The following is a 144,179-nucleotide window of genomic DNA, read 5'->3' as shown; positions in this document are numbered from 1 at the left end:
AGTTATCTTCTCTGGCTACTGGAATTGCTGAAATAAATACTTTTCGTCTTTCACCAAGAGGGCTTATGCTTTCCTGCTGGTACCTGTGACAGACAAACTTGTGAGCTTACAAGTAGAATAAAATCTCGGAGCCTCCACAATTCCTGACTCAACAGCTTAACAAACAACAAGAATGAAGAAGAAATATCACTACAGATCCAACAGATAATTTAAAAATAAACAAATGAAGGAATACTGCCAAATACGGCCACTGACTCAACAACTTACATGAAATGAACCCATTCTTGTGTTTTTCATGCAGAAAAGATCCAAGAATACATAATACATTTAACCACATGTGTTTTCTCTTATCCTAGAAGTGCCAGAATGCTATAAAACTTGAAAATCACCAGTGCGATTCATCATACTAACAGAATAAAGAATAAAACATAGGCACAGGCATTTGGGCAGTTAAGGTGCCACTTGGAACGTCTAAATCCCACATGGGCGTGCCTCAGATTGAGTCTAGGCCCTGCTTCTGACTCAGCTTCCTGCCAATGCACACCCTGGGAGGCAGCAGTGATGCCTCAAGTACTTGGGTCCCAGCAACCCAAGTAGGAGACATAGATTATTCAATTGTCTCCTGTCTTCAGGTGAACCAGTGGATGGGAGACCACCCTCTGTGTGTCTCTATGTCTGTCTGTCTATCTCTCTTTTCAAATAAGTCAAATAAATAAAAATATTTTAAAAGAAAGCATATGTGATCCTCTCAATGGATAAAGGAAAGGCATTTTTACAAATTTTACTAAAAATAAAATCCTATTTATCAAGAACAGTATGGATTCCTTAAAGTGAATGGAAAGACTAAAGAGGTCTCCTTTAGATATTATATAATTTGTTTGATTATATGAATACACAGAGACTAATTAATATGAATACTTCAGAGACTAAGGACTAATTTTAGATGAGAAATCTAGGTAAAAGTTGGAAGCCTTAGAAACTACTAGAACCTTAAAGCCTGCTCCGGGTACACTCACTCCACAGACATTGGCAACACAGGAAAGTAGTCAGAACCCAGCTCTGATGCCTGCCTGACTGTGGTTCATCCCAGCCCCAATATAAGTGCACTTGAGGATACACTTAGGTCACCTCTTGGTTTCTTAATTATAGTGCCTACCTAAGGGGACTGATGAGGTTAAGGGAGTTAAAATGTACAAAGCTCTCGGAGCAAGTCGGCTGGAGACAAATAGACAGCTTACTCTCTTCTACTGCTTGTGGCCCCTTCCTCCTGGCTCCTCTCCAGTCCCTCTAAATGTAGTGGACCTTACTGAGCTCTACTATGCAGCAGGTGCTGTACTAAATGCTTCACATGCATCATTCCATTTAATTTTCCAAATATTACTGTGAAACAGTCATTGTTTTCATTTTTCAAATAAAAAAATGATTCATTTTATATATACAGACACACACACATCACCACCACCACCATCATCATCAATTAGGTTGCCATCATGTCTTCCTTCATTTGTATGAGTCTTTCTGTCTTTGTGGGTAATCTTTCCTAAGTCTGACCCATCCATTACAGATCATACAGGTACATTCGCAAAGGTAAAATCTATTTCCCTTCTTTTAAAATCTCTTGGGTGGTGATCCACTGTTGCCCCCATATGCTGACTACCAACTATTTTTCCCTTTAAATATGTAATTTTATAGACTTCCTTTGAGGATAAAATCCACCCCCGCCCCCAGGTCCAGTTATTTTTGCCTGAGGATGGATGTGTCATGGACAAGTGCAAAACTCTGGGTCAGCACGGTGTTTGCTGGATGCAGAAGTAGGCATTCTTAGAGCCAGTGTGGAGACAGTTTTCAGTAGCCATTTTACATATTAACAGCAGAGACATGGCATCAGTGGATAGATCAGACTCTGCCTGATGTTTGGAAGCAGAATTGACTCTTTTGGAATGTTTTCTTAGAGAAAAGTTGATCAATTTTTCTGTCCTTTATGCGATGGCTGTGTCAGCATAGCTGTTTTGGAGCCTAATTTTCATGATTTCATAGCTATTCTGGGAAAACATGAACATACTGGAAATAGAATGGGGGAGGGTATGCGGGTGATGACTGCAAAATAGAGACAAGCCAGACTGTTAATGATTTCTGTGCTGCTCAGTGGAAATGATCGCCCATCTAATCCATTGAAATAGCTTGAATCTAGGAATAACAGGTTTCCAAATTATGATTACTTATGAAGTGATTACAAGACATAATCTCTTCCTGTCATTAACAAAAATCTAAGGTCTACTTTAAAATAAAGAATCATTATTCAACATACATTTTTACTGACCAAATTTTTGCCATGGTCCCTATATTAAGAAAGTGCAGTTCATCTCACATAAGAATAAATTAGATGTACAGCTACCACAATCTCAGAAAGTCTTTCAAAATAAGCAGCAAGAAGAGGCAGACATTAGGGAGCAATGAGAGCAGAGCTGCTCATGATGGTTAACAGTTCAGAGCAATCATTTTAAGTGGTTCCTTCCCATACCAACATTTCCATTCATATTTTTTTTTACTACTTCTGTTCATATTTTTGGCTGGTTATCCAGAGTTACAAATAAATTTGACTTTTTAAAATATTTTATTACATATATCCTTGAAATCTGGATTTCTCAAACTATTTTTTTTATGTTTCCTATTTCCAACTCCCTGCCCCCACACACATTGTTCAGCACTCCAGAATTTGGCTCCTGTCTCATCTTTATCTTCATCATCACCAGTGAGCTCCATGTCACTGATTCAACTGATATTTCTCAGTTTTTGGATTCCATTACTTGATTTTTCAAGGCCCTAAAAACATTAGACCAATTATTTGCTCTTTCCTTGGCCACTTTGACTTCACACTCCCCTATGATCCTCTTCCTTCTAAGTATTCCAGCTGGTATCTTCTGTGCAGTCTTACTCTCTTCTACCTAGCCATTAAATGTTGGGATCCCCTCAGGCCTGGGCTCTCTGTCTAAACTCCTCACTGCTTTCTTTCCAGCAAATTTCACATTCACACAGTGGTTTGATACATCCTGTCACACCAGCTCTTGCATGCAGATAAACTGAAAATTTATATCTTTGGTCTGGATATAAATCTGAGACCCCATATCCTATTATCCAACTATCTAATTGTGGCAGACACTGATAAGCACTGCTGAGACTCCTTCCAAAAATTACCCGTCGTCCAGTGGCAAAGAATGTGGTAAGCTAACAGCTTTTGGCTGTTGGTTGCATCAGAGTCCATCACATTTTCAAGACAAAGTCATGCTCTTCTCAGGAAGGCAATGGTAACAAAGCAACCTAGTATAGTGCCAAGGCCTACCCACATCTGCACAGTGCAAGTCTCCTCTCAAAGACAATCCTTGTTCCACTACTACACACTGGGCTGACAGAGACTTTGTCAGTCATGTCTTCATGACCTGATGGCTCCTCCTGCCAGTCCTGCTTCCTCCACTTTTCTTTCACAGCTGTTGCTTCTCAATAAACATTTGAAATTTCCAACTCCACTTCAGCATCTGCTTCCTGAAAAACTCAACATTTTAAGCCAGAATTTCTTCAAGAAAACCTACATGGATCGACACATAGGGAGTCCAAAGAACAAAGATCTTTGTGGCACATATTAATACCTTCTAGAAAGAATCCACCGTGGAAAGGGGGCTAAACACAGGCAAAACAAGTTGGCTGGCTGTTGTTAGACTTTCTGAGCCACCACTTCAGTGCTGGCTGATAGCTGGCTGATGACAACGAGGTAGCCAGGGTAACAGAGATGTAGGCTATGCATAGATCCTACAGCCTAGACTCCCATGTCTTCAACTAAACACCTTACTTGACAGCAACAGCCATCAGAGCTGAGCTCCGGTTACAGCACCATTCTTCAGAGAGATTGGCTACTTGCCAGCAAGTTGACTGTATTGGACCCCTTCCATTATAGAAGGCCAGTAGTTCTTTCTCATAGTAATAGCCTATGGATTTGCCTTTTTTCCTTCAAAGACTTAGCACCACTATGCCTAATTCACAGGCATGGAATCTCACACAGCATAAGTTCAGACAAGGAAACCCACTTTACAGAGAAGGAAATCTGGGATGAGGCAATATCCACGGGAGACACTGGTCAATAGCATGCCTGACCATGCAGAATCTGTCAGATAGTGTCAGGACATAACAGCCTTAGAGAGGCGTAGCTGAAGCATCAGTTTTTAGGAAGTACTCTGTTAAATGAGGCCACATGGGGCCAGTACTGTGGCATAGTGAGTTAAGCCACCATCTGCAGTGCCAGCATCCCATATGGATATGGGTTCAAGTCACAGATGCTCCACTTCCAATTCAGCTCCTTGTTAACACAGTGGGAAACCAGTGGAAGATGGTCCAAGTGTTTGGACCCCTGTACCTACTTTGGAGACCCAGAAGAAACTGCTGACTCCTGGCTTCAATCTGACCCAGCTCCGGCTATTGTTGCCATTTGGGGAGTGATTCTCTCTCTCTCTCTCTCTCTCTCTCTCTCTCTCTCTCTCTCTGTGTGTGTGTGTGTGTGTGTGTTCTCTCTGTAACTCTGCATTTCAAATAAATAAAATAAATTTTTTTTTAAAAAAAGAACAAGGCATCATTTTTTAGGATACAGTATACACTTTGAGTAGAGACATTTCCATGTTCCTGTGTCTTCAATAAGAATTCAAGGATTCAGGAGCCAAGCATGGAAGAAATGGCCCAGCTTTCCAACACTCCCACTGATCCACTGAGGAACTCTGAGGCTGCCCAAACTCTCAACTCTGAATTCTGCAGGGAGCACACTCTTGCTAGGGCTATAGCAAAGCTCCTATTGAGCTAAAAGCTCCACAGCTTTTGGAGCTCTTTGTGTCTAGCTCTAGCTGGCAAGGTGAGAAGTTACAATATCATCACAGGTACATGGCCATAATCAGTAGGAAGTGCAAGGCTTGAAAACACAGTCGCAGTGGGAAAGAATAAGCACAAAACTCAGGGGACCCACTTGGGTGCCTCTTGGCTTCTCTCTTCCCCAGTTAACGAATGGAGATGTGCAATGACACTGGCCCAAGAAGAATGTGATTACCAGGCTCTCTCTCCTTCAGGAATGCCAGGTGGCAGAAAGAGAAGGCTGACACCACCAGATGGCCCACCGAGAGCAGCAGATGTGAGCTGCGGTTGTAAAATAATTCCAGTAGAGAAAAGCAGTGAAAGCATTGAGTCATCAAATGATTGGCATGCCAAATTAAAAAAAAAAAAACTGGCGCCGGCACTGTGTCAAAGTGGGTAAAGCTGCCACCTGCAGTGCCAGCATCCCATATGGTGCCAGTTCGAGTCCTGGCTGCTCCACTTCCAGTCCAGCTCTCTGCTATGGTCTGGGAAAGCAGTAGAAGATGGCCCAAGTTCCTGCACCTGCATGGGAGACCCAGAGGAAAACCCTGGTTCTTGGCTTCAGATCAGTGCAGCTCCAGCTATTGTGGCCAACTGGGGAGTGAACCAATGGATGGAAGACCTCTCTCTCTCTCTGCCTCTCCTTCTCTATCTGTGTAACTCAACTTTCAAATAAATAAATAAATCTTAAAATTAAAAAAAAAAACACAGTGCCATAGGGTCCTTTGGGTTTAAAAAAATTTTCAAAAAAACCTGTACCATATGGGTCAGGACCATCTTTATGTTGCAAACAATTTACTTTGAGTAACACAGCAATGTATTTCTCATTAAGTCTTGGTCATTTGAACTATCTAGTCTTGTTGGATTGTTTGTACTTAACTTGTAAATTTACCTTGGGTTTATAAATGTGCATCATGCACATGCAAAAGCAGCTTAAACCAAGCTTTATGTTTGCAATTAAAGAGTAATATTTGTCATCATTGGTGGTCCATGAGAACTGGTTTCTTTGGGAGAGATCTATGTATACATTACTAGGGTTTTGAGAAAACACTACACAACAGTATTACTTGAGCAACTGGCCAAGTCTCCTTAAATTTTCTCTGATTCAGAATAGGGTCAGTATGGAGCCTGGGCTAAAGCAACTCTCAAAGAGAAATTACATGGCTCTGGGGGCAGGCACCAGAGGGCCAAGAATGGCTCAGTGGGAAGCCATCATCAGCTTTCCTAATCCTAGAATAACAAAAATATATGTGACAATTTGTTACCCCTACATGATTGCCACTCATCATGAAAAGTTCAACTTTCTCTACATGAAAATCAGGTTTGTTTCTTACAGGTATCCCACATGGACTTCTTTCTCTCATGTTAGTGTTTTGGAGTTTCGTTTAACTCATTTCTAATAGGAAACCTGAGTGTAATCTCCTATATTACTTGGAATACAGTATATTCAAAATGTCAAACAATGGAGCAGGCATTGTGGGACAGCCAATTACGTTGCCACATTAGTTGCCCAAATCCCATATCAGCGTGCAGATTGAAGCCCTGGCTACTCCGTTCCTGACCCAGCTTCCTGCTAATGCACCCTGAGAGGCAGCCAATCACGGCTCAAGTGCTTGAACCCTGCTACTCACATGGGAGATCCAGATGGAGTTTCGGGCTCCTAGCTTTGACTTGGCCCAGCCCTGGCTGTTGCAGGCATATGAAAGGAGTACACCAGCAAATAGATGGCATCTCTGTCTCTGTCTCCTTCTCTCCCTCCCCCTCCCCACCCCCGTCACTCTCTTTTTCAAGTAGATGAAAATAAGTAAATATTTTTTAAAAATCCAAATAATGCTATATAATCATCAATGAGCTAATCCATCAAATATCCTATTTTGCAGTTAAGTTCTGAGAAATAGAAGCCTAATGATCATGTCACTGACTACCATGACGACAGAACCAAGCTAATTGTATTCGGACAATCCATAAACAGTATAGACTGTATGACATAAAGAGTTGGGGTGAGGCCGGCGCCGTGGCTCAACAGGCTAATCCTCCGCCTTGCGGCGCTGGCACACCAGCTTCTAGTCCCGGTCGGGGCACCGATCCTATCCCGGTTGCCCCTCTTCCAGGCCAGCTCTCTGCTGTGGCCAGGGAGTGCAATGGAGGATGGCCCAAGTTCTTGGGCCCTGGGAGACCAGGAGAAGCACCTGGCTCCTGCCATCGGACCGGCGCAGTGCGCCGGCCGCAGCACGCCTACCGTGGCGGCCATTGGAGGGTGAACCAACGGCAAAGGAAGACCTTTCTCTCTATCTCTCTCTCTCTCACTGTCCACTCTGCCTGTCAAAAATTTAAAAAAAAAAAAAAAAGAGTTGGGGTGGTGACCTACATCAAAGGAATCAGTCTCAGTGACAAACAGCTGTGCCGGATTCAGATGTTTCCATGGAGAAAGGCTGAACAGAAGGGAACACCTAGGTTTCTCTCATCAGTACAGAATCAGGAAGTTAGGAAAACACAGGCGAGACTGCCTAAAGTGAACAGACACATTAATTTCCTATTTTCTCACCTGACTGTGTGAGAGAAAACCTAACTCCCATCCTAAATGGTAAACCACAGAAAGCCTTGTTCAGAACAATACTTTTAAAATCAAGGGGAACAATAAACTTTAGAATCTGTGGACTGGAAGGGATGGAATGGTGTCATCTGACCCAACTCTCTTTTTCCCAAAAAGAAAATAAAAGAGCTATTTCAGAAAAATAGGTGTTGGATTCTTTTTCTGAAACAAATAAAATCATTAATTAAATTACAATAACATTAAAAATAAATAACTTTCAAAGGACACCTGTTAGGAAATTCTTTGTTTTATCTAATTTCCTGTGTGTGGTCAGAATATCTGGATGGTTCCTGATGATACTTTCTCCCCACAATGAGGGCAGGAAGACCGGGGAAGTGTGTGGAGACTAGCATGCCACCGGTGCTGGCATGCTTGATTAACCTGAGTTACCTAAAGGAGAAAGCCCTGATGGTCATCTGGGTGGGTACTGCTGCGAACCATCACAGGCCTGGCTCTCAGCCTTACAAGCTCATTGACCTGATCTACTCTATGGCACCATGGAGCTTCTCACTACCCCAGCTCACAGAATGATGCACAAACTCAAATCCAAATATATTAATTTGCAGAGGAAATCATTTGCTGCCACTCATTCCAATGACCTACACCTTCTTTACCCATGGGAATACTTCATAGGAAGGTAAATTATTATCAAAATGTTCGTTGGTGGCCATTATCGTGGGGAATGAGTGGAGCAAACTTTTTTAAAGATTTATTTATTTATTTATTTGGGAGGTAGAGTTACAGACAGTGAGAGGGAGAGACAGAGAAAAAGGTCTTCCTTCCTTTGGTTCACTCCCCAAATGATCGCAACGGTCGGAGCTGTGCCGGAGCTGTGCTGATCCAAAGCCAGGAGCCAGGTGCTTCTTCCTGGTCTCTCATGCAGGTGCAGGGGCCCAAGCATTTGGACCATCTTCTACTGCTTTCCCAGGCCACAGCAGAGAGCCGGATTGGAAGAGGAGCAGTTGGGACTAGAACTGGCGCCCACATAGGATGCCGGCGCCGCAGGCAGAGGATTAACCTACTGCGCCAGGGCGCCGGCCCCCGTGGAGCAATTTTTTATGCTGTCTTTGGACCAAGGTATTCTCTCTCCATGATCTTTGTCTCTGTGAAGTTTAAGGGCTAACCCAGCAGGCACCATTCCATCTGACATGTTCTTTCTTTAGCTATTAAATACATCATGCGATATCAGGTTAGAGTTCAATGTTAGCTGCCAGGCAACCACTGTTCCTCTTTAGAAAAGATTTCACTACTCTATTCTGAGATCCTGTTAACATTTTAACTCTGAACAGACAATCTGAAGTCTTTAAGAAGGAAAGGACTTCACTTTCACCCCCAAATATTAACACCACATAGTAATCTTGAATTGAATTTCAGAAATTCCTCTTTATTTAGTCATCTTTGTTTTCGGGAAATATGTTTTTTTCAGTAGCACTGCATTTTTAAGAATGACATAGATAGTTAGGGAGTGCTAGTATTTGGATATGGGATACCAGTTTGCTTCTATAATCAGTACCCAGACTGATAGGTCAGAAGCTCAAAAACAAACACAGATGCAAATAAGATCAAGAAAAGCAAGAAGGACCAGAAACTAGAAAAGCAAACAGAAGTCATGATCATGAATAGTGAAAGCACGAACAGAAGGTTGTTTAGAAAACTGGGAACCAAAAAAATCAGAATAGGATTTGGGCCATGCCATTGCACAATTCCAGGGGGTACCTTTTATATCACTGTCTATTTGAATGATGGCTGCACACAAACAGTATTTCAAAGGTCCTAGACAACAGAGTAAGATCAGGGGCCTAGGTAGTCAAGAATAAAGATGTAAGAGGAAGGGCAGAACAGGAGGACATAAGATGTGAGGCTATGGCACTAACAGGACTTTTAAAATTCAGTTTGTCTTATTAGGAGGATTTGTTCTATAGCTCTGCCAAGGTAGGAAATAGATTCTCCAAGTATGATTGGCTTGTGATACGAACCGAAGTGAGTTACATCCCCTGCTGCAGTGGGAACAGTTGGGTGAGGAAGATGACAAATTCCAATAGGAAGAGCTATTTATAATTAGAGTTTCATTCCAAGTTTCACACTTGATCCAGACTGTTTCCAAACACACATTCTGAACCAGCCTGAGGCACCATTGAAAAATCTTCTGTGGCCAAGAAATGTTTGAGAAATGAGTATGAAGTATTCTCTGAGTGGGAATTCATAATTTTAAAAAATTTACAATTATTCATACTTAAAAGGCTAATCCAGATTATTTGAATATGGGATACCTTTTAACAATAATATTAATTTTCTGTGGGATGCCCTTTAGGAATACACAACGATTGTCATGTGGGACAACTTACAGGACTGATAGTACACTTAGGTTATATTGAACCACTAACCAGACAAATTGAGGGGAGAGGAGATCAGGGGAAGTATATCAATTAGGAAACGGTTTGAGCAGCTGGGGCTCAACTAAAATGACTTAAAACCATTAGGATTCCTCTCTGTTTCCCTTGAGAGTGCACACACACATACACACATGCATTCTGGAGACGTAGCTCAGGAATGCTATCTGGTCCTACAAGATATGAGGAACGTGAGCTGTGTCTTTCTACTTCACACTTCATAACTGTCCTCTCCTGCTGAACTCTGTCAATTGGAGTGGAGCTTGGGGTGCCCAGATTAAACATTATTTCTGGATGTGCCTGTGAGGGTGTTTGGGGTGAGATTACTGTTTTCAGGCAGCAGACTCAGCCAAGCAGACTGCCCTTACCAGCAAGGGCAGGCATCGTCCACGCCACTGAGGGCCTAGACTGAGCTGGGATTTATACTCTCAGTTTCCCTGGTTCTCAGACCTTTGGACCCAGAATGCGTCAACCCACTGGCTTTCCTGGGTCTCCAGTGTGCAAACAGCAGATCATGGAACATCTCAGCTTCTTTAATCACATAAGCCAATTCCTCAGTACAAATACATAGTAAGTTCCTATTGGTTCTTTTTCTCTGAAGAATCCTAATAAACATCACATTTTCACAATGGTTTTCAGGAAGAAGGAGCAAGATGAGGCATAAAAGCCTCTCCTCCAAGCTGAGTCTACCAAAAATGTAAATAGTGTACAGTGAAATATTCACATCTGGGGCCAGCACTGTGGCACAGCAGGTTAAGCCACTGTCTGCATTGCCAGCATCCCATATGGGTGCTGGTTCAAGTCCTGGCTGCTCCACTTCCAAACCTGCTCTGTGCTAATGCACCTGGGAAAGCAGTGGAAGTGTGGACTCCTATAACTATGTGGGATACCCTGATGAAGCTCCTGGTCCTTGGCTTTGGCCTGGCCTAGCCCTGGCCATTACAGCTCTTTGTGAAGATGTGTGTGAGGTTCTAATCACTGAGAGGGCCTGGGAACAGCAGCATTCCAATTATATGACCACATCTACTACCCAGTTCTTTATTTCTAAATTACATTCTCTACTAAAAGGAAACCAGGACTTCTTGGAGAAATGACTGACTCAAGGGATCTATCAGAGAAAATACAATATGAGCCTGGAACAAGCTGTTGACTCATTTATTTACTTATTTATCTTATAAACAACTATCTTACATTTTATTTTATAAAAATAAAAACCCATGAGTCCATACTGAAGTAAATAATGAAGTAAATGTTCTATGAGAAATAGGATATTTAAATAGTCTCAAAGAATCTCCCCCATAGAAGTTATTAATTACAGTGGGGAAAAATTAACTTTACAGTGGAGAAAACCAGCAGGTACCAGCTTCATCAAGTGGTGAAACTTTACCCAGACAGGGTATTGTGGGCAGATCACGTGCCCAGAATGTCCACATCCTTATTCCCAGGATCTGCAACTTTGCTCCTTCCATGGCCAAAGGAACTTTGCAGATGGGATTAAGTCAAGGGTTTTGAGTTGGGGAGATGATCCTGGCCTCTCCACTGGGCTCAATGTCATCACCAAGGACAGCAGAAGCAGAAGAAGCAGTTGGAGGAGATGGAATGAAAGCAGATCTTGGAGTGAAGTGACTGTTGGTTTTGAAGGGGGAGGGAGAAACTAGTCAAGAAATGACAGCGGCCAACAGAAGCTAAGAAAGGGAGGGAAACAGATTCTGCCCCAGAGCTGCTGGAAGGAGGAGTGCACATGTACTAACACACCTTGAGTTTAGCCTCATGAAGCCATTTCAGGTTTCTGATCTCCACAAATGTAAGATAATGAGGTTAAGGTGTCCTAATCCATTAAATTTGCGCTAATTGGCTACAGAAGCAAGAAGAAATGATTGCAGAGGGATGAATCAAAATCTTGGACCATCTGACAGGATCCAGTGAGGGGAATTTGGCATTACTTCTACAACATTTCTGACAAAGGCCAGAACCTAAATTTAGTCATGAGGAGACATTAGACAAATCCAAAGGGAGTGATATTTTGCCAAATAACTGGTCTGTAATTTTTCTGTGAAGGCTATTAAAGTCAAGAAAAACAGGGTTGGCACTGTGGGGTAGCAGGTAAATCTGCCACCTGCATTGCTGGCATCTCGTATGGGCACCAGTGTAAATCCCAGCTACTGCACAATTTTTTTATAGTTTTTTTTTATATTCCTAAAGTTATACTTATGAAATTTGTACTCATTAAATAAAAGGTTCCTTTGGGGAAAAAAAGATTTATTTATTTATTTGAAAGACAGTTACAGAAAGGCAGAGGCAGAGACAGAGAGAGGCCTTCCACCCGCTGGTTCACTCCCCAAACGGCTGCAACAGCTGGAACTGGGCTGATCCAAAGCCAGGAGCCAGGAGCTTCTTTGTGGGCTCCCACATGGGTGCAGGGGCCCACGTACTTTGGCCATCTGCTACTGCTTTCCCAGGCCATAACACAGAGCTGGATCGGAAGTAGAGCAGCTGGGTCTTGAACAGGCGCCCATATGGGATGCTGGCACTGCAGGTGGTGGCTATACCAACTAAGCCACAGCACCAGCACCCATGCTATACTTCTGATCTAGCTCCCTGTTAATGTGCCTGGGAAAGCAGAAGACAGCCCAAGTACTTGGGCCCCTGTATCTATGTGGGAGACCCAGAAGAAATTCCTAGCTCCTGGCTTCAGCCTAGATCAGTCCTGAAAGCCCTGAGAGTGAAGCAGTGGTTGGAAAATTTCTCTGTCTCTCTCTGTGTGTCTGTCACTATCTCTCTGTAACTCTGCCTTTCAAATAAATAAATCTTTAAAAAATATAAGTCAAGAAAACATGAAGAACTCTTCCATATTGAAATAGACACACACATCTCAATGCAGCACATGATTCTGGACTGGATTCTTTCTCTACAAAGGACATATTGGGTCGACTAGTGAAATTTGAATGATATTTGAGGATTAGAGGGTAGTAATATATTGATCAGAGTCATGTTGGAAAATGTCACCATAGGAAATACACATTGAAAAATTCCTGGGTGATGGTATATCATGTTTGCAACTTACTCTCAAATGGCTTGAGGGAGAAAATTGATTATTCTGTTCTTGCAACTCTTCTTCTGCAAGTCTGAAGTTCATTCTATTTTATATAATAAAAAATAAAGCAAAATTAGGGGCAGCGTAAACTTATGTGCAAGGATACTTCAAAAAGTTAATGAAAAATTAAAAGATCAGTTTATTTTGGTGGAAAAAAGTTTAAATCCATGTATATTTTTAAAATATGTATTTATTTACTTGAAAGTCAGAGTTACACAGAGAAAAAAGGAGAGGCAAAGAGAAAGTGAGGTCTTCCATCCAATAGTTCACTCTCCAAGTGGCCAAAATGGCCAAAGCTGCACTGATCCAAAGCCAGGAGCCAGGAGCTTCTTCTGGGTCTCCCACATGAGTGCAGGGGCCCAAGCACTTGGGCCATCTTCTACTGCTTTCCCAGGCCATAGCAGAGAGCTAGATCGGAAGTGGAGCAGCCAGGACTTGAACTGGCACCCATCTGGGCTTCGGGCACTGCAAGTGGTGGCTTTACCCGCTACGCCACAGCGCCAGCCCCACCATGTATAATTTTATCATTAAAAAGTTTATGGAAAATGTGTAGTGATGAAAAAAGCACTGTATGAATTTCAAATTTTTTGCACAAAAAATAATCTTAATTCCATTTTCCACAAACTTTTATATAGAGATTAAATTCTTCAGAACCCTATAAATAATGAAATTGACTTTCAGTGTGAATTAATTTGTCTAAGAGTAGGTAACTTGTAAGTGACAGAATTAACGTTAAATAATGGACACAAATTTTTGGACCAGATTTTTCCCTGTAGGAGGCTATTGCATCATTTTAGGTCATTTTAAATTGTTCACTTCTTCATTACAAAATTTTCAAGTATTTCTGTCTTCAAAGTTGAGTCTAAATCCAGTTTCTGATTCTATTTTCATTGTGTTGTTCAAAGCAGGCACATGGAGATCTTTGATCTCTTGAGGCTTAGGTCATCTAAATCCAGTCCTCCAGCAGTGGTGGGGAGAGGTTGAGGGCATCAGAGATATGGGAAGCAAGGGAAGATTTCCTGTTTCTCCACTTTACCTCAGTCTCTGCTTCACACCACTCTTCCTACCTTCCACTTGCCATCATTCTTCAAATGTGAAGACCCCAAGTGAGGCACCAAAATGCTTGAAAGGTAGAGAATACTGTAAAAGAAAGACCATTACATTCCTTTCTTCTAAACCTAAGAAAGTACACTGAAAGGACCCATTTATCATTCTTTACTTGTTCCCAACAGTATTTTTAAAAGTAATTCGCAGGGCCGGCATTGCAGTGTAGTGGGCTAAGCCCCCGCCTGCAGCATTGGCATCCCACCTGGGCGCCAGTTTGTGTCCTGCCTGCCCCTCTCCCAATCTGTTATGGCTTGGGAAAGCAGTGGATGATGGATGGCCCAGGTGCTTGGGCCCCTGCACCCTCGTGGGAGACCTGGAAGAAGCTCCTGGCTTCAGATCGGCCCAGCTTCGGCCATTGCAGCCATTTGGGGAGTGAACCAGCAGATGGAAGACCTTTCTCTTTGTCTCTCCCTCTCTGTAACTCTACCTCTCAAATAAGTCATAAATAAAATCTTCTAAAAAATAATTTGCATGATGTCTTTTACCCTTAAGTATTTAAAGTACCGGTAATTCTACACTATTCTCTGCTTGCACTCTGCAAAACTCAACTCTAATTTAACAGCCTTTTTTTTGTCAACAGCTCATCTAAGTACTGACAGCTCAAGCAAGCAGCATATGCTCTACATTCATTCCTGTCTCTAATAATTATTTGAGCAAACAATTACTAGTTACTAATTTGCCATTTGTCAGAAGATATTTTTATTCATTTATTTAACTACCAAACTCCTGGTCTGGGGCTTATACTGAGATGTTATAACTTCTCCTAAGTGCCCTTTGGCTCATGTAACTAAAACTCCCACCTCCCCACCTTCCACAGGCCTCAACCGCTGGCAAACACTTTGATAGCTCCTTCCATTGCATTATATTGCCTCTCTCTGTTCGACTGTGAAACTCTTTGCACTCAAACTTTTCTAAAAAGTGTTTTTCGGTCATAACAGGGTCAAAATCTGACTTTCATCTGACGGTATCTTTAGCCTTGAAATCTGCTATAATGGAATAATTCTTATTTTCTCCAATTCATATACAGAGGGTTAGGCCTTACCCTATTCCCACTGGCCCTTCAGCTGCCCTTATGCAACTTCCCCTTTGTGCCTTCTATGCCTTATGCCACTTACTCCTCCTACTTGTAGAGCCTGGCTTTCTAAGCTACATGATCCAGTTTTGACTCTCCATGATCTAGGCTATATCTAGGCCAATGATTATAAAACGGTGTCACGATAACTCTGGGTTTGCCCAAATTACCCTAGTTTGAACCACTATTACCTTAATGAGTAGATTCCGTTTTCCCTTTGTAAAATGTTCCCCAGTTAATTACAAAAGTACATGCCTACCATTCACTGTCTGCTATAATTATTGTATCACATCTTCTATATCCTTCCTTGTCTGGCTCTCTTCAGATGATACGCAGAGTCCTTGAAGCTACATAAAGTTACAACATTTTCCAGTTTCTACCTATGAAGTTTCTAAGGGGAAAATTCTAAGTCCCAACAGCCAAGGAAGGGTGGCAGTAGCACTTTATTACATTTGTAACCTACAAAATCCAACACTGTCCTACCTCCAATGATTATTTTAGCTACATTTAGACTCTTCCCTCTCCTTGACAGTATTAACCTTTGACTTTGACATTTGTCCCTATTCATTCAATATTATGGTCTTATTTCTTGGTCCCAAACTCTATCCCACCTCTATTCACCTAGACAACCATATCATAAAAGATGCCTTCTCTATTGCTGAAATTTCAGACTCTGAGTTTCATCTCACTGCTGCTTGTCTTCCACTCTCCCTACTCCATCATTATTCTCTACTCCCCAAGAGATTTTATATTCAGCTAGAAATATAATTACAGATGAAGAGGTTCCGAGATCTCTTCAAGATCAAATTATTTCTCCCTTGTATGAATCTTTGTAGCAGGCCAAGACCTTCAAGGACAGAAACTACACATTTTTTAACTTATTTATTTACTGTTTGTTTGAAAAGCCAAGAGACAGAAATGCAGAGACAAAGAGACTGAAACATAGGATCTTTCATCCACTAGTTCACTCCCAAATGCCTGCAACAGCCAAGACTAGAACAGGCCAAAGCCAGAATCCAGGAACTCAAGCTGAGTCTCCCACATGGAAGGCAAGGACCCAAATACTTGAGTCACCACTTGCTGCCTCCAGGATATAGACTTTGGTTATTAATACTATACCCATACGGACTCATTAAGTGTAACAAATATAACATAGTAATGTAAGATGTTAATAATAAGGGATACTGAGTGTGAGGCAAATGGGAACTGTGTGTTATCTTCTTCATTTTTCTATAAATCTAAAACTACCCTAAGGAATAAAGCATTTATTTATTTTTTAAAAAGTTTATTTGGGTAACATTTAGGGCTGGCCTCTATTTATTTTTCTAAAAGATTTATTTATTTACTTGAGAAGCAGAGTTACATAGAAAGGGAGAGACAGAGAAAGAGAGGTCTTCTGCCCACTGGTTCACACCCTAGATGGCCACAACAAACCTGGTCTCTAAGCCTGTGTACTTCCTTCTTCGTCATATGCCAGTTACAAGCCCACATTTCTTAGCTTAGTATCCAAAGGGCTTGAGCATTGAAGCACAATGTCTGCCATTCTTGGAACGTTGCTACCATATGAACAAGCCCATATCCTGCCAACTGCTGCAGCTGGAGTCAGCTGGAAGATCAGTAGAAGAAAAAAAAAAAAAAAGAACTGTACAACTGCCTGCAGCCCCAGTTGCTAACCCATTAAGTAGTAAACTAAAAATACTTTTAAGACACATCTTGTTATACAGCAAAGCAGTAAAGGCTAACTGATACATCTGCCCCATTACCCTACCTCACCCAAGTCATATTTACAACTGTTTTCTAGAATTCCCCTAGGCTCCACCCAAAATTTCACTCAAGAAATTTCCACCTGAAGTGACTTGACTCCCAATCTCTACTTAAGGAAATGTCATTCATGTTCTTCTTCCACATAAAGTTTCAAAGAAAAATATAAAGAATGGGAGAAACTATAGCTCATATTATTTCCTCTTAGAGAGAGCACCATATACTTAAGAAATTCTGGGGGCTGACACTGTGGCATAGTAGGCTAAGCCTCTGCCTGTGGCACCAGCATCCCAAATGGGTGCCAGTTCATGTCCCTGCTGCTCCTCTTCTGACCCAGCTCCCTGCTATGGCTTGGGAAAGCAGTAGAAGATGGCCCAAGTGCTTGGGCTCCTGCACCCATGTAGGAGACCTGGAAGAAGCTCCTGTCTCCTGGCTTTGGATAGCCCCAGCTCTGGTCATTGCAGCCATTTGGGGAGTGAACCAGCGGATAGAAGACCTCTCTCTGTCTCTCCCTCTTTCTGTAACTCTGCCTCTTAAATAAATAAATAAAATCTTAAAAAAAAAAAAAAAGAATGAGGAAGAGGAGAAGGATAAGGGGGAGGGGGAGGGGGAGGGAGGGGGAGGAGGAGGAGGAGGAGGAGGAGGAGGAGGAGGAGAAGGAGAAGAAGAAATAATAATCCTGGGATGAGTGTTGTGCCACAGCAGGTTAAGTTGTTGCTTGGGATGCCCACATTCCATGGAGTGCCTAATTCAAGTCCCAGTTACTCTGCTTCCAATCTAGCCTCCTGCTAATATGCCTGGGAGACAGAAGATAATGGTATAAGCACCTGAGTCCCTGACACCTAAGCAGGAGCCCTGAATGGGATTCCTGGCTCCTGGCTTTGACCTATATGAGCCCTAGCTGTTGCGGGCATTTGGGGAGTGAGCCAGTGAACAGAAAAAAATCTCTCTCTCTCTCTCTCTCTCTCGCTCTCTCTCTCAACTTTCAAGTAAATAAACAAATATTTTTGAAAGAAAAATTCTTAAGTTTGAAGGCCAAGAACCTGAAAGGCATTGTATTAGTTATGATAGCAGCTCAACTGCAGAAACATAAACTCAAAACGTAAATGGATTAAACAAGACAGACGTTTACTTCACTGTCATTTAAGAGTCAGAGCATAATTAGTAAAGGACAGGCAGGAGGACTCCCTAGTGTCAGTCCCTCTTGCTGTTCCTGTCCCCTCATCTGCAGAGCTAACAAGGTCTCACTCCCACCACAGTCACATTACAGCCAGGAGGAAGAGGGAAAGGTTACAAGCAGGGCAGGCCCATACCTTCAGGGAAAAATAAATAAATAAACAGATGTTGTACATTTCAGTGATGCTCACGTCACCCTGGCCAGAGTACAGTTATACAATCATACCAGGCTGTACAGACAGCTAGGAAATGTAATTGTTACCTTAGTTCTCAAATATTCTACTATTACTATAGAAGAAGGGATAAAAAATCAATATAGTCACTATCACAAGTCAGCTCCAGTACATTAGCCTGTTAAAATGCATTCTTTCAGGTAGGAGATGGATTGGCTTTGTTCATGAGAGGCAGGACAGAGAGCAGGAAGAAGGAAACCAGGGCAATGGTGGGAGGCTATGAAACCTCTAACTGTCCTATAAATTCATTCTAGATTCTTGGAAGGAGAAGTGCTAAGGGAAGAGGAGAAGAGATTGCATTCTTCAAGCTCAAATAAAGTATATGTGGGATAAGAACGAGCGGGATTGTATGAAACTCTGAGAACCTGCCAAAGATAATGGAAAGCTTTGAGTGTGATGGACTTTAGAATTGGGCAGTTAAGAAAACTTAAATTAAAAAAAAAAAAAGAAAACTTTACCTTGATTTCATGAGACAGCAGACAGGAGGCCCTCGCTGATTATCACCAGTTTCTTTAAAGTTTACAACATTTAAACAAACAAAGGTGGTTTAAAAAAAAAAAAGCAGCATTAAATAGAGATGGAAAAAACATGGTTTCTTTTTTTAAAAAAAGTGTAGAGTTCCTAATTATGCCACATATAGCAACTATAAAGTTAGCAACTTGAGAGCGCTTTAGTTGGGCTTATCGTAGTGTTAGTTTTAGCTACTGAAAATAGACATGAAGTATGAATCACTTTCTTCACTGAAATGTAGGCTAAATGTAGCCATCACAGATTTTAAGAATATCACCTAAATTTCTTCTCAACTACATTTTGTATGCTGACACCAAGGGATCAGTAAAGGAAACAGGATGACCTGGCCAATCTACAGTTCTTCCAGAAAAGCTCAAGTAGACCATCATGTATAAGGTCAGCGGAAACTACACAACAGATGGACAGCTGTGCGTTCTGATGGTTGCAAGATGCCTGATTACAGAATAATTCATTGCTGAATAAGCCTCATTACCAGTAGATGCTCTCATGGAGCAACTGCATTTAGACTTAAATAAACATAAACCAAGAGTCTTCAGAAAACTATAGGTAAGCCTCAATGTCTCGTTTTTCAAGAACATGATTTTCCAGACATTAACCAGGTACAACATGAGATGGCCTTCTCGGAAGAAATTCCTTGTTCAACAAGTTCAGTTCTTTCTATTTCGCTGTGAGAGAAAATAAATTGAAAATATATCCTCAGCTAGAAAATGCAGAACATCATTCTGTTCCATGAAGCTATTAGTGGGTACTTCAGTTTTCTGCCCAGATACGCAAGTAACTTTGATGTCACTAATAAATGAAATATAGAATTTAGGCAATTCCTATATTTCACTGCATTAGCAATATAGTAAATACAGAAATATCTATTATGCTGAGAACATTTCTGCACACACAATGGCTTGCAAGTGCTTATGTCAACTATATTTGGAAATACACTAAGGGTCAGGACGTTTGGAACAGAAGTTAAGATACTGCCTTGGATGTCCAAAGCCTATAGTAGAGTGCCTGGGCTTAAGTCCTGGCTCTGCTCCCAAATCAGGTTCCAGCTAATGTGCATCCTGAGAGGCCACAGGTGATAGCTCCTTGCCATCCACATGGAAGATTTAGGACTAGGTCACCATGAGGCACTGTGAAATTTAAAAGTCAGCCCAACAAAGAAGTACTTACTGAGGCAGAAGGGACTCCGAAGTAAGGCATCACAAAGCCAGGAAAGGGGTATTCAAAAAGAGAGGCAATCATCTCAGGAGCAAATGCTGCTCATAAAGCAAGTAAAATGATAATACAAAATTATTCATTGGATTTAGCAGTGGGGAGGTCATTACCGATCTTTCACTGTATGTTTTGGGTAGAAACCAGGCTATAGTAGCTGAAAACATAAAAGGTGGGGGCCAGTGCTGTGGTACAGCCAGTTAAAGCCCCGGCCTGAAGCACTGGCATCCCATATGGGTGCTGGTTCTAGTCCTGGCTGCTCCAATTCCAGTCCAGCTCTCTGCTATGGCCTGGGAAAGCAGCACAAGATGGCCGAAGTCCTTGGGCCCCTGCATCCGCGTGGGAGACCCAGAGGAAGCTCTTGGCTCCTGGCTTCGGATCGGCACAGCTCCAGCCGTTGCGGCCATTTGGGGAGTGAACCACTGGATGGAAGACCTCTCTCTCTGTCTCTACCTCTCTATGTAACTCTGTCTTTCAAATAGATAAAATAAATCTTTTTTTTTTTTTTTTTGACAGGCAGAGTGGACAGTGAGAGAGAGAGACAGAGAGAAAGGTCTTCCTTTGCCATTGGTTCACCCTCCAATGGCCGCCGTGGCTGGTGCGCTACGGCCAGCGCACTGCGCTGATCTGAAGGCAGGAGCCAGGTGCTTCTCCTGGTCTCCCATGGGGTGCAGGGCCCAAGCACTTGGGCCATCCTCCTCTGCCTTCCCGGGCCACAGCAGAGAGCTGGCCTGGAAGAGGGGCAACCAGGATAGAATCCAGCACTCCAACCGGGACTAGAACCCGGTGTGCCAGCGCTGCAAGGCGGAGGATTAGCCTGTTGAGCCACGGCGCCGGCCAAAATAAATCTTAAAAAAAAGGAAAAAGAAAAGAAAACATAAAAGATGGAATAAGCATAGTCCTGGAGAGGGATGAGAACAAAAGTACAGAAGAAGGGATTCGGTTTGACTAGGAAAAAGAACATCGTAGTATCGATAGGAAGGAGTTGAGGAGGAGTATAGGTAAGTGCATACGTGAAGGGACAGATGACTGAGGGAGCTCACACACCCCAATCTCTATGAAGGTCATTTGTTGGAGAGACCCTTTTCAGGGTCTGAGAAGTACTCTGAAGGCCTGTTACAGAGGGGAACGCAGGAACAGCCCTTCAAGCCGATAGGATATGGGCTATGACATTCAAGAGTTCACTGAAATCATTTTACTTTTTGCTTATAGAACAATAAAATAAAATGGAAGCATTTTACTTTCTATTTAAAATCTAATGAAAACAAAGGATTTGTGGCTGGCGTTGTGGCACAGTGCGTTAAACCACTGCCTGCACTGCTGGAATCCCATCTGGGTACCAGTTCGAGTCTTGGCTGCTGCACTTCTGATCTAGCTCCCTGCTAATGCATCTGGGAAAGCAGTCTAAGATGTTCCAAATGTTTGGACCCCTCTACTCAAGTGGGAGACCCAGATGAAGCTCCTGGCTCCTGGATTCAGCCTGGCCCAGCCCTGGCTGCTGTGGCTATTTGGGGAGTGAAACAGTGGATGGAAGATTTCTCTCTCTGTAGCTCTTTCACATAAATTTAAAAAAAAAGGATTTAAGAATGTCAGGTCTCAATACCAACTGAGTATGGGAATGGTAGGCAAATTCTGGTTACTTATTGCATCCTACCATCAGTTATAAGCCTACCTACTCTAGGGAAATCAATTTTTATCATTTATTCAATTTATTACTTTATCAAAATGTTATTGCAGTGAAAAAGAGATATAAAACATCTAAAAGCAAAAGATTTCAAATTTGTCTCCAGTATCATCCATTGTGGGGAGAGAGATTTCATATAGAATACTCTATTTACTTTGACCTTTTCAAATAACATGGTCATTTATAATATGTGTGGGGACACTGTTTTATCATATATTTCTCCTATAATTGGTCTACACTGATAAAACAGCATGGACTCCTGCTCCCAGAGAAATTCCTGTGAAAATGTATTACAGTCTGAAGATCATGGATATTCTTAATGAACAATTCCATGGCAGATGGCTTTTTGGCAAGGGAAAAGAGAAAGACAGCCGTATCATATGAAAATGGACTCCTGTTCCACAAAAATAGAGCTTGTCCAGTTGTAATGCAAATAGAGAAGGGAGACTCACCTTATTTCAGGCAATAATTTCATGTCTTGCTACACCAGGTTGAAACAACATAGACCCTAATTCGGTATAAATGATAAGTATCCGGTAAGAAATAAATGGGGTGGGCATTTGACACAGCAGTTAAGACACTACTTGGGATGCCGGCATCCTATATCCAAGTGTTGGTTCAATTCAAGCCCTGGCTATGCTTCTGATTCCAGTTTCCTGCTAATGTACACTCTGGAAGGCAGCAGCTGATGACTCAAGTAATTAGGTCCCTGCCACCCACAAGGGAATCCCAGACTGTTCCTGGCTCCTGGCTTCAGCATAGCCCTGATCCAATGGCATTTCAGCAATAAACCAGCAGATGGGAGTCCATTAGTCCATGTTTCTCTCTGTCTTCAAAATAATTTTTGTAAAAAGAGATGTAAACAAACCTGAAAAAAAGGTGTGATACTATGACTGCTGTAGTCATATGTCTTCTTCTTCTTCTTCTTTTTTTTTTTTTTTTTTTTTTTGGACAGGCAGAGTTAGAGAGAGAGACAGAGACAGAGAGACAGAGAGACAGAGAGAAAGGTCTTCCTTTTCCGTTGGTTCACTCCCCAAATGGCAGCTACGGCCCGGGCGCTGCACCAATCCGAAGCCAGGAGCCAAGTGCTTCCTCCTGGTCTCCCGTGCAGGTGCAGGGCCCAAGCACTTGGCCATACTCCACTGCCTTCCCGGGCCACAGCAGAGAGCTGGACTGGAAGAAGAGCAACTGGGACAGAACTGGTGACCCAACCGGGACTAGAACTTAGAGTGCCAGTGCCACAGGTGGAGGATTAGCCTAGTGATCTGTGGCGCCAGCCACATGTCTTCTTTACCCTAGGTTTGTTGGAGTGAAACAGCAGGTAAGAGATTTCTCTTTGTCTATCACTGTCTCTCAAATAAACAACAATAAGAAAACATTTCTGTAATTTCAGTTCTTCCGCTAGAATATATGTTCCGTGAAGGCACGGATCTTGTCTCTCTTGTTCTCCACCACACCACCTGTACATAAAACAGTGCTCAGCACAAAGTAGGTGCTCAGGAAGATCTGCTGAATAAAATGAATAAATTAGTACAGCACCAGTATGAAACTCTTGAAAGCTAAAATAAAGGCTATAGGGATTCCTTGTTTCTTTGTCACTGCATATTTTGTGCAAGAGAATTAGGTATATATTGAAGAGCAGGGGATTAACTTGATGTAAGTCTTTAAATGCTACAGGGCATGTTCATATTTGGATTTCAAAGTGTAATCCTTTTCCCTGTGATTTTATTACTGGTGAGGTGTGTCCTTGGTCTGCATAGCCTATCACTAGCAATGCAAGCCACAACATTTCCTACTACTCTCGAAACTGCTACTCTTCAAAGAAAAACAAGATCTTGTTGGACAACAGAGACATCTGCTGGTTGACAATGTCATAATTCTGTCCTTACACTGCATCCAGATGATGTGAACAATAAAGTTTAGAGTAATACAGAATATGTTTTGTTGTTAAAATATGATAAAGTAACCTCTTTCCACTTGAATAAAATGTAACTGCTTTATTCCAGAATTGCCCAAGTAGTGATCTAAAAACCCCACTGTGCGCTTTCCTATACTCAGTATTTATTGCCAATGAATAGAATTGGATAGCTTCTGGATCTTCTAGTTTAAGACACTTATTTGTCTTTGACATAAACATTTAAGTATATACTAAGTTAAGGGACTGTGTCATAGTCTGGAAAGCCAATTCTGTGAAATGGCAGACGGCCCCTCATGCTCTGTCTGGTCATCTCCTTAGCTCTGGTCTTAGAGGAGTAGGAATACTACTCAGCCCTTAAAAAGCAGCAAGTTCTGCAATCTGCAACATGGATGAAAGTCTGAGGACATCATGCTAAGTGAAATACATGAGTCACAGGAGCACAATTACTACCTGATTCCTCTCACATGAGGATCCTAACAGTCATTTGTGGAATCAAACTGTGGAATAGTGGTTAGGGGCTAGGCAGAGGGGCAAATGGGAAGTTACCAATCAACCTGCATAAGATCCAAGCACAACGAACAAGTTTGGAGATCTGCTGAGCCATACTGTACCTGAAGTCAACAATAATGGACTATACACTTAAATTGTTACTAAGACGGTAAGTCTCATGTTAAGTTGGTTTTCCCACAATAGTTTTTTTTTTATTATTATTATTCAGTTAACATCTGCAAGGAACTTAGCCTACCACCTGACAGTGCTGTGCTTTCACCATTTAATAACCATTATATAGGCCAGTTGTGCCCTACAAACACACTCTTTCCCACGCTAGCTGGAAAGAAGTCCTCTACCCCCCACCACCTATTATGATTTCTTCTCATCTTTCAAGTCCCTTTTAAATATCATCTCAGAAAAGCCTACTCTGAATTCCCCATGTAAAGTTCAGCTTTAGAACACTCAGTTTGCATCTTTCTTAGAACTTACAAAAAATGACAATTTTTGATTGGCTCACTAATATGACATCCCCCTCCTTTCCACACTATACTATAAAGGAACGATCTTTGAGTTTGGCTCTAGATAGTCCATATTAATGAGATAACCTCACTATTTTCTTTGGACACCAAAATTTAAAGGAAAGCACTTATCCTCACTATCTTAGAGTATTTGAAGCCTAGCTCCCCACTTCCTTAACTGGAAGAGGAATCAATTTTTGCTAATTAAATTATTGAATTCCATTCAGCTATCAGTAGAAATCTACTGCAAACAGAAAAGGCAGTGGAGAAGGTATGCTGAGGTGGTGACCAGGTTGAGGGATTACAGGGTGTGGAGAGGAGATAAGGACACCAAGTGGAGGACAGGAAAGTGTTCTAAGAGCACCAGAAACCCCGGAAGAAATTCTACAGGAAGAATCTGAAACAACAGATGGCCTGAAAAAGCCAGGTTGTGGTCTAACTAGGCCCGTGTGCTAATTCCTCTACTAGCATAGGAATTCCCATCGGTTCTCCAGAAGTTCCTGAAGAACGTCCAGGGTATGCCCATCGCCTGCATTCACAGGACCCAGAGACTGTGTAGCAAGAAAACTACTCTGTAACTGAATTTTCCTTTTACTTTGAACAAAAGCCTTTATTAGCAGCTTTTCCTGAGTCATACTATCCAGCACATGAGATAATGAAACAGAACTTGTTTCTCAGTATTTAAAATAATTTCATATTAATATATCAACCTTTCATAAAAAATAATTTCATCATTATTCAATCACTGACAAGATTCATGAAAGTTAAAAAAAAAAAAACCTGGAGTTCAACAGAGTTAATCATAACTAGAAACTAAATCAAATATCATGTACCTGTCCTATAAATATGTTTATTACTTCTGTCTCATGGTTTTTCTACAAAACACTTAATTCCTAAGTAACTAAATCTTAGGTTAATATATACAACCTCAAGCACTCCCTTACATACATGTTGACTAAGTAGTGAAGAGGTGATAACTGCAGAAAGTTGCTGTGATTCAAATTGTGTTATACTCAGTAAATTGATTACTTGTTACAGGCATACAGATGTTACTATGAAAATAGAATTTAAATTATGTACTCTGCTCATATTAAAATATAGCTGTCTTCCCAAGAATGACTGACTTTAGAAAAGAATATGAAGGAAACTCACCCAGAAAGGGATAATTTAATTATGAGGACAAAATTGACTTCTTATAGGGAATTAATATCAAGAGTACAGACTGATGTAAGGCTTTGCAGAAGAGAGTGGGCAGCTAGACTATAATTTATAGATATCACCATTTTATGCCTTGTGAAAAGAATATAGTTATACCTGATGAAAAATATGGCTCATTAAGAACTACTTCATCATAATTGTTAATATCAACAATTTTATGTATAAGCTATTACTTCATTAAAACTGTTGAGTAGTTTTATTGCTTTCTGGTTCCAGGGTTTATTAATTTTCATTTTTATTTTACTGCCCCTATTTTGCTAAGGTAAATGAAGCTTACAGAGGTGAAGTACCATATAGACTATTAAGCAACAGAGCCAAGATTCACATTCAGGTATGACCCCATGCATACCACAATAGTATCCTGAGTTTTGCTTACATAAATATTAGTTATGTATTCATTTTAAAATGGAGCATGTCATCACAAATTGATAATAAAATGGCTAACACAATAAAATACTGCTTCCAGCAAATTTGAAAATCAAATATGTCTGTTTCCCAGTATTGAATCTGGAAACCAGTGGTAATAATTAGTTTCATTATGTGAAAACCAATGCCAGTTTATTTTGTGCACTACAACAGAGTAGCTCAGAACATAGGCTCTGGAGCAGATTCTTCGGTTCTGACTTTACCAGTTAGTTTCTGCATACCTTTGGACGTATTCCTTCACTTCTCTTTGGCTCTTACGTAAAATGGGATTCTTTGTAGTAATTGTAGTGACGCATGTGGCACTTACAAACATTAAACAAGCTTACTACATGTAAAGAAAACTGACGCATAAGCACTCAAGGCATGTTGGCTCACATTGCTCAAACCCAAAGGTTTATGCAGCCCTCCAATACTTCTTTTTTTTTTTTTTTAAATTAGACAGGCAGAGTTAGACAGTGAGAGAGAGACAAAGGTCTTTCTTCCGTTGGTTCACTCCCCAAATGGCTGCTACAGCCAGTGCGCTGCGCCATTCCGAAGCCAGGAGCCCGGTGCTTCCTCCAGGTATCCCATGCAGGTGCAGGCACCCAAGCACTTGGGCCATCCTCCACTGCCTTCCTGGGCCACAGCAGAGAGCTGGACTGGGAGAGGAGCAACTGGGACTAGAACCCAGCACCCGTATGGGATACAGGTGCTGCTGGCAGGAGAGTAACGAAGTGAGCCACGGCACCGGCACCCAATTTCTTTAAAAAACTTAAAAAAAATTTTTTTTATTTTTTATTTTTTGGACAGGCAGAGTTAGACAATGAGAGGGAGAGAGACAGAGAGAAAGGTCTTCCTTCCGTTGGTTCACCCCCTACATGGCTGCTGTGGCCGGCGCACAGCGCTGATCCAAAGCCAGAATCCAGGAGCTTCTTCCTGGTCTCCCACGTGGATGCAGGGGCCCAAGCACTTGGGCCATCCTCCACTGCCTTCCCGGGGCACAGTAGAGAGCTGGACTGGAAGAGGAGCAACTGGGACAGAATCCGGCACCCAGACCAGCACCAGAACCCCGGGGTGCCGGCGCCGCAGGTGGAGGATTAGCCTACTGAGCCGTGGCGCCGGCCTTAAAATTAATTTTGAAAGCAGTTTTAGGTCCACAGAAAAACTGAGTGGGAAGTACAGAATTACTCCTACTATCATCATTCCCAACCAGAATGGTACACCAGTTACCATGAAACTTCAGAGACACTCCACGAACAGCCAAAGTCCAAAGTTCACATTAGGGTTTACCCTTGGTGTTATACATTCTATGGGTTATCATAAATCTATAATGGCATGTATCCAACATGAGAGGAGGAGTCGTTTCGGTGCCCTAAAAGGCCTCAGTACTCAGCATATTATCTTATATTTATATATTTATATTATATATAAATTATCTCCTTTCCCCTAAATCCTAACAACCACTGATATTACCATCCCCATGGTTTTGCCCTTTCCTGAATTTCATACAACTGGAATCATATAATATACATTTAAGATTCTCCCACGTCTTCTGATGATTCAACAGGCCACTTCTGGCCAGCGCCGCGGCTCAATAGGCTAATCCTCCACCTGCAGCACCGGCATCGCAGGTTCTAGTCCCGGTTTCCCCTCTTCCAGGCCAGCTCTCTGCTGTGGCCCAGGAGTACAGTGGAGGATGGCCCAAGTCCCGTGGGCCCTGCACCCCACGGGAGACCAGGAGGAAGCACCTGGCTCCTGGCTTCAGATCAGCGCGATGTGCCAGCCACAGCATGCCAGCCTCAGCGGCCACTGGAGGGTGAACCAACGGAAAAGGAAGACCTTTCTCTCTGTCTCTGTCTACTCTGCCTGTCAAAAAAAAAAAGAAAAAAAAAAAGTTCACTTCTTTTTAGCACTGAATAAAATTCCATCACACGAATGTACCAGTTCATCCATTCATCTACTGTAAAAACATCTTAGTTAACTTCAAAGTTTCAACAATTATGAAAAAAGCTGCTGTATATGTATATATAATATGCTGGTTTTTGTGTGGAATTTTCACCTTAGTTGAGTAAACAACAAAGAGCAATTTCTAGGTCATATGAAAACACAGGTTTTATACAAATCTGCCAAAGTGGATATACCATTTTGCATTCCCACCAACAGTTCATCAGAGTGCCTGTCGTTCGAGAAACTTGCCGGTATTTGGTATTTGTCAGGGTTGTGGGTTTTGGCCATTCCAATAGATATGAAGTCAAAGTTCATTCTTCTTTTACATTCTTGATTTAGGTGAAATCCAACATTTTTGAGAAATGTTACCCCTAAAGAATAGTATGGTAAATGTTGACTGATGAAAATTGTAAAAGCACTTCAAAAAGTTTGTGGGAAATGAATTGTTTGTTTCGGGGAAGTGCTGTGGCACAGTAGGTTAATCCTCTGCCTGCAGTGCCGGCATTCCATTTGGGCGCCAGTTCTAGTCCTGGCTGCTCCTTTTCCAATCCAGCTCTCTGCTGTGGCCTGGGAGGGTAGTGGAAGTTGGCCCAAGTGATTGGGCCCCATACCCGTGTGGGAATCCCGGAGGAAGCTCCTGGCTCCTGGCTTCAAATCAGCTCAGCTCTCCGCGTTGCAGCCATTTGGGGAGTGAACCAGTAGATAGAAGACCTGTCTCATTGTCTGTAACTCTACCTCTCAAATAAATAAATAAAATCTTTAAAAAAAAGTTTCGCTACAAAAAAAAAAATGAAATTCATTTTACACAACATGCATCTTTCATGAGTTTTCAAAATACTCCCCGTACGTACATTTGGCTGGAAATCCAAGCAAATCTTTATTTTTCTAAACTAATTTCAATGTGTAGTTTGCTTATTTTCACCCAGCGTTTTCTTTGATGAGTGTCACTTTACACTTGTTTTCCAGGAACACTCTGTATTCAGAGGAAACCAGGATTGCACAAGACAACTGAAATTGCTCATAGAGAAAAATAAACCACTGAATCTTAGCCTCAATGACTTACAATTGAGGCACACATGCACCCATTCCCCAGAGCCTCCACTTGACAACATCACAACCAACGAATACTAATCAAGTCTCGAAGTGACGGCTGTGCCACAGCAGAACACACTGTCCGTGGTATTTGATAAGTCAAATGAGGCTGGACCCATGGCAGAGCAAGCAGCCGGGCTCGGACCACAGCCTGGTGTGCAAGGTGGGGGCGCGCGCCCTGGGGACAGGTCTTCCCCTCCACCTCTCCAGGACACGGAGTAACTCAGGAACCGAGCACGGCGCTAGAGCACCTTCCCGGTCCTCCATGACCGAGACCACGCCCGCGCCAGGCGCCCTTCACCACGGCGCCATCGCGCCTCATCCTCAGCGCAGCGGCACCGCGGCCCCAGCGAGAAGCCACAGACACGCGTGGGCTTCTCCCCGGCAGCCGCGGGGCCCGTGCCTCACGGGCCGCTCCCCTCGCCGCGAGCCACGGGGACCCACGAAACTCGGCCGGCGGGGCCTAACGTCCCCCGGAGCCGCAGAAGGGTCTCCCGCCCAGCACCGCAGCGGAAAAAACAGCTGCCGAGACGCCCTAGCAGGGGCCCGGGAGCAAGGACGCCAACCACCGTGGCCCCAAATGACAGCAGTGGAGTAGCCTACCCAGGGACTTTTCTCGCGCGCCGACTTGGCCGGAAGTGACGCCAGCAGCCGGCGCGCGGGGCCGCCCCTCGGGAGAGGCGGGGGGAAGGGGGAACAGGCGGGGGCCGGGGGCGGGGCGCGGCCGTAGCTCCGTTTCCGGTGGCTCGTCGCGCTCGCTCACTCCAGCTGCAGCCACTCTCGCCCGTGGCTGCTTCCTCCATCCTGGTATTTTTTGGAGCCTCCATCCTGGTTCTTCCAAAGTGCCCGGACCCAAAACAGGAAGTAAGTGCGATGGAACCTTCAGGTCCCAACCGCCGCCAGGGCCGCTCCGCCCAGCGGAGCCTGTCCGGCCCCCTTGCTGCCCGCTCGCTGCCGTCGGCCGGCGCCAGCTGCGGGCGCCCAGGCACCGCGGGCGGGGTCGGAGCCGGGCCTTGGTGACGCTAAAGCTGCCGTCTCCGCACGCTCCGGCCAGAGCCTCCCTCTCGGGGCCCGGCCGGCGGCGGTGGCGGCTCGAGCTACAGAGCAGGAGGACGAGTGGCCGCCGAGACACAGCTGCGAGCCGGCGGGGGCGGAAAATGGCGGCGGATTCGGAAGAGCTAAATGGCGCCGGGACCCCTGGGGGGTGGGGTGGAGAATTGGGCCGGGGAGTGCGGACGGTGAGGGAGCCTCACTTGTTTTCCCGAGGTGTTCCTTTTTTGTTTCTTTGTTGCTTTTTCCGGTTTGGTTCTGGGGTGCGGAAGAGGAGCGGTGGGCTGGGGCAGGTCTCGCCGTAACCCCCCCCCTCTTTTTTTATTTTTTATTTTATTTTTTGTTGTTGTTTTTTCCCTTTTATTTTTGGTGGGCACCTTGCACCGTTTTCGCCTTGGGGGTTCAGCCTGGCTCAGTGGTTCGATGTCCAGACCGGAGACTCGGGGCTGCTGGCCGCGGCTTCCTGTCAGCCCGCGTCTCTGAGGAGAGCGGCGGGGCTGCGGTGCGGGAGGGTCCCGGGCGAGCTCGCTGCCTGCGGAGGTGCCGGGTGCCCAGGAAGTTTAAAAGAAGAAAGCATTGGAAGTCCGCCGGGCCTGTAGCCAGGGGCGTCGTTGTGCGTGTTTACCTCCGCGCCCGGCGCGGCTCGGTGCGGGGGGTTGATAGGGGCTGCGTTTGGGTGACAGAAAGGCTCGCTGTGAAGGCTGGGGCGATGCCCCCTTCAGGTGTCGGCCTGGCCTCGCTCCCTCTCCCCGACCCGAGGCGAGGTCGGGCGTCCTGGGACGTCTGGGTGGCTGCAGGGGACGCTGGATTCTCTAGGGTTCCTTTCTGATCGTGTGTCTTAAGCTTAAAACCAGTGCCATTTGGAACTCTTCAGTTCGTAGGGGACAGTCTTGCTTGCAGTTCGTAAGTTCCAGTCCAAGTTAGGAAAATATTTTTCTATGTAGAAAGTTCTACAGACATGAAAACCCGTCTTTGTTTTTCAGCCAAGGGTCTTCGTATGCTTCAGTTACATCGAATTTCTTTCTGTAAGCTGATGGAAGTTTGTGTGTGAAGGTTGTTGGTTTTAGTCCTTGACCACCACTTGAAAGACTGTGCCGTGATGGTACGCCAGAATCTTAGTTTTTTGCTACGATGGTGTAGTCGTGACAAGACTTAGTATATTTAAGATTTAGAAATTTAGTGCTTAGGAAAAAAGTAGCAGGTTAAAATTACATTCTCTAACATCACAAAAATTGTCCAGCTAAGAGAATACAGCTTGATGTGAGACTTAGGGTTTTTTCCTCCAGTCACAAAGCACAAAAAACAGCTTGTGTTTGGGGGGGGGGGGCGGGGGACTTCTTACAGTTATGAATGAAGAAAACACTTTCCATTATTTGTGATATTTTGTCATTATTTTTAATTTCCATATCTTGGTGTTTTGTGTGCCACCAAACAAGTTAATTTTTTCCCACTGTTTTAGTTGATAGGCTCATCCCAAAATATGCTTTTTGGGACTGATCTAGAACCTGCATATTCTGCGTGAATATCTTTAATTGATTGCAGTTGAGCTAGATGGTGGAGCCAAAATGCTATTGCCTTGTCTTCAGCAACATTTAATCAGTAAGTACTGGGCATTCTGTACTTCTTAAGGATTTAAGTCCACATTTTTAGCATTTGCATGAATAAATATGTGTTGTACAAGCATTTTGCACTTAGTGCTCAGGATTTAGAAATATTTTGAGAAGAAGCAAGCACAGAGTTTTGAAGTTAGCATTTGAGAGTTTGAAAGCAGAGCATGACTGGGAAATGGTTGCCGATAGAGAAACCATATCAAAAGAAGCAGGTGTCCTCTTTAGTGGTTGTTTGCTTTAAGTTTTTAAGTTCTATTTCCAGGTTACACCCCCCCCCCCCCCATTTTCTTATTTTTTAAATTATTTTTTGGATGGAGAAAGGTTATCATTCTGTTCTAAGAGTACTTTTAAAAGGCGGAAGCTGAGTGTATTTTGAGTACATTTAATAAGGTTGGTTAGAAAGCACCATTTAGTATTTAAAGAACAGAATACTACCCTTAGTCACTTGATGCTTCTTTTTGTTTTTTTAGCTTCATTTATCTGCCCAACAGCTACAGACCTTTTTTAAATGATGTTACAAACTTCATGTTCTGAAAATAACATCATTGAACAATTGTTTTCATTATGCTCCAATAAGTACATAGGCTTAAACTAACGGCTGTGAAAATAGAATATAAAACAAACATCCCTAAGAATCCAGTCTGATGTTAATGTTAAAGGAGCTTAAAAATGTTTTTGACTTTTCACTTTTTATTTGTTGAGCTCTTTATTTGGTGGCTCCAATAGTCTTTGACTATGTAAATTTAAAATGTTACCTAAAAAATAGTATTTTTAAAAACCACAAATGAACACACAGTTTAAACAGTTTTTGAAAGTATTGAAGTTCTAAATCATTAAACACATATTGGGGCTGGCGATCTGAATGCATGCTGCTCTGCTTCTGATCCAGCTCCCTGCTAATGCACCTGCAAAAAACAGCAGAGTACTTGGGCCCCTGCCCTCTACATGGAAGACTAGGCTGGCATTCTGGGCTCCTGGGCAGGCCTGATGAATTTGACCATTTGGAGAGTTAACCAGCGTATGGAAGACATCTATCTCTGTGTGTGTGTCTCTCTGGCTTTCAAATAATTAGTCTTGAAAATAAAAACACATACATATCTCTGTTGCAGAGATCAAAACTTTAGAACAGCAATGAAATTGAAGAGCTCATTCCACATGGCCTGTTTGACAGAGATGTTACCCTGCCTTCTCAAAATGAATTTTCTAGTAGTCTTTTACCATCACTTTCAGCACTGCTTTCTATTAAGAAAAGAAAAATTCCCTCAGACTAGGTACATTTTGAAATGTTTTGCAGTTTCAATTCTAAAAGGTTTTTCTATTAAGTAATTTTAAGATCTGAGAAAGTGATAAACTTAGTGGCCAAGTGTGAAATACAGAATACAGTTATTAAAGGTGTGTAATACTTGTTTGCTTTCACATTATTTCTTCTTTTGTCTCTGTGGTAGTTTGTGAAGAGAAGTTTTGCAGTAGAAATCATAAATGGGTTTTGATTACTTTGTTCCATAAAAGTGCAAATAAAGAGGAACCTGTTTATCATGTCTGGTTGTTTTGGTTTTCTTTCCAAGTTTTTGTAAAGACAGCCCATCTCATGACTGAATGCTAGAAATAAGTTACTGGGAAAAAACACCCTGCAGGTAGGTGTTTGGCATGGCTATTAAGATGCCACTTCAGAAACCCACATCCCGTATCAGAGTGCCTGGTTCCTGGTTGTAAGTCCTGGTTCCGGTGCAGATTCAGCCTTCCTGCTAATGCACACCTTGGGAGGCAGCAAGTGATCTCTCAAGTACTTGAATTCTGGCTTCTGACTTTGTCTTGGCCCTATCCTGGCTATTGCAGGTGTTCGGAGAGTAGACAGAGGGATGGGAGATCTGTTTGTCTAACTTTCAAATAAATAGAAATTTTAAAGAAGGCTCTTAATGAACAATATTTTTGTTTTTATAAATCTTGTTTTTTAAGATGGCTTTTTGATTATGTACTATGTTAGATTATTCCAAGCACTAGTGGTCAAAGCTAATTTCAGCAAAAGAAATACTCTTTGTTTATTTACTGCCTTGTGTATTTTTTTTTTAATTTTAAAAATTTTAATTTCTTTGAGTGACAGACATCTGCTGCATGAGTCAAGCTAAACTGATTTAGAAACTGAATTTAGGCCTCCCAAATAGGTGGCAGGGACCCAAATGCTTGACACCCAGGATTCACCTTTGTAGGAAACTGGAACCAGTAATAATGGGAGTGAGTGTCCTAGCTGGCATCTTAAATGCTGGGCCAAATGCCTACTCCTGTGTGTTTTTTGGAATCCGCCATAGAAGCTTTTAAAAATTAACTTCAGAAGTGTGCATTTGGTGTGGTGGCTTAAGCTGCCACTTGGGACACTGCATTCCATATCAGAGTTTCTGGGTTTGAGTCTTGTCTCCTTCAGTTCCAGCTTCCTGCTGATGTGTATCTGAGATGGGAGGTATTGTGATGATTACCCAATCACTTGGGTCTGTGTCACCCATGTAGAGGGACCCAGGTAGGGTTCCAGGTTCCTGGTTTTAGCCTGGCCCACTCTAGTCTGTTAACAGGCACCTGAGAATGAAGCAGCAGATGAAAGACCTGTGCATGTGTGTGTGTCTGCCTTTCAAATTTTTAAAATTTTTGTTTTGAATTCATTGTAAATTAGGCAAATGTGATCTTAAGAGTTTTTGGTGGTGCCTTACATAGAAGTACTATTTAGAATGGATAAAATTCATAATCACATACTGGGTGAAAATAAACCTTTCAATAAGCAATATGATTTTATTGCCAAACCAGGAATGAAATTCTGTGCCTTAAAGTGACTCACACTACTAAGTAATTATCTTTACTCAAATAATAGTGATGTTTTCAGTAGATAATTGAAGCCAACATTTTAAGCAGTAAGACTTTTAGGATATATCATTAATTTTATGGTCATATTTTATCATCTTGAAACCAAGCAATAATAAACATTAGTTAAGTACTTTAATTCTTGTTTTATGTTCATTTATAGCACTATTTCTTCACAAAGTTTACAGAGGCCCACATCCCCAGGAATCTGGAACCATAGTCCAAAGCATTCTGTCTCAAGTGTGAAGTCTCCGTTTTCTTAACTTTGAATAAATTGGTAGTCTTAATGATGTTAACTCTGGCCTTGTCTGCTTTTTTCCCCTCCCTCCCTGCCTTCCTTCCTTCCTTTAGTTACAGAGAGGTAAAGAGAAAGAGATCTATCCACTGGTTCAGTCCCCAAATGGCCACAATAGCCACTACTGGGCCAGTCTGGAGCCAGGAGCCAGTACTCCATCTCAGTCTGCCATGTGGGTGCCAAGGGCTCAAGTACTCTGGCCATCTTCCGCTGCTTTCCCAGGTGCATTAGCAGGGAGGGAGCTGAATCAGAAGTGGAGCAGCCAGGACTTGAACTAGTGGTGGTACAAGATGCTGGCATCTCAGGAGATGGCTAATTCACTTCAGTTACCTACCACTAAGATTTTCTGTTTAGCAGACTTTGATTCTTTCAGAATAAAAATACCTTAACACATCTTTCAAATTCTTTCATATACATTATTAAGGCATTGCTTCTATGCAGTGGCAGGTATGTTGATCAGTGTGCAATGTTTTCAGTAGTATAACCTCAACAAAAATGTGTATTAATAATTGTTAAATAAATGCTTATTAATAATTGTTAAATAAATGCTATGTACTCACTAAAGATGTGGACCAAGTAGATTGGAAAATGCTTCTTACAGTGAGAACTTTATAAATTTATAAATCTAAATTTATAAGAGATAGTAGTGTGATCTCAGCGTTTAAAAGTATTGGTAAAAGGTTGGGAGGTAATCACAAAAATATCAGATATAGATAATTTTTCTTACTGTTAGAAAATACATCTGAAAATCCCATATGTCCTTATTGTCTTATTAGTTGAATTATGTCAGAGACTGCCTGTTAGCTGGTTGTTTGTCAACCTTTAATTCACCCAGTAAAACTGTGGAAAAAATATTCTGTAGTTTGCTAGGTTTCCCATTATAAGAGTATCTTACAGTGCTGAATTTTTTTCATATCATATAGTCTCATCCAGTCTTCTAGTTTAGTATCATGACCCTGAAGCAGTTAGGATCTGCACATGCTAGATCCTGTGCTTCTCCCGATCATCACTAATAGTATCTGGTCTACATTTGTGCTAGTGTTCTGCTTGGGAAAAGATAAAAATCTGTTTATAGAATTAAGCCCCACACCCCCTAAAGTAGCAAGAAATGCAACTTCTTTATTTTGTTTTTAGAGGATATTCAGCACTTAGTTACCCAGAAAGTCAGGACAATATGTTGGCTCAGTGGATGGAAATACCACCTAAGCTAATCTGTTGAAAAAGAACTTTACATCAGTGCTAGAATGGAGAGTATCATGAATGACTCATTTCTTTATTTAAACCATATTAAAAAATAGATCCAAGAGTTACTTCATTATACTTGTCCCTTTTTATTCTAGGTTATTAAATAGGATTGTTTTGTTCATTGGGAGTTATTAATGAAAACAAAATATTTTTAATTTAAATATACAAGCTCCATTATAAGTTGGTGTTGTGCCACATTTAAGGAATCTTTTCTTAAATTTGTTGGGATTTTATTGCTATTTAAAGATACTCATCAAATGATGGGACATGGTAAAATACCACTTCTCCAATTAAAATGGCTATTAAAATTTATTTTTCTTCCACTATGTCTTTTCATTTTTAGTGTTAATGGTACATATAAACAACCTATTACAGAGGAAGCCAAAATCAAAATGGGCTGTTTTATTTATTTACACCAGAAATTTGTTGGCAGAGTTGGAGGGCTTCATTGACATTTCCCTGATAAACAAGTGGAGAAGAGTTCGAGAAGTTGTTCCTATTCTTATAAGCTGATTTATTCCTGAACATTTCTCAGTCTAACATCAGATGTAGTCTTCCAAATAACAAATGTCTTGACCCCACTTTATCTCTCATTCTACCCAGCTTCAAAACTAAAGCTTTTGAAAGAAGCACCTAGGCCGGCACCGCGGCTCAATAGGCTAGTCCTCCGCCTGCAGCGCCGGCACCCCGGGTTCTAGTCCCTGTCAGGGCGCTGGATTCTGTCCCGGTTGCCCCTCTTCCAGGCCAGCTCTCTGCTCTGGCCCAGGAGTGCAGTGGAGGATGGCCCAAGTTCTTGGACCCTGTACCCACATGGGAGACCAGGAGAAGCACCTGGCTCCTGGCTTCAGATCAGCGCAGTGAAGCGGCCATTGGAGGGTGAACTAACGGAAATGGAAGACCTTTCTGTCTCTCTCTCTCTCTCACTGTCCACTCAGCCTGTCAAAAAAAAAAAAAGCACCTGTGGGTTTTTCTAACAATTCTATGTATTCCAGTAGAGCTTCTATCCCCTATATGAAAACTTCTAAGGTCATGCCAGTTGTTTTCTGTTGTGCCACGTCATACTATCAGCTTTCGATGCAGTTGACTACTTAATGATCACGAAAAACACTCAGATTTTTCAGTTAACACTTAGTTTCCTTCCTATAACATTGGCTAGTCCTCCTTAGTTTCCTTTGTTTTCCTCTTGATGTCTAAAAGTACTAAAAGTAATCCAGGCTGTCCTCTGTAATCTCTAGATATTCTCTTAGAATAATTTGTTTGCCATTAACTCAAGTATAGATCTAATGCTGATCTGTTGAGATCAACTCGCGTCTATCAACTTGACATCTTCATTTGGTTGCCTGTATCTTACATTTCATTACTGATATTGGTACTAATTTTTGCATTAAATTTAATACCTTGATTTGAGTGCCTCAAAACTTTGTCAGCTATTCAAGCCCAGAGATGAGGAATCTTTTTTTTTTAAATTGATTTATTTTACTTGAAAGTCAGAGTTAAATAGAGGAGAGGAGAAGCAGAGAAAGAGGTCTTCCATCTGATGGTTTCACTCCCCAGTTGGATGCAACGGCCTGAGCTATGCCAGTTAGAAGCCAGGAGCCAGGTGCTTCCTCCGGGTCTCCCACGCAGGTGCAGGGGCCCCAGAATTTGGGCCATAGCAGAGAGCTGGACAGAAAGTGGAGCAGCCGCCCATATGGGATGCCTGCGCTTCAGGCCAGGGTGTTAACCCGCTGTGCCACAGCACCAGCCCTAAGGAATCATCTTGAAACAGGTTCTGCACACAGTCACTATCATGTCTTCATTCAGTAAATCTTAAATCCTGCCTCCAAATTCCAGCCTCTGTCCAGCTTCTTTGCTTCCACTTTTCTAATCTATAAGAGATGTCTTAGACCACAGATATTCATATCTTATTCCCTTACACATTATATGTACAGCAGTCTGAGTGTTCTATTAACAATGTAATTTGTATTCCACCATTTAAAATCCTCTATGGATTGTGTTGAGGCCTTTTAGTATCTGTCCCTGTCCTCACCTTCCCTCATGCTCAAAAGCCTTTGCCATTCTGGTTGCCTTTTTCCCTTCCAGCAGGCCAAATCAGGTCCAGCATAGGAACTGTGCTGTTCTCCACAGTAGTGTATCATCGTTTTGCGGTTGACAGTGTAAAAGTAGCCACTAACCATACAGTTCTGTGTTTAATTTGCAAAGCAATGTAGAATTATTTACCAAACTCTAGGGTTTCAGAACTTGTAAAAGGAGCCCAGATTGCTGACTTAAAGCTGTACATTTCATGAGATCACCTCTAATGAATGTAAGTTGTCCTGGATGAAATGGTTTCTTTTCATCTAACTTCTTCAGACCCCTTTTCCGTTATACTTAGAATATCTCCACCAGTGCCGTGGCTCAATAGGCCAATCCTCTGCCTGCGGCGCCGGCACCCTGGGTTCCGTCCCAGTTGCTCCTCTTCCCGTCCAGCTCTCTGCTGTGGCCCAGGAAGGCAGTGGAGGATGGCCCAAGTCCTTGGGCCCTGCACCCACATGGGAGACCAGGAGAAGCACCTGGCTCCTGGCTTCGGATCACTGCGGTGCGCTGGCCGCAGTGGCCATTGGAGGGTGAACCAACAGAAAAGGAAGACCTTTCTCCCTGTCTCGTCTCTCTCTCTCTCTCACTGTCCACTCTGCCTGTCAAAAAATTTTTTTCTAAAAATAAAAGAATATCTCATCATATCTTTTCATCTACCTTTAGTTTTTCTTTTTTCCAAAATGTTAGATTTTAGGTCCTCATGATAATGCCAAGCCAGTAATCATTTTGCACCTATCAGATGAACAGGTGTGTTGTTTTTTGCTTGAAAATTTCTTTTCAGTTCAGCGTCCTCTAGTTCACTCCCCAAATTTCTACAGCTGCTGTAGCTGGGCCAGTCTGAAGGCATGAGCCAAGAACAACTTCCGGATCTCCCACATGGGTGCAGGAGTCCAAGTACTTGAGCCATCTTCTGCTGCTTTCCCAGGCCATTAGCAGGGAGCCGGATTAGAAGTGGAGCAGCCAGGACTCAAACTGGCACCTATATCGGATGCCAGGATTGCAGGCGGCATCTTTGCCGCTATGCAACAATGCTTAATTTCTTTAATTAAGAAAATTGAAAATTGGGGGCAGCAAAAATGCCCAGCAATAAGGGATTTATGAATATTGTCAAGGTTCAATACAGCATGATACAGAAGCCTTGTATTAAATGTCTAAGGTGATTTCCTTGATACTTTTCAATGTGAGTCGACTCTAAAAAGCAGTATATAAATTTGCACATAAACTGTCGCCTTACACATTAAAGGATAAAATCAAAGGGAGCTATGCAAGAGAATGAAAATGCATGCTCATTTTTGTTTATGGATGTTAATCTTTTACATTTCCCCATGTTTTGCAGTAGATATTACTAACCAGCTTTATTTTTTAATGTAGTAAATTCAGAAATGAGAGAAGTATGAAATCTGATATCTAACTTGAGGTTTTTCTGGCGAGATGTATACCTTTTCCGTTGCAGATTTATACATATGCAGCAGTTCGCAGTATCAAACTACCCTGGAGTGGTGTGGAGGGATATTTCAAAAATGGAAATTTTAATCATTAATTTTTGTTGAAACATCCCTATGAGCCTCAAAACCTATACTTTTTTAGTTCTTTGGTTGAACTTTGCCCTGACAATGAGAAACCCATTGGAAGAAGCCTTTGAAAACTTAGTCATTTCAAATTTCTTAAGATTTCACATCATATTCAAGAACTTGGTTGTAATACACCTTTTCGTGCCTGATTGTTTATAAAGCTTGTTTTCCACAGATCCCTAGTAGGGATGTTCACCTCAAAATGATTTCTGAGTGAATAAATAATGTATACTTTTTAATGCTTTAAGATGAAATGTAAAATTAAAAAGATGTTGATAAAAATTATAAAGAAACTATAGTTATTTGTAACATGTAAGATGGCATAGTTGACATACATAACCAGGTCATGTTGCCTAATGGTTCCAAGGTCTACTTCATAGAAGCACTAGCATAGCTTAGCCTGTTTTTCCAGAGAATGACTACCTGATGAAAGCTTGGGTTGCAAGGAACTGGCCATTAACTTAGTACACGATCTCATTTCTATCCTTTATTCATTACAGAATACTTGTGCAGGCTGATTTACAAAAGGTCTAAGTAAAAAGGACTCTGGTTTTGTCTTATTCTCCTAGAGTGGAGACTTCATGGAAGCTTGAGAGTGTCATGACGATACACATTGCCAGCACTCAGTTTTTGTTCTTATTAAACCTTATTGCATAATGCTATTATTTTTTCAGGGTGTTGTACAGATAGGAACATGGGGGAGAAACAGTTGGGATAACATGAAAGTGATGCTGGTGGCTAAGAGAAGGCGACTTGGTTCTGTGGGAAGGGCTGTACCTGCTCCATCCGTTGTCTAGGTAAGCCTGCCTTTGTTACAAAGACTACCTCATGAGTTGCCAGTTTTAGAAATAACTAAATTCTTGATTTCCATTTATCGTTATTTTGAGAGTGGCATCACCATTGTAAGTGATGCCCTTTTCCAACTGTTAATTTATATTGTAAAATCTTAATGAATTGTTGAATCTTTACCATGTAAATGTTAATATATTTAATTTTCTGCTGAAAGAAAAACACTCATTTGGTAAATTCTGTGTATGAATTGACTAATGTATGGTGTATATGAGCCAAATAAATAGTGATTGATTAAATATACATCAAGGCTTATATGCTCTATTTTGCAACAAAGTATGTTGACAAGACCAAAAATTAGTGTTGTGGCAATAACTTTGTTAAGCACTTAAGGTGACTATGAAGACTTTAGCCAGACCACTGATGATAATCCATCACGTTTCCCCTTATGAACCATAAGATTCTGTGACCCAAAACCTTAATCAATCTGTCTGAACAAGAAAAGGTAACATGCTATGTATCTAAAATAGCAGGTAAATGCACTTTGGACAATAATTATGTATTTAGACGTAGCACCTAGCTCTCTATCAGAAAAATAGTTTGGTCAAAGAATCATTTTTAGTGTTTTTATTTTTAAGCTAATAGAACTTGACTACTGTAAACAGTACTGGAAAACCATTTTTGAATCAAGATAACACTTATGATGTATCTTCTGAGGAATCAGAAGTTAAATGCCTATTTAAATGTCACAAGGCTGTGAGTAATAGCATAACCAAAAAGTAGTGAGAGTTTTGCTTATTTGACAAATGACTTTAAACAGGTCTTCTTTCATTGGTTGCGATGAAAACAACTTTTTTTAACTAAATACTGTAAATTTTAAAAATCAGAGTAGTTTCTTAATTTTGTCTGATTTTAAATGTATATAAATTTAATGAAAGACATTTTTGAAATCTGAACTCTGCAGTTTTACATAAAGAACAGTATAGTAATACATTCATAAATTTGCAGAGTATTTGGCGAATGGAAGGTCTGAGAAGGCTATTTTTTTATATTTGTATCTGGAAATAATTTTTAAAATTCTAATCTGGAGTCTGTTCTTATGCAGATTTGAGTATGAGCACAGTTGAAGAGGATTCTGACACAGTAACAGTAGAAACTGTGAACTCTGTGACTTTGACTCAGGATCCAGAAGGGAACCTCATTCTTCATTGCCCTCAGAATGGTAGGGGAGTTGCTGACATGAAATTGTGACTTTTTTTGGAATTTTTTAATACCTTGTCACCTTTGACTTCTATTAAGGAGATGGTTTGGACTGGCACAATAGAAGAAGAAGTGATGTCTTTGGATCATGAATTCATCTTCATTTACATTTTAAAATACAGTTTTACATGTCTAAATTTATCATAATTGTCAGCTACTTGCAAATCTCATTGTTTATTTTATAAAGAGGGTCTGTTGAAGCTCATAAGATGATGGTGATACAACTATTTGAATAGAATTTATTATTGACCATCCATAATACCATTCAAGAGCCTTCAGCTTTGAGATTATTTTGTTGCTTCTCTCTAAAAAATTTTTTTTACTTATTTGTTTATTAGTCAGAATTACAGAGAGAAGGCAAAAAGAGATCTTCCATCTGGTTTACTCCCCAAATGGCCACAACAGCCAGGCTGAAACCAGGAGCCAGGAGTTTCTTCCAGGTCTCCCACATGGATGTAGGGGCCCAAGCACTTGGATCATCTTCCACTGCTTTCCCAGGCACATTAGCAGGGAACTGGATCAGAAGTAGAGCCGCTGGGACTCAAACTGGTTCCCATCTGGAATGCCAGCACTGTAGATAGTGGCTTAACCTGCCAGGCCACAGCTCCCTTTTCTTCTTATCCCTCTCCCCGTCCCTATTTCTGTATTCTTTAAGTTCATCTTTACTCAATGTGGATTCTTTTTTCATTTTGTTTGTAACCCCCTGATTATTTCATTTAAATTTGTGATTTTAACTAGCACCCACCTTTAAAGATGACTCAAACTTCTTGTCTTTGTTCTGCATTCTCAGTGCTTCTCACAGGCACCTTAAATTTATCATATCCAAAGCAATTTTTTCACACAGTTTCTAAACCTAGTTTTCTATTTCATTTCTCAATTAGTTAATGTCCCAGATCGTAAGTATTCCTTATCTCCTTCATTATCTTCCTTTCATTCTATCATGAAAACTTGTTGATAGTATCACATTTTCGAATCCATTCCTTCCTCTCTTTAAGTCCCTCTTCCTTAGTTCAGGTTCTCATTTCTCATTTTTCATCTGGTGTCTCAATCTTTTAAGTAATCTATGTTTAATTCATCTTTGAAACTATAGATGAAATTGATTATGATACTCAATAGTATGAGAAGGGTTGTTTTTTTTTTTTTTAAGCTTCCTATTATTTTTAGAGTAAGTACTGGTTCTTAAATTTGGCTTGTAGGCATCCCGTCATTTCACCTTTCCTTACGGCTTCTCTGCCTTCCACATCTCATACTTGTGTTTCTGCAGTTCATAACTGTTTTTGTGTTTTATGTCTCAATCTGCACATATTGCTGCTACTGTCTGGAAGAATAATTCACTCTGACTTCCTTTCTCTTGCGAATTTAAGACATCTTCAGGAAATCTTCTCTCACCTCTGGTATAAATTAAGTGCATCCCCTTTGTACTCTCTTAACAACCTCTTCATTTTTCCTTCATAACTCCTGTAACAGTGTGTTGAAATTGTTAGTCATCTCCACTACATTGGAAGCTCCTTTACTGAGTGTCCTTTATTGCTCTGTTCTTAGCACTTAGCATGTAGTAGGCATTTATTAAATATTTTTGAATGAATGAAATAACCAGGCTTGGTCTTCATATGTGAAATATTTGGAAAGCCAAATGTGATGGTTTCAAAAGTGGCACCTTTGTTCATAGCTGCTTGTCATAAGACTAGGAGCTAAGTTTTACGCTAAATGTAGTGAAGGCAATGACCTTTTGAATCATGTTTGTACAAGTGAGTTTAGTTAAGTTAGAAATGGGCAAGACAGTGCTATAGACTCATTAGTAGTTAGAGCTTTTGTTTTTTCCTTATTGGTTTTGAAGTTTTTGTTTGGTTTATTTTTTTCCCTTCTATTAGAAGCTGATGAAATAGACTCAGAAGATAGTACTGAACCTCCGCATAAGAGACTTTGTTTGTCCTCTGAGGATGATCAGAGTATTGATGATTCTGCTCCTTGCATATCAGTTGTTGCACTTCCACGTAAGTCACCATATATTAAAAATGCAGACTTCCCCCTTGGAAGTAAAATTTTAGCTTGTTAAGAGATTCAGTTGGCAATTCTAGGTAGACTTGGACACGTTACTTTACATTTAGTGAAAAAAATAAATAAAACCTCTTAACCAGCAGTGAAGAAGTGCTTATTTGCCATCCATAACTCAATGCTGCTTTTATGTGTATTGCCCAATTTAACCTCAATCCGTCATTATAGGTTCCATAAAGAGCCTTTCTAGAAATTTTTTTCCTGGTGCCAGTATTGTGGCGTGCTGCACATGTGGGTGGGCTTGAGGCCCATCTGCTCCTCTTCCCATCCAACTCCCTGCCAGTGTGCTTGGGAAAGCAGCAGAAGGTAGCCCAAGTCCTTGGGCCCCTGCCATCTATGTGGGAGACCTGAAAAAAGCTCTTGGCTCCTGGCTTTGGACCTGCCCTGTACCTGCCCTGTTCTGGCTGTTGTAGCCATTTAGGGAGTGAACCATTAGATGGAAAATCTCTGTCTCTCCCTCCTTCTCTCTGTAAAACTCCACCATTCAAATAAATAAATAAATATGAAAAAGAAAACGGGTTTTTTTTCCTGATTGTGCTCCCCTCCAGGAAAATCTTTCCCAAAGTTTTTAAATGTACTGTATTTATGTCTTTGCTTATCCATAAAAAGAATAAGATTTATTAAAGATGGAGATGGGGTACAGTATTGTTTGGTTACAGTTAGCACAAAGCAAAATTTTGTCATATCAGTTGATTTTGCCCTGAGCATCAAGAAAAATCACATCTTCAATTAAGTCTATGTTTTTAACAGAGGAAGTCATTTCTTAAACACATAGACATGTGCCATGTATTTAGAGTTAGTAACTTGTTAAATTGAATAAAAGAGAAACTGCTGTATTTCAGTTTAATGTGACATCTATTAAAAAACAGTGTTAATGTTAATGGACAAGCATGCCATAGTTCTAATTAATATTTCCTCCTAATGGTGATTCATGTTTTTTAAATTATTCACTAATTTGGCTGTCATTATATTGTGATTCCATTTTAAAACTTGATTGGCCTGTCTGAACTGATACAACCCTATGGACATTTGCTAAACTAAAATTTTTTTCTAAGATTATTTTTGTATTTATTTGAAAGGCAGAATCACAGAGAGAGAGATGAAGGAGAGAGCGAGATCTTCAATCTACAGGTTCATTCTGCGGAGTAGCAACAGCCAGGTCTAGGCTGGGGCAGAAGCTGGGAGCTAGGAACTCCATCCTAGTCTCCCAAATGGGTGGCAGAGACCCGAGCACATGGACTGTCTCCCACTGCCTTCTCTGGCACAGTAGCAGGAAGCTGGATCAGAAGTGAAACAGTTATATGTGAAGCAGCATCTCGAGGCTAGCTCAACCTACTGCTCTGCAATACCACCCACTAAACTAGAATTTTTGAACAATCATATTCACGGAAACTATGATTCACTAATTAAGTAGACTATCTTGATCATGATCTTAGGTTCAAACCACATTTGACATTTTGTTGTGTTTCATGGTGTTAAAACTGGCTTTGTGCTCTCATTCACTTAACCTAAGATGATACTGATAGGTTGACCTGAAAGCACATGAGCTGCTTGATATTGGGTCATAGCATCATCACATGTAGAACATATTCAGGAACCTAATATTTAGCAGTGTACTGAATTTATGAAAAGTGGACTTTGAGGTATTTTCGTGTTCCCTGGATCAGTAAATTAGTATGTTGATAAATGAGCTCAAGACAGTTTCTGAGGTTTTCAAGAAACATAGAAAAGCATGAAAAGTATGAAGTAAAATATTCAGTACCATCATCTGAGGCTGGACTTCATGGTGACAAATAGTTTTTAAATATGTATATTTAGGGGGCCGACGCCATGGCTCACTTGGTTAATCCTCCACCTGCGGCACCAGCATCGCATATGGATGCTGGGTTCTAGTCCCGATTGCTCCTCTTCCAGTCCAGCTCTCTACTCTGGCCCGGGAAGGCAGTGGTAGATGGCCCAAGTGCTTGGGCACCTGCATCGGAGACCAGGAGGAAGCACCTGGCTCCAGATCAGCACGCCGGCCTTAGTGGCCATTTTGGGGGTGAACAAATGGAAGCAAGACCTTTCTCTCTCTCTCTCTCATTATCTAAGTTTGCCTGTCAAATAAAAATAAATAAATAAATAAATATGTATATTTAAATTTAATTTCAATATTCCAGTTTTTTCTAAGTGTTTGATACAACGGATAAATTTTACCTCTTTGGGCCTTAAAAATCCTCTCAGCATCTTGCTTTAAGTATCATATTAATCACTAACATTCTAATCTCTTTTTGCAGTTACATAACATTACATTTACCCTAGCCTCTATTCAGAGTTACAACTGTATGGTGATTAGGATACTCATTCAGGGATAGGGAACTTTTGTTCTGCCAAGTTCCATTTGAATATATATAACATTCACAAGCCACACGAAATTATCAACTTAAAAGTTAACCTGCTATAGATTTATTGAATTTCAAGTCCCACCTGCAACTGCCTTGGTAGGACCTGATAAAATGATTTCGTGGGCCTAATGCAGCCTTCAGGCTGTATGTGCCCCACCTTGTTACATGATTCTTTTAGTACCTTAGCCTGTTATTCCTTTACTTATTTTATATTCTTGCCTTTACTATTATTGAAGTCATTTTTTTTTAAATTATTTGACAGAGTTTACCCTCAAATCCTTTTCCGTTCTTTCACTTCATTTTTGTTTGGTGAAACCATAACCCTATCTAAATCTATTTTTGCCAGTTTATCTCATTGCCAGTGCAGCTAATTGAGCAGGATTAGAAAAACAGCATAAGCAAGCTTTTTGGTTTCATTCCTGATCATTAACCTGTACAGGACTCAGTGCTGCCTGCAGTCACATCATATTTATGTGTTCTTTCTCCCACTCTGAAATGACCATTTCATAGGTGCTGAAACTACCAGCACCTCCTCCACCTCTCTTACTCTGAACTGATAACCTGTGAACATTGAACAAAGTAATTTCTGTGAGTTCCCACTGTGAAACATGCACACCACCTGGATCCACTTTTGTACGTTCCATTCTTATCCTTTATCTCACTCTCTTGTTTGCTACATTCTTTCCCCTTTTGCTTCTCAGTGAGGTTGTTAATAGTGCTTTCTCTTTGAATCATCGGTTTTTCATCCTCTACTGAACCATCCCTGTCAATATGACAAACATGTCCTTATTTTTCCTTTAAAATAAAATGTCCTGTTTGCCAACTTTTTCCATGCAATTAAAACAGAATACCTTGAAAAAATTGCCTATATTTTCCTCCGTGTCTTCTTTCATTTTTCTTTAAATGCACTCTGTTCAGGATTTCATCCTTTTACTAAAACTCTTTTGCAGTCCTCCAGAGATCTTCTGGTTGCCAAATCCAGTGATCTTTTTATTATTATTCTTAGTTTTGTGTTACTTGATATGCCAGCAGCTTTTGACAATACTCATCATTTCCTCCTCCCTGAAATAGTTTGTCAGTTTGCTCTAAAGAACACATTCCAGGCCGGTGCCGCGGCTTAACAGGCTAATCCTCCGCCTTACGGCGCCGGCACACCGGGTTCTAGTCCCGGTCGGGGCACCGGTTGCCCCTCTTCCAGGCCAGCTCTCTGCTCTGGCCCGGGAGTGCAGTGGAGGATGGCCCAAGTCCTTGGGCCCTGCACCGCATGGGAGACCAGGAGAAGCACCTGGCTCCTGGCTTCGGATCAGCACGATGCGCCGGCCGCAGCGGCCATTGGAGGGTGAACCAACGGCAAAAAGGAAGATCTTTCTCTCTCACTATCCACTCTGCCTGTCAAAAAAAAAAAAAAAAAACACACACACATTCCACTGGTTTTCTTCCTACTTTTCTTCCCATTCCATGGTCTCCTGTGCTGACTTAGGTACACCACCTGTACCTGTAAATGTAGAACACCCAATGACTCAATCTAAGACTGCTTTTTTTTCTGTTTTCACTCTTTTCCTAGGTGGTGTCAATCCAGGGTTTTAAATACTTTCTGTAGTACCTCCAGTTTTTTTTTCTTAGGTCATACTTAAACTCTAGATATTCAGTAGATATCTCAAACTAATTTATTTACAACTGAGCTCCTGAAACTTCATAAATTCTTAAACTTCTTCCTCATTTTATTAATGGTAGATGCATTATTCCAACAGTTTAAATTTTAAAAAGATGTATATATTGTGTTATTGTTGACTTTTGAGTTCTTTTCCTATTTGGTTTACTTGAAAATCCTATTGCTAATACTATCAAATTATAACCATAATTTAAATTACTTACCAGTTGTTACTTGCCTTCAAGTTAGTGTAAGCCACTGACCTCTCATCTGGATTATCATAGTAGTCTCTTAACTGATCTCACTGCCTCTCAGACTGTTTTCCCTATAGCAGCCAAAGTGATCCTATTAAAATGAAAATCAATTTAGAATCCACCAGTGATCATGTGAAACCCAGATAGGGAGGGTGCCAGGCTCCCAGTTTTGGCCTGGCCATTGGCACCATTTGGGGAATGGACCAACAGATGGAAAGTCTCTTTCTTTGTCTTTCCCTCTTTCTCCTTCAAATAAAATATTTTAAAAAAATCTGTCAGTGGTTTCTCACCTCAGGTTAAAACTTTTTACTGTGGCCTACCAGGTCCACATAGTCTCCGGTTCTTGTTGTCTGCTCTGGCCACACTGGCCTCCATGCCATTCCCATGAGCACTTCAAGCAGGCCACATTTCAGAACCTTTGCACTCAGCTGTCCTTGAAATGCTCTTAGGATGCTTGCTTGACCAGCTTCCTTCCTTCCTTCCCTTGTTCCAAATCTAGATTCTTTTCTTAGCCTCCTATCTAAAATTTCAAACACCCTCTTCTACGTCTTGCTTTTTTTTTCCTCCTGTCACTATGCAGCATAATATCTGTTTATTTTTTCCCCACTAGAGTATAAGCTCCACAAAGGCAGATTTTTTTTGCACGCTGTTGTATCCTCCACCCATGGCAACACCCTTAATACGTACCAAGTAAAAAATACCTCTTAAGCAGATGAATATATACATGTGAGGATGTAGTGACAAGGAGTGTGTTAGGAAATTAAGTGGTCATGCTTCTCCCATAGATAATTCTTGAATAATTTGATCTGCCATTATTATTCTGGTGATGAAATCTTCTCTTGAAGTTTCAGAAAATGATCAGAGCTTTGAGGTGACCATGACTGCAACTACAGAGGTGGCAGATGATGAAATCACTGAAGGGACTGTGACACAGATCCAGGTATAGTACATCATTCAGATGGCCTCAGGAGGATACTCCTTCACACGTTGCTTAGGTGGTAAGGTGTTGAAAACATGTTCGCCTGGCAAAGTATAGAGAGGTAAGACTTCAGGTTTCTAGTCCCCATGTAAGTCTCAGTTCTTAAGCAAAGATTTTTTTTTTAAGTTTTTTGTTTTCTCTTTATTTGAAAGAGAGAGAAATAAATCTTCTATCTTCTGGTTCCCTCTCTAAATGCCCACAACAGCAGGAGGTGGGCCATGCTGCAGCCAGGAGCTGGGAATTAAATCTGCGTCTCCTACTTGGGTGGCAGAGACCCAAGTATTTGGATGCATTTGGCATGAAGCTGGATTGGAAACAGTAGCCAAAACTCAAATCAGGAACTTCAGTATGGGAATGGATGACCCATACTGCATCAAAGACAGATTTTAAAATACATTTTATGAGGAGTGGTTTGCATCTGTTGGAGCAGGAGACAGTCCCTGCGCATTTGTGTGCAGTGATTTCCCTGGAGCTGTTGAGGACGGTTAGTACAGTAGTTACTGTAGTCTGGTACTTCCAGGACTAGACACACATTGTCACGTGCTGAGAGGGTGGGTAGTAGTCAGCCTTTCTGTGTGTTGTGTGAACTACGTTGTGTCATGTAAGCCCTAGCTAAATGAATTTTCCCAAAGTAATCAGAATTCTTTGCTTCTTAGCCTGAAGCATAACTGTTTTACTTACACATATACTCCGCATTTCTCTTTTAGTAGCTTTTTGTTTCATACATACATTTGGTAAAATAGTTAACAAGATATATTTAGAACTATATTTTCTTTTTTTTCTTTTTTTTCTTTTTTTTTTTTTTGACAGGCAGAGTGGACAGTGAGAGAGAGAGAGAGACAGAGAGAAAGGTCTTCCTTTGCCGTTGGTTCACCCTCTAATGGCCGCCGCGGTAGCGCGCTGCGGCCGGCGCACCACGCTGTTCCGATGGCAGGAGCCAGGTGCTTCTCCTGGTCTCCCATGGGGTGCAGGGCCCAAGCACTTGGGCCATCCTCCACTGCACTCCCTGGCCACAGCAGAGAGCTGGCCTGGAAGAGGGGCAACCGGGATAGGATCGGTGCCCCGACCGGGACTAGAACCCGGTGTGCCGGCGCCGCAAGGCGGAGGATTAGCCTGTTGAGCCACGGCGCCGGCCAGAACTATATTTTCTAAAAAAAATTTTTTATTTCTTGGAAGGCAGAATGACAGAGGGAGAGACAGAGCGATTTTCTATCTGCTGGTGCAATCCCCAGATGGCCACAACGGCCTCACCCTGGCTGAAGCCAGGATCTAAGAACTCCATCCTGGTCTCCTGTGTGGGTGGCAGGGACCCAAATACTTGGTCATCGTCCTCTGCTTTCCTAGGCACGTTAGCAAGGGGAGTTGGATGGGAAGCAGAGTCACCAAGACTCGAACTAGCACGCCAGTATAGGATCTGGTGTGCCAGCATTGCAAGTGATAGTGTAATATACCACAACACCAGCCCAGCATTTTTTCTTTCATGAAGCATCGTATGTATGTGTATATATATATATGTGTGTGTGTGTGTGTGTATGTATCCTCCACCCATGGCAACACCCTTAGTACGTACCAAGTAAAAAATACCTCTTAAGCAGATGAATATATACATGTGAGGATGTAGAGACAAGGAGTGTGTTAGGAAATTAAGTGGTCATGCTTCTCCCATAGATAATTCTTGAATAATTTGATCTGCCATTATTATTCTGGTGATGAAATCTTCTCACACACACAGAGTACTTTTTGGTGACAAGAGATTTTCAATGGGTTGAATATTTGTTTTTAAATTTCTAAGCCCTGTATCTGTATTACAGAATGAAATCCTCCAGGATTTCACTAAGACCTTATTTAAAGAGTGACAGCAAACTAAATAAAGCCTGAGTAATTTTAAAAGATATATATATATATATTTAAAATTTAAATTTAAAAGATATCTATATATAAATTAGTGGAAAATGGAAGTAAAATATAAAATAAGTATAATACTTAGTGACTTCAGGGTACCTAAGTCTCCTGCTATAGTCACTAAACTCACTTATTAATCATAGTGTTGAATATTACTGCTACCACTTAACTCTTCATTTGCTATCTACATACATCTTTGACACTGTATGACTTACTTGTAACTCTTCTGCAGGAAAGTTTTAGCCATAAAGTACTCAAAAATAGCAGTTATTCAGCGTGATAACTTTATTTGTAAGGTGTGCAAAATGTGTTCTGAGATATATATATATATGTATATATATATATATATATACACACACACACACACACACATACCTCTTTTGGAAAGTAGTGATCCACCACTTTTATTTAACTTATTAAAAGATCATCCAAGGGTATTTTCTGCATTACAGTTCTTAAAAGTGGTATTGTATGTATGAAGGTCTTTTTGGTAGCCTTCTGTTATACCCTTTACTGATGTATAACTCCTGTGTCATATCTTACAGAATTTTGGCATTCAGAACACAATGGGGACTTAGACAACATCTAGTACATTGCATGCCTCAGCTTCATAAAGGTTTCTGTTAAAGATTCATTCATTCATTTATTCAAAAGACAGAGAAGGGAAGGGAATGAGAGAAGAATGGAAGGAGGGAGGGTGAGAGAAGTGGTTTACTCAGCTGTGGCTGGGCCAGGTCAAAGCCATTAGACAAGAACTCCTTCCTGGTCTCCCATGTGGGTCACAGAGACCCAAGTGCTTAGATTGTCTTCTCCTGCCTTGCCAGGTGCATTAGCGGAGAGCCACTGGTACTCAAACCAGCACTCCCATATGGGATGAGGACTATGGGCCTCACAAGGCAGCTTAACCCACTGTACCACAACACTGGCCTCAAAGTTTCCCTTAAAAACAAAAAATCTAGGGGTTAGGCACTGTGGCATAGTAGATTAAGTCTCTGCCTGAAGTGCTGACATCCCATATGGGCGCCAGTTCAAGTCCCAGCTGCTCCACTTCCGATTAACTCCCTGTTAATGGCCTGGAAAACTGGTGGAGGATGCCCCAAATGCTTGGGCTCCTGCATCCACGTGGGAGACTGGAAGAAGCTCCTGGCTTTGGATCAGCTCACCTCCGCTGTGGTGGCCATTTGGGGAATGAGCCATCAGATAGAAGACTGACTCTCTCTCTAACTGTGCCTCTCAAATAAATAAATATATTTTTAAAAAATCTAAACATTTGATGCACAGATATAGGGCAGATTTGTCTCAGTGATTTCTACCTCTTTGCCTACTTTTATTAGCACTGTATAGGTATTCATAACAGTGTAAAAATAAGGTAGGCAACAATAGAGACAGGGATCTTCTCATTGTGCTTTAGTTGTTTGCCAACAGTTCATTGAACTTTCCAAGTAAGATGGATTTCAGTTCTTAAGGTAGAAGTTCAGTTTCTTGGAGCCGGTACTGTAGCGCAGTAGGTTAACGCCCTGGCCTGAAGCTCTGGCATCCCAATATGGTTGCTGGTTCTAGTCCCGGCTGCTCCTCTTCTGATCCAGCTCTCTGCTATGGCCTGGGAAAGCAGTAGAAGATGGCCCAAGTCCTTGGGCCCCTGCACCAGCATGGGAGACCTGGAAGAAGCTCCTGGCTCCTGGCTTCGGATCGGCGCAGTTCCGGCCGTTGAGGCCGATTGGGGAGTGAACCATCGGACGGAAGACCTCTCTCTCTCTCTCTCTCTCTTTCTATAATCTGCCTCTCCTCTCTCTGTGTAACTCTGACTTTCTAATAAAAGTCCAGTAACATAGCTGACTAGTTTATCTCATCAGGAACTGAATTGGGTTGAGTGGTCACCAAGCCTGTGAGTCTAACCATGTCCTGGTCTGCCAGTGATAAGCTCATACCTTACATAATGGCACTGTTTAAGTCTTCCTCACTTAAACTATAGTTCTTTCCAAGGTCAACTCTGTTAAAAGCAGCTTTATTATATTAGGTATCTAGTCTATAATCTAAAAAGTTCCTAGTAAAGGTTGCACAACAGACCACCTCAATTGCAATAATAGTAGTAAGTGCACTTAGTAGCACCATGTGGTTCTTGGGAAAGTGCATTCATAAGGCTGTGAATCAGCTCTAGAGGTTAGCTGAAACAGTTGTTAGAAAACAACATGCAATTACATCTTTTGATTCAGCTTGTTAATCCTTTAAATTTAGCAAGAAATTGTGTTACAGATGATTGTGTATTTAGGCAGCAAAGTACTTCTCAAAACATTAACAAATAAAAGTCAACCCTACTATTAACATTTATCTGCAACCAATTACAGCTCTGTGTCATCTCATTTTACATATATAAATACACAAATTACTTTGTTGACTTAAATACATGCTATATACTTACATAAAATAGAAGTCCACCCAGTTACTTGCTTAAGTAAGTAAAGGTCATGTTAATGTAAATAGTTGTGTTATACTGCCATAATAAAAACAAGGAAATTTGCCTATGTGCAGGTTGGATATATTTTTACTATATAAAGAAATGAATTCTATATTACTGTATTAAAGTTTTATAATGCTTAGCATTGGAGAAAGAGGTGAATCAGGTTGGCTGTTAAATCAAGTTGCTACTTTTTTCTTATTCTTACCTTTTCAAGATTTTACAGAATGAGCAACTAGATGAAATATCTCCCTTGGGTAACGAGGAAGTTTCAGCAGTTAGCCAAGCATGGTTTACCACTAAAGAAGATAAGGATTCTCTGACTAACAAAGGTAAGATACACTATGAAATTTAGTGTCCATTGGAAAAAAGATAGAAACGCTTGCAGTCTGAGTTGGAACTTCATTGTTGATTGGGGAGTTCAAGTATTTGAGCTGCTCTAATTGAATTAAATTTGGCCCTGAGTGATTTTGAATGAATCCAGGAAACCAACATTGTTTTTCAGTGGTTAAAAGTTATCTTCCTCTTTCTGATACAAAGTAGATTTTATCTTAAGTTTTGAACAAAAGTACAGTGGTGACATTTAAAAAGAGATTGCCGGCCGGCGCCGCGGCTTACTAGGCTAATCCTCCACCTGTGGCACGGCACCCTGGGTTTTAGTCCTGGTTGGGGCACCGGATTCTGTCCCGGTTGCTCCTCTTCCAGTCCAGCTCTCTGCTGTGGCCAGGGAGTGCAGTGGAGGATGGCCCAAGTCTTTGGGCCCTGCACCCACATGGGAGACCAGGAGGAGGCACCTGGCTCCTGGCTTCAGATCAGCGCAGCACTTGGGGAGTGAACCATCGGCAAAAGGAAGACCTTTCTCTCTCTCTCTCACACTAACTCTGCCTGTAAAAAAAAAAAAAAAAAAAAAAAAAAAGACGTTGCCATTATTTCTTGTGAGAGCTGAGGTCAAACCTTTTCAGGAGTCTGCTAACTGTAGTCTAAGCAGTTTATAGGCTCAAAGTACAAGCGGTCTTCAAAAAGTTTGTGGAAGATGCATGTTACGAAAATAAATGAATTTCTTGCTCCAAATAAACTGGCCTTTTCCAATTCTCGAGAATCTTTATGAAGGGCCCTTGTAACTTATACACTGACAGTGTTGATGTGTTCATAAGCATAACCGGGGAAGCTGCTACAAAACCTGTAAGGATTGTATATATTCGACACTGAAGTAAGGAAAGGAATCAGAAATAACTAAGTTAATTGGTTTCAATCATCATACAGTAAATACTCTTTAAGAAGACATTACTCATTTGATACACAGTGTGTTATTTACCTCGCCTTAGAAACTTTTGTAAATGTTCTTTTCCCATAAAGGTTATTTTTCATTGCATAGTGTTGCAGAAACTTTTGATCATGGTTTGGCTTTTTAAAGTCAGTTTTACACTGCTGCTGCTGAAAGGATAAGAGAATATTTTTAGAAATCTTTTAATTGCTATTGTCTCTTATGGTGAGATAGATTGTTACTTAAAAACCAGAGATTAGGGAACACTTACTTTGTTTTACAGAATGAAGTGATTCCCAACTCTAGATTTTTAGAAAAAAGTTACAAAAGTGATTTTTTACTTGGTAATCTTTCCAGTTTACAGATGAACATGAAATTAGCCATGTTTTATTCTCCCAAATAATTTAATCATAAAATAGATCTTAGTGCTCTTCCCAAGGAAATAACTTCTTAAATAACAATGTTTCTTTTAAAGGGCATAAATGGAAGCAGGGGATGTGGTCCAAGGAAGAAATCGATATTTTGATGAACAATATTGAACGATATCTGAAGGTACCTTATGGCATATTTTTGTTTTTCACCAATTTGTTTACTGCCAATGTAAAAATGGCCATGCATCATGTTATATGAACATAACAGGAAACTTTCATCAACTTTTGTTAGATGATTAGCTAAGCTTAATAATTCTAAGGTGTATGATTATAGTGTATTTTTAAACAAATTTTGAATTTTCAGTTTAGAATAATTCAAGATCTTGAAGCCTAATGTTTTCAGGCAATCTCTACACTAGAGTTTAGTTTATATTGTGTGCATTCTAACGTACATATCTTTGAGTTTATGCTGTCATACTAATATTTCCCTTAAAAAAAAAAAAAAAAAACAACAACAAATTAGGGCCTGGCACTGTGGTTCAGTGGGTTAAAGCTGTGACCAGCCATGCCGACATCCCATATGTGCACCAGTTCAAGTCCCAGCTCCTCCACTTCTGATCCAGCTCCCTGCTAATGCACCGAGGAAAGCAGTGGAAGGTGGTGCAAGTGCTTGGGCCCCTGCACCCACATGGAAGACCCAGATGAAGCTCCTGGCTTCAGCTTGGCCCCGTCCTGGCTGTTGCAGCCATTTGGGGAGTGAACCAGCACATGAAGGATCTTCTCTCTCTCTGTAACTCACCCTTTAAAATAAATAAGCAAATACATCCGGGGGATTGGGGAGGTGGGGAGGATCAAAGGTGGATGTTTTTTGCAGTACCTTAAGTAGCTGCTTGGGCCACCTACATCCCTTATTGGAGTGCCTGGTTCAAGACATAACTACACCACTTCCCATTCAGGTTCTTGTGTGCGTCCTGGGAGGAAAGCAGATGGTGGGTAATGTACTTGAGTCTCTGCCATCCTTGTCAGAGGCCCAGATGAAATAGCAGTCTCCTGGCTACAGTCTGGCTTAGTCAACTCTGGCTGTTGCAGGCATTTGGGGAATGAACCACTGGATGGAAGATCTGTCTGCCTGCCTTTAATATAAAATGAAAGTAAATTTTTAAAAATTAAAAGAATTTATTCATTTTCAGACTTATTTCTTGCTAACTTTGTCTTCTTTGTTAAATAATGGTGATGCTGTGAGGTCTGCATAAGTTCTGAGAAGGGAAGAACTTGTTCTCAGAATTAGGACAGTTAGGAAAACTTTTAGAACAGCAAGGATTTGAACTAAGTCTTAGAACTCGGACTAGAGTACACTAGAGTAGGCTGCAGTATAAATGCATCAAGGCAAGGACTCAGATAAAAACCAGAGTGCATTAAATTGACCCCCTAAGTTGACCAAAAGAAATGGCCTCTAGAAAACTGGGCTGTGAAATCCAGGCCAAAGAGTTAGAACTCTGTCCTATAGGAAATGAGAAGCACTAAAGAATTTAAGAAGAGTTGATAGCCTAGCTAAATGTGAAACCCATGGTTAGATCTTAACTCTTCTCATGGAAATCTTTCCGGAGATGTGCTGACTGTCCCTGTAATGAGTTAGATGCAAGTGGTGGCATGTCTTGAGATTCAGATTTGTACACTGCTAGCATTGTTTGGGGAAGACAGGAGTACAGTATGAAAATATTCCAAAAAAGTTCATGGAAAAACAGTTTTTTAATTTTCCATGAACTTTTTGAAGTACCCTCATTTATTTAACCATTCTGCTGTTAGATACAGAATTAATGATTTTGTTATGAATGAATTACTGCCTGAAATATACATTCTTAAGCTTAATTTCAATTGCAACCTTGCCAAGGTAAACCTTGTAAACTGTAAAAAGTTTTAAAATGTTTAACTCCTTTTTTTTTTTTAAAGATTTATTTATTTATTTGAAAGGCAGAGTTAGAGAGATCTTCATTCCGCTGGTTCATTCCCCAAATGGCCACAGCAGCCAGGCCTGGGCCAGACTAAGCCAGGGGCCCAGGGACTTGGTTCATGTTCTGCTGCCTCTCCCAGGCGCATTAGCAGAGAGCTGGATTAGAAGTGGAGCAGCTGGAACCAATGTCCATATGGAATGCTGGCGCAGCAGGCGGCAGCATAACCTGCTACACCACAGCTCTAGCCCCAAAAACTTAAAACCGTCATTTCTGTACAATGAAAAAAGATCTTTTTCCATCAAGGGTAATGAAACAGAGAGAAACAGAAATAGTGACCATTGAAAATGTGTCCACAAGTTTGTTAAAGTTATCCACTAGTCAAATATGCTTCGGTTAAAACTAGAAAATGTTATGGGGTTAGATAGGCATTAAAGAATGTAAGAACATTAAACTTTGGGGATTAAGATGGTTTCTTGTCTAGGATATTAGCATAGGTGATCTCCAAGGACAATTCCACCTCATGATTAATGGGCAGGGGTGTGACTAAGATATGAAACCTTTCAGAGGAACCAAAGCAGGCCAGTTGAGAATGGCAAAGACTGTTAAACACCAGTGGCAGAAATAGAAAGATGGGGAGAAACAGATAAGCCAGTAGCCTGTTAGAAAATCTGGTGACTGGGTGTTGGAGAAAAGAAACAGTAAAAGCAGCTTATGAGTTTTTATTTTGAGTGATTGAGAGAATGATGATAGAACTGGCAGAAACAGGAAATGTCAAAAAAGTGCACTGCACTTGGAAAATAAAATTGATTTGTGACCAAGTTTTTGTTTTATAGTATTCTCGTAAAAACACTGCAGAAGTCATTTTTAAGCTTCAGAAAATGTCAGTTGTATTTTCCAATCATATATTCCATATTTTGGGTTAAAAAAACTGCCAGAAGCTTTAAGAGAGGCAGAGGAAGCTTTGATTTCATTGTGTGATCTCACACCCACATGGTGTCTGACGCATACAGGTCACGTATAGTATGGATTACCCATTCCACAGTTAATGGTAAATGGGGTTCTTTTTGGTTTTTAGCTATTACTTTATATAAATCTGATGGGTGTGAATAGCATTTCATTGTGATTTTAATGTGTTTCTCTGATATTTTTATATTCTTAGTGGCAATTTGTGTTTCTCCTTTAAAGTTCTTAGGTCTTACCAGTTTTTCTATGGAATTTTTTCTTTTATTAGACATTCTTAATGTATACCAGATACTGATGGTTTATTGGTCATTTGTGTTACAGATAATCTTGTCCTAGTAAGTGTAGAGTCTTGTCTCCTCTTTAGTTGTCATTTCAAGAACAAGGATTCTTAATCTGAATATCACACTCACCATTTTATGCATGCTGGTTAAGAAATCTTCCCATCTCAAAAGCATGATAGTGCTATCATGTACTATCTTAGAAATAATTATAATTTTGCATTTCATGATTTTTTTCCCATAGAGGGAGAGATAGGGTTTCAGTTGTATGTTTTTTCTTTATAAGTGACAATTGTCCCAACATTGTGCATGGACTTTTTTCCCAGCCTATCATAGTATCTATTCCATCCTAAATCAAGCATCTACAGATTTCTTTCTAGGTTTTGTAGACTTGTTTCCAGGTTCTTTTTATTAATACCTGCACCAGTACAACACTGTCTATAAGTCCCACTGTCTGATGGGGCAGGTCTCTTCATGAATATCTTGGCTATTCTTGACCCTTTACTCATGTGTTAATAAATTTAGAATGAGCTTACAGAGAAAGAAAAATTGACAGTATTATTGAGACTACATTGCAGCTGTACATCATTTTGGGGGAAACTAATACCTTTACATTACTTCATCTACCTATTGAAGAACATGGTATTTTTACTTAAGTTCCTCTTAATATTTTTCAAAATTTTCCTCCATGGAGGACTTTCACAGCTTGCCTGAAATTTAATCCAGGTGTTTTTAATATTGATATTCTTGTAAATGAGAATTTTAAAGATAGGTATGAGCTTTGTATAGAAATAAATTGACTTTGTTGATTTTTGTACCCATCAACTTTGCTAAAAATTTTTTTAATGAAAAGGTTTTTTTCATAGGTTTTTGGGTATCTATATGGAGCTACTTCAGAATGTTCATGGAATGTGGAATTAAAAGATGAGTTTGTTTTGATACAGCAAATTAAAGTTAATACAGTTTTTTCATAATATACATTTTTCCATAAACTTTTTGGAATGTCCAATGTAACATTATCTACAAATGATTCTTTCTCTTGTCTTGAGACTTTCTATATAATTTCTTTTATCAGGTTATCAGCAATTCCTAATTTGCTGAAAGTTTGATCATACTCATGTGACTATTGAATTTTATGAATGCTTTTGCTAAATCTATTGAAATTTTTACATTTTTTTCACAAATGTACTGATGTGATTAATTATCAGTGATTTTTTTTCCTCCTCAAATTAATAAAGCTTATATTCCTGGGATAAATTCATTTTTGCTCTGCTGTGTTAAAACTGTCTTTCTCTAGTTTTCTGTAGATGTTATGCTAGCCTGATAAAATGAGAAAGGATCCCCTGTTATTTTTTTTTCTTTTGAGATCAGAATTGTGTGTCTCGAGTAGGATTTATCAGTAAAGTCATGAGAACCTAGTATTCTCATTGTGGGAAGATTATTAATAACTAATTAAATTTTCTTGATGGTCTATGCCTATCTGATTTATGTCTCTTCCAGAGTCAGTTTGGTAAGTTGACTTTTTCTAGAAATTTATTCACTTTTAATCCAGCTTCAAATTTACTGTCAAAATTCTTTCATTAGTTGTCTAATCTTTGCAGCATCTACTTAGTTCCCATTTTTGTTTCTAATATTTGTTTTTAATTTATCAAAAGTTTATTTCAAATTTTATTGATTTTTTTCAAAGAATTTCTAGATTTGTTACTCTTTCTATGGTTTATTTGATTCTTGATTCCATTCATTTTGCTCCTTTGCTTCTTTCTTTAGATTTATTTTTAATTTTTTTAATTTATTGAGCTTGATAGCTTATTTTTGGAGTTTTTAAGTATCACTTTATTGTCTTGCAGCATTTTACGTTTGTATCTGACTTAATGAATTAGTAATATATTAAGTGTCATGAAATTTAATGTTAAAGCAAATTTTAGAAGCATAGTATATCCATGTGCGTTTTATCAGAAATCCCTAAATCAAAGAAATGTAACCCATTTAGGCACGCGGAATAAAAGATGCCACAGAAATCATCTTTGAGATGTCAAAAGACGAAAGAAAAGATTTCTACAGGACTATAGCATGGGGTCTGAACCGGCCTTTGTTTGCAGTTTATAGAAGAGTGCTTCGCATGTATGATGACAGAAACCATGTGGGAAAGTATGAAAACTTGTAATGCTGCATGTTTTCATGTAATTAGGGGAAATATTTAAAACATTTTTAAATGTCATTTTTTTAGAACAGTCATGATCAAGGCCTTAATTGGAGACAGCTATAAATTACTGCTAATATTTTCATCCAAGTCCATTAGAGAATGTGATGAAACTTCATTATAATAAGGCCTTCTTAAGAAATTTAAATCACCTTATGTTAGTAAGATTTAGCTGTAGTAAAGTAGCATACAAAGAATTGTGGTGGTTAAAGATTTAGATTTAGGTCAGTGACTTTTTCTTTCTCCTTTTTAAATAAACCAAAATGGAAACTCAATATTTCTGGAAATAGTGTGTAGATTTCTGTTATAGGTAGCTTGAATGGGAAGGCAGTGAGGTGATTATATAGTTTATTAGCATGTTTTTAATCCCTCTCTGGGATGCTGCCAGGTACTGGTGCTGCTTTTTCTCTGCCCCTTCAGCAGCCTGCTCCTGGGAGCACACTGCAAAGCTGTGAAAGGAATTACGTTTTTATAACTGGAAAAAAGACTTTTTAAAATGGCATATGAATGACTTGTTAACTTGTCAGAAAATTTGCATGCAGTACAGTGGTTACAAAAAGAGCAGACTTTCAAATAACTCCGACATGAACATTTCAAAAATACTATATTGGCTGTATTGAGTACTTGCCCACTGAAATAAAGAGCAAGAGTATGGCAAAAGTCCATGCTAGATAGAGGAAATGGAGAAAATTTTTGTGGTTTTTTTTGTACCTTCAGAGGTACAAAAATTTTAGATTTTATTTTTAGTTTACAGTGTCATCCATAAGTCTTTGGGAATAGTTACAATTTCAGAGTACTTAATCCTGATTTTGCAATAAGGGAAGAATTAGGCAGCATAGGAGTAAATATATGCTTTAAATAGTAAAGTTTCCTATAGAAAAATTGTATAGTATTTACCTTCATTATAATTGACTGTTGGGGTTTTTTTTCTCTTAAGAAAATAGAAGCATTTGTTACTTTTATTAATCCATTTTTAAAATGAGTACTTTAGAAATATCAGTGTGCTACATGATTTGACATTAAGTTCCCTAAATAAAATTAATTTATTACTAAGTTTTTAGCATTCTTTAATTATCTTTTTAATGTTCTTTAATTTCCAGATATACACCTGAAGAAATTGAGAAGCTCAAGGAGTAAGTTTTAAGTTATTTTTCCATTCTAATTGTTTTTATGTCTTTTTTTTTTTTTTTTTAGTTTTAATTTGAAAATTTGAAGAGATTTTTGGCAGACTGGTATAATTTAATCCTCATAATTGACCATAAAGAAAGTTCATCAGGTCTATACTTGAACGAAGTAGCCATGCCCATAATATAGAAATTGAGTTTTCCTGTTGTCAGTCACCAGAACCTTCCTCACACCACTGCCAGGGGTTCCAGAAGAGCTTATAGATGGCCATATTGGGCAGCCTGAAGACCAAATTTAGGGACTCAAACCAATCTTGTGCTACATTCAGTTTATAATGATGATTTGTCAAATTATTTTGCTGAGTGTCTGGGCTGTCCCTACCTTATAAAGGCTATTGAATCTCAATGAACAGAATTTTACTTTATTAAATTAGGGCCATAAAATATGGTTTTAATGGATTATTTCAATCATAAAGAAAATTAAAGGTAGATCCTGTTGATAATGATGAATTTTTCTGATGTCTGAAGAAGAGCTTGTTCGATGTATGCTCAAAAGGGAGAGATTTGGGGCTTGCCTGGGGAGATTGTGTCAATAACCTGAGGGGAAATCTGGTCTTTTTGAACACATATCCAAGTTACTTATTTCTTCTCTGACCCAGGAAAAAGGCAATTGCTGCCTGTTTTTTTTTCACCCACAGACAACTGTGGACCCCCAAAAAAGGCCACACTTTCAAACTTTGGCTCTCAAAGTATTGCTGCCCACAACTTCCAAACCAGTCAAATGGGAAGAAGAAGAATGAAGAATAAATGATGAAATTAAAAGGGAGAAAACAGTTGAACCAAATGCTGATTGGCAGACTCTTGTTTTAGGCTCCGGATAAAGCATGGCAATGACTGGGCAACAATAGGGGCGGCGCTAGGAAGAAGTGCATCTTCCGTCAAAGATCGGTGCCGACTGATGAAGGATACTTGCAACACAGGTACTGTGAGTGCTCCTGGTGGCGTTTCCCTGTCACCATGTGAGCCTCCTGCCCCTTCAAATACTCTCCTCTCTTCTAGGAAAAGTTTTAGGTCCTTCACCGCAGTTCAGGTTTCATTTTCTGGTCTTCCCTTTTTCTTCAGCCTACTAAAATAAACCTGACTTATCTTTGCTTTTGTGCTTTTGTGTAAGATGATACTGTACACAAGGACACAATATCTCCTTGGTTCCAAGAGGATTTAAGTCTAGTGTATTTCAGTTTTGTAACAGTTCAGAATTGCTCCTGTCGAGAAAGTATTTAAGGCATACAAGGATACTTCATAAAATTGATAGAAAGTGGAATTAAAAGATAAGCTTATTTTTGTGTAAAAATTTTGAAATCTGTGCATAGTTTTTTCATGATGCTTGTTGTCCATGAATTTTCTGAAGACTACCAGATTAGCCCTATCAAATTAATGTGAATAACAGCTTATTAACTCATGTTTGTGAACAACTTCAGTTGCAGGAAAGTCTCAAATTAGGAATAAGTAGTGTTCAAAAGGTTGTATGCATTTTACTTATTTCAACTCAAGGTATATTTTTCCACATGTAAAATTTTTAATTGGTATTTCAGTCCCCAGGCCAGAATACAAATACCCCTTAAGATACACACATGTACTGAGGATACTATTAAACCTAAGCTTTGTAATCAAGAACAGTTTACAGGCTCTGCCATTAACTGTCACTAAACCTTTCTGAGTCCCACTGTGCTCGGTTCCTAGTTCCCTTTTAACCCTAATGTTCTTGCAAGAATCCACAATCTGTGCTCAGTTTTTGGATAGTTCTCAAGCTGAACTTCAGATTCTAAAGCATGCATTTTTTATCCTTATCACCTTATTCTTCTAAAGTCAAGAATGTTTCCTTCATACCTATTCTATCACTATTAATAAAAAAAAAAAAAAAAAAACAGTAAGAACATAGATTTCAACTCCGAAATTCTGTGTTATGGCCAATGTAATAAACGAAGTAGGAATGGAAGCTTCAGATTTAGGATAGGACCCCATCGGTTCCATGTGTAAGATATTGTGAGTCTAAAACTCACAACTTGGAGACTGCTATTCCCCGATTGCCAGCCTGAGAGATTAATCTGACTGCTTCCTGTTCATGTTGACACATGGCTTCTGATGATTTTGTTTTATCCTGTGTGCCATACCATGAAACAGCGGTGTCGTTTTTCTGTTCTTTCATATTATGCTAAGAAAGCAAAGCCTTGGTCTTGAATCCATCCACAGCATAGAGAGCTGTATCAAGCCCAAAATAAATATTCAGTATTTGTGAATGAATGGATCCTGGAAGCAAGCACATAGTCTTTTTGAGTTTTTCTAAGTTTTCACCTGTACTAGTAAAATGAAAACAGGCTTTTTAAAAGTTCTTTTATTTTCCTGCTTAAGTTCCATAACATAAAGACAAAGATGAATTTCAGATATTATGGATTTATGGGTTTGATATTTAGGCTTATAAGTGCAAAAAAAAGGGGGATACAAATATGTATGAATTGTATTGTCCAGATTTTACTGTGTTTTGGTTGGTTTTTGTTTTTCTCATTTTTTTCATCACAGTAGCTTTTGGAGTTGGGCTAATTGGGAAAACAAGACAATATAAACTTAGTTTTTACTAAAATAGATGAGAGCCCAGAGGTATCCCACTTGTCTCTCATCTTTAATTCCTAAAGGTAATGGCTTTTTGAAATTATCTTCTTCTACCAAGCAGGGAATCTTAGGTGAGAGTAAGGAAAAAAAAAAAAAAAAAAAGCACAAGCTTCTGTGTCCCATGAAGCTACCACTAAAAGTCTTCCTAGCTTATTGTTTGTAAAGTACTTGGTAGAACTTGAGAAGACATAACTCTTTATAGTTATGTTTTGGCTACTTTTCCTTACCTTAACGAAAAGATCCGTGCTTTCCTCAGGAATCTATTTTCTTTTGTACTGGGCTGGTAAAGTGCAGCTTAGTGTGGCCACTCAGAAACAGACCTCAGTACTACTGCATACTTCTGTCAGTCCTTGAAAACACTGGGCAGAATCAGGTTTGTCAAAGGAGAAGTTAGCAGTGGTAGTCCGGACGATTTCCTTCTTTCAGGGAAGTGGACAGAAGAAGAAGAAAAGAGACTTGCAGAGGTGGTCCATGAATTGACAAGCACTGAACCCGGCGACATAGTTACACAGGGTGTGTCCTGGGCAGCCGTGGCTGAACGAGTGGGTACCCGCTCAGAAAAACAGTGTCGCTCTAAGTGGCTCAACTACCTGAACTGGAAACAGAGTGGGGGTACTGAATGGACCAAGGAAGATGAAATCAATCTCATCCTCAGGTTTGTTTCCTAAAGCTTTTAATGACCAAAACTGCTAAGTTTAATGGCTGTGACTGTCATGATTGACTTTCCTCTTTTGGTTTCCTTCGTTGCCTAATATCTGGAAAGCATCCTTCCCATAGAATGCCACTGTTTAAGATCCTTGGTATTTCATATTGAGCTCTTGTTTGTTTTGTGTTTGTTCTTTTTAGTGCATTTAGTTCCCTGGTTCAGCAGATTGAAGGTGTGGAGACTGACGTCCTGTCTATATCCACAGAACAGGTATGGCACAGGCCGCGGCAGTGCAGCTTTTCCACTGTCCCACCAATGTGCCTCTGTCTGAGTTAGTTTAAGGGGAATGTGGTTAGGGTAAGAGGGCTGTTCAGTCTCCACACCCTTCAATCTTTGGCTGCTGTGCTAAGATTGCCAGGAAGGAGACTCCCATTCTACAGTTACCCCACATATTCGAAATGGACCAAATTGAGTACTTTAATTTCATACAAATACAAAAATCACTTTAATAATACCAAGTTTATTTTTTTAATCAGTTGGTTTAGACATGAAGAAAGTCTGTAAAATTACCAGTAAGAAATTATTTATGACCCTAAAGTAGAGACTGTCATTGTGGCTGTTCTCTACTGAAAATCAAAAGCATCATAATTAAAAGCTAGAAGACACCAAACAGGCTTTTTTTTTTTTTTTTTTTTTTTTAAGATTTACTTATTTGAAAGGCAGTTACAGGGAGGCAGAGGCAAAGAGAGGTCATCATCTGTTGGTTCACTCCCCAGAGGGCCTGGCTGTCACTCTGAAGCCAGGAGCCAGGAGCATCTTCCAGGTCTCCCATGTGGGTGCAGGGGCCCAAGAACTTGGGCCATCTTCTGCTCCCCCAGGCCAAAGAGCTGGATCGGAAATGGAGCAGCCGGGACTTGATGGCCAAACAGGCTTTTAAATGTTGGTTATTTTTTGGTTGCTACTTTGTTTTTGTCCATTGTCACTGTATTGCAGTTTAGCTTTTAATCTTTTTTTCAACTAGCCATCTTTATAATTAGCTCATTTCTAATTTTTTTTATAAGTAGAAGGCTCAGATTCAGGAAATAACTATTATTTCATAAAAGCCGCACTATAAAACACTGCAGAATACTGTATAACTAAACCTGTTTTACAGTTTTTAACTCCCTTTCTTTCACAGTTCTGCATCTGGTTCTAACCATTTACAATTCAGTCCTTGTTTGTACCTTTAACAAAAGACTGTTGATAGTGGTGTTTCTCAGCTCTTAGCTTTGAAAGCAGTTCTGTTCTGGAATCCTTCCCCCGTGTGCATTAACATAGTATCCCACTGGCATAGCTTCCCAGTGCCATCATCACCTGTGGTCAGAGGAGAGTTCATATGGAGAAATAAATTTAACATCTGATACATGTTTATTTTTTTAATCTGTAGGATAGCAGAGCTTGATGTGGCTGATGAAAATGACATAAACTGGGATCTGTTAGCTGAGGGATGGAGCAGTGTCCGTTCACCACAATGGCTTCGAAGTAAATGGTGGACCATCAAAAGGCAAATTGCAAACCATAAGGATGTTTCATTCCCTGGTAATGTATTATTTGCTCTCCAAGTCCTCCCCTCCTCAGCATATTTACTCATTAAGAATTAGGGGTTAGAAGTTCTTGCCTCAAGTAAAGAGCGATCTCAGCAAATGCATTAAAACTTGGGAAATTATCTTTTCTTCCCAAGAAAAAGGTTCGTAATTGTTGTTTGTAATTCTCAAAGTCCTTAATATGAAAATAGACATATTTACACAATCCTTGTTCCTCCACATAAATTATGAATCAAAAATTTCATGTTTTCATTTTGTACAAAGATGTTTACAAAACTTAAAAGTTACTATGATTTGAATTTAGAGAAATTCTGTGGCAATTTATTTTGTAAAACAAAACCTCTACAAATTGCTAATTTAAGGTAAATCTAGCACTCTTAAATTGGATTTGCTTAAAGTGAGGCATAACACTTTTCATTATGTTGCCTGTTTTGAATTTAGACACTAAACTACATAGTCTGTTTACTTTAGACGATCAAATTCATTCCCCTTAGTATAACACTACAGTTTCCATTTTTCCAAAGTAAAATTAAATGGTCTGATTTAATGAAAACCTCGATGTGATGAAAATGTGACTCTTGGCCGGCGCCGTGGCTCAACAGGCTAATCCTCCGCCTTGCGGCGCCGGCACACCGGGTTCTAGTCCCGGTCGGGGCACCGATCCTGTCCCGGTTGCCCCTCTTCCAGGCCAGCTCTCTGCTGTGGCCAGGGAGTGCAGTGGAGGATGGCCCAAGTGCTTGGGCTCTGCACCCCATGGGAGACCAGGATAAGCACCTGGCTCCTGCCATCGGAACAGCGCGGTGCGCCGGCCGCAGCGCGCTACCGCGGCGGCCATTGGAGGGTGAACCAACGGCAAAAGGAAGACCTTTCTCTCTGTCTCTCTCTCACTGTCCACTCTGCCTGTCAAAAAAAAAAAAAAAGAAAAGAAAATGTGACTCTTAAAAATTAAACATCCAGTTATAGATAGTGAAGTTTATCATAAATAGAACAGTGTAGAGTACCTCAGTGTGCAAGAACTGCAAGTGGTTGCATATTCCTGTTTGGAAAAGGTCGGCTGCTACCTCTGGAGTTGTGAGGAGACCCACAGTTAAGTGCCTAGGAGTTCCTAGAGAAGATCATCTACACTGGTCATTTAAAAACTTCAGCTGCTTAGCATTAAGGCTATGATATAATAAGACTCATCAAGGTCTAGAACATAGCAAATGTTTTCTTTCCATGTTCTTCACAAGGTCCACTGGTATTTTTTCTCTATTAATAAATTGTAGATGCCAAGAGCACTATTGAATTCTTTTTTTTTTTTTTTTTTTTTTAAGGATTTATTTTTTTTATTTGAAAGAGTTACAGAGAGAGTTAGAGACCAAGAGGTCTTCCATCTGCTGGTTCACTTCCCAGATGGCCGCAACGGCAGGAGCTGTGCTGATCTAAAGCCAGGAGCCAGGAGTTTCTTCCGGGTCTCCCACATGGGTGCAGGGGCCCAAGGACTTGGGCCGTCTTCTGCTATCCCAGGCCATAGCAAAGAGCTGGATTGGAAGAGGAGCAGCCGGGACTAGAACTGGCACACTATATGGGATGCCGGCGCTTCAGGCCAGGGCGTTAACCCACTGCACCACAGCGCCGGCCCCCTGAATTCTTTAAATATTATAATGGGTAGTGTTTCTAAAAACTTCAGGATACATTATTTTAAAGTATTTTTATTGTTATCTTGATAAGCTCTTATATCCAATATACAATTATTTATTCCAAATAACTCCCTCCTTACCCCCACCCCCACACCCCCTCCCTTGTTGCTTAGATGGTGGTCTGTCAGAGAATCAATGTTCTTTTTGTCTACCCATCTCCCTTCAGTCCTAATTAAAGGTCTTAAACAGTTACATGAAAACCAAAAAAACAACCCAACGCTTTTGGAGAATAAATCAGGATCCGCAGTTCCCAACAGTAATTCCAGTTCCAGTGTACAGCATGTTCAGATCAGAGTCGCCCGCTTGGATGATAATGCAGCCATCTCTCCAAGTCCCATGACAGCGTTGCAGATTCCAGTCCAGATCACCCATGTCTGTAAGTGTTTGAAGCATAAGACTTTTCGCCATTTGACCCTTTAGGATTTTGGTAGGGACTCTGTCATCTTTCAGTCACTTAGAATGTTGATAGAAATTTACTATAACTCAATTGCAGGCTAAGGTATTTTATGTTTGGCTTAGTTAATATGTACACAAAGAGTGAATATGTGACAGGGATTACTTAGAACCAACTGTCAAGCCATTATAAACCATCCTTCTAGTTTTTATAATTAATGATTTAATAGAAAAGTGAAGCAAAGAAACAAAGTTCACGAAGTAGCACATCATTGGTAGAAATTTCACCAGAAGACAAATTGGAGATGGATTTGAGATAACATATGAAGAAATGAGTTTTGGCAAGCTTTAAAAGATTTGCTTCTGGAAAGAAGGGGCTCGTTTCCTATGGGAAAATTTTTTATTCTTCTGTATTAGCCCTGATAATTTTGTCTTTAATGAGATTATGGGAACCTAACATAGTTTTAATCACGTACCTTTTTTTTTTTTTTTTTTTGGTCTGCATAAACTATTTGCCTTTTAAAAGGCCATTACACAAGATTATGATGATGTTTGATTCTCACCCAGCCAACTGAGGCATTTGGAGTGAGACAGATCATTACAGGGACTACCCTTCACATTACAGGATGCTCAGTGTCCACCAATTTCACCCACTAAATGTCGGTATTGTCATTTTGACAAATAACACTGCACATTTCCAATTGTATTCTTAATCTCCTCGTTGAGATTTATTGGGACACCTATGAGTGATGATAATACCGTCAGTATTTGCATTGACTGTCAGAGTCACCTTGGAGACATTTGAACTAATCGTGCCTCTCAAAGTGCTAATTTGAGTTTGGTTATTTGCTTTATCTTTCTATAGTATAATAAAGTATGAAGAATTTATTTTCTTTGGCCCTGCTTATTTTTGTTTCAGAAGTCAGAATTGGACAGCACCTCAAATTACTAGTATGATAGCTACTGGCCATAAATTATAAATTGATAGTGCATGAAGATTGCCAGAGTTTTCCCTGGCTGTTAGGTTGACAGTACTGACTGGGAATACAGCAGACCTTTTTATAATGTGGGTTTAGTAAGAATTCTACAACCCACCCATTATTCTTAACTTTTGGAATATAATCTCTTGATTATTGTTTTTCTTTGGTGAGGAGACAGGAATCGACAAATTTTTTCTTTATGTGAAAGGCCAGATAGTAAAAATGACTGTTTGACCCTTTGCAGGTCCAAATACCTATGGAACATTGTATTTTTAAAAAGCCCTTTTAAAATTCAAAAGCCATTCTTACCCTTAAGCCACATTGGTCATTGACCATAGTTTTGCTCACCTTGATTTGAGTTGCTTATGTGGAATTAACTGAAATTATTGAGTCTGATCTTAAGAATCCAGCATAGTAAGAGAAGTAACAGTAATCTAGTGGTAAGGATGTTACCTTCTTTTTAATGAGAAATGCTATGGTCAGAATATAATTAACAATAAGCACTACATATTAAAACTCATTTCCAAATAATTTTGGGGGTTTACATACATATATGACTAAAAGTGTTATTATTAGTTATAATCTTCTCATAACTTTGAACATTCATCAAGTCTGAGCCTGGATTGATACTCCAGGCTGATCTGATCTCAGTGCTGTTCAGTTCCCCAAATGTGATCTTCTAAATTAATAGCATCTTCCATTTCCTATGAAAGATCAAATAATAAAATGTTTTGGGCTTTTACAAACCTCATGTTGTTTGTGACAGGGACTAACCACAGTTAAAGTGTGAAAGAAACCATAGGAAAAAATGGCACGGCCATGTCCCAGAATTGGCAGTAGGCCATCGGTGGCTGACCCATGATCTGTATGACATCTCAGATAAATCCATTAGCTTTTTTATTTCTCATAAGAAATTTAAACAACTTCATGTTTCCAGGCAGATTTTAAAATTGACGTGACAGTTAAATACACTGGAAAAACTTCAATTTATGAAGCATCTTATTGTCCTCGTTCTTAATTACAGCTTCAACAGACTCCCCTGCTGCTACTGTTGACTCAGAAACAATAACACTAAACAGTGGAACACTACAGACATTTGAGATTCTTCCAGTGAGTAATACTCATAAAATAGGTATTAGCCATTTTTTTGTATTTTAGAAAATGAAGTGTTATTTTCAGAAATGCTGTTACATAAGCAGTTGAAATAGTTTGAGTCAGATGGATATTTGACTAGACATAAACCACACTTTCACTTTTATAACTTAATCTTCCCTCATCGTGTATAACTCTTTATGTCTTTTTATATATGAAAATGACAGTGCTATATTAGGGATTTGTACTGAGTCATAAATTTGTAACCAACAATGTTTTTTACTTGAGAGAAAGTTTGTGTATAAATTATGAGCTATTGAAAAGTTCCAGTCGTAAGTCATTAGCCACTTGGGAAAATTCTTTAGATTCCTAAAAAGGTAGGTTAAACAGGGTTACCAAACAATCTACAAATTCTACTTACAAATTACCTAAGAGAAATGAAAACATGTATCCACATAAAAATTTGTGTATGAATGTTCATAGCATTCATAGTATCTGAAAGATGAAGAACGACCCAAATGTCTGAAAGCAGATAAATGGAAATTATTTTCATACAAACAACATTCAGCTCAAAGGAATGAAGTACTGGGGTATCTACAACCAGGATAAAGATGAGCCTTGAAAACACAAAGGACCCTAAAAACAAACGTACATACAGTACATACAGTCCTCAGTTTTGAGTGCTGAGAAAACGACATACATCCAATTGCAAGTGTACTTGGAACTCTGGATAGGGTATGCACTGGGTCAGCGTCACGTGGTGCAGTCATGACTACAGGGTGGACAGCAGATGCTAGACAGGGTGCTGTGCTGCTAAACTGGTGTCTGGTAGGTTGAGTACTAAATGCATTTTTTCTTAAAGTATTTTTAACTTATGGTGGACTTATTTGGATATTAACCCTATCATAGTCAGGGAACATCTGTATGTGACTCCCATTTAGGTGAAATTTCCAGAACAGGCAAGTCTGCAGATAGAGAAGGTAGATCCCCCTCTAGCCAGGGAAAATGAGGCATCGGCTATTAATGTATGTGGGTTTCTTCTGTCCCTTTTCTAAAATAAGAATTCGTTTACTTTGTTCCTTTGTAATGAAATACAAATATTTTCTAAGTTATGTCAAGATTTATTTCTTGTGAAGAACATATCAGTATAAGATTTTATTCATCCTTAGACCTTAACGCCAGCAAGGTTACTGAACCTAAGCCTGAGCTGCCCAATTCCGTGAGCTCTCAAGTAAGGTGGAAATCAGAACTTCATTTTACATTTTTTTCAGTCTCCTTCCATCTCCCTGTAAGCAACATATTTGGAATATACAGACTAAGTACATTAAGTTACATATATAACAATAACATACATGTACATATAAGCTACTTCAAATGCCTGACCCATGTATGATTAATACATGTAACCTTTAGGAAAATGATTAGCTTTTGCTTTTACAGAAAGGGAAAGAAATTGAGTCCCCTCTAGGTACTAGGTACTTTCATTATCATTCTAAGCCTAATAACCCTTTCCATGAAAGGCAGTTATCCCCACCTGTACTCAAAGATTCAGTACATAGGAAAGTTTTTTGGCTGAGTCCACAAGGTTACATTGGACTAAAAAACAGCCTACATGATTTTAACCTTTATCCCTATTTAAATACAAAACATGGTGGCAAGACAGCTTGCATGGGGGATTAAGCTGGTTTGTGTCATGGCTGCTCCACTTCCCATCCAGCTCCCTGACAATGCACCCGAGGGAGCCATGAAAGATGATCCCAGTGCTTGAGCCCTTGGATTTCTAGGCTTCTGGTTTCTGCCTGGCCAAGCCCTGGCCATTGTAGCCATTTGTGGAGTGAACCAACACGTGAAAGATAATGTCTTTCAAATAAGTAAAATAACCTTTTAAAGCAATTAACATTTTTTAATAAAAATTTTCTTCTGTACATCAGAATGATCCTAACTCAATTACATTTATAGTTGTGAAAGGTTTCTCGGTGAATTTCAAGATTAGTAGTTGACCAGTAGTATTATCAGCTAATCAGTTTTTCAAGTCAGAATCTGTTTTTCTTCAGAACACTGCTAATTGTTATTTCTGTACATCTCCCCTTAATACAAAAAATACTTCTTGAAATTAAAAATGTTCAAGTGAGTAAACACTGCTGATGTTGAAGGTCGTCCCCCCCCACCCCAAACTGGGAGGCTGCCATTTTTTATGTGCTAAAGAGAGGTGACTGGGTGTGCTGGGTTATTGCAGTGCTGCAGACAGTAGCTCCTGTGGCTATCTTGGTGCCCTGAAACAATTGAGACTAAACCATAGACATAATGGGAACAAAGGGCCAGCAGGTTATGTATGTTTGTTTTTCAATACAGAGACAAACTAGCAATCTGCTGCAACTCTTTTATTTTTCTTTTTCCTTTAGTCTTTCCATTTACAGCCCACTGGCACTCCAGGCACCTACCTACTTCAGACAAGCTCAAGTCAAGGCCTTCCCTTGACTCTGACTGCTAGTCCCACAGTAACCCTGACAGCTGCTGCTCCTGCTTCTCCTGAACAGATCATCGTTCATGCTTTATCCGTATGTTACAAAAATTACTTGACTTTTGAATGTCTTTTAAAGACTTGGATTACTTGATAGCAGACATAAGCACCAGAAATACAAGGTCGTTATCTAAACAGTTCTTCCTGCTACTCTTGTCCTAGGTATAGTGTTTTGCACCATCACTTTTCCTTCACTGGGATGTGTCTCTCTTCTGACTCATCTTATGAGAGAAGGATGTACATTAGAATAGGAGATTTAGGAGAGCAAGAATGGATAAAGAACTGGTTCTAGAAAAATACTGATTAAAAATACTGTAGTTCCAGAGGTGAAGGGGACAGTGAGAATGCCATCTATGAATGTCATTTGTTGATTAGCTTAAATCCAGTGAGTGCTTTTTAATTTTGTCATTGATAATTTTGCTTAACATTTTCCAGCCAGAGCATTTGTTGAACACAAGTGACAATGTCACACTACAGTGTCACACGCCAAGAGTCATCATTCAGACTGTTGCTACCGAGGACATAGCTTCTTCCATATCCCAAACAGAACTGACAGTGGATGGGGATATTCAGTCATCTGATTTTCCTGAGCCTCCAGATGCACTAGAAGCAGACACCTTCCCCGATGAAATCCATCAGCCTAAAATGACTGTGGAGCCATCATTTAATGATGGTCACGTATCCAAATTCAGTGACCAAAACAGCACAGAACTGATGAACAGTGTTATGGTCAGAACAGAAGAGATCTTGGACACCGACCTGAAACAAGAGGAGGAATCGCCCTCTCACTTAGCCAGTGCGTATGTTACTGAGGTAAGTTACCTTGCACCTGAAAGAACAGCATGTTGCAGGCATCCCTTGAGCCTCAAATCTGCAGTCTAGAAAAAGCTTCGCAAATATTTAAGACAGATATTTGGTGATACCTTCCTTTTTTATTTAGACTCAAAGCACAAATCCCTATCCTCCAACATCACAAATTATCAGTGAACCAGTAGTGCTGTTGCTAACAAAAGTGGGCAAAATTGTCTTGTCACAGTCAAGGGGATTAGTACCATGCTGTCATGTTCCTCACTAACACCTTGCCCCTCTCCACCCTGCAGCAGATTGAGGAATGTTTACAGAAACCTACTCTTGGAGTGATCAGAACAGACTTTGATTGGCTTAGGGGACGACCATCCACAACAAAGTAACAAGAATTGGTTCTGATAAGATCCTTTTTGTTAATATTTGTTATACTTTGAGATTATTACGGTTACTTTGTCCACTTTTTCAAGATAGTAACCATTGTTTATATTGTAATTTTTAAATGGGATATATTTGAGAATAAGTCCTGTCAAACTCAGATGTGCTTGAGATCTTAGGGAAAGTAATGAGGAATATGAGTCAGAATCTTTTTTTTTTTTTAATATTGTTTAGGATTTAGAGTCTCCCACCATAGAACAAGTTGATCAAACAACAATTGATGATGAAACAATACTTATTGTTCCTTCACCACATGGCTTTATCCAGGCATCTGATGCGATAGATACAGAATGTGTCTTGCCTTTGACAACACTAACAGGTACTGTAATACAATTGTAACTATGTGCCTGATATGTTAAAAAGAAATCAAGCAATCAGACATTTTATAATTCTTTTTGATCCAACAATATATTAGTCTTCTTACTAAACACTACACCTTCATAGAATACTATACTGGCATGGATTCAAATATTTATCTCTAAGACTAACTGGAAATTTAACTCATTACAGATCCCATACTGCATCATCATCAGGAAGAATCAAATATCATTGGATCATCTCTGGGCAGTCCTGTTTCAGAAGACTCAAAGGATGTTGAGGATTTGGTAAACTGTCATTAGGTAATTCTTAGATAGTTGAAGCAAAGAAGCTACACTGTCAATTACCATATTTTTAAAGGAGTAGGAGCAACTCCCACAAGGCTTCATACACCATTCCTCTGGCTTTTAAATAGCTACAGTGCTTTAAGCCATGCACACTGTTGCTGCTGTGACCTTTTTACCTCCTTTAAATGTACCATCTGAGGTCTGGTTTTATGACAGTGTGTAAGCTGGAGTATGTGAGTCTTAACTGCAGATTCCCCATGATTATTAAGAGGGAATTTCATTTACTCAGCTCCTGAGAAAAGTTTATCACCAAAGCTTAACTGCTCTGGTTTAAAAGCAGTAATAGGGCACTCTATCCAGCTTCAAAGTAAGCCTGGTTATATTTTGAAGAACGCATTATCAACATGGTCTGGAACTTACTATTAGCTTGATATTTGACCAGCAATCAAATACAGAAACCTAGGAGGTGATTATATGGCAGTTATTAGCCCATTGCTGGCAGTGGGAGCTGGTTTAGGCAGGGTATAGAGGAAAGCATTAAAGAGTCAAGAAAATTCACTACAAGTTTTTATTACTTTTAAAACAAATATGGGTAAGAGTAGTTAACAAACCCACCAGAAACTAAGCAGTTTCCAGCCCCTGCTAAGAAACCACTGTTATTAGTTCAAAAAGTAATTTTACCATTTTGAAGTAAAACTAAATTAAATGGGGGAGAGAAGTAATGTTGCCTGTCCTTGATACCATGACTGTTTATTATTATTTTGCTATATAAATTACCCCGAAAATAGGTGGGGGTGGGCACTAGAGTTTACAATTAATTTAGTGCATTAACTGGTTGGGAGTATGGTGTAACTTCTCCCTCTCAGGCAGTTTCAAAACACAAAATTTGCTTCTATTAACAAAAGGAAACAAATCAAAAGTCATTCCTACACTAGAAAAAAGTTAAGCCAAAATTAGCCTCTAGGGCTTTAATGAGTATGACCCCTATAGAAAAGTCACAAAAACCTTGTATAAATTATTTTATTTATTATTGTAATTAGATCTTCACAATCAAAGTTGTCTTTTCACCATCTGTGTTTTGTTAATGTGAAATTGTAGTTTAAGCAAAAGTTGGTTGCCTAGGGAACAATAATTGTATATTCAGTTTAACAGAAATAAAAGAATATTTGTCCTAAAAATGCATTGTTTGTTACATAGCCTTTTGCCATGCATTTACATTGTATGTAAAAAAAAAATCAATTTCAGAAGTGAAAATTGTGCTATCGAAGCTTTAAGGGTTGGAATGTTTACGTGCAACATTTCTGAAAGAAAAAGCAAAGTGATCTCTATGTCTCCCTTGCAATAGGGAATTTAGATTTACAATTAACATGAAAATCATGTATCAGATTTAGAGGAGATTCTTCAGCATACCTTCTCCAGCTATTTTTCACTGTCCTAATACACAGTTTTGAAGAGTCCTGGTAGGTATTTCTCCTTGGCAGCCTCACCTTCCCACATCATGGAAGTACAGGTTTGCACATATACATAACATGATGATAGAAAATAAGATATAGTAAATTAGATTTCTAAATTTCGGTTCTAAATCTCCTTGTCGATACCAGTAGATCTAAAAGAAGAATTAAATAGAAGTTTTAAGTTAATAGTTATTAGGCCAACTTTTTATCTGTATTTATTTCCCTAAATCATAGCCAGAATTTAGTTCTTATTCCTTGTAATTCAAGCAGTACTACCTGAATTTCCACACCCAGGATCATACTCATTCCTACTTTGCCAGTTTACTCTGTTCAAACCCATACAGACAACCTGTTTCATGGTAGGCTAAGAAGCTACCCTCTTAAATGTATTGCAAGGGAATACAACTTTTAAAATTGATATTAAGCGAACAAAATAGGGATTAACCTAGTATATATATATTTAAACTAACTCAGTGTTAATCACACAGAAGGGAATAGGAAGGCTCCCAGAATAGGATGGACCAGTTCTTCAGGTTGGAGGGATGTGGTAGGATCAGTGAATTACCACATTTGGAAATACCTCCTAGTATAACTTTAACTCAAAGTGCGAGTCAAAACACTTGTTTTTAAGAGTTTGTTGTTTTGATTATTTTCAAAAGGGATATGAAGTAATGGTCAACTAGTGGATGCACGAACACTTTTACACCACTACTATCTTTTTTTGCATTAAAGGGTCTATTTGTAGTAAAAATCAAGCATTATTGTGACAAATACAGCTAGCAGCTTTATGCTTCCCAGGAAATTTTGGTATTGATAATTAAGATGTGTTACTTTAGAGTTCTAGGATGGCTTCCCCTTAGGAACAATAAATGGCATTTCCTAAAGCCTGTTAAGCCAGCAAGGGAACACATGGAATGAAAACTCAGATTTCAAAAAGTAGCGTGCAATCAATCAATAATCAAGACCTGGAACATCCTTTGGCAAAGGGGGACAACTGGGGTTCAGTGCTGGGACTCTGTCCTAAAGCGCATTGTACTTAAATTGTAAATAATACTCACAAGTATGCAGGCAGTAATACTGCTCAAAGAGATGCATACAGCAAAAAATATATTCAGCGGTTTTGGAGGTAGCTGCGGGAAAACAAATGCGCTGATCAGCGTTACCTGTAGGGTAAAGTTACATGAGGTCACCAGGGGTATTCCCAGAAATTATTTAGATGAGGTTTAGGCAAGGCAACACTGCAGAATGCTTCACCTTATAAAATTCTATCTACACAAGGTTTGCTTTCTGGAACATTAATATAATTTTAATAAAATATTTTCAGACATGCCCCAGTTTGTACTACTTCCTCTTTGAGATAAAAAAATCAGTAAAACTAGCTAATTAGCAAAAATTATTAATTTAAACCACAATCCCTGGATTAATGACTGTACTTGAAAAAGCCATAACCATTTGTTATTTTGCATGCTCCTACCAAAAAATGAATATAGTCAAAGCTGGTGGTGTTTAATAGGATTAATACCAGAAGATGGGTTTCTAATACCCTATATAGCTCTGTCTACCAAATTTCAGCATTGAAACCCTTTTAAGAAGTAATGGGGAAAAGTAAAATGCTCTTAAATGTAATGAAAATGTACCTACCAGCCAAATGTCATTATCATCAAACAATGGAAAATCAGCTGTGTTTTTATATTACTAGGAGACCATCCAGCTCTGTTACAGTGCACAAGATGAAACATTACTAGACAGTAACCCATTCCTTTTTCAACTTAACCAAAAAGTAATGAATGTTGTTTAAGACCAACTTCACAAATTAACAGAAATGGGGAGTCATGCTGGGTTTACAACAGAGAGGAGCTGCTGGTGCCAAGAATATTTTTACAGATTTATTAAGCAAGCAAACATGGCCAGCTCAGTTCACTGAAAGCCCCGTTACCTGACTTGGACTACTTCATGTAATGTACTGGGGAGCAGCAGTGGAAATCAAATCAGCCACTCCAGTTGTCAGTTGTGGTTTTGTGCTAATGACATGGAAAGCATTCACACCAACTATGACTAGAATGCTTCACACACTCAAGTATTTGCCCCTTACAAATTGATCTGAAACTTAGTGAACCACAATTCTCAAAATTTTGACCAAGAACCTGGGTGAAGCACAAAAGATACTTACAAGAATCAGTAAGGATGTTAAGCTGCCAACAACTAAATGGATGATTCGATCCTGAAAGAGAAAAGAGTTTAAGCTTCATGAATTGGATCCATGGCGAATAGTATAATGACAGGCAGCAGGATGGTAGAATGAAGATACCAGCACCCTATGCTCTGAGCTTAACACATTCGAATGCTGGGCAAGGAAAAGTGAACTGAGCCTTATGGTAGAGGGGGCTGGCACTGTGGTGTAATAGGTTGAGTTTCCACCTACAGTGCGAGCATCTTACATGGCCACTGGTTTGTGTCCTGGCTGCTCTTCTTCAAATCCAGCTCTCTGCTGATAGCCTGGGAAATCAATGGAAGATGGCCCAAGTGCTTGAGTCCCTGCACCCAAGTGGAAGACCTGGAAGAAGCCTCTGGCTCCTGGCTTTGGATCAGCCCAGCTGTAGCAGTTGCATGAGCAGAAAGAACGGCACAGAGGCACTGGTGCCACAGAGCCTTGGTATCAGGAACCATACCTGATTAAAAAGTACCATGATCAGTTTGGATCTGTATTTGGGATACAGCTTAGGTCTCCTTGGTAAAAACCATACAGCAAGTTAGAAGCAGCACTGAAGCCAGGGGTTCTAAATCTAAATGACCAATTCAGTTTCTGGTGCAGGACTGAAAAATCTGGGTTCGTAATAGTTATTTCCAGAGGGGCAGGTGTTTGGCTCAGTAGTTACGATGCTTCTGGGAATACCTGAATCCCACATCAGAATGCCAAATTTAAGTCCCAGCTCCTGTTCTGATTCCAGCTTCCTGCACACTGGTACAGGCATAGTTCAATTCCTGTGTCCTGCCACCCGTGTGGGAAACCCTAATTAAGTTGCAGGCTTCCACTTTTGACATGATCTAGCCTGGCTATTGCAGCCATTTGGTGAGTGAAACAGCAGATGAAGATCTCTGTCTCCCTTGTTAAAAAAAAAAATCTTTACAGAACTTCAGAACAAGGTAAAGGTTTAAGACCTGACTCAGAAACACACTGTAAGGAAATCTGAATACAAGTGGTTGTATTTCTGAGGAGTCAAATTTGAGTCTTCACAGAAAGGCTGTTTTGGTAACAGATCAGGAAACAACTTCAGATATGGGAAAGGCACAGGAAGGATCACATAACAGCAATGAACCTTCATTTCCAAGTCAAGCAGGCAAACTGGAAAGCTAAGTATGTGTAGGGTGTGCCTGATGTAACCAAGGGCAAACCACACTCCACACCAAGGCCACTGAAATGCAATTCCAGCCACACCCTTCTTAAACATAACAGGCTGAGCAGACCTTAACCGTGGCCTTAGCCAGAGACGCCTACATGGCCCACAGGAGGCTGAAATGAGAACCATTTGTCAGAGAAGAGACCCAGAGGGAAGGCTCTGCTAATTTTTTCCCACACGGGACAAAGTGTGTATAAAATAAAAATGTTATCTCAAAGTTGAAACAAACTCTATGGGAGACCTTTATCTTCACCTTGTATAAAAGGATCAACTATATTTTCTGCTGGCCTCAGAATCAAGAATGTGTGTTCTCCCAACAGGTGTCTGGCATGGCAGATTAAGGTCCTGTTTGGGAACCCAACATCCCATATCCAGATGCCTGGTTTGAGTCCAGCTTCCTGCTAATGCACACCCTAGGAGACAGCAGGAGATGGCTCCAGTATTTGGGGAGGTCTCAACAATGTGGGAAAAACTGAACTGAGGCTTCTGGCTTTGGCCTGGGGGCACTTTGGAAGTACACAGATGGAAGACATGTGTGTCCCCCACCCCCACCCCCACTCTATCTGACTCTCAGTTTTCTAAATCCTGGGATGTAATGGTATATGACTACTTTACAGACAGCAAAAGAGGCTCAAGGAAATTGAGAACTTGTCCAAAGTCTCAATACCACTAAGTGCTATAGACAGGATACAGTACCAGCCCAGCATTCCCCAACAGAGAAGACTCCATTTTTTCTTCTCACTGAAGAGCAGCCTAGAATGCTACTCCAAGCCTAAAGATGGCAAGTGGCAGCTGGCATCTCAAAAAGTCTGTTAACAGGTAAGTGGTTTTAAGAAGATTTCCTTGGGGCCAGTGCTGTGACAGGTAAAGCCACCGCCTGCAGTGCTGGCATCCTATATAGGTGCCGGTTTGAGTCCTAACTGCTCCACTTCCCATTCAGCTCTCTCTGCTATGGCCTGGGAAAGCAGTGGAAGATGGCTCAAGTCCTTGGGCCCCTGCATCCACATGGGAAGACACAGAGAAAGCTCCTGGCTCCTGGCTTTGGATTGGGCCAGCTCACGCCTTTGCGGCCAATTGGGGAGTGAACCAGCGGATGGAAGACCTCTCTCTGCCTCTCCTCCTCTCTGTAACTATGATTTTTAAATAAGTAAATAAATCTTTAAAGAAAAAGAATGAAGACTTCCCTTAGATTATTTTTTCCAGGTTGCTGTATTTTAACTATTCTGATGAAAATATATCTAAACTTAGCAAGTTCTTTCTATCCTGCCTTCTAGAGAGTCTGACAGAATTCTCAAGTCATCTACATGAGCATCCATAATTCTACTGTTTTATTGCCATCACCAGTGATCTGAGGCTCCCAAGATACAATGCATGATTCAGGCTTTCTACCAAGGTAACCATGATTTAAGAGAAACAAAGAAGCAACAGAATTAATTGTGGAAGACCTCCCACTCCTAATGCTTTCTTCTGAAGTCCTGCTCTCAAAAGTACAGTCTGTGGACCAGCAGCATCAGCCTCACCAGGAGCCTGTGTGAAAGACAAAACCTTGCCCTCTGCCCCAGCCCTGCTCAAGCACAGTAGGCACTTTAACAAGGTCTAGTAATCTGTTCACATTTCATGAAAAGCACTGTTCTGAAGTTTAAAGTCTGAACTATTCTGAGTTCTAATATTCAAATTCATAGGGTGGAGAGCCTTCTCTGAGCTCAAAGATTATTTTTCAGGGCTTCAGCAGCAATGCCAGCTCCAGTCTCCAAGGGGATAGCAGAATAATTAAATAGTTTATCAGCATTTCAAAGGACAGCCTGGGGTTTAATATGCTCCAAATGAGAACCAAAGTACACAGAAAAGTGGATATTCCATTAAACTTCGCTGTTTCTACAGCTAGTCTGCTTACTCAGTTACTTCTCAGAAAAGCTATCTCCTCCTTGTTTTGTTTTAACCCTAGTTCCACCTTCCAAAAGGGTGTTCCTGTAAACCTTGTACAGTTGCTCATTTTCACTCCCAAAGCAAGCTGGCCAAGTTCAGAATCAGCTTGGATTCTTTTTCAAGTTCATTTATTTTCATTTACTTGAAAACCAAAGTGACAGATCTCTTGATTTGCTGGTTCACTTCCCAACTGCCCACAACACCCAGGGCTGTGTCAGACTAAAGTCCGAAGGCTAGAGTTACATCCAGGTCTCCCACATGAGTGGCAGGGTCCCAGGCACTTCCACGATCCAGCAGCAGGAAGCTAGACTGGAAGCAGAGGTGTCAAGACTGCAACAACACAAGCTGTACCCCAACACCCACCTAGAGTCTCGTTTCTTAACTGCTGACGAGACATGATACAGAGTTAGGATACCCCTCCCAAAGACAAAATATTCAGCAGCAAGCTTAATCTTCATATACATACACACATGCATAAATATATAAATAAAATATGTATGTATGAGATTGCTTCAAAAAGAAAAAAATGGAGTTAAGGTTTATTTTGGTTCAAAATAGGCATTTTCCATGAACGTCTGAAGACCCCTCATATATAGTAGAAACAAATTTTACATATTACTTTTAAATCATTTAATAATTTGAACACCTGCTATAATTCAGATGCAACAATGAGTAGAACCACCTCTTCTCCAGAGCTCAGGAGACCACTACGGAGAAAAAAGGGAGATATCTTGGGGAAGCAGGGGCAGATTACAAGTCAAAACCTGAAGGAGGACTAGCAGATGAGGAAGAAGGAAGGGAGGCACTCCACAGGGACCCACAGGAGAACACAACCACTGCTGTTTGGGGCAAAATAAATACTTCCATGAGAGCTGGGATGCACACAGTGACATCAGCCTGAGCCTGAGGGAGTTACATCTTTGTCTTCGTTTAAATTGGGGAAAATGGACAAATGATTTGCATCTGGGATAGGAGAGAATAAGCCCAAGAAGCAAACAAGGAATACGTTGTTTTCATTTGCCGATATGGAACTAGGCTTATCAGAATAGTTGCCCAACATCACACAGTAAGGTGGGTTCTAAGTCTCCCATCTAATGCTTGCTTTGGCAGCACATATACTAAAATTCTCCCATCTGATGGTCTTTGTAACAGACAAACCTGATGAGCAGTACAAACGGCCCAAGGATCCTTAAGCTAATACCTATGAGCCTGAATTTAGAACCAGAGACCAAGGTTCTCAGGGCATTCTGCTAGCTGGCTAGCTAGCTATGTGTCCTCAACTCCTCGCCCCATCTGAGCGTACCAAATGAGAAGATGGGGCTAAATGAGATCTGGCCCCCTATAGTTCTGGATCATCAGCTTTGGAGTGCACTTAACACCAAAGAAGCAAGACTATTCCTCTTGTGATCACAACATGCTGGGGTGGGGGGGTCCTACCTGGTCAGCCATTGGACAGCACCTTGGCACAGAACAGAGAACCCCACACTCGTTTCAAATACTCAGGTACAAGGATGGCTCTGGGAGGAAACTCAAAAGCCAGCTTCTGACCCCAGCTCCTTGGAAATAAGCTGGCTCTAGAGTTCAGAATGTTAACAAGTAACAATGTATTCAACCTTCCATTTCCATGGCAATTTATATTTTGCCTACTTCCAAAACAGACTTGAGGGACTTGTGCTACCATAATCCATTAAGCAACAATAGAGACCAAAGCAAAATTTCTAAAGGGGTTTGGAGAGATGGTACACATTTAATTAGAAAAAAATTAGCTGAAGAAACTACTTGTGATTCAAAGACCAATGTTAGGGTCCGGTGCTGTGGCATAGCGAGTGAAGCTGCTGCCGCTTGCAGTGCCGGCATCCCACATGGGCACCAGTTCAACTCCTGGCTGCCCCTCTTCCAATCCAGCTCTCTGCTGTGGCCTGGGAAAGCAGTAGAAGATGGCCCAAGTCCTTGGGCCCCTCCAACCACATAGGAGACCCAGAAGAAGCTCCTGGCTCCTGGCTTCAGACAGGCACGGCTCCAGCCATTGCAGCCATCTGGGGAGTGAACCAGCAGGTGGAAGTTCTCTCTCTCTCTCTCTCTCTCTCTCTCTGCACTCTGCCTTTCAAATAAATTAAAATGAATAAATAAATAAAGTCCAACATCAGTACAGTAGTCCTCCCAAACTGTGGTTCTGCTTTCTGTGGTTTCACTGACATGAGGTTAAGCGACCCAGAAATATTATGTAGAGTTCCAGAAATAACGTAAGTTTTAAAATGCAGGCTAACGCAGGTGTTTGGCCTAACAGTTAAGATGCCATATGGGACATCACATGCTCATTAGAGTCTCCTGAGTTCTGCTTTCAGCTCCTCCTAATATGTGCCCTGAGAAGCGGCATGACAGTTCCAGTATCTGGGTCCCTGTTGCCCACATGGGAAACCTGGATTGAGTTCCTGGCCCCACAGCCCTGAGTGCTATGGGTATTTGGGGAGTAAAGCAGCACACTGGAGATTTCTCAGTCCATCTGTCTGTCTCCATGGTGGAAAACATGTCACAAAAGCTCTGGAAATGGCCCACCAAGAACCCTGACAGCCCTCACAGACTAGACAACCGGATGTGACACGTGGGAGGAGGCTGTTTCAGGCCCTGTCCAAGTATTTAAGTGGGTTCCACCAGAGCTGCATGGCTCTACCTAAACAGGAGCTTCCCCTTGTGCTGTCACCAGAGATAGGCAGAGGGACAAAACACACACAGGTGGAAAGCACAGAGACAGCCTTGCTGCACCAGCTTGCTCTGGGGTAGAGTGAACTCTGACCTTAGGTTTGCTATTCTGACATGTCCCAGAAAACCCAGGACTTTGGACTCTCCAAGAGCAGAGGCTGTACCAGAAAGGGCTGGGAGGCACACCCACCCTCCACATCTCCCTGGCTGGGAACTTGTCTGCTGATCTCCACTGTACACGTGGCTCTGCTTACCAACCTGCCCCCTATTCCTACCCAAAGTTAATGTGCAGATACTTGTTAATTTCCCCTTATTTCACAGATTCACATTTTGAAGCATCTTGCAGGTGTGAATATTTTTATACATGTACCCCACCAGATTCTTCTCACAGATGTATTTTCATTGAAGCACCAGTTATGGATATCAGGACAGCAAAAGCAGAAACGAACCCATGGAGATGGTACCCACAGGAAGCAACCTAACTTAATCTGCTCCAAGCCTCCGAACAGGAGGCACAGCTTGAAGACCATGAGTTCAGAGCCCCAAAGTTCTGACTTATGCTCCTGCAGGCACTTGCTGTGGCCTTGGCTAAGTCAATGAACCCCTACGCCCCAGATTCCACGGTCATACAATGGTCTAACGTGCAGAATCGCTCAAGGATTAGGAAATAATGCGTGTAAAGGCCTTCAACAGAGTAGCTAACATCCACTAGGGGTCAGTAAATGGTAGCTATTATGGTACCACTGGTATTTCTACCCTGTCTACTGGGGAGCCTTACCAGAGACAGACTAAGCCTCACAGCTTACTGGGAGTTGAGCTAGCTCCATGCCTGGCCCCAATTTCTAGAGTAACCTCAAAATCAAAAGCATTTCATCACTCCCAGAGGGACACTCAGGTTTGGCAACACACATGTTCCTGTGGAGGCTCAGAAAATAGCCACTATACCTATACACAACCTATGGGCTGATCATAAGGAAGAAATGAGTCAATTCTATTACTCCAGACCAGCAAAAATTATGTCTACAGAGAGGAAAACTCAGTAGACCATCCACTTTGAAAAAGCCAGGCTTCAGTTTACATTTTCTTTTCAATACTGTGCTGCACACTCACTACTCCCCTCTTGGCTTTACATAGTGCAGAGAGAGAGCAGAGGAAGCACTTTCAACCCAGGAGAGCTTGAAACACCACTTCCTGTGTTGTTCAGCAGTGTGCCCTGGCTCCTAAACACCAGTTTCTGCCTTCTGTTGGTTCAAAATGCCCCAAGAAACAGGTTACTTTTTCGCAATCCTAAACTCTCACTTTACATAAAACTGAAAATACATAAACATTAAGAACTGGATAAGGCACCATGCCTATTGCTGAGAAGGCTACAGAGATGTGGAAACAGGCTCATACTTCGAAGACAAGATCTAGCCAAGTCCCTCACTGCACAAGGAGGAAGCGCCAGGGCACATCTGACAGCCAGGCTCACGGGAGGAAGCTTGAGAAAGGTTCTAAAGTGGAGAGCCAGGCAGAGCGGAGAAGAGAGGGCGCTACAGAAAGAACAGCAGTTGCAAGGAACAGGGAGGCAGCTAAAGGAAAGGCATCCGTGGAGAGGTGTCGGCCTCACGGAGCAAGGGCAAGACCAGTGGATTGCAGCCCTACCTCTGTACCGAAATCCCCTGGTTGTCCAGGAACACTGTGCCTGGGCGTGAGCCCCACACCCAGATACTCCAAGTCCACTGCTCTGTGGTGGGGAGACAGCCTCCACAGACTAGGATGGAAACAAGTCGTGTGCTTAATTGTCCCGAGCAGCTTCTCTCGCTCAAGTAGTCTCGAGATAGGCTGAGAGGAGACAACTGTTTCTAGTCCCCAGAAGCCAGCCTTAGGGACCTGGGGCACAGAGACAGGAATCAGAATCACAGCGTTGTTCTTAATTAAGCAGCAGAAAGTTAAAATAATAAAGGAATAGAGTAGCACGCAAATCTGTGCTATTATTTACACGAGCTAAATGCTCCAAGTCTGAACTGTTTGACTAGGTCCCCATGTCATGAAAAGACCTTGTTTTCCACCATTTTTGCTTGCTTATTGGGGGAGGGGGATGCAGGATGCTGTAGCTTTCGGAACCCATGATCTGAGTCTCATCCTCTGTCATCTGCTGGCAGCTCAGAGCCTGCACCTCCTCCCAAGTCACTCTCTCCTCCTCCATCACCTCCAGTAAGAAACAGACAAAAACCTTCACCACCCTTCTCAGAGGAGGCATCACCTCTTTGTTATGTGATCACTGAACACCAGCAGAGTAGGCTGCCCCAGAAACGGCTCTCACTACAATCCCATCTTTTCCCTGTGGCACGAGCTAGGACAGGCTTTGCTTTCTTCTCTGAGATAACCACCCCACCCTCAGATCACCAGGCTACAGGGGCAGAAACTGACTCCAGACCAGCTGGCAGCCAGCTAGCAAGTCCAGAGATCGAGACGGACTCGGATGCCCCGAGAGTAACTCCAGCGCCCTTGCAGAGAGTGCCCAAGCTCTGCTGTGCTCAGGCAAACTTACAGGCGGCTGTGGAGAGACACAGGGCGGAGCGGGGAGACACACGTCCAGGTTTCAGGGCACACCAGGGGAAGAGAGGAAGAAAACTCCTCGGGCCACACTTCCCAGAGGGTGTTCTGTAAAACTTGGCCTTGTGAGTGCTACTGTAGGGGAAGTTAGAGCCCAGTAAGGCCTTGTGCTAGGGCTAAGAAAGCCACACCACGGAAACTGCTGAAGAACTACTCGCCCTCACCAACAGCCACAATGAAAACGGGCACACTTAAGTTTCTCAAAGTCTCACAGTGAAGAAGAACGTTTCACAGACATGACTATGAAACCCTAAGAAGGGGTCGGCACTGTGGCGCAGTGGGTAAAGCCGCCACCTGCAGTGCCCACATCCCATATGGGTGCCGCTTCAAGTCCCGGCTGCTCCACTTCCCATTCAGCTCTCTACTATGGCCTTGGGATTGCAGCAGAAGATGGCCCAAGTCCTTGGGCCTCTGCACCCGAGTGGGAGACCTGAAAGAAGCTCCTGGTTCCTGGCTTCAGATCACAGCAGCTCTGGCCATTGTGGTCATCTGAGGAGTGACCCAGCAGGATAGAAGACCTCTCTCTCTCTCTCTCTCTCTCCTTCTCTGTGTAACTCTTTCAAATAAATAAGTAAATATTTAAAAAATAAAAAAAAAAAAAACCTAAGAAGTCACTTCCATTAAACTCTCACAGTGTGGGCCAGCACTGTGGCACAGTAGGCTCAGCCTTTGCCTGCAGTGCTGGCATCCCATATGGGCAGCCGTTCCAGTTCCAGCTGCTCCTCTTCCGATCCAGCTCTCTGCTATGGCCTGGGAAAGCAGTGGAAGCCCTTGGGCCCCTGCACCAGCATAGGAGAACCCAGAAGATCTAGGCTCCTGGCTTCGGATTAGCTCAGCTCCAGTCATTGCGGCCATTTAGGGAGTGAATCGACGGATGGGAAGAGTTTTCTTTCTGTCTCTCCCTCTCTCTGTCTGTAATTCTACCTCTCAAATAATTTTTTTCAAAAAAATCTTATGGTGCAGGCTGGCGCCGCAGCTCACTTGGCTAATCATTCGCCTGCGGCGCCGGCACCCCAGGTTCTAGTCCCGGTTGGGGCGCCGGATTCTGCCCCGGTTGCTCTTCTTCCAGTCCAGCTCTCTGCTGTGGCCTGGGAGTGCAGTTTGGGCCTTGTACCCGCATCGAGACCAGGAGAAGCTCCTGGCTTCAGATCAGCGCAGCGTGCCGGCCATAGCAGCCATTTGGGGGGTGAACCAACGGAAAAAGGAAGACCTTTCTCTCTCTCTCTTTCACTAACTCTGCCTGTCCAAAAAAAAAAAAAAAAAAAAAAATCTTATGGTGCAAAATGGCAGTACCAGCCAAATGTGGTTACTGGGCACCTGCAATGTGGCCAACTGACCTGAGATGGGCTGTAAGTGCAAAACACTGGCTTCCAAAGGCTTAGTAGGAAAAGCTGAAATGACAGTATCTGCATAGATGAGATTAAACACAACTAGTAAAATTAATTTCACCTGTTCCTGTATACGTTTTAAAACAGCTACTAGAAACTTTTAAATTTTATATATATATGTTTACATTTACACACACACACACATACACATATATAAATAAAACGTGAATACAGAAAACACAGGCTTAGAGTCTTCAGGAGTTTCTTATTAACTTGGTCCCTGTGCCACCAAAATAAACTTGTAAACTTTTCACCCGAAAGACACGAACAATAACACAGAACTTGGGAATGGTTGAAAACATGAAAAAAACCATCTGGAGTCGTCAGCCAGAGCCATGTGACAGCTAACTAGCAACTGAGACGAACGCCTTTTGTGCCCGTCAGCGAGCCCTTCGACACTGGAACTGAAGAGCTGTTGCACTCCGCCTTTCGCTCCGCCGCTCGGTCTCTAGAGTCATTCCTAAGTATCTTGCTTAAAGGCTGGATAAACGTGGGGGTTTGGTAAGTCAATCACCACGTGTACCCCAAGCACAGGCGAAGACAGAAGTTCCTCAGGGACTGCCCACCAGGGCACAGTGCAAGGCCCACTGGACCTATGCAAGGTCTTCAACATCTTCACAGAAAACGTGTGGTATGAAAAACTATGTGTGGGTTTCAAATTTTCTGCACCCAAATACACTTGTAATCCCACTTCTCCACAGCCTTTGCCTGCGCTCATCTACTGACTGTTCTGGGTGGAGTTCGGTCAGCAGCTCTTGCTCACTACACGAACTGGGGCAAACCACCTCATCAGCTCCTCCCATGAACGGGCCATCGGCGTGGGCGCCCCCAGCAGCAAGCGCCAGACTGCACCAGGAAGGCACTGCTACTCCACACGCTGCCCGGGGAAGGGACGTGCCCAAGGGAGAACCACCCATGCAACTCCACAAGGCCCTTCCGTGAGGTTCCGCTTCCGGTTGTGAAACAGAACAGCGTCCATCTCAGAAAGGAACGTGGTGACGGAACACGGAGAGCCGCAGACCCAGCCCGCTGCCCAGCACTGAAGAAACAGTTTCTCCCCAGGCTCTTCTGCTGGCGGTGGGGGGTCTTCTTGCCCTGAAAGGTACAGGCTGCACCTAACACGGGCAGGCTCAACTGTCAGTGGCTATAAAAACAAGGAAAAGCTCAGACCCTGCGTGCCCACCACAGGAAGGGGCTTTCTGCTCAGATATGGTGGTCAGGACGCCCAAGTCCCCGCTGTCACGTGGCTCTCGTATCCAGAGCCCCGGCATCTGAAAGGGAGCAAGCTGGCGACACAAGGTACAAGGGCCACTGAGGGGATCCCAGGGTCCCCAGGAATCCACTGCCCTAGCAGTCACTGTCCTCTGTGGGAAGGGCTCCACTGCCACGCCAACTCTCCTCCCACCACTGAGGTCCATCCTGCGCCCCGTTCACTTCCGGCCCACAAAGGAAACCTGCACTTGCCCTGAACAAAGCTGGGCGCCTCTCCTCCCTGGGGTTCAGCAGCTGGTCAATAAGGAGCCGGCCTATCTTCAGACCTTTCTAAACCTTGGAGAAATCACTCTGCCGGCCTTCCACAGAGAGCCAAGCCAGCAATTCTACATCAGTCTTCACTTTGTTCTCTAAGTAGCTTTACCTACTGTCCTCAAACTGCCTAAATAATAAGGAGGTTGGACTACACAAACAGGAAAACAGAGACAGATCTGGAATGGTAAAAGTCTCAGATGGGTTTCAAATGGACCTCAGGTAACAGGAAACAAAGTGGCTGGGCATCGAGGCCCTAGGTTCAGAAAGCAGCCGGGCGTCTCAGCGTCTGCATCAGTCAGCAGGTCCATTACCAAGTCCTGCACCTGTTACCACGGCGGCTACAGGGCTAGAAGAAAGCAGGTCTTGATCACCAGGGCTCCAATCTGTGCGCCAGTGCCCGTGGAGGAGATGCTAAACCTGCTCCTGGCACAGGGGACAAACTTCAGGCTTAAAAGTGACCAGCTGCCCCTCTGCACAGCTCTGCTCCAACCCCACCACACGTGTGCCTATCATGCCCACCTGACTGGATTCCTGGGATTCCCAGGCTGAGCTCAGCCACAGCTGCAGAAAAACAGCATCTGGACCAGAGCCAGGCTCCTCAGGAGCGCGTGGTGCCGACCACGCAAAGCCAGGAGAGCACAGGTGCACCTTCCTGGACATCAACCCGAGACGTTTTCTTACCAACACACTTGGAGAAAGCGAAACCCACGTGGGTTTCAACAAATGAAGGAATCCGGCGGCAGGCTGGCAGCTTTCAAACTCAGACCTGTGCCCCAGACTGTGCAAGTCCCCAGCCTGTGCGCCTGAGGCGCCTGCCGAGGCTAAGAAATGCCGGCGGCTCCAGACTCCGGGTCTCACCTCTGGAGAGGCCCGAACGCACTTCACCGTGGGAGGGGGCACAGAGCACCAAGGCCACTTTCTAGACCGGGGGTCGGGTCACAGGCAAACCTTGCCCAAACCACTCACAAAGTTAAGAGGGCAGGAGAAGCCGGGGGCATGACAGAGATTGTGAAGTCAAAGGCGCAACCTCGCAGAAGCCTGGAGTGCTGTGAGATTGGCTTGTCCGGCCCGAGGGCCCTTTGATCTCCGGCCACTTCCCGGAATCCAGGCCATCTTCAAAGAGGCCCTGGGTGCACGGGAACCCCTCGAGGGCGCTGTGTAAACACGGCCAGAGCACCTCTCCGGCCCGGAACTTTCCCAACCGCACCCCCGCACCCCGAGGGCAGGCCAGACGTCTCGAGCGGGCGGGAGCGGCTCCTGCCGCCCTCGAGTGCCCGCGGGGACCCCGCGGACACGCACTCACCTTGGCGGACGTCTCCCCGAACAGAGGTCTGTTGTCCAGGCCACTGGTGCCGTAGGTCCTGGCGGAGAAGTCCTCCATTTTGGGGCTTCCTCGCTCTCCCCCAAGCCACTCAACAGCGAGCCCGCATCGCCTCCCGAGGCCTCAGGGCGCCCGCATGGCGGAAGCCCCCGGGGTCCTCACGCGCGGGAGTTGCGGCCGCTCCGCCCGAGCCCCGCCGTCCTCCTCCTCATGCCGAGCGGCTGCCGCACAAGGGAAGGAAACACACACGCGTGGCCGCGCCGGCCGGCCGGGGCGCCCCCACCCGGGCAGCTCCCACGGCCGCTCCCGCCCGCCCGCCCGCGGCACAGCCACGCCAGCTCCCCACGCTCTCCGCCGAGGCAAAGTTCTCGCGGCCCCTCCGCTCCCGGGCACCCGCACGAGCCACGTTGCCCGCGCGCGCCGGGCGGGCTCGGGTCGCCCCCGTCCCGCGCGGCCAGCGTCCTCCTCCCGGGAGCGCGGCCCGGGCCCACGGAGCGCGAAGATCCCGCCCGGGCCCGCCCGCCCGCGCCCGCCCGCCAAACCTCGGCGCCCCCGGCCGCCCGCACGCCGGGAGTCCCGGCCGCCCCGCCGTCGGCGTCCGCTGCCCGGGCTCGGGGCCGCCGCAGCAGAGAGCGGGCGCCGCTGTCCCCTCAGCCGCCCCGGCCGGGACCCGCGGCCACCGTCGCCGACCGCCCGGCCCGCCCAGGCCGCGTCACCGGCGAGGCGGCCAATCCCGCGGGCCGAGGCGCCGCATTGGCTGCGGAGCTCGATTCCGGGAGGCGCCGGCCGTTCCCCCCGGCGACGCGGCCCGCGGGCCCTGAGGGCTGCGCGCCGCGCGCTCCCCGAGGCGCCGCGCCCGTGGCCGCGAGCGCCCCACACCAACGGCCGGGGCGCGCCGGGCTGCCCGGGCGTGTGCCTGGCGTTGTTCTGTCACAGGGAGACTTTGTGCGCGAGGGCAGCGGCGCGGTGCTGGTGCTCGGTACTCCTGCGCCTCGCGCGCTCAGTCCGCCGGCGACGGCGCTGACTCAGCGCGTCGCGGCCGCCGAGAAGGGCGCTGGACAGGCCGCTTGCCGCTCGGGCCATTTCTAAATATTCCGGAGTGGAGCGACGGCCGGACGCCGTGTGAGCGCAGCGCCCGGCGCGCAGGGAGCGTGGTGGGGCCGCCGCCGCCGCTCCCCGGTGCTCGGGACCAGGGCCGGGAACCGCGCGGGTGTGTGGACGGCACCTGGCACCTGCGGATGGTGCGTGTCTGCCCCGCCAGTTAAACCGTGTGCTCCGAGGGCTGCGTTCAAACAGCCCCGCACCCGCTTCTATTAAAAGTCTGATTAGGGGCCCTTTTTCTGGCATTGTGGGTCACTTCGGATCCAAGTGAAGACCCAAGTGCTGGGACCCCTGCACCCGCGGGGAGACCTGGAGCAAGCTCCTGGCTCGGGCTTGGATCAGCGCTGGCTGTGCGGCCAAGCCGACACCAATGGGAGACGTCTCTGTTTCTCCTCTGTAACTCTGCCTTTTTTTTTTTTTTTTTTTTTTATTTGACAGGTAGAGTTATAGACAGTGAGAAACAGAGAGAAAGGTCTTTCTTCCGTTGGTTCACCCCCCAAATGGCCGCTGTGGCCGCACTGCACCAATCCAAAGCCAGGAGCCAGGTGCTTCCTCCTGGTCTCCCATGCGGGTGCAGGGCCCAAGCACTTGGACCATCCTCCACTGCCTTTCGGGCCACAGCAGAGAGCTGGCCTGGAAGAGGGGCAACCGGGACTAGAACCAGTGCCCATATGGGATGCTGGTGCCGCAGGCAGAGGATTAACCAAGTGAGCCACAGCATCGGCCCCAACTCTGCCTTTCAAATACATAAATCTTAAAAAAGTTTGATTAGGCCTTACAGATAACTTTATTCACTCACATTCAGCCATATTCAACAAAATACTTAGGAGAATCTGCTGCTAGCCAAAATAATAGAGGGATGGGTTACTATGGTGATAGAGATGGGTTTGGGCTGCATTCCCAAACACAAGCCCAAGGCCATATTACTGAAACATTAAGACCCAGAAAAATAAACTTTGGGGAAATATTCTGTGCTTTAAAAATTATTTTTAAAGGCATTTACTCACACTTTTTAAAGAGGACTTATATTTGAGAAACATAATAATGGGCAGAACACCACATAGGCCACTTCATACAACAGACATGGAATATACGTATTTTTTGCAAGCATAAACCGATATACCACCAACCTTCACACAGGTGTAGCAGTTATGAGTAGATAAACTGTATTCATAAATGGTAAAAAGTAAAATGGTAAATGCATGTCATTATGCTTGGTGATTGTGTGCGCCCAGCCTGGTAACTGCAATCATCTGGAATTCCATGACAAGTGGCCTGAGGCTTCTGTCCAGATCTCTAGAAAACCGTGATGGGGGGAGGGAGCAGGCACTCCCTTAAGTGACAGCATGCCATTTGGGAGTAGCTGGTTTTGATGCTTGGTTTCCTGTTACTCCAGATCCTGAGAGGCAACAGTGATGGCTCAGGTAACTGGGCTCCTGCCACTCATGGAGTTCCTGGCTTAGCCCTAGCCATCGTGTCCATCTGGGGAGTGAATCAGCAGAAGGAAGACATATCTACCTATCTCCATGACCCCCATCTCTATCCCTCCCTCCCTCTCCTTTCAGATAAAATCAAATTTAAAAAAACACTAGGCACTCAAATGGTGGCTTTCTGTATGGTTACAAAGCTGTGAATGGGACACTGATGGTGCAGTGGGGATCCTTGGGAAGGTCCTCTCTAGCCTCAGAAGGCTTGTGGAGGAAGCTTCCAAGTCAGGGCGCACAAGGAGAACGAGTCAGCCAGGCCAGAGAGGCCAGCTATTGGTGTAAAGTGAATTTGAGCAGGCAGGTCGGGTCGGATAGAGACCCTCTCAGTCTAGAGCTGCTTATCCTCTCGTGTCAATAAGTTTCTTTGCCTCTGCTGCATTTTTCCTAAAATCCACCTCCTCATGATTACGACCTCCCATCCCCCCAAAGTCCCACTTGCTATGGCCTTGGCTTGCTTTGGCACTAGACTTGGGGGAAAAGGACCGTTCAGCCCCAGTGCCCACCACTGTGTAGCAGGCTCAGTCTCCGTTACACCATTCAGATGCTCACAAAGAACTTTTGAGTGATTTTGAGCTGTATTAAGCTGTCCACCCCCAGCCAGCTTACAGGAAGGACCACTTTTAAGTTCCACTGCCTTCTGCAGAGTGGAACAAAGGATTGGTGAAAGAAGACCACGTATGCAAGTCAATGGCAGGTTAACCAAGGTCCTTGCTACTCAGGGTGTGGGTAGACCTGCAGCATTAACACCACCTGGAAGCTCGTCAGAGATGCAGAATTTCAGGCCTCATCCAAGATGTGCTAAATCATAATCTGCTGTTTATGGATCCTCAGGGGATTCATACGCCCACTGAAGTCTGGAAAGTACTTATTTCATGTACCTCTGTTTTTACACACTGAAGCAATGCGATATAATTGACCCTCCCAGTACCAGGGCTTTTCCACTTTTTATTCTCTATGTTCTTTTCTTCAATTCTCTGCATGTTCATTCTGCTTTAAGCCATCCTTCCCATTGTACATTTTGGATTTGTCCACACCCAGAGCTTTATCGTGTTTGAAATCAGTCCACACAGACCCTTTGGTAAGCCCACCTTCCAGCCTTTTGCTTCTCTCACTTGCTCCCCTAACACAGCCCTTTAGGGGTTGCAGTGTTTCTGGTCCTTGGTCTCTTGACTTTGTGCTGGTGAGTCTCCTCCCCTGTTTTCACTTCTCCTAATTTTCCCCCTAATTCAGATTTTCTGTCCTGTCACCACATATGCCTCCTTAGACTCTCCAGCTCCCTTGCCCACTTATTTATCACATCTGTGCAGAAAGTCCTCTGAGGTATTAATCTTTCTTCCTTCTCAACACCTGTGACCAAGTTGAGGGAGGGGAACCATAAATGCCCAACTGGAGTAATCTTAAACCGAGGCCAGCCAATTCAGCTGCACCTTTAAAGCCGCTTGGGAATCCTGGGGTGCCTGGGCAGTTCTCGGCCCTGTTGTCTCTTCCCTCCACCTCAGCAGATGACTCAGCCTGAACTTTCCAGGGGAGAAACAGAAGCCGTCGGTGGGAATTCCCTCAACTCCCCAGCAAACCTGTACGAGCACCTGTGCCTATCCTCTCCGATTCTGCTTCCCTCCAGTTAGAGTGGAAGAGTTGTGGGTCCATCTCAGATTTCACAGCCCATTGCACCCCACAGTCACAGAGGGATCATTCGTTTATGAAAAGAACTTAAACAAGGGCAGGCATTGTAGCCCAGCAGGTGAAGTAGCCGCCTGCAACACCGGCATCCTGATATGGGTGCTGGTTCAAATCCTGGCTGCTCCATTTTGATCCAGCTCTCTGCTAATGTGCCTGAGAAAGTGGAGGATGGTCCAAGTACTCAGATCCCTGCCACCCACACAGGAGACCCTGATGAAGCTCCTGGCTCCTGGCTCCAACTCTGGCCTGGCCCAGGCCTGGCCATTGCAGCTATTTGGAGAGTGAACCAGTGGATGGGAGATTCTCTGTATGTGTCTCTCCTTCTCTCTAATTCTTCTATTGAAATAAATATTTTTTGAAAAACACTTAAACATATTTGGTTTCAATCTTGTTAAAGTAAAAACCTTGCACTAAGCCTGTGTCTCCCTCTGGCCACCATGCTCTCTGCACACCCCCTGTGGGACTCTTGGCTGCCTGTACAGCCATCTTTCTCCTCCTTCATCCTTGAAAACACCAGAGGTTCACTTTCAGAGACTCCCTTGCAGCGGGGGAGGGGATAAGAGGGTTTATGCCAAGGAGTCTCAAGGGTGAGGCTGCAGGGCTTATGGAAAGTTTCCCTGACAAAAGGAGAGAGGCACGTGAGGACAGCTAACCTTCTAGATGCTTCTGTGCGAGGACATGGTCTTTGAACATGTTCCCAGCACCTAGTGGCCTTGGGGAGTGGCCAAGAGTGTCCCAGAGAAGCCAACAAGTGTCCACACCTGGAAACAGCCCACCTCTGGCTTCTCCTTGTGTGTCACATGTGTGTTGAGCAGACAAGGAAGAAGGGGTATTTACTGTAAGTCACTTTAATTTGAGGTAGCCCCATGCTTAGAGCTGAAAACACATCAGTAACAGTTTAAAGTAAAAATGCTGTAGACGATCCATGTGGATTGTCTCCACCCTCTTGCCTCCTACTTTGCCCCAACTCCCTGCAGTCTGGTTTACTCACAGGAGGGTCCAGTGAGGGCTGCTTGCCGCGGCCAGTGGACACGTTTCAGTCCTTTTGCCACGTGGTCTTTTGGCAGCAATTAGCATTAAATATCCTGCCAAATGCTTTTACAACAGCAGTTCCTCTGCTCTCCATCTGCACACCTCTTAAATATGAGTCCCCAGGGTCCTTTTCTTGCCTTTCCCACCACATGTTCTGGAGGGACTAACCACCTACATCTGTGGCCTCCATTAATAACTCTATGCCAATTCCCCAACCTGCACAGACTTCCACACTGTGCCAGGAGCCATTTTTTAAGTTAAATAATTCTATTCAGTGCAGGTGCAGCTTAACTGTGCTTCTCTTTCGAGGTCTCTACAGAAGCTCTCATTATAGAGAGTGGTGGCTCTCAGTTCTGGTACAGCATCTCATATAGGAGTTATTTAATAGTCTGGAGCTACACCCACACCAATGACCTTCAGATCTCTGGAGATGAGCCTCAGACAGGAGCATTATTTTGACAGCTCCCTTCTACTGTTCACTCCCCAAATATCTGCCACCAGAAACTCAATCCAGGCTAATCCTCCTCCTAGTGGCACGGCACACCGGGTTCTAGTCCTGGTCAGGGCGCCGGATTCTATCCCGGTTGCTCCTCTTCCAGGCCAGCTCTCTGCTGTGGCCCGGGAAGGCAGTGGAGGATGGCCCAAGTGCTTGGGCCCTGCACCTGCATAGGAGACCAGGAGGAAGTACCTGGCTCCTGCCTTCGGATCAGTGTGGTGCGCCGGCCGCAGCGGCCATTGGAGGGTGAACCAACGGCAAAGGAAGACCTTTCTCTCTCTCTCTCTCTCTCTCTCTCTCTCACTGTCCACTCTGCCTGTCAAAAAAAAGAAAGAAAGGAAGGAAGGAAGGAAGGAAGGAAGGAAGGAAGGAAGGAAGGAAGGAAGGAAGGAAGAAAGAAAGTCTCTCATGTGGGTGGCAGGGACCCACATTCTTGAGGCATCAAGGGGTAGGGGGACAGCAGGGTTGTTGAAAGCTCCCTAATGATTCTGTTGTCCAGCCAAGGTAGGGAACCACTGGTGAGGTCAGGAGTTCTAGTGGGGCTCCTCACTCCATCATCTGACAGGGAAACAGCACAGACCTTGAAGTCCACAGAACTCTGTGTGAATCCTGGCTAAATTCTCACCAGACGCATCAATTTGAGTGAGTTTCTCAATCCCTATGAGCTCAGTTTTCATTTTTGTGAAATGAGCAAACAAATCCTTCCTCTGTAGGGTTTTGTGAGAATAAAATAGTTTTAAACACCCACCATACTGTTAATATCTGTTAATACTCATAAATTATGCATACTCCGTATCTACTAAAAAGAACATAAGGACAATTGTAGTAAGATGTAAAATGTGTGATTTAATGTTAAAAGGGAAAGTAATATAAAGTGCAATCTGCACAGTGTAATTGCATAAGATATCTACACATGTTGCAACATAAGAAGAGACATGTATTTCGACTTGACCCTCAATCCCCGACACAGACCTAAATCTCTTGGAACTACCTGGGTGACAGCAGCACATTTTGTCAAATGATTTGAATCTTGTAAGACCCCAGGTAGCCTGGTCACCAAAAAGACCAAACCTTGACAACAGGCCCAAAACTGTCAGCCTCAGCTCCCATCTTTGAGGGAAGGGAAGGACTGGAGATTGAATTACTAATTAACCATGCCTACATGATGAAGTCCCCATAAAAATCCCCAAAAGACAGGGTCTGGAGAGCATTTGGGTTGATGCCAGGAAAGTGGCCCAGCCCGACTCCCTGTGGGCCTCCAGCTTGTGCATCTGGGGCCTTTATAACATCCCTTGTAATGACCCAGTGTGTTTCCCTGAGTGCTATGAGCCAGCATGCAAACGATCAAACCGGAGGAAGGGGTTGTAGCAACCCCCAGTCTGTAGTCAAGTCTGATAGAAGTGTGAGTAACCTGGGGCCCACTGTTGGCAATCAAACCTGAAAGGCCATGTTGTGAGACGGAAGCCTTCACCTGCAGGGTCTGCACTAACCTCAGGTAGACAGTATCAGAAGTATTGATGGCCGGCGCCGCGACTCAATAGGCTAATCCTCCGCCTTGCAGCACCAGCACACCAGGTTCTAGTCCTGGTCAGGGCGCCAGATTCTGTCCCGGTTGCCCCTCTTCCAGGCCAGCTCTCTGCTATGGCCCAGGAAGGCAGTGGAGGATGGCCCAAGTCCCTGGGCCCTTCACTCGCATGGGAGACCAGGATAGGCACCTGGCTCCTGCCATCAGATCAGCGCGGTGCGCCGGCCGCAGCGCGCCTACCGCGGCGGCCATTGGAGGGTGAACCAACGGCAAAAGGAAGACCTTTCTGTCTCTCTCTCACTGTCCACTCTGCCTGTCAAAAAATAAAAATAAAAAAAAAAAAATTCTGCTCTGAGTGTGGCTCTCATGGCCTCACTCAGGGCACCTCGAGAAAAATATGCAAGAAGGAAAAACAAATCAAGGTGGGAGAAAGGCTGCAGTACCAAAGAAAAGCAACCCAAGTTGAAAGCAAACGGCGTCAAACAACTCAGAAGCCAGATGGGAGTGCCTGCCGGGGAGCACACAGGCCGAACAGTCCGAACAGTCCAGGGAAGCCGAAGCTGGCCACAGATACTGTGAAAGTGGCACTGCGGTGATCTGTTCGCATCTGTCTGTCTGTACTCCTCAAGCTGTCTGTACTCTAAGTGTAGGGAAACTCTCAGGGCCCACTGATAAAACCATTTTTGAACAGAAAATGGAGATTTCTATATGCCCCTCGCAAATCAGGCAGGCGCTGTGGAAAAAGCAGTTCAGTAAGTGGGAAACTGGTGGGAGCTGGGCAAAGTCAGCTTGTAAGAGAAGTTACCTGCGACCCCTCAGATCCAAGATGCTAACGTGCGAGGAAAATAGGTACAGGATCTATTCCAAATGTAAAAGGAAAATTATTTTAGATTGACCAAAAAGTTAAAGAGGTAGTTCAGAGGGTACTATGTACTTGCCAACCAGCCTTTCCCAACTTCAACATCGTATAACACCGTGGTACATGTAACAAAACTAAGAATCGGTGTTGGGACAATGCTATTAACCAAAGACTTCATTTGGAGGTCCTGGTCTCCACTGATGCTGCTGAGTAGTGAGAGGTATCAACCTCCAGCAAGTCTCAGAGGCTGTCTTATATCTGCTAATGAATAGGGAAACACCCTCGCTCATAATTGAGTGAGATGCAGCCGATGCAATGGATTTTGTGCTCTGAATTGCTGTTCACTGGAATGAGCTGCACTGGATAAAAGGTCATTTTTAGATATTCTAATAGTTGACTCAACACAGCTCTGAAACAGAAAATCCACCACACACTTCCCAAACACTGTTATCAATTCAAAAGGGCAAAACTCGCACAGAGATTAAACAAATATGTTCATCTAAACCCATCCTCTCTGATCAAATAGACTCATGAGCAGATAAACAATTTACTGAAGACCCTACAATAATTTCTAGATTTTTTTCATGTGTGTGTGTTGTTTTTAATAAATTATTAATTTTATGAGTTAGAAATTTGAAAATAAGAGGCTAGCACTTTGTTTTAGTAGGTTAAGCCACCACCTATAGTGCCAGCATTCCATATGGGTGTCAGTTTGAGTCCCGGCTGCTCCACCTCCGATCCAGCTCTCTGCTATGGCCTGGGAAAGCAGTAGAAGATGGCCCAAGTGTTGGGGCCCTGCAACCATGTGGGAGACCCAGAAGAAGCTCCTGCTCCTAGCTTCGGATTGACCTACCTCTGGCCGTTGCAGCCATCTGGGGAGTGAACCAGCAGATGGAAGACATTTCTCTCTGTCTCTCCCTCTCTTTATCTGTAACTCTGCCTCTCATATAAATAAATAAATCTTTAAAAAAAAAAAAAGAAAAAAATTTGAAAATAAGATACAAACAGAAGGTAAGTAATTTTTTTTCACATTTTGAACTCTGTTTCTCAAGAAAGCTTAGGGGGAAAATAATGGAAATGATACCAGTAGGCACTTTGTTATTATTTCTTTCAAGATCTAGGATATTTCTGGTAATAGTCTTGAGTAAGTTACTTCACACTCAGACATAGCTTTTAGGTGATGTGTGTACTAGGTCCTAGCTTTTTTTTTTCTTTCAGTTATTCATTTAACCTGAAGAGCTGCCACCGTATTTTGCTGTGAGGTAGCACCATGGAATAGATTGCTTTCTTTAAGCTCTCTGTCACTAAAGTCACAGAACCCTGGCCACGAGAGGGAGGCCTGCAGAAGAAAAAGAAAGAAAACAAAGTAGACACAAATGCAGTTCTCATGAGCAATGTGGCTACAGCAGGCTTTTACAACGTAGTGTTTCTGCTTTTGTGTGTGTGAAGGCAGAGTTAAAAATCTTATTCATAGTTTTTTTCTGTGTGAGCAGTTGATCTTTTCCATATTTTTCGCACTTCACAGGCAGCAAGGCGCAAGCCCAGCCCACCTTCAAGCACAGGCCTGCCAGTCTTGCCGAGGGAGACCTCGGCATCCTATTTAAGTGGTTCTCTAAATAGACATGGCCATGCGGTATCACACTTCTTAAATAACGCTACTATAGGCCGGCGCCGTGGCTTAACAGGCTAATCCTCCGCCTTGCGGCGCCGGCACACCGGGTTCTAGTCCTGGTTGGGGCGCCGGATTCTATCCCGGTTGCCCCTCTTCCAGGCCAGCTCTCTGCTATGGCCCAGGAAGGCAGTGGAGGATGGCCCAAAAACGAACAAACAAATAAAACAAAAAACAAAACAAACAAACAAAAAAAAACCGCCACTATAATTGTTTTAAGGGAGATTAGACCGGAATACAATCTTACTGCTTAAAACCCAGTTGTTAGCAGAAAATAAATTTCTTTTTTTTTTTTTTTTTTTTTTTTGACAGGCAGAGTGGACAGTGAGAGAGAGACAGAGAGAAAGGTCTTCCTTTTGCCGTTGGTTCACCCTCCAATGGCCGCTGCGGCTGGCGCACCACGCTGATCCGATGGCAGGAGCCAGGTGCCTATCCTGGTCTCCCATGGGGTGCAGGGCCCAAGCACTTGAGCCATCCTCCACTGCCTTCCCTGGCCACAGCAGAGAGCTGGCCTGGAAGAGGGGCAACCAGGACAGAATCCGGCGCCCCGACCGGGACTAGAACCTGGTGTGCCGGCGCCGCAAGGCGGAGGATTAGCCTAGTGAGCCGCGGCGCCAGCCAAAAAAATAAATTTCTAAAGAAGTAAATGGCTTAACCTATCTGTGAGGTCTCTAACGACTGATAATATATCAAATTAACATGTCAATATAAAAATACAGAAGAATAAAGCAAACAAGCAACCATAAGTACAACAAAAACCAAAAATGAAAAAGTTAAGTCATTATTATTTCTAACTTTCTAGATAAAAGAGATAAAATATTATGGAATACTTTTTAAAGATATCTTTTTATTTATTTGAAAAGCAAAGTAGCGCCAGTTCTGTCCCAGTTGCTCCTCTTCCAGTCCAGCTCTCTGCTGTGGCCCGGGAAGGCAGTGGAGGATTGCCCAAGTGCTTGGGCACCTGCACCCGCATGGAAGACCAGGAAGAAGCACCTGGCTCCTGGCTTCGGATCAGCGCGTTGCGCTGGCCGTAGTGGCCATTGGGGGGGGGGGGTGAACCAACGGAAGGAAGACCTTTCTCTCTATCTCTCTCTCTTACTGTCTAATTCTGCCTGTCAAAAAAGAAAAGAGAAAAGAAAAGAAAAGAGAGAAAAGAAAGGAAGAGAAAAAGAAAAGGAAAGAGACACAGCGAAAAAGAGATCTTCCATCCATTGGTTCACTCCCCAAATGGCCACAATGAACAGGGCTGGGCCAGGTAGAAGCCAGGAACCAGGAATTCCATTCAGGTCTCCCACGTGGGTGCCAAGGGCCCAGGTACGTGGGCCATGTTGCACTGCCTTCTCGGGCACATTAGCAGGGAGCTGGGTCAGAAGCGGAGCAGCCAGGACGTGAACCAGGGCTCCATATGGGATGTCAGCACTGCAGGTGGTGACTTAACCACTGCATTGCGACATCAGCCTCAGGATAGGTTTAAGCCCAATTTGTTTCTCTCTTCGGAAAAGAACTTTCGAGAGGCTTTTTAAACATTTTAAGAAAGACATCAAGATTGAAAAGAGACATTGCATCAATAAGCACAACACACATATTTTCCCTTCCTAGGGAGTCATTTGCCTTCTCCTCAGTGAAAATATTGGCAGAGCCCCACTTGGCTGGGCTCCTCGACAAGCCCTGCAGTGAGGTCAGACGTCAGCTACAGCACTGTCATCCAGGGAGAAGATGTCAGCTCTCAGGACCCAAGAGCAGAGAAGTGCCGTCTCCACCACCCACCATGGCGTTTCCCATCCACTTCCTGAGGGAGGGAGGAGCAAAGCCTCTGAGGAGCCAGTGGAACTGACTTCCCTCCCACCACTGTGTCTGCCAGTACTTCCTGCAGCGGGCTGAACTGTGGCCTCCCACAAGCTGTGTGTTAAAAAGACCATTCTGCGACACTCCACTTGTTAAAAGCACAGTGCGGAGGACTTTTTCAGGACCCTTGCTATGGGGTTTGCAGTGGGAGAGACAGACAGAGATTGGGCTCAAGTCTGAGGACAGCAGGGGCAGATGGGAACTCATAGCTAAGGCGCAGAGCAGAGCTTGGGGCATGAGAACTAAGAGGGATGGCAGGGGTCAGGGACACCCTGGGGAACCACTCTGCAGTCTTCTGCTAAAGACAAGGCATGGTGACCAGACATCACCTGGGACCCTGGTCAGATGTTGAGGGCAGGGACTTCTTGCTAAGTTGACTTAGCGGGGTTCTTTGCTAAAACTGGGTGTTACAAAGAAGTGCGCAGATGGGACTAGGAGAAGGCTCAGGAGTCTGGTCAAACAGAGACTCCTTATCACCTGTTTGTGTCCTCCCAGAATGCATATGTTCAAACCTTCACCCCTAATGTGACGGTGCTTGAAGATGGGCTTCACAAGGTAATTAGAGCATGAGGTAGAGTCCTCATGCATAGGGCTAGGGCCCTTACAAAAAGAAACATGAGAGAGGTGATTCTCCTTCTCCCTCCCCCTCCCCCGCTCCCCTCCCCCTCCCCCTCTCCCCTCTCCCTCCCCCTCTCCCCTCTCCCCCTCTCCCTCCCCCTCTCTCCTTCCCCCTCTCTCCCTCCCCCTCTTCCCCTCCCCCTCCCTCTCTCTCTCTCTCTCCCTCTCCACCCTGCTAGAACACAGCAAAAAGGCGACCATCTGCAAGCCAGGAGGAGGTCCCTCACCAGAACCCAACCATGCTGGCACCTGAACTGGACTTCTAGCCTGCAGAGGTGTGAGAAATAAAGGTGTGTTGGTTCAGCCACCAGTCCCGAGGATTTGTCAAGGCAGCTCCAGGTCCCAGAGCCTACTTGTTTACAAACAGGGTCTTTGCAGGTGTCCCCAGAAATCTCGAGATGAGAGCCCCTGGATTGGGGTGGGTGCTAAGGCAATGCCTAATTCACTTAGAAGAGAAGAAGGCTACAGAGAGACACATGGAGAAGGCAGACTTGCAAAGCTGAGGCCAGGACTGGGCAGTGTAGCCACAGCCAAGGAACTCCAGAGCTAAGCGGGAGGCACGGAGTGGACTCTCAGAGCATCCTGAAGGAGCAAACCCCACAAAGCAGACTGAGAACCTCAGCACTGAGAGAGCACACTTCCGTTGTTCATGGCCCAGAAACCTCCCGTGTTTCTCCTGGGAATTGTTTCTCCCTTCCCTGGAGATGTTACAAGAGCTTCAAATGGTGGCAAAGTTTTCTCCTGTGACGAGTGAGACCCTGAAGAACTGCTTGCTCCAAGTGAAAAGGTTGCTAGGAGAAACATTTCTAAAAATACAGAGAAGGAAGCCCGTCACCTGCCACATGTGAAGCCTGCCTATAGAACACGGACACTGGATTTTTAATAGACCCACAGAGCTTTAGGGTCCTCCTTCAACGCTGTCCTCAGACCACACGCCTGAACCCAGTCACTACATCCTATCATAGTTCTGAAAGTCTTCTTCTGTATTCTCCTAGAAGCTGTTGGGAAGTCAGGCCAGCAAAGCAACTTCCTTTACAGTCAGAACATCCAATCTTCATTATTAAATGATTTAAATTACAAAGATAGAGATAAGTATTTGGATTGGACCTCATGCAATTTATTTTTTAATTAATTTATTTTTATTATTAATTATTCCTTTATTTTCATTTGAAAGGAACAGTTCTTACTGAGAGAGAGGGGTTGCCAATCTGCTGGTTCATTTCACAGCTGGGATTGGTCCAGGCCAGAGTTTGGAGCCTAGAACTCCATGTGAGGCTTCCAACTGGCTAGCAGGGACCCAAGTACCGACCCCTCACCTGCTGCCTCCCAGAGGGCACGTTAGCAGGAAGCTGGGATTGGGAGCGGTGCCGGGACGTGAGCCCAGGCACTCCCATGTGGAATGCAGGCATCCCACGCAGCACCACCGCCCATCCCAGCCATCTGGTTTTTAAATTAAATATATGCATGTATGTATATATTTATATATCCTCAAAGAACAAAGAGCTTTTACTTACCAGTTCAACTCACTTGCAAAAATTAAAAGCCTAATAATAGTATGTCCTGGCAAAGATATAAAATGCTCTAAAAATCGGGGCCAGAGTTGTGGCCCAGTGGGCTAGGCCGGCAACACTGCAATCCCGTGAGTGCTGGTTTGAGTCCCAGCTATTCCACTTTCGACCCAACTCCCTGTTAATGGACCTGGGAAGGTAACAGAAGATGGCCTAAGTGGGCCCCTGCCACCCACATGGGAGACTCAGATGCAGTGTCTAGCTCCTGGCCCAGCCCTGGCCATTGTGGCCATTTGGGGAGTGACCCAGTAGATGGAAGACCTCTCTCTCTCTCTCTCTCTCTCTGCCCCTCAAATAAACAAATAAACCTAATTTATATGTGTTATCTCAAAAAAATATTCTGTAAGTCTCACATTCTGCAATCAGGGGTGGAACTGGAAGAACTGCTGGACACATTATGTAGTGAAGTTGAGAGGCAAAAATCTGCTACCTCAACGATTCTAACCTAGTGTGGGAGACACTCTTACAGAAATGCACCTGAACAGTGTTTGTGAGAGCAAAAACGCGGGAGTAACCTGTCCGTCACAGAACAAGGGATCAGAAGACGGAGCGCGCTCACGCAACAGGTGATGGCAATGAAAGTGAGGCGTCTCTGTGGTGGGCATCCGCGCACCCAGGATGATAGGCTCAGCCACGTGGTGAACAGAGAGGAGAAGGGAAGGCGCCAAGTCCCTGTGGGTTTGTCGCTGGAAGTGCAGGCAGTGTGTGCTGCACCCCACGCCCAGAGAGAGGCCAAGCTCTGAGGCCCTTGTGCTACGCTGGCGGCCAGAGCTCCCCGGTGTGACGGGATTCAGTGGCCCAGGGCGGTAACGGGTAAAATCCCCTTGGCTGCCTTCCCTTCTTCGCCTCAGTTCCCCCCACCCCACTCTCACTTCCCAAACTACTTGCATTAGAACCGTATCTTAGGGTGTGCTCCAGGGTAACCAACACTAAGCAGCACAGCTGTATACTGTTTAGAAGAAGCTGATTGTTCGATGGTCAAGAGTACAAGAGGTAGAGCTGGCCTGCCTGGGTTGGGACCAGGATCTGCCACGTAGAAGCTGTGTGACTTTGAGCAAGTCACTTAACCTCTCTGTGCCTCATTTGTTATTTTCTGAATGGGGATGATAGTCATATTTACCACATGTGGTGGTTGTGAGGAGTAGGGTTAATATTTGCAAAGACAGCAGTGATGGCTCAAGTGCTTGGGTCCCTGACACCCACATGGGAGAGACCCCGACTGAGTATCAGGGTCCTGGCTCTCAGCCTGGCCCAGCCCTGGATGTTGCAGATATCTGAGGAACAAACCAGTAGGTGAGAGCGCTCGTTCTCTCTCTCTTTGCCTTTCACATAGATGATTAAAAAATAATAATAAAGCAGGCCAGCGCCGTGGCTCAACAGGCTAATTCTCCGCCTTGCGGTGCCGGCACACCGGGTTCTAGTCCTGGTTGGGGTGTTGGATTCTGTCCCGGTTGCCCCTCTTCCAGGCCAGCTCTCTGCTGTGGCCCGGGATTGCAGTGGAGGATGGCCCAAGTCCTTGGGCCCTGCACCCCATGGGAGACCAGGAGAAGCACCTGGCTCCTGCCATCGGATCAGCGCCGTGTGCCAGCCGCAGTGCGCAGGCCACGGCTGCCACTGGAGGGTGAACCAACGGCAAAGGAAGACCTTTCTCTCTGTCTCTCTCTCACTGTCCACTCTGCCTGTCAAAATAATAATAATAATAATAATAATAATAAAGCAATCAAAAAGACCTGGAAAGGCAATTTTTAAAAAAATTTACTTGACAGGTAGAGTTAGAGTTAGAGTTAGAGTGGGAGAGAGAGAGAGAGAGAGAGAGAGAGAGAGAGAGAGAAAGGTCTTCCTTCCGTTGGTTCACCCCCCAAATGGCTGCCACGGCCAGAGCTATGCTGATCCAAAGCCAGGAGCCAGGTGCTTCTTCCTGGTCTCCCATGCAGGTGCAGGGCCCAAGCACTTGGGCCATCCTCCACTGCCCTCCCGGGCCACAGCGGAGAGCTGGACTGGAAGAGGAGCAACCGGGACAGAATCCGGCACCCCAACCAGGACTAGAACCTAGTGTGCCGGCGCTGCAGGCGGAGGATTAGCCAAGTGAGACACGGCGCCGGCTCCTGGAAAGGCAATTTAAAATATTATCTTTTTAATGAACATTGTATATAAACCATAAAACATTAAATAATTATTGCATGATTTAAAAAAAAACTTATGAAAAAACAAATATGTCCACAATATCATCAGCCATTTATAACCATTGCTAACATCTAGAATTATCCACATGCCCCTGGCTGGAACTGTGGGTCCTCTCGTGGACACTTCAAGTATTACAAGAACCACGATATTCTAGGATTGTTTTCCAACCATTTAGGATGATGAAATCAACAGGAGGTTGACAGCTAGAATTTTTAAAATGGAGTAGAATAGAATGGAATAGGTAAGAGTATATCATATCTATTAAGATTATTTCATAAGACTTTTATTTCAGATGTGTGTATGTATCACCCAATGTAGACAATAATCAAAATATTTACAAACTGACATGATGCAGGGAGAGACCAGACCACAAATGACCAATACCACTGTAAGGAGTAGGCTCTATGGATGAGCAGGCTGTGATGTAAATGTTCAAATAAAGTCATGGCAGAGGAGTTTGACAGGCACTGTTCTAGAAAACACCTCAGTAAAGTTACTCGTAATTTTTAATGACCACACAGTGTTTGCATAAACCTGCTGCGATTCCTGTCACCCCGTAGTTTCTCTCCTCTTTCCTCTCCAATACTCCAGAGGAGAGCACACATTTCTATAAGAGAGGCCCTGGGTAATCGGCACACATTCACACGTCTCTCCCCGTATGTGACTCACATTCCCACATTCATCTCGGCTCTCTCGCTGATGCACACGCACACTGAACATTACCAGTTTTAACTATTTGCCTATCCCTGACCGCTCAGATTGGCGAGCTGGGGGTAGGGGAAGCAGATGGATAAGAATGTGCCTCTGGATCTGGACTGCTGAGATGAAATCCTCGCTCCACCATTTACCCTATGGATGACCAGGTTACTTAGCATCTCCCTGCCTCGGTTCCCCATCTGTGAAATGGGGTGATATTAATAATGCTACCTTCCATGTCGGGTTGTTTGTGAGGTTTGAATGAATTAACCTATGTAAAGTGCTCAGGTCAATGTCTGGGACATACTAAATGCTCGATTAAATGTTAGCTGTCACCAATATTTAAGTTATACTCAGTTTTCCTCTACTACAGGTGAAACCAGTGATGCAACAAGCATCTTTGTAGCAAAGTCTTTGCAAAACAGGCTTAAGGCTACTTGTGACTGCTAGGAGAAATGTGCACATTTTTAAAGCTTATGCAAGTTTTGCTGAATTATCTACTTGAAGGGATCTTCCCTCACCAGTGTTTGACAGCCCATTTCATGAACTCTGAGTGTGATGATTTAAAACCAAAAGCCTGTAGTGGGCCTTAGGTGCAGAGGCTAAGATGCAGCTCGGGATGCCCGTAACTCATACTCATATCAGAGATGTCCAGTCCTGGCCACTCCACTTCCAAACCCAGCTTCCTACCAGTGTCACCCTGGGAGCTGGCAGATGCTAAGGTATGTAGGTTCCTGCCACCCACCTGGGGGAACTGGATGGAATTCTTGGCTCCTGGCTTTGCCCTGGTTTTTGTGGGAATCTGGGGAGTGAGCCAGCAGAAGGAAGATCTCTGTGTCTCTCTGCCTTTCAAATAAAATGAAAATAAAAATTCATAATAAAAAACTTTGCCAGTGTGATCAGGGAGTCAAGATGTGTATTCTCACAAACGTGCACTTGTTTTGTTCAACCACAGAGGTGGAACAATTTCTCGTGTGTTTCATGGGAACCCTGATGTTTGCCTCATCGGTAGAGCCCCATTGCAAGGTGCTCCTGCAGGGGCTGGTTGCCTGCTTAGCCCTAGGGGCTCTCACCTGCTCTCCCTCCCTGGCTAAGCACAATGTTCTGCACCCGGCCAGCCCCACTGCATCTCAGCTAAACTGAGTACCAGAGATGCCACTCCCAAGCCCTGCAGTGAATTCCTGAGCAGATTACCTGACAGAAGACACCAGGCTGATCTACTCCCTACGGTGTGGTGTGTCGGTGTGTCGCAAGATGGCCTTGAGCTGTCCTTGCTTCCAAGCTGCTGAGAGGCAGGTGATATGCAAGAACGTTTAAATGCCTTCCTCTTGTATTGCTGTTCCTCTCTGGTCATTCTATGTTGAAATTCTTTTTTCTTGTCAAAGAACAAATAATCATTTTCATATTTGAGATGACACAGCCATTGTTCCTTTTCATTGCCAGGGAATACTTACGGTGTACCTGACCAGTGTGTATGTGTATGGGACAGAGGAGCAGGACACCTACAACAGGCACTATGTAAGACGTGTCCCCCTCCCACCAGCTGTGAGGGACAGAGGCTGTGGAGGGGGCATCGGAAGCCGCCCTGCCGTGTTGCTGTCACCTTCGCATTGCTGCGCTTGGCTTAACCTGGGAATGTGAACATTAGATTGCTTCCAACATCCTAGCAAGTGCATCGTTCTGTGACTTACAAGGAATGAGAGATAAAGACGGAGAGACACAGGCAGACAGACTTGTAAGTGATCACTGCCAGGCAGCGAGAGCTGCGCCAGACACAGGAGAGAAGGGCGTGGAGGCAGGGAAGTCACCACCGGCCCGTGGAGGTAAGCGAGGGAGGTTTGTGGAGGTTGGAATCCCTGCTGGACCTTGGGGGTGGGGTCTTCAGTGTAGAAATGAAGCTGGGAAAACAGCAGGAGCCAAGGTGGGAAAGCACCAGGCAGGTGCGAGGGACAGTGAAGAGAGCAGCTTGGCCAGAACAGAAGGTTCTGGCAAGTATCTGCCGAGACTGCACCTGGAGCAAAGCGACTGTGGGGAGAGAGGGCAGAAGTAGGTCCTCATGGCTGTGGGTCCTGGCTCACCTACAGCATCTCCCATGTGCACCTCTGCTGGGATTTCCAGGAGCAGCAGCTGAGAGAGCACACGGCAGTGGTCTGTCAGCTCTGTGTGCTGGAGCAGGAGCAAGGGCAGTGGGGAGTGCAGGGGCTTCTCCTGTGATGTGTGCTCATCATTCCAACCATAGGTCCCTAGGATGACCTGAGTCATTTTTTAAAAGATTTATTTAGGCCGGCGCCGTGGCTTAACAGGCTAATCCTCTGCCTTGCGGCACCGGCACACCGGGTTCTAGTCCCAGTTGGGGCGCCAGATTCTATCCCAGTTGCCCCTCTTCCAGGCCAGCTCTCTGCTATGGCCCAGGAAGGCAGTGCAGGATGGCCCAAGTGCTTGGGCCCTGCACCCGCATGGGAGACCAGGAGAAGCACCTGGCTCCTGGCTTCGGATCAGCACGATGCGCCAGCTGCAGCGGCCATTGGAGGGTGAACCAACGGAAAAGGAAGACCTTTCTCTCTGTCTCTCTCTCTCACTATCCACTCTGCCTGTCAAAAAATAAATAAATAAAAATAAAAGATTTATTTATTTGAAAGACAGAGTGACATAGAAACGAAGAGGCAGAAAGAGAGTTCTTCCATCAGCTGGATCACTCCCTAAAAGGCCACAGAAGCCAGGAGCCAGGAACTCCATCCAGGTCTCAAATGTGAGCAGCAGGGACTCAAATACTTGCACCACCTTCTGCTGCTTTCCCAAGCCATTAGCAGGGAGCTGCATTGGAAGTGGAGCAGCCGGGACCAGAAACAGTATTCTGACTGGATGCCAATGTTGCAGGCAGCAGCCTGACCTGCAGTGCCACGGACCGATCCTGAGGGTTTTTTTTTTTTTTTAATTTTTTTGTAAGTGAATATAAGCTTTATTTTTAAAATACTCTCTTGGCCTACTGGTTAAAATGCCTGCATCCCATATCACAGTATCTGGGTTCAGCTGCTTGTTCCAGCTTCCGGCCAATGTGGACCCTGCAAGACAGTGGTGATGGCTCCAGTGGTTGGGTTCCTGTCACTCATGTGGGAAACTCGCATTGAGTCCCCAGCTCCCAACCGCCAGCTCCAAGCCCAGCCCCGTCCTGCACATGGTGCACATCTGGGGAGTAAACCAGCAGATGGGAGCCCTGTCTATCTGCCCATCTCAGCCTCTCACATACACAGCATTTTTGAAGCCTTGTAACATGTGTTGTGTCATTCCAGGCATTCATATAGAATCCAGAAACTTTGGGGGCTCTGGGGTGAAGAGCTCACAAACTCCGAGGAAAACCAAGAGTTCCTAACAGTTAAAAGCCAGGAATCAGCCGGGCAACTTTACGAACAATTAGAAAGACAACAAATGATGCAGAGTACGGACACTGGGGTGAGCTGAGGGGAAGGTGTCCGATGACGGTCTGATCAGAGAACTGACCACGGAGTGTTCCAGAGAAGAACAGAGCCACGCCCTGGCCCCAGCTCCACCGTGGGCCACCCTGCGAGCACTCTGTTCTACCTTAGTCGCAGTTTTTGATCGGCATGAGATACGTGTATATTTTAGGGGGCCCAGGCCAGTCCTTCAGTGCACACCCAGGGGATGAGCCAGGGGGGCAGTCAGCCTTTCACTCTCCTTGTCCTGCCCCTGTGTTTGGAGCCCGCCAGCTCCTCTCCTCCACTTGTTCACTCTCTGTCGAATATGTGAGCTGCCAGCACCCACTGTGCTGTGTGAACAGCAGAACTTGTTACTTTTGTGTGACTGTGTTTTGGTTCTGCTATCTACCCTCCCCCCACTCCCACTCCTTCATCTTTTCCAGCGAGCAGTTATCATTAGTTTTTGTTTTAAGAGACGGAGAGACAGAGAGCGAGCAAGTGGGCCCCCATTCACCAGTTCATTCCCTAATGCCCTCCACAGCTGGGACACACTGGGACAAAGCAGAAAGCCAGGCAGGCAGGCCAAGCCTCCCAGGTGGGTGGCAGGAACACAGTTACTTGAGCCACCACTGCTCCCTGCCCAGGGTCTGTGGCAAAAGGCTGCAGCCGGAGACCCGACAGAACCAGGCGCTCCGAAGTAGGACAGGGCTGTCCTAACTGCCAAGTCAAATGCCCACTCTGTAATCAGTGTTAAGATCAACTGTTAGGCCGGCACGGCGGCTCAATAGGCTAATCCTCCACCTGCAGCGCCGGCACCCCGGATTCTAGTCCCTGTTGGGGCGCTGGATTCTGTCCCAGTTGCCCCTCTTCCAGGCCAGCTCTCTGCTGTGGCCAGGGAGTGCAGTGGAGGATGGCCCAAGTCCTTGGGCCCTGCACCCCATGGGAGACCAGGAGAAGCACCTGGCTCCTGGCTTCGGATCAGCGCGGTGCACCGGCCACAGTGCACCAGCGGCGGCGGCCATTGGAGGGTGAACCAATGGTAAAGGAAGACCTTTCTCACTGTCCACTCTGCCTGTCAAAAAAAAAAAAAAGATCAACTGTTGTTTAACTTCCACGAAGGAGGAACATGCCGTACCTATCTTTCAAGGTCTGGCTTATTTACTTAACATGGTGATCTCTAGTTCCATCCATTTAACTGCAAACATGTCAGGAGTTTCTTGGTTTGCGTCTGAAGAGTACTTCCTGGTGTACAGAGGCCACACTTCTTATATGCATCCAACTGGCCACAGACTCCCCGGCTGATTCCCTATCTTGGTGACAGCGAGGCCACTCTGCCACTCTGCTCTCTGAGGACTCCTGGTTCAGTGGAGCAAGGCGGCAGCACGGGGCAGCTCCGTGGGCCGCTCCAGCCCCTTTCCCAGGTTGTTCCTGTGAGCTGTGGAGAAGGGAGGGGTCGTGATTCCCGAAGACTGAGAGTGTGGCTGGAGTTCAGGTCTGAGAGCCGGTGCGTGACCACGGCTCTCGGGGCTGAGAGTTTGTCACTGGTCATGGAAGCTGCAGAGGTTGCGGGTGTGGATTGGAAGTTGGTCGTCTTGCTCTGCGCTGTCCAGACCACGTGGCTGTGGGATGGTTTTTAGCCTTCCTGGAGGGAGGCAGACAGTCCCACTTCTCCAGGTGTGTTCTCGGCGGAGGACAGCGTGCTTGTGGTGTGGGCGCTCATGCGGGCTCCATGCAGGGGCAGTGCCTGTGGAAGTGGGACCGTGGCCCCTGCCGTCCCTGTCCACCTCCAGCAGCCTCTGGAAGCACTGGAGGAGTTTTCAAAAATGGCTCGAGGTGGGCATCTGAATATTTGTCTGCCCTCTTCAGTGTTCTTGTCAGAGCCAGGCTTCTTAAAACTCCTGGCCAAGAAGCCATTCACTTTGGCCTCCGCTGACTTTTCTCTCTGCTCTCAATTTCTGTTTCCTTGCGAGCCTCACTACCATCAGGCCCGTGCTGTGCTCCATCATCCAGCAGAGTTAGGGCCTAGCTCAGCCTCGCTCTGGCCCTCTCTCTTCGCTAGGTAGTCTAGGCTCTTGGGCCCTTTTAATTTGCATAAGTCGTGCGGCAGTGTTGTCCAAGTCCTTGTGGGAAATTCACTTGTGCGTTTCAGTTTTTCAGCCTCTAGGGAAGACATGCATGAAAATGTGTACATCCAGGAGATTCTGCTGCGGACACTGCTGCTGCTGGTATCTAGCGGCTGGCAACCCGCTCTCTGGAGATCTGTCATCGCTGGCTCTGGGACTCTGCAGGTCTCTGTTGCCAACAGGCCATCTTGGAGAAAAACAAGTCGGGCACATCAGGCTGGTCTGACTTCTCCAGAACCTTCACCACCAAGGGACTGAAGGAGTGGGCCACACGCTTTCCTTCCTAGACCCTCACTCTGGGAATCGAGCATGAAGGAGGAGGCCGCCATCGGGGCTCTCAAGGACTCTCTCAGAGACCCGCAGGAAATTCACACGGCCAATGTGACACCATGCGGCTGGACAGCCTCACCCTTCTCCAGTTCTGCACCTGCCATCTGTATGTTGTAGATGATGAGTCTCAGCTGCATAACCGTGGCCAGCAGAAACCAACCAGTGTGGCAGGCACAGCTCTGTCTTTGTCTTCCTGCATCAGGAACTCACTGATCTGCATCAGAGCTTGGACACTCATGTTAATGGCATCACCAGCTAGGCGGCAGTTAAGGAAATGAATTGTGGAAGTGGAGTTAGCACACACAACATCCTAGTGTGGAGAAATAGCCCTGACGCTGGGTTCAGGAATGAGGATTGGCTTTAAAGCATCATCAGGTTGGGCTGGAGAGCCAGAGGAGGAGGAAGAGCCTGTGGAGGTGGAAAAAGCGGAGGGAACTTTTAGGGAAAGACTGACTTGGTCTCTCCAGGAATTTAAAGAAGACATACACAACAGGCATTTGAGCAATGAAGATATGTTTAGAGAGGTAGATGAAATAGACGGGATAAGAAGAGTAAGAGACATGGGGCTGGCACCGTGGCTCACTTGGTTAATCCTCTGCCTGCGGCACCGGCATCCCATATAGGTGCCGGGTTCTAGTCCCGGTTGCTCCTCTTCTAGTCCAGCTCTGCTGTGGCCCAGGAGGGCAGTGGAGAATGGCCCAAGTGCTTGGGCCCTGCACCCACATGGGAGACCAGGAGGAAGCACCTGGCTCCTGGCTTTGGATCAGCGCAGCATCAGCTGTAGCGGCCATTTGGGGGGTCAACCAATGAAAGGAAGACCTTTCTCTCTGTTTCTCTCACTGTCTATAACTCTACCTGTCAAAAAAAAAAAAAAAAAAGAGTAAGAAGCAAACTTGTAGTGATGTGTTGGAAGGTTCATTGAAACCAGCCTTATCCCTATTCAGTGTAGCTTACCTTGATTTTATATGAGGTTAACATTACTGTACAGCTTTCTTTTTTTGCTAGCATTTTCCTGATATATCTTTGTCCATCTTTCCACTTTTAACTTGTTGCTGTTCGTGGATTAGATGCATCTCTTATTTTCTACATCTCATTCTTTAGCATATTTTGAACCAGTCTATAAGTCTCTGACTTTTAATAGGAGAGCTTTACTCGTTTGTAAAAAAGAGGGGATGGTGCTGTGGCATAGCAGGTGAAGCTGCCGCCTGCAGTGCCCGCATCCCACATGGGCGCTGGTTCGAGTCCTGGCTGCTCCTCTTCTGATCCAGCTCTCTGCTATGGCCTGGGAAAGCAGAAAAAGATGGCCCAAGTGCTTAGGCCCCTGCACCCATTTGGGAGACCCAGAGGAAGCTCCTAGCTCCTAGCTTTGGATTGACTCAGCTCTGGCTGTTGCAGCCATTTGGGGAGTGAATCAGCAGATGGAAGACCTCTCTTTCTCTCTCTCTCTCTCTCTCTCTACCTCTCTACCTCTCTGTAACTCTGCCTTTCAAATTTCTAAATATATTCAACAAATAAATATAATATCTATTAAAAGAAATTTGAAAATAAATATTTTTAAAAAGAAAAAAAAGGTTCCTGACAGGAAATAGGTTACTAAATCATATGTGAATATTATAATTTTGAAAAGTACACTTGCATATTACATATATGCACTTGAAAACCTGCAAAAAGGAAAACAAAGTACAGTGGGGTTTTTTTTTTTTTCAGGCAGAGTTAGACAGTGAGAGAGAGAGACAGAGAGAAAGGTCTTCCTTTTCCGTTGGTTCACCCCCCAAGTGGCCGCTACGGCCGCCGCGTTGTGGCTGGCATGCTGCGCCAATCCGAAGCCAGGAGCCAGGTGCTTCTCCTGGTCTCCCATGCGGGTACAGAGCCCAAGCACCTGGGCCATCCTTCACTGCCTTCCCGGGCCACAGCAGAGAGCTGGCCTGGAAGAGAAGCAACCAGGACAGAATCTAGTGCCCCGACCGGGACTAGAACCTGGGGTGCCAGTACCGCAGGCAGAGGATTAGCGTAGTGAGCCACGGCGCCAGCCAAAGTACAGTGTCTTAATGATGAGATTCTGGTTTTTTTCTTCTGCTTATTTTTATTTTCCATTTTCCTAAAATGAACACAATACTATTGCTAAAAATAATAATAAAAAAGTTTTATAACAATAAAAAAAGAATCGGTTCCTTTGTCTTGTATCCATGAGGGGACTGCAATGCTCAGAAGTTAGACAAGGGTACTCGCAGCCACACAATGCATGCTAGAACATGCAGTCCCCCTAAGAAAAGCTATAAATAGAGACAGAAACATTACAGGAAATATTTCTGTTTTACCTCTGGTGACCAAGAGCCAGCAATGCGAGAAGGCTCCTTTCTGATGGGCAAAGTCACACCAAAGAGACTGCCAGACATGGGGCTTCAGGAGAGAGGTGCACAGCTAAAAACACAGGACACCTGTCTGATGTTTATCAGTCTATAAAAAGGACCACGTCTGTTTTATACAACACTGAGCATCTAGTAGGAGCTTAATAAACTGCACTTTATTGTTGCACTTAAACGTGTAAGGTACTCAGAAAATTAACTACAGTTAATTGCAGTATGTGCACAGTACTTACCCAACAGAGAACAATGAGACATCAGTTAAGATGATGGTTGGGATGGGGCAGGGAACAAAGCTGGGGTACAGAGAATAGGGAGGGGGTCTACAGGGAAACCGGGCCTTCGCTGGGGAGCGTGACGGGAAGGCAGTGAGGGCTGCTTGTGTGTAGACAAGGGGCAGCGATCCTTGAAGAAGGAATGACAAAATCTGGGATGGGCAGAATACAATGAGTGCAGAAGTTCCAGTGAAGTGGAAAGAAGTACGGCCAGAGCTCAGGGAGAGGAGTCTGCCTTGGAGAGGGGCAGGCGTCTGTTCCTAGTGAGGACAGGCAAAGGTGCAGGGGACGAAGGCATTGTGGAGACCCACTGGCCCCATCCCCAACCCCCCACAGCAGGTTACATCCTAGTGACCAGGGCCAGGGAGGCAGCTCTGGGGGAAAAGGGGGCTCTGGGCCAAACAGACTCAGCATCACATCCTGGTTTCACCACTTAGCAGCTGTGGATCCTGAATCAAGTTTCTTAATGAATCGCTTCCTTCTAATCACGTGTAAGACGGAGATAAAACAAGAGATCTGAGGTGAGGGTTTACACAAAATGTACACAATGTCATACAAATTTTTAAAGATCTATTTATTTATGTGAAAAGCAGAGTGACAGAGAAGGGGAGAGACAGAGAGAAAGAGAGATTTTCCTTATGCTGGTTCATTTCCAAAATGGTTGCAACAGCTAGGGCTGGGCCACACCAAATCCAGGAGCTTGGAACTCTATCCGGGTCTCCCAAGTGTGTGGCAGAGGCCCAAGTACTTGGGCCATCCTCTCTGCCTTCCCAAGAGCATTAGCAGGGAGCCTGATCAGAAGCAGAGCAGCCAGGACTCCAACCAACACTCTGATATGAGAAGCAGGCATCACAAGCAGAGGCTTAACTCACTGCATTACAATGGCAGTTCCACATGTAATTATTTAATGCATGTCACGTGCAGAGCACTGTGTTGGGTGCACTGTGTACCCTATAGATGGTAGTAATTATTAGCATGAGCAAAAAATCAGCACTAAATTCTGACCAAGTGTGAGTTTGTGGGTTTTTTTCATCTACTTGAATATCAGGGCATGAGAGAGCGAGAACATCTTCCAGGACAAATCCAGGAGCCCAGAACTCCATCCAGTCTCTCACATGGGTGACAGAAGCCCAAACACTTGAGCTATCATCTGTCAAATCCCAGGACACATTAGCAGGGTGCTGGATGGGAAGCAGAGTAGCCAGGACTGGACAGCTGGGCAGACAGTAAGAAGCAAGGTTCCAGCCAATGGAGAATATGGAGCAAAGTGAGCACAGGACTTTATCTTGGAACTCAGTGCCAGGCTGATACAGCTTAACACTCACAAGGTCCTCTGTACCTGTCCCAGGGCCAGGTAGAAACTTGCGGCCCTAGCTGGTTATATTGGACTTATATCCCATCCATTATCACCTATGGTCAGTTACAGTGGCTTAAGGTCATGAATCCCACTCAGCAGTAGGCAGCCATAGCAGCATGGGAATTGGCCCTGCCCCAGGGTTGCACTGGTCTTGGTAGGCTATGGGCCCCAGTGTGATCTCACACTGCAGTATTGATGGCCATGGGACTGTCCACTCCACTAACCCCCAAATCTATGCAGCACAACACAGAGAGGGTAATTATCCACTTGGTGGAAGAAGTGGACAGTAATTCTAGGTCTTCATAGAACAGAACCAGACAGAATCCCAGGTTCCTGACCACAGGCACTGTGGTTGAGAAATCTAGGCCTATCAGCTCTAGGAAGATGTTTTAAGGGAGGGATTACTCCCTTTTTTCCCCCACAAAGAAACCATTTATTTAATGAGTACAAATTCCCTAAGTACAACTTTAGGAATATAGTGTTTCTTCCCATAATACCCCACCCCCACCCCCATTCCCACCCCACCTCTCCTCCTCCCTCTTCCATTCCCAGTCCTATTCTCCATTAAGAAAAAAGAACAAAAACAAAAAACTCTTCCCCAACAGTCAAGATAAGGGCTGCTCAAATCATTGCTTCTCAAAGTGTCAATTTCACTTCTACAGATTTCCTTTTAGGTGCTCTATTAGTTATCACAGATCAGGGAGATCATATGGTATTTGACCCTTTAGGACTGGCTTGTTTCACAAAGTATGATGTTTTCCAGATCCATCCATTTTGTTGCAAATGACTGGATTTCATTTTATTACTACTGTATAGTAGTCTATAGAATACATATCCCGTAATTTCTTTATCCAGTCTTCAGTTAATGAGTGTTTAGGTTGATTCCATATCTTAGGTATTGTAAATAGAGCTGCAATAAACATGGGGGTTCAGATAACTCTTTTGTTTGCTGATTTCATTTCCCTTAAGCAAATTCTCAGGAGTGTGATGCCTGGGCCATATAATAGATTCAGATTTCTGAGGTATCTCCAAACTGATTTCCATAGTGACTTTCCCAGTTTACATTCCCACCAACAGTGGATTAGGGTACCTTTTCCCCCACACCTTTGCCAGAATTTATTGCTTGTTGACTTTTGTATGAAAGCCATTCTAACTGGGGTGAGGTAAAACATTGTGGTTTTGATTCGCATTTCCCTGATGGTTAGTGATCCTGAGCATTTTTTCATGTGTCTGTTGGCCATTTGGATTTTCTATTTTGAAAATGTTTGTTTAAGTCCTTGGCCCATTTCTTAACTGGGTTTCTTTTGTTGTTGTGGAGTTTCTTGATCTCTTTATATATTCGGGTTATTAACCCTTTATCAGTTGCATTGTTTGCAAATAATTTCTCCCATTCTGTTGGTTGCCTCTTCACTTTTCTGAGTGTTTCTTTTGCAGTACAGAAGCCTCTCAATTTGATGTAACACCTTCTGCTGATTTTAGCTTTGACTGCCTGTGTCTCCGGGGTTTTTTTCAAGAACTCTTTTCCTGTGCCAATGTCTTGCAGGGTTTCCCCAGTGTTCTCTCGTAATTTGATGGCATTAGGTCATAGATTTAGGTCTTAAATAACCCTTTCATGATGAAAACTCTAAGCAAACTGGTATAGAAGGAACATTCCTCAACACAATCAAGGCAATTTATGACAAACCCACAGCCAGTGTCCTATTGAATGGGGAAAAGTTGGAAGCATTCTCACTGAGATCCAGAACCAGACAAGGATGCCCACTCTTGCCATTGCTATTCAATATAGTCCTGGAAGTTTTAGCCAGAGCCATTAGACAAGAAAAAGAAATCAAAGGGATACAAATTGGGAAGAAGGAAGTCAAACTATCTCTATTTGCAGATGACATGATTCTATAAACAGGGGACCAAAAGACTCCACCAGGAGACTATTGGAACTCATAGAAATGAAGTTGGCAAAGTGGCAGGATATAAAATCAATACACAAAAACAATAGCCTTTGTATACACAGACAATGCCACAGCTGAAAAAGAACTTCTAAGATCAATCCCATTCACAATAGCTACCAAAAAAAATCAGATCCCTTGGAATAAATTTAACCAAGGATGTCAAAGATCTCTCCTATGAGAATTACAAAACATTAAAGAAAGAAATAGAAGAAAATACAAAAAAAAGGAAAAATCTTTCATGTTCACGGATTGGAAGAATCAGTATCATCAAAATGGCCATTTTTCCAAAAGCAATTTACGGATTCAATATGATATCAATCAGAATACCAAAGACATTCTTCTCAGATCTAGAAAAAATGATGCTGAGATTCATATGGAGCTACAGGAGACCTTGAATAGCTGAAGCAATCTTATACAACAAAAACAAAGCTGAAGGTATCACAATACCGGATTTCAAGACATACTAGAAGGCAGTTATAATCAAAACAGCCTGGTACTGGTATAAAAACAGATGGATAGGCCAGCACTGCGGCTCACTAGGCTAATCCTCCGCCTTGCGGCGCCAGCACACCGGGTTCTAGTCCCGGTCGGGGCACCGGATTCTGTCCCGGTAGCCCTTCTTCCAGGCCAGCTCTCTGCTGTGGCCAGGGAGTGCAGTGGAGGATGGCCCAAGTGCTTGGGCCCTGCACCCCATGGGAGACCAGGATAAGCAACTGGCTCCTGCCTTTGGAACAGCGCAGTGCACCGGCCACAGTGCGCCAGCCACGGCGGCCATTGGAGGGTGAACCAATGGCAAAAAGGAAGACCTTTCTGTCTCTCTCACTGTCCACTCTGCCTGTCAAAAAAAAAAAAACAAAAACAAAAACAAAAAAACAGATGGATAGACCAATGGAACAGAATAGAAATGCCATAAATCAATCCAAGCATCTACAACCAACTCATATTTGACCAAAGAGCTAAAACCAATTCCTGGAGCAAGGACAGTCTCTTCAACAAGGGACAACTGGGACAACTGGATTTCCATGTGCAGAAGTATGAAGCAGGACCCCTACCTTACACAAAAATCCATTCAAAATCGGACTACCCCTTTTGAGAGACTTTTTCAGTATATTCTAAGTAATACACCAACTGTGAATCTGGGACAAACCCTCTAGCACTCACAACAGACCAACAGAAGACTCGGAAACCTCGACTTAGAGCATCATCTAATGCTTCAATAGTAGGCATGTCCACACGCGCAGAGAACATAAGCAGAATGCTTACAACTGCCGAAGGACAGCCAGAGTCAGCTTATGAAGCCTGCAGAAAAATCCTAACCCTGCAATGTGAAGACACTATCGTACACTAGGAATCCAAGAACTTTCGGAAAACGGTGACCTCACTTAATGAACAAAATAGGATGTCAGAAATGGTCCAGATGCCAAGCAGCATCTGTAAATTCTAGGTTGAAGGATTCAAAATAGCTGTTTTACGCAAACTCAACAAGCTTCAGGAAAATATAGGAAAACCATTCAATACCCTGTGAAAATTAACATAGAAATGGAAGTAATTTTCCAAAAATCAGAAATCCTTCAGCTAAAAACCACACTAAGTAAAATTTAAAATGTAATTGAAGATACCAACAGAAAAGATCAAACAGAAGAAAGAATTATTGAGCTTGAAGACAGGCTATTTGAAAATACACAGTTGGAGGGAAAAAGTAAAAGAACCAAGAATGAAGAACATTTACAAGGACTTTGGGACAGCCCATGAAGAGGGATTATCTGAGTTTCTGGAGTTTAAGAGTGATTTGAAAAGCCAACAGGATAGAAAAAAATATTCAAAGAGATAATAACAAGCAGCTTCCCAAACCTAGAGGAAGATAACTATGCAAGTGACTATAGATAATGATAATCTGTTACTGGTGAATGGCAGGGTTCTTGTCTTCGTGCAGGAAAGAATTCAGGCGTGAGACAGAGAGTAGTGGAACGTAAAATAGCAAGGTTTATTAGGGTAGGGACATCCGTAAGAATATATGGGCACCTCTCCAGACAGAGCCTGAGAGAGAGTGCCCAGTCACTCACACTGGGGGAGAGCGAGGCTACATGGTTGAGTGGAGAGAGTACACCTGGGCAGGCCAGGCGGGCGGCTCAGCAGAGAGGCAGAGGACTGAGCATGCAGTCCGGTTGAGGACAGAGGTTTTAAGGGGATGGGCCTTGCCTTTCCGCCTCTGCTCCTCTTGGAACAAAGGACTTTTTGGATGTAAATACTAAAAACTCTTATCTGAGTTTTCCCCCTGAAGTTATCAGACAGGGGAAAGCATGGAAGGATGGGCAGGACTCCCTGGAGAATCCTCAGGAGCAGGATATTTGAAATGCAGATATCAGGCAGAAGGGGCGGGGACCCCCACCTGGCTATTGGGTAGAAGAAAAGGGACAGGGCAGGATGCAAACACTGGGCTGCCCCTGAAACGTTATCGGTATGACTTTGAGACACGTATGTTGGACCCAAATGTCTCCTTAGGCCTTTGTCACACACACATAAGTTCATATCTAACTTCCTACCTAACAAACCCACTGTATATTTTTTTTTCTAAAAAGAAAAAGATGGTCGACGGTCAGCACCGCGGCTCACTAGGCTAATCCTCTGCCTGAAGCGCCGGCACCACGGGTTCTAGTCCCAGTTGGAGCACCGGATTCTGTCCCAGTGGCTCCTCTTCCAGTCCAGCTCTCTGCTGTGGACTGGGAGTGCAGTGGAGGATGGCCCAAGTGCTTGGGCCCTGCACCTGCATGGGAGACCAGGAGAAGCACCTGGCTCCTGGCTTCAGATCAGTGCGGTGCACCAGCCACGGCGGCCATTGGAAGGTGAACCAACAGAAAAAGGAAGAACTGGCCGGCGCCGTGGCTTAACAGGCTAATCCTCTGCCTTGCGGCACCGGCACACCAGGTTCTAGTCCCGGTTGGGACACCGGACTCTATCCTGGTTGCCCCTCTCCAGGCCAGCTCTCTGCTGTGGCCCAGGAGTGCAGTGGAGGATGGCCCAAGTGCTTGGGCCCTGCACCCCATGAGAGACCAGGAGAAGCACCTGGCTCCTGGCTTCGGATCAGCACGATGAGCCAGCCGGAGCGGCCATTGGAGGGTGAACCAACGGCAAAAAGGAAGACCTTTCTCTCTGTCTGTCTCTCTCACTACCCACTCTGCCTGTCAAAAAAAAAAAAAAAAAAGGAAAAGGAAGACCTTTCTCTCTGTCTCTCTATCTCACTGTTCACTCTGCCTGCCAAAAAAAAAAAAATAAATAATAATAATAATAAAATAAAAAGAAAAAATAAAAAGACTACAAGAAAGGATTTAGAATATTTTCACAATAAAATGATGTTTGACAGTAAGTAGAAAAAACCTCCCTTTCAGACCAAAGGGAAAGAAAGTTTTTAAGAGAGAATAAAATTTTCCTCATGGGCATTGTCTACCTTAGAAAAACTACTACAGAACATGCCTGTGACTATAGACTTGTAGTTCAGGCCACCGAAGATTAGAGATGGGACTTGGGCACTCCCTTGACTTGCATCCTCTGGTCTGCTTTAACAAAAATCAGGAGGAAAAGAAAGCTAGGCATCAGAAGCAATGGGTGGTAGGCCTATTAATGGCTGATCTGTACAGTGATCTGCCCTCAAGGAGACCCAACAGGCCAGTCTACTGCAGTGGCTTTCAATGTGGTAAGCCTGGGCTTCAGCAGAAGTCAGCTATGAAGAGCCCTGACAGCTCTGCCAAGAGTTGGATCACTGGAAATGGACCTGCCCTGGAGTCGAAGGATGCCCAGGTCAGAGCCACAGATCTTATTGGCTCTAAGCTGAAAAGCCCTTCACTCAGCCCAACTTCCAAAGCGACCACTGCAGCTGAGGGTATGGTCAAGTAGGGTCAGCAACATTGAAGGCAGAACTGTAAATTTCTTGTTAGAGATGCCACCTGCCTTGACCTGGCCAGCTCTCCTCCCAGGCCAGCTAAGTAATGAAAGTCAACAGAGTGCCTTCCCCTAGGAGGTTCACACCTCCCTTAGGATATACCCCATGTGAAGAGATAGATAGGTCTGGGCCTCTTAACTTACAAGGCCTGAAGCCCAACAGATTATTATCAAGCCCCTCTGTCAGGTTCTATTTGCCTCTCAATCAGAAAACTTAATTGTAGTTTAGACAGCACCTTTCTTAGCTCCTCTAATAATGACTCTGTCCTTTGTTCTAGACCCTGTCTAGCGCACTTGGGCCTCATTCCTTTGTAATCATAACCTCTACTCTACCACCAATGGCTTTACTCCCAACCTGTGTGTACTGATGGTCCTCTTCCCCACTTAATGCTGTATAATTGTTCAGACCTGGTTAATGCCACTCTTAGGATCATTGGTTACTATCCTCACCCTGTCTTTTATGACCTTGTCTAAATATGATCAGAGTCGGCGAACTTGGAAGGCTTCCATAGCCTTGGCAACTCATGACGAGAGCTTAGGGTGGTTACTGGCGCCATAAACTAGAGTGTCAATTTGTTGGGTCAACAACAAGAGTCACTGTGCACTTGCTCCTCATGTGGGATCTCTGTCCTTAATGTGCTGTACATTGTGATTTAATGCTATAACTAGTACTCAAATAGTATGTTTCACTTTGTGTTTCTATGTGGATGCAAACTGTTGAAATCTTTACTTAATATATACTAAATTGATCTTCTGTATATAAAGAGAATTGAAAATGAATCTTGATGTGAATGGAAGGGGAGAGGGAGTGGGAGAGGGGAGGGTTGCGGGTGGGAGGGAAGTTATGGGAGGGGGAAGCCATTGTAATCCATAAGATGTACACTGGAAATTTATATTCATTAAATAAAAGTTAAAAAAAAGAATAGAAAAAAATAATAAAATGATGTTTGAGGAGATCTGAACATTACACAAAATAAACATGTATCAAAACAATTTATGGTATTCCATAAATATGTAAAATTTTGATGTGTCAGCTAAAAACAAAATTGATTATCAATTTTACTTTTTCATTTTATTTTGTTTTTTCTCTTTTATTTTGCTATTGAAACATTAATTTTAATACAAGCCATTGTGAGTAGTTTTTCTAGCACACAGAACTGTCCTTTGAATTTCAGAAAATTCTACTGACAAAGACCTAGATTTTAATTTGTTTCTATTTTTCCTTCAGTGACATCAGTGTCAGAGCAAACAATTGTGTGAGCATAGAGGTTTTTTTTTTTTTTTTTCCTGCTTCATTTCATGATTCAGAAATACAGGAAAACAGATGTACTAGATTTGAAAACTTAACAAAGGAAGATGTTTCAAGGCTGCCTAGGAAATCAGCATGCTTCTCATTATTGCAAATTACGGTACCAAATATTGGGCAAAATTGCTCTCTTCCCGTCTCATACCAAATTGTTTTCCAAATGTCACAAGAACAATTTTCAATATAATGGGAACTCCTGGTGCTTTGATACCGTCACAGAATAGTCGTGGTGCCAAGTTTAGCATTTTTAGCTTTATAAGTTATCTAAATTCAATCAAAATATACAGCTAAATTGCAAGATAATAAACTATACACACTACTTTTGTGTGGCAAGAGGTTTTAGTAGTTTTGGGAAGTCAATGGCAGAACAAATTATGCTTCGAACATTTAATAAAGGGTATTGTTACTGATAAATATGATAAACTTCGCTAAAGTATATCAAAATACAATGGATGTAGTCAAGTGAGCCATTTTTGCAAAACTGTTTTAGAGGGAGTGCTACTTTCCCCTTGCATCGCTGAGACTTTATAGTCTGCTTAAAACCAATGTTTTATATTATGGATCCTATATTACTAGGATTCCTTCCCTTCTCAAACTGCTAACCACTCAAGTGAAGAACCAGAAGTACTATGGAGGACACAGCATACTTCTCTTTTTATCCACCCTACATTCCTTTCTACTCCCTGAAGCAATGTGTGACCTTAGCAAACCATTTTCTTCCTGAAATAGAATGGTAAGTTTGGCCAACTCCTACCAGCTTGCAAGAGCAAATGGTTAAATTTTCAGAAAATTCCCAAGCTAATTGTTTAACCTATCCATTATTAAAACTAAAATACAAAAACTCACAATTAGATAAATTATGCTTTAGGTGAATACTCAAAACTCATTACTTCTTGAGGCCAGCCAGTGAGGCTGGGGCGTGTGGTTCCTGTCAGACATAGGTGGAAGGTCTCTCACAAGCAGACTGCCAGCTGTGGCTGGAAAGCCTGTCTTCAGACCCACCAGCATTTCCCCCACTAATAGCTTCTTGTGCTGCATGTGTGACCTTGTGGCTTTAAATCACACCTTGGGGAGGGGGGTGCTGAGCCCCTGGGGAGACTCAGACTGGCTCTAGGAGATCCCAGCTATCTGTGTGACCCTTGTGGCTTTAAATCACTCCTTCAAGTTACTTGTAGTCTTCCCCCAGAGTTAGCAGAGGAGGGGGCTGAGCCCCTAAAGAGATAGGCCATCTCTAGGAGACCCCCCCCCCCCGCTATCTCCATGAGCCCCTAGCCAATCAACTCACAATATGTGAAACCCCCATCCAGTGGGCACCCCCACAGAATGACCCGATGGAAAAAACAGTAAGGGCTTAAAAACCTGAGAAGCTTCCTCATAGCCAGCGTCCCATTCAGGCACTCTGCCTGCTCTCTTCTCGGACCTGCTCTCTTCTCCTCCGTATAGTGACATCACCATGGCAGTTTGAAATCATCCACAGTGAGGTTATTTACATCATGGAAATTAACAAACTTCAAACCAAGAATACCAAGAGCTTTGTTTGGTTTCCCAGAGAGCTCCATGTTGAGCACTGACCTGCACACCACTGAGTATACTAGGCAGGCCAAGCCACGCTGTCCAAAAGCCACCTATTAGGGTTGCCAGAGAAAGCACAGCATGCCTAGTTAAATTTGAGTTTCAGAAAAACAATGAATACATTTTGTGCTATAACTAATCTCTATGTTGTATTTGGGTGTTTTTTTTAAGTACAAGTATGTCCTAAATACTACATGAATCTTGGCTGCTCCACTTCTGATCCTGCTCCCTGCTAATGGCTTGGGAAAGCAGCAGCAGATGGCCCAAGGGCTTGGGCCCCTGCATCCACATGGGAAACCCAGATGGAAATCCAAGTCCCTGGCCCTAGCTGTAGAGGTCATTTGGGGTGTGAACCAGTCACTCTCTGTGTGTATATAGCTGTGCCTTTCAGATAAATAAATAAATCTTTAAAACAAACAGTAACAGATTAATGAGATACTATCGTTTTCAAACATAAAACTAAGTGTCATTTAGCTGCCAGCAGGATCAACGGACAAAACAAACCAGCACAAGAATGCAGGCAGCAGAGGTCTTGAGTAAGCAGCCCCGTATCTGTCCTATTTATCGGAAGGTCAGTAGGTTGACCAGTTATCTTCAAGGACTGCAGAAGAGACACAAGTGATGAGTCACCTTCAAGGTGAAGCACATTAAAACCACATGGAGAGCTTTCAAACACACCAGTGTCATTCAACCAATCACTTATTTCGGAATTGCTGCCTGCGGGACCCAGGTTTCGGGTTGCTTTGTCTTTAAGCTTCCCAAGCAATTCCACTGGGCTGCCACAGTTAATATTAGAGCAAATAAGTGTTCTTCTGTGGGGGAAGTTGCCCATCAGCCAATTTATTGGGTTGTGAGTAATCCCAATGCTCTGAGCTACAAGCTGGTTACCTTGAAGCCCAACTGAGCTGCAGTACCTGTTTTTCAGCGTGGTCTCCCTTCAGAGTCACGTCTTAGGCTTCTTAAAGATGTCACCTACAGCCTACAGCCGCACCATGTCTTAAATTCACAAAATATCCTGTACCTTCACAATAAGCTTCTACTAACCCATTAAATGTGGCAGTTTCGGTCCTTATGAGCCCAAAAACCTATCCAACACAATTAAAACCTAAAGCTTTAGTTTCTTTGAACTTCTTCATTTTCTTCTCACATCTAACCTCCAGATTAGTGGTTCGCATCGCCTCCGACACAAATCCTCTGGTCTCACACCTGAGCTACTGAGGCAGAAACTCTGGAGGGGTGGGGGGGCACCAGTCTGCATTTTGACAAACCTACAGCTGATGCTGAACCACTTCCCATTAAGAAACATCAGCTCTAGAGGCACAAAAAAAAAAAAAAAAAGGCGCCACTAGACCTAGAACCTAGAACCCTCCTTGGATTCTGTTTCCTCATTTGCCTAATAAGAATTTACTGAAGACCCAAGAGCCAAATGTTGTAATTGTGTGAAATTTGACTTAGAAATGTAACATCTGATTTGAGAGGCTGTCTTAGGAGAGCTCTTGAAGCAGAAATGCTCATCTCAACAACATTTTCTAGATGTTCGGTCTAAAGTTTACCCCTCGTTACCCTCTGTCCATTACCCAGGTGTGCCAATAGATGTCTGTCTTGTTCCAGCTCCTCTACTTGGAGCTGACATAGACTGAATACCCCACTGGGAAAACAAGACTGAGGGGCCAGAAATGAATTTTATTGCTTTTTTCCCCAATATTCTCTTCCCTGTCGTGTGGTACTAGTATCATGAATCGTTTCTCAAAGACCAACCCAAATATATTTTCCAAAACTTTTGTGACTCTTTTCATCCTGAAACCGTCTTCCAACTTTAAACTGTGAGTACAAGAAATATTCAGAAAAAGTTGTATTTCATTTATAAACAGAAAGACAGAGAGCCGCCTTCCACCTTTTTTTGTTTTTTACAACATAGATCTAGGAAATGGTAGGAATTTATTGCAAGCCAGATCTACCTTATAACTTAGATGTCTTCCCCTGTATTAGGCAGCTTTCTGTTAGTATGATGAAATGCCTAAGAGCTACTTACGAAGCAAGGAGGTATATTTGGGCTCACAGATTTTGAGGCAGAGTATCCCACGGCAGGAGAGGCACAAGCAGAAGGATTCTGTGATGAGGCAGGCAGCAGAGAGCTGCCCGGCCCAGCTCGGGTTTTTGTAACTAACCCACTGGCAAGAACTATCCCCAACAAAGGACAGCTCCCACTAGGCCCTGCCTCCTAAACACAGTAACTGGAGTACGTTTCTACCCTTTTAGTACCATCAGCTTTCAATGCTGGGGTTTTATATCCAGCATGAGTTCAAGATCCATACTGTAATCAAACCACACCTGCCCCTTCTGCAGCTTCCTCTAATATGTGTGCACAAGCAGAAACTCATTAGAGCGACACAAGCTCCTCTCGGCTTGAGCTCACTGTGGGTGAGCATTCCTACTGGGTCACTGCTGGCTGTACTTCCCAACGCTCATGCAGTTGTCCTCCGAACCAGACAAAGTCCTCACTGCAATGAAAGCAGGGACAACATGGGTGACTGAGGCCTCCAGCTGCCTTGACTTTCTGATTCTCCCATCTCATTGTGGAGTCCTGTAAGGGTGTGTGTACATGTTTTCTTTGAAAGGTTGGGGAATGCATGCCAGCGCACTTGGTAAAGTGATAAATATAAATACACAACCGATCAAAAAGATAGGGTATGTGTCGAAGAGATTTCACAAATAAGACCAGTGTAAGCAAATAATGCAGGATAGAATTAAAAGGGAGAGAATGATCCTGCGGGGGAAGCAGGACACACAGCAGACCCATAGAATGGCAAACGCCCAAAACAGCACTCCGGCCTCAGAATCAACCCTTGGGACATTCGGATCTGGCTAAAAGGTCCATGAGAGTCTCACAGACATGGAAAGCCATGACACGGTGGCAAAAAACAATCTAAATGAAAGACCCTGGTGAACAAGACCCCAGCAGAAGGAACAGGCCATCAAGGAGAGAGGCGCCTTTCTCTGAAGGGAGGAAGGAACCTCCACTGTGACACGGCCTTGACTAAACAAGTTCAGAGTCGGTGAATTCAAGGGGCTTCCATAGCCTGGACAACTCATGGCAAGAGTCTCGGGTGATTGCTGACGCCATAAATAAGAGTGCCAATTGTTAAATCAACAACGGGAGTCACTGGGTACATGCTCCCCACGTAGGATCTCTGTCCTTAATGTGTTTTACTATGAAACTTAAAAACACTACTAGTCGAACAATCCCTATACCTTGTACGGCTGCGTGAGTGCAGCCTGTTGAAATCCTTGCTTAGTATATACTAAGTTGATCTTCAGTATATGAAGGTAATTGAAAATGAAACTCGATAAAGGGCAGGATGGGAGAGGGAGTGGGAGAAGGGAGGGCCACGGGAGGGAGGGAGGTTGGGGTGGGGGAAGCCACAACAATACAAAAGTTGCACTTTGTAAATTCACATTTATTAAATAAAAAAAAAAAACTATGTAACAAACAAAAAGAAAAAAGAAAAAAAAGAACTTAATACTTTACCCTTTTAATATTTTTTATGTTCTACTTAAAACTATTGGTTGAACTCTGAAATTAATACACAAGTATTCTTAGGTGTTTAATTAATGCTAATATTAATATTCAAATATTCAATATTCAAATAGTATTTTACACTTTGTGTTTCTGTGTGGGTGCAAACTGTTGAAATCTTTACTTAACATATGCTAAATTGATCTTCTGTATATAAAGATAATTGAAAATTAATCTTGATGGAAGAGGAGAGGGGGTGGGAGAGGGGAGTGTTGTGGGTGGGAGGGAAGTTATGGGGGGGGGGAGCTATTGTAATCCATAAGCTGTACTTTGGAAATTTATGTTCATTAAATAAAATTTTAAAAAAATAATAAAAAAAAAAGGTTGGGGAATGCATAGGAAAAGGGTCAAAGTGCTTGCTCACTGGGACCCTGCCAGAGGCTTCCAGGGATAGCACCAAACGCTACAGCGTGGGGGCTCCTCCTGCATGACCTCATCCCAAAGAGCCTACTCCATGGCCTCTCCAGACCAGTCCCAAGTACCTCGGTCAGGCAGCCAGCTCCAAGGAAGAGGCAGCAATCACCTTGTTGGTGTGTGTGTGTGTGTGTGTTTGGGGGGGGGGTCCCTGGGACACGGCGAGGCTGTCAGTCAGTGTGTTCAAGCCACACTGCAGGCAGCAGGTGCAGAACATGGCTACTCGAGATACTGATGTCCACCATGGGTCTGCCACCGATTTGCTCCTCCATCTTCCCTGGGAAGGCTTGTGGCCATACCCGTGCTCTAAGCCTGAAACCCATTAGGATAACGACACGCGTATTTCTCAGAGTTCTTTTCAGAGAAGGGATTAGAGAGAAAATATCCTTAATGTTACAGGATGAGTTGTGTCTCCCCTCACATTCATTTGTGGAAGGCTTAACCCCCATTACCTCTGCATGTGACCTTATTTGTAAATAGGGTCATAAATAGGGTCATTGCCGGCACAATAAGCTGAGGTCATAATGGAAGTGGGTGGGACCTTGATCCACATGACTGGTGTTCTCCTAAAAGAATGCCTTGGGAAAAGCCACACACACACACACACACACACACACAGAGAGAGAGAGAGAGAGAGAGAGAGAGAGAGAGAGAGAGAGAGAAGGAGGAAAGGGGGAGATGCCAGGTGAACTTGAAGGCAGGGATCTGGGTGTTGAATCCACAAGCCAGCAGACACTAAACACTTCTAGGCAAACTAGAAGCCAGCGGAGGCAGGCAGCAGCTGCCCTGCACTCGGAACGAACAGTCTGCTGGCACCTTGGTCTGCGGCTCCTGGAAACTCCAGGACCTGAGATTGCCCTTGGTCAAGCCGCCCAGTTTGTGGTACTTTGTCACAGCAGCCCTGGCAAAGGCACAATACTTGTTGCTTTTAAAGTTAATATATTTGAAACTCAGAGCGACAGAGGGGAAGCAGGCGAGACAGAATCTCGGCCACTGGTGCACTCCCCAGATGCCTGCAGGGCCAGGACAGGGCCGAGGGAAGCTGGGAGGCAGAGACTCCACAGGGGTCACCCACAGGGGCCGGAGCACTTGCACGGCGCGGATGCGGGTGTCCCACGCAGGGCGCTCGCGGCTGGCTGGGCCACAGCGCCCCTCCACAGGTGCCTTTAAGGAACCGCCTCTGCCTTTCTCCTCCGAAGTCAGAAGCCCCGTTACTGCATTTGGGGGCCCCCGTCCTGGAAACCCGAATCACAGGAGCACAAGTGCCCTCGAACGGCTGGCCTGTCACCCGCGCCACCCAGAGCGGGCTGCGGACCGACCGCGGTCCTCGGACGACCCCTCTCGGGTGGGCACGGAGGGAGGGCTGGGCACCCCCGGCCAACTCTCCGGACCACCCCCAGGCTGCTTTGTTTCCTGCAGCGGCCGCTGACGGCTCATCTGACAGTAACGGAAGTCCTGAGCCGCCTATCCCACACGCGCTCCCACACTGGCCCCGCCCACGGGGCCGAACCTGTCAAGTCAGAGGCATCGCAAGAGCCAATCCCAGCCAGGCCTCCTCAGAGGGGCCGCGGCTAGCGCGCAGTACCCGCGTGTGCCAGAAGGGGTCGCCCCACCGCAGCGTCGCTAAATCCCAGTCTGTCCACAAAACCAGGCCAGTTACCCTGGGTGTGCCCAAGTGCCTGTTTTCCTCAAGTCACTACCCACAGGAGGTCTGATTGGGTTTTTAATTACTTCTCAAGAATCCAATTACCTCTACAGTCGTCCTCAAATTGAATTCTCTGACCCCCAGGAATTTAAGACTCTCAGTAGGGTGCTTAGTGTATGTCCTACAGTCTTCAGCACGGTAATGCAAGGAATGTAGTCTCAAAGGGTCCATCTGTCAAAGTGCTTTGAAAGCCTGAAGCCAGCACTGGACAAGCCGGAGCCTGGGGCTGGCCTCCTCTGCCAGGTGAAGCCGCTGTGGTGGAGGTGGCTGCTGTCTGGGGCACACCACACTCTGCCTCTGATCTTTTCTTCCCCTCAGGGGAAAAAAGCAAGGGCCACAAAGAACAGGCTTCATGAACAATGGGGAAGTTACACACGGACAACAAGGACAGCACATTCCAGCAACCCAGCCCCTCCAGGTGTGCTACAGGCTTGGAAGGAAAAGAATTCTACAACCTGCTCATTCACTCAGGCACACTGGTGTCCAAGGACTTTATTTTGTCCAAACACAAGACAAACTGGAGATCAGTGCTGCTGTCTGGACTTGGTGGAGCTAAAGGGTAGCCATCAGGGCCATGCTCTCTATTGCTGAGGAACATTATAATGGATTGGATCTTTTTAAAAATAGATGTATTAAGAGATCAATAGGCTCCTGGGCAAGGCCTGGAAGCAGAATGAAGGGTGAAGGGGACCTTGCTCCGCAGGGTGAAGCCCCGTCACCAAGGAGGGAGGAGACCCTGCAGGTGAGCTTGCGGCTGGAGAAACGGCCCTCGTCCTTCCAGTGGGTGCAGGTGCCACTGTCTCAGTGTTTCTTCTCATGGTGTGTGTGGGGGGGGGGGGGGTAGGGAAGAGACGCAGGGAAGCTGCGGGAAGATGGAGAGAGCAGCTGGTAGACAGCGCCCAGAGGAGGGCAGAACAGGCAGAGCCTTCATGTCCACTTGCAGCCAGCATAAAGCCCTCTCTCTCTCTCACTCTCTCTTGGGCTATGTTAAGGGAAATGTTTTATTATGGCACATGTGGTCTTCAGACGCTCCTGGAGAAGGGATGAGAAATGCTTGTACGATGTTAGCTCTGCTAAAGGGTTTCCCTACAGGGTGGGGTGCGATTTGTTCTCTGAAATACTGAAGAAACCCTATCTTTCTGGAGAGAAGTGGACACCAAGACAAGGAACGCATTGTCCTCAGGGAAGGGCTGAATTCTTATTTTTCAAAATCCAGGGAAGGGCACTCAGCACACAACTGAAGCTGCATATGGGACGCCTACCTCCCACGCCAGAGTGCAGTGTTGAGTCCCGGCGACGGGCCTGCCGCTCCAGCTTCCTGCTCATGCACCTGGGAAGCAGCAGACAACGGCTCAAGTGCTTGAGTCCCTGGCACCCACATAAGAGACCTGGATGGAGTTCCTGGCTCCTGGGTTTGGCCTGGCTGAGAGCCAGCTGCTGCAACCACTTGGGAAGTGAACCAGTGGATGGAAGATATTTATCTCTACCTTTCTCTCTGTGTCACTCTACCTTTCAAATAAATTTTAAAAAAACTTTCTATAATCTGGAAAGTTACAATTAGCATAAGGTTTTCCCCTGCATTGAAATTTGTCCTAGGCACTCACGGCACTCCAAGAAACTTGATCACAGCAATAGCTTTTTGTGGGCAACGCTATCATTGCCTCTAAAATTCAGAACATCTGAGAAACGAAGCAACCCTGGGGCTGGTACTGTGGCATACCAGTAGGGCACTGGCATCCTATATGGGCGCTGGTTCATGTCGGGCTGCTCCATTTCTGATCCAGCTCTCTGTTAATGCACCTGGGAAAGCAGTGGAGGATGGCCCAAGTGCTTGGGCCCCTGCACCCACGTGGGAAACCAGGAAGAAGCTCCTACCTCCTGGCTTTGGATCAACTCAGCTCCAGCCATTGCAGCCATTTGTGGAGTGAACCAGCAGATGGAAGACCTTTCTCTCTGTCTCTTTCGCTGTCTGTAACTCTACCTCTCAAATAAATAAAATCTTTCTGTGTCTCTCCCTGTCTGTCTGTAACTCTACCTCTCAAATAAATAAATAACTAAATATTTAAAAAAAAAAAAAAAGGGGGCTGGCACCGTGGCACAGTAGGTTAATCCTTTGTCCGCAGTGCCAGCATCCCCTATGAGCGCCGGTTCTAGTCCTGGCTGCTCCTCTTCCGATCTAGCTCTCTGCTGTGGCCTGGGAAAGCAGTAGAAGATGGCCCAAGTCCTTGGGCCCCTGCACCCACATAGGAGACCCGGAAGAAGCTCCTGGCTCCTGGCTTCAGATCAGCGCAGCTCTGGCCATTGTGGCCATTTGGGGAATGAACCAACAGAAGGAAGACCTTTCTCTCTGTCTCTTTCGCTGTCTGTAACTCTACCTCTCAAATAAATAAAATCTTTAAATAAAAAATAAAAACAAAAAGAAGAGAAGCAATCCCACTCTGCCAAAGAACAAATGGAAATCAAACATCAGCTCTACAGAAATGACTTGGAGAGTGGACGCCCTGAGAGCCCAAACCACAGAAGAGTGAGAAGTAAGAACTTGTGGTCAGGCACCGTGTGTAGGGGGGTTGGGGGGTGGGGAGTTTGCTGTACAGCAAAGGGAAACGGAACAAATCGGAAGGAGGTTGCAGTGCAGAGCTATGGAGCCAGCTCCCCTGCTCTGTAAGCCGGTACAAAGGGAAGTGTGCCTGTACTAAACCCTGCTCTGGCTATTATTTTTTAAATTCCCTCTTAGCTGGGACAGCGTGAAGCCAGCCCCCTACAATTGTTGGCTTGGTTGGCCCTGGGCCTGGTGAGCACTGAGTCACGGAAGGATCCTTTCTTATCACCCTTCCGGCAAGGCCGGGGACAACTGTCCCTGTTATAAATGGGGCCCTGTTCTTCCCTTTTTACCGTTGTCACCGTACATGGGCCTGAGCTAGCTTTCAGATCTCGGGTCCTGAGTCTGCTCTGCCCTTTTGAGCGGCCAGGCATTGCCAGGGATCTCCACTCTCAGAGAGGCTAATGGATCAGCAGCGAAGGCCGAGCGGGATACTGAATCTAGGGCTGCAGGAATCCCAGCGTGCATCTCGCGGTCACCCTCCGGTGAGCCGGCCTCACCAGCCCATTTCACAGAACAGCGTCCTGAGCGGCGCAGGGCTCTCCCCTCGTGTCCATTCGGAAGCTCTTTGCAATGTCAAGTCTGAAACTCAGGGCTCTGGTTTCTGAAAACCCAGTCTGGGTTGAAATATTTCAGGGAGGGCTTGGCTGTTTGGCTAACAGCTTAGCTTTAAAAAGCAAATCAACAACTTCCTCCTAACCACAGTAACACTGAGATACACAAACAAGGAAATCTGTAACAGAGCAGGGGCGTTCAGGAAATTCTAGAAAATACGAAGCAAAAGCTTTGGAACCAGGAGAGAGCTGATTAATATGATATCATCTGTGACTTAATGCGACACGAGGGCTTAGTAGAGCATGAAAACAGCCTCCTATACTCAAAACCTCCTGCCCTGGGCACAGGGGACTCATGGCAGCAAGCCTGGCTGCCATAGCTGTGGGTTCCCGGCCCAGGCAAAGATGTCACTCACCCCACTGCTCCAGGGGAAGCCCACTGCTGTCTCGCTGCCCCAGCACTTCTCCCGGGTGAGCGGAGGATCACTTTAGGTGTGGCCACGCCCACCCCCAGCTGCTGTTGTTACTCTTTAGCTTAGACTCTTTAGCTTAGACTTAGCTTTGCATGGCAAACACCTGGGGATCTGGTTCAGCTGCGGATCAGACCCAGCAGCCCTGAGGCAGCCCCAGTGTAACAAGCTCCCAGGTGACACCACCACTGCTGGTTCCCGGACTACACTTGGAGTAGCAAGGACCTAGACCAGCGTTTTCCAAAATGGATGCCCTGACACTTGTAGAAGTAAAAACAACCCCCACAAGCATTCCTACACTAAGAAAGTTCCACCGGAACCTTTCTGATCCGCAACACACCTAAACCTGGGGAGGTCTTACGCTCATTAATATTTGAACCCCAGCTCTTTCTCTTTGTACTTCTCTTTCCACGGCTCTCACAGGATGAAAAGTTTCCCACCTCTTAGAAAAGAGGGTGAATCGACTTAGAGTCCATCTGCACCCTTCACACCGTGTCTGCCACTCCTGTGTGAGCTGGATTGAGGTTGGCGCCTCCGGGAGTCCCTGGTATAACAAGGCACAAGATTCATCTTGTGTTTTAATTGCCCAAGAGTTATAGTGGCTGCAGGAAGTTTGCTGTATCCGCCGAGCAAAACCAAATAACCAGGCCCTGCTCGTTCATCCTGGGTGCCACCAGATGCCCAAAATCTGTCCCAGAGGGAGGGGCATTTAGCAGGCTGGTGGCCAGCTTTGGAAGGGACACACCTTTGAGGTCACAGCATACGTGATTGATTAGAAAAGAAAAAGACCCAGGGAGGCAGGTGAGGACTGTTTCTCCCCAGGCAAGCTCTGCAGGTGCACGGGTGGCACGCTCAGGCCCAGAGGAGCTCATCTAAATTCCGGGCCTTCCTCCTGGCCCCTGGTGAAGCTCGAGGAGCTGCAGAAAGCGGCCGCCGCTGCCTCTGGCTTTAGTTTTCTGACAGCCGGAGATTGCAGACAAAGCTGTATATCCAGGGCAGGAGCGGGGACCTGGACTCAGACCAAGTCAGACAGGAACTTGGACAGGATCCTCCCTTTCCTCAGCCTGCAGGAAGTTTGAGGTGAGGACAGTCGTATCTCAGGACTGTCCATGGGGCTGCAGATGATGTTTGTAAAACATTTCGCAAAGCAAGGGCGGGGTGTCCTTGTTGGAGGCAGCGTGAATCCGCCAAGCATCGAGCATGCAGCACTGGTGAGCCCAGTCTTGTGGGCTCTCTCGTGTGCCCTGCTCTTCCCAGCAGATCAGAAAGTTTGGGCAGAGGTGGTCTGCTGGGCATTGAAGGCTGGAGGGGGCAGGCCGGGGGCAGACCTCCGTGAGAACCCGGCCACTGGGACATGCACAGAAGACAAGAGCTGTGTTGGGTTGGGTCTCCACAAATCCAGTACATGGAGTAAGGAACTGATTCTTCCACGCAGGGGAGACCAGGGATGTGTCGGGTGGCCTGGGCAGGGTGGACAGGGCACCTGCATGTTGCATGTGCAGCTATGCTTGAGGGAGAAGCCCTGGTCCCAGCCCAGGTCTGTAAATGTTGCCTGTGTAGCTTTGCTCTCACTTTCTCACCATTGCCTGTGTTAATGCAACTGAGGGGTAGTTAAGAATCAAAGGTTCAAAGGATGTCTCCTGCCATTGTTTCCAATTCGATGACTTTGGGGGAAATTGTCTTGCTGAGTTTCATTTAGTGTTGTCATCTGAGAAACATTCACCTACCCTTCAAAGTTGTTCATGACTGGAGTCACCAGATTCAGCAATGCACAATGTAGGACAGCAGGGTAGGTGTTTGGCGTAGCAATTAAGGCACCAGTGATGACACGTGCTCCACACGAGAGCCTCTGCAATCAATCCCTGGCTTCAACTCCTGATTCCACCTAATGCAGACTCTGCGAGGAGCAGGTGATGACTCAAGTCCGTGGGTTCCTGCCACTAACAAAGGAGACCTGGACTGAGCCCCCAGCTTCCAACTTTGTCCCCCTAAGCTCTTGTGGGTATTTGGGGAGTGAACTAGAGAATGGGACTCCTCTCTCCCTCTCTCCCTCCCTCCCTCCCTTCCTCCCTCTCTCTCTCTACCTCTTTCAACACTGAATTTCAAATGCAAGCAAATTAATATAAATACTTTAGGTCACCCAGGTGACTTGATAGTTTTGTTATAGAAGGGTGTCCCAAATATTACATGGGGTATACTTATACTAAAATGTTTGTTGCTTATCTGAAATTCAGGTCTAACTGCTGTCCTGTCTTACCTGACAATGCTATTCATGACAATTAAGAGAAAGGTTTAGCTTAAAGAAGATACTGAAGTGACTGTGCTCCCAAAGAGCTCCGCACGTACTATTTCATGGCTTCAAGAGCAGCCAAAAGAGGAGCGAAAAAGAGGCAAAAGCAGCCTAGAAAAGGCACTTTGGAGGATTTACTATTTGGTTGGACTTCATGGCATAAGCAGGAGCTTCTCAGGCTTAGAAGGCATCTTGGTGCCCAAGGCACAGTGTGCAGAAAAGTGAAAAGCAGGTGAGGACGTGACAAAACCTACACAGTATCTTGGGATCACCTGAGAACCACTAATCACACCGGACTCAGGATTCCAACTCTTGCAAGCTGCTGTGGGTTCTAGAATCTGAGTATTTGCTGTACATCACCTGTTTTTTGGTGGCTTTGTCATTTTATTGAGCCCATGGTGATTTTCAGAGGTGGAGTGGTATTGTTTGGAAATTAAATTAATCTAATCCTACTAAGAATTAAGAGTAAATCAACCAACTTCTTGGCTTTTATGAGGAGAGAGGGGATTAAGACAGTCATAGGCATATTTCCCTTTGGATTTTTTCTTTTTAAATTTTAACATGATAGAATAATAATTGTACATATTTGCATGGTACAAAGTAATGTTTGGGTATATGTTTGCATTGTAGAAGGATTAAATCAAGCTAATTAACACATATATTAATTCATTACTTCTTTTTGCAGTGACAATGTTTAAAATCTATTTCCCAGCAATTTTGAAATATATGGTATGAGGATGCTCAAAGTTTGTGAAAAACCAGAATTAAAAGATACATTTATTTTGTTGCAAAAAAAAAGGTGAAATCTGTGCACAGTTTTTCCATGACAGCTTGCAAGACTTTTTAAGACTCTTTTATTCATAACCACCGTGTTTATTGTGGAACAGCAGATTAGAGCAATAGATCTCTAAAACTTGCCATTGCTGTCTGAAATTTTGTACCCCTTGAGTATATTTTCATTTCTAATTCCTTGTCCCTTCCCAGACCCCACCTAGCTCTGGTAATCACCACTCTCCTGTCTCCTTCTACAAGCTTGATATCCTCATATATATACTGAGATGATGTAGTGTTGGTATTTCTGTGCCTGGCCCATTTCACATAACACAAAGTCCTCCAAGTTCATCCATATTGACTCAAAAGATAAAATTTCCTTCATTGTTAAGGCTTAATAGTAGTATTCCATTGTGTGTGTGTGTGTGTGTGTATCACAAACAGTAGATACTTAGGTTGCTTCCATACCTTGGCTATTATGAATTATGCACAGTTAACATAGGAGCGCAGGTATCTCCTTCACATATTGATCCCATTCCCTTTGGATATATACCCAGAAGTAGGATTGCTGCATGATATGGTAATTCTATTTTTATTTTTTAAAAATATTTATTTATTTATTTGGGCCAGCGCCACATCTCACTGGGCTAATCCTCCACCTGTGGCACCGGCACTCCGGGTTCTAGTCCCGGTTGGGGTGCTGGTTCTGTCCCAGTTGCTCCTCTTCCAGTCCAGCTCTCTGCTGTGGCCCAGGAAGGCAGTGGAGGATGGCCCAAGTGCTTGGGCCCTTCACCCACATGGGAGACCAGGAGGAAGTACCTGGCTCCTGGCTTCAGATCAGCGCAGCACGCCAGCCATAGCAGCCATCTGGGGGGTGAACCAACAGAAGGAAGACCTTTCTCCTCTCTGTCTCTCTCTCTCTCACTGTCTAACTCTGTAAAAAAAAATCTAAAAAAATATATTTATTTGAAAGAGTTACAGACAGAGGTACATTGAGAGAGAGAGAGAGAGAGAGAGAGAGAGGTCTTCCATCCACTGGTTTACTCCCCAGATGGCCACAACGGCCAGAGCTGCACCAATCCAAAGCCAGGAACCAGGAGCTTCTTCTTCTGGGTCTCCCACGCAGGTGCAGAGGTCCAAGGACTTGGGCCATCTTCTACTGCTTCCCCAGGTCATAGCAGACAACTGGATCGAAAGTGGAGCAGCCGGGACTTGAACCAGCGCCCATATAGGATGCTGGCACTGCAGGCAGCAGCTTTACCCACTATGCCACAGCTCTGGCCCTTAGTTTTAATTTTCTTTTTTTTGAGAAAGTGTCATACTATCTCCTGTAATGGCTGTATCAATTTACATTCCCACCAGCAATATTCAACTATCCCTTTTCTCCACATTCTCACCAACATATGTCATCTCTCACCTTTTAGATAATAACCATTTTAACTGTTATGAGATGATAGCTCATTGTGGTCTTAATTTTCATTTTCCTGATGTTGAACATCTTTTCATATGTCTGTTGGCCATTCTTCTGAGAAATATCTATTCAGGTCCTTTGCCTATTTTAAAATCAGATCACTATTTTCCTATAAAGTTGTCTGAGTACCTTGTGTATTTTCGAATCTTTATATTTTGGCTTTAAACTTGGGCATAAATATATATATTTTTTGTAAATCCTCTTGACAAATTGACCCCTCTAACATTATATAATGACCTTCTTTGACTCTTTTTACAGTTCTTGTAAAAAGCCTGTTCTGTCTGGTATGAGTATAGCCACTGTTGCTTTCTTGTGGTTACCTTGTGCCTAGAATTTCTTCTGTATCTCTTAACTTTCACTCCATGAGTACCCTCAGGCTAAGATGAGCCTCTTAATGATTGGCATGGTCGAGCAGAAAGAACACACCTGTTGGCATTAACATAGGTCTCTCATAGACAATGTATTTTGGAGCTTGTTTGTCTCATCCATCCTTTGTCTTTTGATTGTAGAATTTACTCCATCTGCATTTAAAACAATTACCGACAGAGAGGATCTGCTGTCGCCATTTTGTTCATTGTTTACTACCTCATAGTTCCTTTATCCTTTATTCCAGTCTTTCAGGCTTCCTTTGTGATCTGCTCTGCTTTATATTATGGTGGGCTTCCCTTCCTTTCTCATTCTCTTTTGTGTATCTAGTGGAAGATATTTTTACTTCTTGGATACCATGAGACTTTAATTAAACCTCTTAAAACCATAATCTCTAATTTAAGTTCATAACAACTTATCTCTGATTGAATACAAAGACTTTATATTTCTTGCTTACCCCCACATTTTATGCTATTGATGTCACATTTTAAATCAATTTCTATTATCTATTAATAAATTGTTAAACTACAGTTATAGACCTCTTACCAAGGTCTTTGGCAGAACAAATGTTTTAAATTTTGATTCGATCTAATTTACCAGTTTTCCCTTTTATAGATCATGCTTTGTGTCTAGTCTAAGAACTTTTTGCCAGCTCTTCACACTGAAGATTTTCTCCTGATTTTTTAGAAAAAAAATCACATAGCTTTATGTTTATGTCTGTGGCTTATTTTGAGATGATTTTTGAGTAAGGTGTGAGACTTAGCTTAAGATTCGCTGTTTTGCTTGTTGATGTCCAGCTCCATTTGTTGAAAATGCCATCTTTCCACACTGAATTGCTTATTCAGCTTTTCCTCCTAAGATACTGAACAACTCATTGTAGCATTGTTTCTTACAGTTTTTTCCTTGAGAAATCTTGAGTGATAAGAAAAAACTGCCGGGAGCCGTCATTCCCAGCCATGGGGAGATCCCGCTGGAGAGCAGAACCTGTCAGGGAAGCAGAAGAGAAAGCTACAGTCAGTGGGACCAATACTTGATCACCTAACAGTCCTGGGATCTAGTCAATCAATCTTGCAGTTACATAAGCCAATACATATTTTGCTGTAAGCTATAGCTGGGATTTGATCACTTGGAATTGAAGGGCCCTGACAGCTATGTGTAGGTAGAACTAATCAACCAAAGTCTTAGACCAATAACAACCAAATGGTCTAACAATGTTTGCCTTCTTATTTGTGTATTTTTAGTTGTTCTCACCACTACATATATCATGCTTCTATGAGACATAGTTGAAGTTGATTAAAAAAACAGAATTGATTAAAGTTCATATTTTCCTTCAAAATATAGTTTAGTCATAAATGCTGCTGCTGGATTTGGAAAAAGGGAAAACACCAACAGCATTTCCATAAAATGCATGCTCACCAATTCAAAGGGAGCAGGACGTAAAGGAAATGTCATTCATTATTGGTTTCTATAAAACCAATTTATGTATAAGGAGTCAAAACAGCATGGTTATATAGTAACTAGTGAGAAAAGCTGCCACTGATGACAATGACCTGGTGCTCCCTGGGCTTTCAAATAGACAAAGACATAGCCTGGTTTGTTTGGTTTCCTTTTGCTTTGTTTTCCCACAGCTTTGCTGAATACAGAAAGCATACATTTATCAGATATTTAATGTATAAAATTTTATATGTTTTGATGTGTGTCTATACTGCAACACCACACCACACTGCAATTCAGATAACGAACATATAATCCTCCATGCATTTCCTTTTCCTCGTGTCCTTTGTCCCCTGCCTCTCAGACCTACTGATCTCTGCCCTTTTCCTCCCAGTCGCTGAATTTCTACAGATTAGCTTGCATTTTCCACACTTTTATTTATATTGAATAATATAGCATTACTATTTTGTATAAATGTTTATTTTTTATCTACTTAAAATGCAAGTGACAGGATGAGAGAGACCAGAGAGAGATATCTTCCATTCGTTAGTTCGCTCCATAAATGCCTGCAACAGAGTTGGGCCAGGGCAAAACCAGGAGTCTCAAATTCCATCCAGGTCTCACAGGTAAGTGGAAAAGGTCCAAGTACTTGAGCCATCACCCACTGCCTCCCAGCATGTATTAGTAGGAATTGGAATTGGAAGCAGAGATGTAGGATGAGGTCATTGTGAGCCATGGCTTAACCCACCGCACCCCACACTGATCCCATTCCTCTTGTTTTGGTTAGACTGCTTGCATTTGGCATAATTATTTTAAGATTCACACATGTTATTGTGGATATCAATTCATTTCTTTATGTTGTCAAATAGTGTTCTATTATGTGGGTATACTTCAGATTCGCTTGGCCTTTAAGTCTTTAAATTTTGCAAGCATCCACTGAGGAATTTCTAAAGATATGGTTTTTTATTTGAAAGGCAGAGTTACCAAGAGAGAAGGAGAGACAGAGAGATCTTCCATCTACTTGTTCACTCCCCAGATGGTTGCAATGGCTGGGGTTAGGCCAGGCCAAAGCCAGGAGCCAAGAACTTCATCTGGGTATCCCATGTGGATACAGGAACCCAAGCACTTGAGCCATCTTCTGCTGCGTTTGCAGGTGGATTAGCTGGGAATTGGATCAGAAGCAGAGCAGCTTAGAGTTGAACCAGTGCTCATATGGGATGCTAGCAACACAGGCCGCTGCTTAACCCATTGTGCCACAGCGCAAGCCCCTCCAGGGAGGAATTTCAATGTGCCTGAAATAAAACAGCTTACAGTACAGTGGAACACTGACTGTCCTATGAAGAAGGACTCACTCAGTCCTCAGAAGAATCCATCAGTCAGCATTGCCATGCTGGATTTGTAGTTCTGATACTTATTCATTAATAAATTATTTGGTTCTTTTATTGAGAACATGAATGTGACTACTTTTATTCTATTAATGATGAAACTTAACCAATTTTAATTT

The 144,179-nt window shown here is 43.7% G+C and overlaps 2 protein-coding genes across 7 annotated transcripts; one reads left to right on the top strand and one right to left on the bottom strand.

Annotated features, from left to right (window-relative positions):
* Positions 1-30,076: 30,076 nt before the first annotated feature.
* DMTF1 (cyclin D binding myb like transcription factor 1) lies at positions 30,077-76,225 on the top strand. 4 transcript variants are annotated; one of them, XM_062179476.1, is made up of 19 exons: positions 30,077-30,191; positions 31,837-31,976; positions 40,696-40,818; positions 41,916-42,032; positions 43,942-44,064; positions 49,260-49,354; positions 53,968-54,082; positions 55,490-55,566; positions 60,569-60,726; positions 61,879-61,911; positions 62,773-62,882; positions 64,996-65,224; positions 66,642-66,793; positions 68,644-68,853; positions 70,875-70,960; positions 73,345-73,500; positions 73,899-74,276; positions 74,880-75,024; positions 75,216-76,225. In XM_062179476.1, exons 4-19 carry the CDS (start codon positions 41,924-41,926, stop codon positions 75,323-75,325), a joined length of 2,286 nt encoding a protein of 761 aa, XP_062035460.1. In that variant the 5' UTR covers positions 30,077-30,191; positions 31,837-31,976; positions 40,696-40,818; positions 41,916-41,923; the 3' UTR covers positions 75,326-76,225. The 4 variants fall into 4 exon arrangements, with proteins under 4 accessions (XP_062035460.1, XP_062035459.1, XP_062035461.1 ...); XM_062179475.1 differs by lacking the exon at positions 31,837-31,976; XM_062179477.1 differs by lacking the exons at positions 31,837-31,976; positions 43,942-44,064.
* TMEM243 (transmembrane protein 243) lies at positions 68,782-92,241 on the bottom strand. Of its 3 annotated transcripts, XR_009864642.1 has the most exons (6): positions 92,165-92,241; positions 91,605-91,843; positions 78,935-78,985; positions 77,823-77,927; positions 76,721-76,916; positions 68,782-68,851 (listed from the first exon to the last, which is right to left on the bottom strand). XR_009864642.1 is itself a non-coding variant. In XM_062179479.1 (5 exons), the coding sequence occupies exons 2-5, from the start codon at positions 91,680-91,682 to the stop codon at positions 76,794-76,796; spliced, it is 357 nt and encodes a 118-aa protein (XP_062035463.1). In that variant the 5' UTR covers positions 91,683-91,843; positions 92,165-92,241; the 3' UTR covers positions 76,315-76,793. The 3 variants fall into 3 exon arrangements, 2 of the variants coding, with proteins under 2 accessions (XP_062035463.1, XP_062035464.1); XM_062179479.1 differs by lacking the exon at positions 68,782-68,851 and having other exon boundaries at positions 76,315-76,916; XM_062179480.1 differs by lacking the exon at positions 68,782-68,851 and having other exon boundaries at positions 76,315-76,916; positions 77,823-77,894.
* Between the last annotated feature and the right edge of the window lie 51,938 nt (positions 92,242-144,179).

The sequence above is a fragment of the Lepus europaeus genome, chromosome 20, assembly GCF_033115175.1.
Source record: "Lepus europaeus isolate LE1 chromosome 20, mLepTim1.pri, whole genome shotgun sequence".
NCBI lineage: Eukaryota > Metazoa > Chordata > Mammalia > Lagomorpha > Leporidae > Lepus > Lepus europaeus.
The sequence above is the reverse complement of the archived record's forward strand: the minus strand, read 5'-3'. Positions and strand labels throughout refer to the sequence as shown.

Bases quoted from the DNA above. Each gene is read 5' to 3' on its own strand.
- DMTF1 (XM_062179475.1), top strand. From the start codon at position 41,924: ATGAGCACAGTTGAAGAGGATTCTGACACAGTAACAGTAGAAACTGTG. The intron at 49,355-53,967 runs GTATAGTACATC...TACCTTTTCAAG, and splicing joins GGACTGTGACACAGATCCAG to ATTTTACAGAATGAGCAACT. The intron at 74,277-74,879 runs GTAAGTTACCTT...AATATTGTTTAG, and splicing joins CCAGTGCGTATGTTACTGAG to GATTTAGAGTCTCCCACCAT.
- TMEM243 (XM_062179479.1), bottom strand. From the start codon at position 91,682: ATGGAGGACTTCTCCGCCAGGACCTACGGCACCAGTGGCCTGGACAAC. The intron at 78,986-91,604 runs GTGAGTGCGTGT...TTTCTCTTTCAG, and splicing joins TCGGGGAGACGTCCGCCAAG to GATCGAATCATCCATTTAGT. The intron at 76,917-77,822 runs GTGAGTATTATT...TTCTTCTTTTAG, and splicing joins GTATTACTGCCTGCATACTT to ATCTACTGGTATCGACAAGG.